Here is a 144,179-nt window from a genome sequence, read left to right as displayed (position 1 = left end):
TCTTCTTACCATCCATGGTATGAAACATATGCACCTCCTGAATTTCAGTGTTAAACAACCGCCCTTCAGCTACTTTTTTGGTGATGCATTTTCTATCGGCAAAAAAGCATCACTAAGAACACTCGTTCTCGATAATCAGCCAGTGTAAACCCAGCTTTAGCAAGACTAATTAGTTCACAATCTGAATAGTATCTTGTTGAAGAGAAGAATGATTCCAAATTTTAATGTAACTATTCACAATTAAGGAGCCAAATTCCATGAATGAACCGATGGTTGTGGATAAAAGGTGCAGGTGTGACGTCTTCGTGTGCTCGCTCCACTGAGCAACTGCAGCCTATTGTAATCTACTACAATCGCAAACCTGACAACGCAAGTCTTTCACTGCATACTCTGCTGCCTCTCCTTCATGCGATCTTATCTTAAAAGAATATTTGACCTTAATTACCAATAAAGCAAAGAGGTCTAACTGATTGGGTGGTGTTTTAGCCCATAGGTAGTGAAGTTGATATGGCACACAACGGCAATAGAGGCTCATGAAGCAAGAGTCGGACCCTGAACACTGCTTTCTTTCAAATCCCTTGGGAATTCTGCTACCAAAGGTCTAGAATTCCTCAACAGGGGAGATCATGTTTATCAGCTTGAACAGGTCAGCTGGGCCACGATCCAGGTAGTCTGCTTGTCTAAGCTTGATGAAACATAGGCGCCATCGGGTAACAGTAGTGGTCAGGGACGCTGCCAGTAAGGTGTAACTCAAAACGAAAAAATGAAATTAAAATACAACGGTCGCCAGGCCGTTTCATTCTGCAGATTGTAATAACTCGAAAATAGGCGAGTTATACGTATAGTCTGCTCGTTGTATGCTTTTAATATCTTCTCACACATATCATTTCAGACTTGAAAAGTCAGCGCTTCCGGGATTTTTTTTTTTCTTCCCGCTAACCCTTTACCTGTTGACAAATCGGTGGGGCACAACTTCCATTAGTAAATTTCATCCCCTAATCTCTTCAAATAAATCTAGTAAAAAATTACATCTACTAAGCTGCTGAGATAGAAGATCTCTACAAACGGATATAGACAATTAACTTAGGAAAAAGTTGATTAGAGGAGACGGTAAGACCCCTGTGACATCTGAGGAATGATCATGTATTCAGCATACCTAAAACAGCTGCACCTCTGTCTACCGGTTGTGCGTTACTGCACCATTCACTGCAATGAGCTGCAGTACCAGACATAACCTATAGACAGTGATGGCACTGTTGTAGACCACCATTTAAAGGTGTTTACACTTCTTTAAAATTCAGAGCTCTTCTTTAAAACAAGCCTTCAATACTAGGGGATCTGATTTTCTGCACCTTCAAGAATTAGCTGTTTCAAGGAGCAACATTATGCATTGCTTGTAAAGCACAGCTCTGTATGGTTTGCAGTGGTTATATCTGGAATTACAATTTTCTATAGATCAAATGGGACTGTAACAAAGTATGTTGTGGTGCACGAATATCAGATTGTCTTACAGCAGCTAAATTCCTACCAATATTTCCCTTTAGAATTTAGTTGCAGTAAGGCAATTTGATATTAGTGGCCAAGTTTACCTAACCATTCACCAGAGTCACTGTAGTTTATAGAGTCCAAGTCATGGACCACAACAAAACTAAAATTCATAGCCTGTCCTAAGGAAAACTTCCAAGTCTGGATTCCTAAGAATAGGGCACCAATTCTAAAGAATTGGAAGGACCCTTTAAATAAATTGCTTAGTGGCAAAAACATAGACGTTCTTTACCATATGTTGTTTTTTACCATAGAGGTTTCTGTTCCTGCCGAAACCTTCCTCATTCCCAGGGCAATAAGATAAAGTTGAAACTTCTCTTACAGCAGCCGCTTTTTACCATTTCAACTCTAGAAACATATTGTGTAAATTCCATAAGATGAGCCTTTGTACATATTTTCACACAAAATTATCTGTTAAAATGTACAAAAAAAAATTACAAAACTGATGAAAGCATTATGTTATATAAGACAATGACTAAGGATGGTGTCTGAATTGCATGTACTTTTTCTTATGGAAGTGGAAGGATTTTTTTCATCGTGGACTTTACAATCAAAGTATTTTTCAAAGGATTGCTGGAATCTCATTTTCCTCTGGCAGTACTACAAGTATCCATGCAAATGGTATGTTACGCGGGGAGGTGGCGCATATGGTTTTTGGACCCACTGTGCAACAGGGCCAGGCTAACTGATGTTCACTGGAGCTCCTGATGGTGGAGTCAGGCTTGAGCTACAGGTAGCCTCCAGGTACCATTCCTAGGCAGTCCATGGTACTGCAGCTGCTGACCTCAGGAGTCAGGTATGCAGACATGGATAGGTCCAGGGATCCGTTCAGACTACCAAGTTTTGGACCCTCTGTAGAACGGTTACTGACACAGACTCGGCATCGGTTTAGACTACTAGGTTCAGGATCCACGGATAGAACAGTTACTGACACAGAGACTCAGACAGGGCTGATTCAGAGACTGTTAGGAAAGTCCGGATAAAAGGAATACTTGGAAAGGAACACAATCAGACACACAGGTCTCGGATATGGATTGAGAGACTGCCTGAACATAGAGTCTATGGGTTCAGGACTGGCCGCACAAGGACCAGGGAATACAGATTCAGTACTGGCTGCATAAGGACCAAGGACTACGGGTTCAGAAGACTGGACACACTAGGTCCAGGGACTAAGGGTTCAGAAGATGGGACATACTAGGTCCAGGGACTACGGGTTTAGGACACTGGACACACTAGGTCTCAGGGATCTTACAACACATTAGTAGACTACCACACAACCTAATGATACTTGGGTTGCTTGGACTCTCCCTATTGGGGAGGGTGACTTTTAAAGAAGACACCTCACAGCAATTGGCTGGGAGCCATCTTGCAGGTGTACACATACTAAATGCCTCCCAGCCAATGACTGGGGCCATTTAACCATGTGTCTGCACTGCCCCTTTAAAAGCAGGGGAGTGCACACGCTCAAACACATGGAGACAGTGAGTATGCCATGGAACATGCCATGTGGCTGGGGCAGTAAGTATGCCGGCATCCCTGCATGGAGGGGGAAGGGGAACCATGCAGAGGTGCTGTCAAATAGTGCTACAGTATCCTTATCCTGCAGGTGAGCTGACCTTCCCTTTCTATTCAACGATGAAAACATTCTCTTGACAAATAGTTTTCTTCTATTTTTGTAAAGATGACTACAGTCATTAGATGAAGGAATACCAAACTCACAGATTATGGCATAATTGGCTGACCTCTAATGTGCTTGCGAGTGTCCCGGTTATCTCCAAAAGCAAATGTCAATGGAAAGAAGGATTGGGAAAGTTGGATGTCAACAAGCCTGATCTTTTTGTTTTCAAGGAACTTAACTTTCCTCGGAGATGCCTCATAACTGAGAACTCACGGATGTTTGGCAGAACTGAGAACATACATCTAAACGGGAAAAACAGCTGTCGGCCATAGTTATATAAGACTTTTGGCCACCATTAAGACTCATGTTCATGGAGCTGTAACAAGTTGATTAATGCTTATTTTCTTTCATTTCCAAGCAGGTTTCATCAACAGTAGGTGTAGGTGAAAGGTTAGATATGAAATTGTCTTCATACAGTTTCGCTATTGGTGGCAGCACACCTCTGGTTTACAAGAGGACAAACGAGCGTTGGCTCGTTTGCTCGAAGAACATTTTTATATAGGTTTGATAGTCATGGTCAAACATCATCCAGTGTACTTGTTGGGCCTTTGCTCTGGTTTGGAATTGCTTACCTACATATGGTAATCCTATCACATCACAATAGAGGCAAGGCTGTAAAGACATTATTAGAGTTGAAATATAGGAGGCTTTGGATACAAGGAAAGTGTTAGGAGTCCCGAGAACGTATAGCCCCAATTTTGAAAAAAAAAAAAAAAAAAAAAGTATGAGTCCTAGTAAAATTGTACGTAAACTTTGCAGTTGTTGTGAAGGAATAAGAATACTTGTTAGGTTGACTTCGGTCAGTTGAGTGGCGCGGGGGACAAAACACCAGAAAAAAGGTTGAACAAGATGGTCGTTAGTGAAATAGGGCTAAATAAAGTCTGTAGCTGGTTCTCCCATTTAAGCTTTAATTGAATCAGAAAATATCTAGCTCAAAGTGAACAAAACAAAATGTGAAAATCATAACGTACCGTAATAATTTTCACTAGAACATTTCCAGCCTTATCACTTGGCCGGTCTGTAAATGTCATGACCCCGGTGATCTTGGAATTCTAACCTCTTCTACAACACAAAGGACCCCAGATTTATTGCTCTGCCGTCCTAATGAAATCGCAGCAGGCATGTAACAATGATTGTGCTGCTGATTGACTAGACACAGTCAATCTGCTCAGCAAGACCATCAATGGCGGGGGTTAGGACTGTGGTGAAAGATCCAGACCCTAACAAAACTCATCCACAGAAGTAATGGTATGCTAGGAGATATGCAACTGCTGACATCTCCATCAACTCGCTAGTTGTCTCCTAATACAATGTTCATTGAGTTAACCCTTCCAGTATAGAACCTGAATCTCCAATAGAAAAGCAGTCATGAATAAGAATCCTAAAAGTGTTCAACTATAAATAATCGCAAACAAGCATTAAAAAATTACTTTATGATATAATAAAACACATTTCCCAATTTATTTCAGGAATACATGTATAATCATTTTTTATTTTCATTAATAGGACTTGTCAGTAAAAGTAGCCTATTAGAGAGTAACTCAATTGCTTTCACAGCCTTTCTCCTAGTATTCCTGGACATGCTTCATGCACTTGTGCCCCAAGGGTTCTACATAAAACTTTTAGGCTATGTTCACATTTATATATTGCTTTCCACCGGACCTTTACACCTTATTTGCAAAGAACCTGCCATGTCCACAAATGTTATCAATGTGCATATATAGGATTAGTCTGCAGGTTAAAAGCATTCTAATGTTGTCCGACTGTCACACTTAAAGCGCAGCTACAGGGAGAAAATTAACTTTATTCCTCCAGGAAGCTGCCGGCTTTCAATCATACAGGACATGAAGGTGTAAGAAGTATATGGCAGCGTTCTGTATCTACAAACTAAAACAAGAAAGACCGTGTTTCTCAAATGTATGACCATTATCCTGTGTTGGCCCCATCACCCATATAAAGCAATCAGCTTCTTTTTTTTTAGTTTTAATTACAAAAAGGCCTATTGACTTATTGGAGTTGTGAGGAAGCGCTGTTATTCAGTAAGGGATCCTCGCTAGGCAGCGAACAAAACACATCCGGCACAGTGTTTTCATAAATCATAACATAGTCCATGCGGTTTATTCCTCCATCATAAACCCACAGAAGCAACATAAACGGCATATAACAGCATAGCGTCCATTATAGCTTCACTCTGGTAGCAATGTCCAGCATACAGTCATGGCCAAAAGTTTTGAGAATGACACAAATATTATATTTTCACATGATCTGCTGGCCTCTGGTTTTTATGTGTGTTTGTCAGATGTTTTTATCACATACAGAAATATAATTGCAATCATATTATGAGTAACAAAAGGTTATATTGACAGTTAGAATGAGTTAATGCAGCAAGTCAATATTTGCAGTGTTGACCCTTCTTCTTCAGGACCTCAGCAATTCTCCCTGGCATGCTCTCAATCAACTTCTGGATCAAATCCTGACTGATAGCAGTCCATTCTTGCAAAATCAATGCTTTTATTTTGTCTGAATTTGAAGGTTTTTGTTTGTCCACCCGTCTCTTGATGATTGACCACAAGTTCTCAATGGGATTAAGATCTGGGGAGTTTCCAGGCCATGGTCCCAAAATCTCTGTTTTGTTCCCTGAGCCATTTAGTTATCACCTTTGCTTTATGGCAAGGTGCGCCATCATGTTGAAAAAGGCATTGTTGATCGCCAAACTGCTCTTGGGCGGTTGGGAGAAGTTGCTCTTGGAGGACATTCTGGTACCATTCTTTATTCATGGCTGTGTTTTTAGGCAAGACTGAGAGAGAGCCCATTCCCTTGGCTGAGAAGCAACCCCACACATGAATGGTTTCAGGATGCTTGACAGTTGGCATGAGACAAGACTGGTGGTAGCGCTCACCTGGTCTTCTCCGAATAAGCCGTTTTCCAAACAATCGAAAAGGGGATTCATCAGAGAAAATGACTTTACCCCAGTCCTCAGCAGTCCACTCCCTGTACCTCTTGCAGAATATCAGTCTGTCCATGATGTTTTTTCTGGAGAGAAGTGGCTTCTTTTCTGCCCTCCTTGAGACCAGGCCTTGCTCCAAGAGTCTCCGCCTCACAGTGCGTGCAGATGCACTCACACCTGCCTGCTGCCATTCCTGAGCAAGCTCTGCACTGCCGGTAGCCCGATCCCGCACCTGAAACACTTTTAAGAGACGGTCCTGGCGCATGCTGGTCTTTCTTGGGCGCCCTGGAGCCTTCTTGGCAACAAGGGAACCTCTCTCCTTGAAGTTTTTGATGATGCAATAGATTGTTGACTGAGGTGCAATCTTTCTAGCTGCGATACTCTTTCCTGTTAGGCCATTTTTGTGCAGTGCAATGATGACTGCACGTGTTTCTTTAGAGATAACCATGGTTAACAGAAGATAAACAATGATGCCAAGCACCAGCCTCCTTTTAAAGTGTCCAGTGGTGTCATTCTTACTTAATCATGACAGATTGATCTCCAGCCCTGTCCTCATCAACACCCACACCTGTGTTAATGGAGCAATCACTGAAACGATGTTAGCTGGTCCTTTTAAGGCAGGGCTGCAATGATGTTGAAATGTGTTTTGGGGGATAAAGTTAATTTTCTAGGCAAATATTGACTTTGCAAGTAATTGCTGTTAAGCTGATCACTCTTTATAACATTCTGGAGTATATGCAAATTGCCATTAGAAAAAATGAAGCAGTAGACTTTGTAAAAATTAATATTTGTGTCATTCTCTAAACTTTTGGCCATGACTGTACACAGGCTCTTCAGCCTCATAATTATCTCACCCACGTCAGGGTTTCCTCATGGCTGTTGCTCCACACTGCAGACATCCACTCTCTCCTCTGGGACTCTCAGACGCTGGCAGCCATTATACCCAACCACACACAGGCTGTTAGCCAGGAGACAACTCTCCTCACTGGACCTTCCGTTCTGGACCAACCAGGTCCCTGCATTCACTTAATGTGACCTACCCTGGCCACCTTATATGGTCCGTAGCCACGCCCACCGGGTCACATGGCTATGACCTCATCACAGGTCCTTCACACACACATACACTTTACAATAGCGTTAATAAACACACCCCCCTGGGTGGGTTTGGAGGTAACTAGTTCCTGACACATTGAACCAGCACCTCAGCAGTATCACTGCTGATTAACACACACATAAATCTCCATCTCAAGGCCACCCACCTTGAGATACATAACGGTCATTCCGTATTTCGCCATTCATCCACTCTCCTGGGACATCCATACAGCGCCGGCTAGCGGACACAGTGGTCACTACACCACAGAGTCCATCAGTTTTTTTCTGCATTTTTATAACAAAAATAGCAGTGCCAATGACAATATTTTTCCTATCAGAAATACTAGACAGACTGCTGGAAACCTCATTGAAACACCCTAATACACCTGTGACCAAAGCTTAAGCAAACAGCGTAAAAGAGCAATCTGCCAACCATTAAAAAGTACAGGTAAAGCAATGCTCATTATTGTCATACGTCTGATGGAAAGTGAGAATGTTTTAAAAACGAGAAATGTGAACAGTTTATTTTTAACAGCTGACAAAATGCAACGAATGAAGAAAAGAGAAATCTAAATCTGATGGCAGTGCGTGATGGACAATTATCTGCCTGTATTTTTCAGCATTCAGGGCACCGCTGTTTGAAGAGGTAACAAAACATGCGTTGGGGTGGTGGGGACATTTAAGCAAATCGCAGTCCATAAATTTAAGTTTACTCTCAATTTGTGCCCTTTGTTCTACCTATGTGGGAAAGTTTAGACATTGATATTTTACAAAATTAGGGCCTCGTCTCTTTCTATATCTGCTAAAATATGTATGTGCTACCACTTGTATATATGCGAGTTCCTTCATTGGAGCTTAGCAGCTTATGTACTTGCTAAAAAATATTTTTTTTCTGCATTCTTGTCATTTTAAACATTTCAACAAATTCAGTTGTATGGGTTTATATGCTCTTTGGGTTATTATTGCCTTCATATGGGTTCTCATTGCAAAAATTGTATGCCATGACGTACGTTTTCTTTTTTACTGGATGTTTCCATATGGAACAGAGAAGTCAGTATTCTATAAAGCAAAACAAAGACTATATGAATTATAATGGGCTGTTATAGACCGACAGGATGGTCTTCTAGCTTTTGTCTGTCGAATAGAGTTTCACAGATACATGCACGTTACACCTACAGGAGCTTTTATAACATCCCATTCTAAAACCATAGGAATTAGAGGGGTTATCCACTATTTAGACAATCCATTCTTAAATACTATATACCCCAATGTAAAATTATAATACAGAAACTCACCTCCTGCACCATTCCAGCGATGTGGGCTCTGGGTCTCCCACAATATTATGCCAAGTGAGAACTTCCCTTAAACGAACCTTAGCTTATTAGTGTCCGCTAACTGTTATGTCCTGTGAGCACTGGAGCCAATGTCAGGCAAGCCCCGGGGCACCAGTGCCGACATTGCTGGAAAGATGCCGATGCAGCATGGGAGTTACTGTTATTTTAATTTTATATTGGGGTATATTGTATTTAATAAAGGATCATCCGAATATGGAGTTGGTTCTCACTTTGAAGCTATAATGGCTTCCATTCTTCTGGGGAGACTTGCTACAGAATTTTGGAGAGGTCTGTGGTAATTTTTACCTATTCATCTAGAAAATTATTTGGGAGGTCAGATACTGATGTTGGAGAGGGGTCGAGCTCACAATCTCCGCTCTAGCTCATCCCAAAGGTGTGGGATGGGGCTGAGGTTTGGGCTCTAAGTGACTATTCAAGTTCTTCCAGACTAAACTCCCTCAACCAGGAGGGAGGAAATTTCACAAATCAACTTTTTACAATGATGACATGGTATGACAGGACCACTCTGCTCACTGAGCTCTTTAAACTGAGCCATTCTTACCCAAATGTTAGCCAACACAGATGGCATGGCGAGGCCAGAGGATATAAACCAGTGGTGATAGGACTAAATGAAAAACCCAAATTCGATACAGTGAAGTCTCCCAATACCTTTATCTATACATCGTACGTTTGATGCTTGTAATTCCCACTTTTATATGGAGCATGATGTATGGGGGAAGCGCTAGTGAGTCGGACCTTCCTGCTGTCCCAAGAGAGTGAGGAGTGAGAGGAGAAAAGCACGTGCAGCAGCGGGGACATAAAAAGGAAAAGCGTGCACAGGAGGTCGGTTTGACTCAAACGCAGAGCAGTGAGCGGAGCGCTCTGCTTCCCCTGCCCAGACCAGAGAGCACCGGCGTCGCAACAGGCAGCACTGAGAGGGTCCTCCAATGCTTGTAGAGGGACCGCTGCACTGAGGAGAGTCGGGAGTGCCACAGCAGTTCAGGAAGAGAGAAGTGCTCCATCCTGGGAGCACCAGCATCGTGCAGGCAAGCTTCCGCCATCAGCAGCAGGGACCAGAGAGGGAGAGAAACGGGCAGTGTGTGCCCGGTGACTACAGAGAGAAGGTGCAGTGTGCTGGTGACCACCAGAGAGAAGCTGCGCGCCAGTGGTTGTCGGCGCTTGAGTCTTGACACGAACAGGCAGCGCGCAGCATGAAGAGGAAAGTGCAGCGCGCCCAGTAGCGACCAGAGAATAAGGTGCCATATGCTCCATGTCCATGAGTACAGTACACGTTCCACATAAGAGGGACCACATACGGGACTGACACTTGCACCCTGACGTTGCCAGAGAATATTTGCCCAGACACCTCTGCCCTGACCTCATTAGTGTCTATTTGCAGAGCCACGTTGGGCTCGTACAGGAATGTGGCCCTCACCCTTGTCAGCCACTTCAACATATTGACTAGGCTCAGCGGACGGTACCGGAGACCGACCGCTGCTGCCGGGAGACGGGACATTAAGGCCCACAGAACCTTTCTGGAAAAGACACCGCGCCAGCCGTTGCTGCCGCCATTGAGTTCTCAGCAGGAGATATAGTTGGCGGAACTCCTGACAAGTGCTTCACAAGAACTGCCGTTATCTGAACCGTCGTTCATCTACTTACAATATCCTTTGCCATCTAAACTGTTGAATCCCATTTAAACCTTTACCTCCCAACATCCTTTTCCATTTATACTGTTTACCCCTTTACCTCCCTGCATGGAGTATTCCCGTTACTAAACTTGTCAACCCTTGCTCTGCTTCCTGTCCGTCATTGCATCCCGCTACCTGCTCTCTAATTTCCCACTAGCGTTTCTCAGAGATGTGCATGGCTGTGGACGTCCTCCGTGTAGCTCCGCCCACTGCCACACCTCCTCCGGTCTGCTCCGCCTACGGCCGCATGCAACCTGTGTACCTATCTTTAACATTAGGTACGCAGGCCGTGCGGATGCGTCCGCATGCGTCATTTTGACGATGCGGTGAAAAAAAACCCAACTTGTGTTCAATGCTGGTCAAAAAGGACGCATGCGGACGCAGCCACATACATCCGCACAGCCTGCGTACCTAATGTTAAAGATAGATACCCAGGCCGCATGCGGCCGTAGGCGGAGCAGACCAGAGGAGGTGTGGCAATGGGCGGAGCTACACGGAGGACGTCTGCAGCCATGCGCATCTCTGAGAAACGCTAGTGTGAAACTAGCCTTACAGAGGCACGAGACACCTAGTCCTGTAGTTATAATCTCCAGCTGATAAAACCCTGATATTATTGAAACAGCAAAGCACAGCCTAGTAAGTGACAACACTGGAATCAGGGTCCCTACCCCTAACATCATGGTGCTCTCAGATTACATAGTACAAATCTGCTGACAGATTCTCTTTACATTGGCTAAAATGTGTATATTTTCATTAGATTTTTGCAGTGTATATGCTTTTACTTTTTTTTTTTAACTACCGTATGTACCTTATCTGTATGGCCCGAATGTGGTGGGAACAGCCTTATGGAATTTGTACATTCTGAAATGTATTTATAAATACTTTTTGCTTCAAACCAATTTTAAAACTAAAAACCGCAGACATTCATATTTGACTGCATACAACATGAAAAGCGGGGAAACATTTTGGCAATTCTCGACAAAATGACTAAACTACTGCACTTTGTCTAGCTTGCAATTTGCAGAAATATGCGGAAATCCAGAAAGGTAAAAAAATAAAATAAAACGGTTACAAGGGCACAAATATTCTCCAGTAATCTGAAGATATTTATATCAAACTGGTAACATAAAAGAAATATATAAAAAGCACATCCAAATTGTTTGAATGCTTTTATTTTAAATGTTCTACGCTTAACAATTTAGTCTTTCACGAGAGACGCTAATTGTCACGAGGGAAGGAGCTGGTGGAACGAGGAGATGAATGAGACCTTTGTATCGTCTGAGATGGCAGTCACTGGTGAAAACACATGAAGGCTCCGAGAGACAGGCGACACTAGGCAGTGATGGATTGGGGACCAGGTACAGTCATATCAAAGCATTGATTTGGAAAAATGCCTCATTCCCCCCACTTTTCTGATAAGTAGTAGATAAGGAACATCAATAATTTAAGAGGGAAAAAAAACCTCTTTAGTCAAAATAAAAATCAAACGGCGGAATATTTACGCAGCGCAACCAATCAGAACGAGCCGCACAAACATTTATTTCCATGGGTGGAGGTGAATAGGATTGAGGCCGGCGAAAATCTTGTTTGATTGACAGCTATCGACACCATAACGATGCCAAATCAGACGAGAGATAGGCAGCGGCCAGACATTTCTAGCAACGGCTTATCTGTAAAGGAAAGAAAGAATCTGAAATCCCATCCAGAAGACGTAAAAGGCCCATTACAATACTGTATTTAAAGGGATTTTCCAGTACTTTACTAGTAAATGCTTATATGTAGGAGGGGCCTGACTACTAACCCCATCAGTGTGCTGTTTGCAGAGGCTGGAATCTCTTCAATGTATACGAGAGACAGCTCCAATACATTCCGTAGAGGCTGTACCTGGTACTGGAGCTCAATCCCACCCAAGTGAACGGGACCGAGCTGTGAAACCAAGCACAACTTCTACTAAAAGTACACCGTCAGATTTCACCTTCACTGATGGTGGGTATTGTGGTAATCAGATATGGATTACCAACTAGAAAGGATATGTTGACAAACATAAACTGGTGAAAAAAAAACCTCAGTTCAATATTTTGCTCTGTATATTTTAATAAAACTTTTTTTTTTTTTACTAGGTCTTTCTTGGCTCTGTAGAAAAATGTTAAGATGCTGTCTGCCTGCAGCAACCACTAGATGGAGCTCTGGAGTAGAGTGAATACAACTAAACAATGACAGTATGCAGGAGGCTCCCTCTAGGGGTGGCTGCAGGAAACCAGAAGGGCACTTTCAAATTAAAGGTTTAGAATGGATGTGAACAGCTCTGTGTCAAAAACTAAGCAAAAAAGATAAAATCAAGAAAAACAATATTCAACACATTTTGGACTGAAGATAACATGCTTAAGTTTTCATTTAGAAAAATCACATTACGGCATCAAGTAAGAGTTGTATTTTATAGTTTCATGCACAAACGGATCATTAAGTGCTATGAACAGGGGTTAGGTGAGTGGCATTTTTTTTTTTCTTTAATTGACAGTACATTGCTGTATATTGTGGGAAACTTTTCTGCAAAGGGGACAAGATGACTGCACCGTATTGAAGGGAGGATGGATGGGGTCATGTATCGCGAGATTTTGGCCAACAACCTCCTTCCCTCTGTAAGAGCATTGAAGATGGGTCATGGCTGCGTCTTCCAGCATGACAATGACCCGAAACACACAGCCAGGGCAACTAAGGAGTGGCTCCGTATGAAGCCTTTCAAGGTCCTGGAGTGGCCTAGCCAGTCTCCAAACCTGAACCCAAGAGAAAATCTTTGGAGGGAACTGAACTCAACGTTGCTCAAAGACAGCCCCGAAACCTGAAAGATCTGGAGGAGATCTGTATGGAGGAGGGGGCCAAAATCCCTGCTGCAGTGTGTGTAAACCTGGCCAAGAACTACAGGAAACGTCTGACCTCTGTAATTGTAAACAAAGGTTTCTGTACCAAATATTAAGTTCTGTTTTGCTGTTGTATCAAATACTTATTTTATGCAATAAAATGTATATTATGTAAAAATTATAAAGTGTGATTTTATGGATTTTTTTTTAAGATTTTGTCTCTCACAGGTGAAGTGTACCTACGATAAAAATTGCAGACCTCTCCGTTCTTTGTAGGTGGGAAACGTTCCAGTGTTCAAGAGCCATATATCTTGAAACGCGTATGGATTGATTCTTGTTATACACACCACCCCTCTTTATTGCTTTGTTGTCTGAGATGCCCATTTTTTCATTACTTTCAATTCTAAAGGATTTCCAATAAAGACTTTGTGAATTTTAAATTTTTCTGGTGTGTTGAGCTGGTTCCAACTCTATTTTCGTCAATCAGGTGGGAAAACTTGCAAAATCGGCAGTGTATCAAATAGTTACTGTATTTTCCCCATTGTATATAGACCTGACCAAAGACACCCACCATTATAGATATACACCACAAGCTGCTAGTAGCTGTGCAGCACAGACCGGTCTCGCTGGAATGCAATGTCTCTGTAATGCCGACATCATATCCTGTCGCCATGCCTCGGCTGCCCAGCTTTTGACGACCCAGATGAAAGTGGTTTGGCAAATTTGGAGACATCATATTTGCTCCTAGACTGTAACTTCCAGTCCGGTTACACCAAAGTCTATTCATTTGTTTGTGGGAACGCCGAGCGCTTTCCTGAAGACCCGAGTAATTATGCTGGACCGAGGAAAGGATTTGCGAGCAATTGACCAACCGGCATTCCCTCTAAGGCTGGGTTCACATCCTCATTGTGTTTTCCACTTTTCTGTAGCGCATGACGAGCATAAAACTGGATAATAATGCTTTAGTTCAATAGGAAAATCATCAATGGCTGTATACTAAAGAGGAGAGAACCGATTACGAGGATCCCTTGTCCAGTGGCCAGGTCAGTAGTCTGTGGCCGCTGGAAAAGAGCCCTGCAAACTTCTTCCTACTTTCTGGCACCTCCAGCGCCTCTTCTGACTAGTAGGCCTGATGTGCCACGCCGCTACAACATCACACCGTGGATTCCAGCTGGTTGGAGGTGGTTTGCAGGCTCCAAGTCATTAAGAGCCGTGCGCACATCACTCCAGCTAACTTCACCCTGTCGGATCACGTAGGGACTCCGGCTGTGGGGGATGGCCTCAGAGTTGAACCTGCTCCATATAAGAAAGGTGTCGGCTCATAAAACAGGGGCGTAACGATCACACTCGCAGAGGTGGCAACATCGCCCGCGTGGGTGAGGGGCCCACCGATGCCAGCGCAAACTTCAACTGGATGTGCTCCTCAGATGCACATTCAGCTGAAGTGTACTGTTGTACAGAGACCCGCCAGGGCTATACGCAGCAATAAACGCCGCCGGCCAATCAGAACGCAGAAGCTGACGTCTGGGTTCACGTGACCAGGGGCGCATAGCAGTGACGTCACGTGCTCCCGTCGCCTGCACGCTGAAGTCATCTGACGGCTGAAGAAGGACGCCGCACTACGGGGGAGCACAGGGAAGGTGAGTAGAGTCATTCTTTTTTTCTATGCATTAAAGAACAACGGAAGAACAGGGGACATGTATACCAGGATGAGGGATATATAGCAGGAAGGGCCCAGGTTGAGGGACAGGTATACCAGGATGGGAGTCATATATATCAGGAAGGAGCCCAAGATGGGGGGACATTACTACATAATGGTTATATTAGGTATTGCCATGTCTGTTAAAGTCCAATTTTTTAAACATGTAAAATTATTTATCCCATAAAAGGTAAAAAAGCCATACAAAATGCTTTTTTTCGGATTTTTTGAAGCCACTAAAATAATAATAGATTTAAAAAAAAAAAAAACAATATAGGTTTGGTACAGCCAGGATTGTAGTGACCTGGAGGATGAAGCTGTCTGAAGATTTTTAGTGTACAATGAAACCCATAAAAACATACCGCCAAAAAAGGGGGACTTGTGTTTCTTTCATCCTTTCACCTAACTTGGAATCTTTTCCTAGCTTCTCAGTTCAGGACATGGTAAGGTAACTAATGTCATTTAAAACTACAACTCGTCCCGTAAAAAAGGACTCCTCGCACGGCGATGTCAACAAAAGAATAAAAAAAAAAAAGTTATGGCTCTTGGAAGAAGAGGAGGAAAAAATGAAAACGAAAATTGGCTGCTTCCTTAAAGGGATTGTCCACTACTGGATCACCCTTTACTAACTGTACTACGCAACAATGAATAAGCCATATACTAACCTTTCAGATCAGCACCGCCGCTTCTGTGATGTGGTTAGTGCCATCGCCGGGAGTCACGTGAGGCAGCACTATGACAGCTGCAGCCAATCATCAGCCACTGACTAGCTGCAGCGGTCACGTGACATAACGCCACGTAACCACCAGGAATCTCAATGCCGTCATCGTGGAACAGCAACGGACCGGGGGCTAAGTTTATGTTTTATGTTATGAGGACAGTCTAAGGGAACGGCGTCATCAGAAAACGACCAACTGTTTAAACCAGGTCGTGTGCTGGGCTTTCTCCAATTTCCTGCAGAAGCTCAGATCTGTGACGTCGCCTATTATCACTGGTGAATCCTCAGTTCTCAGCTGTGTAGATGTGTTTTACCAATCGTCGTAATCCTGCCTCTGATGATAATGAGACCGCTGAAAATGCTTCCTGAGAGGACAGGAAACAGCAGTCTAAAACAATCCTAGTGGCCAATGTTAATTACAGGATTACAAATGTTTTTTTTTATACAGATGAGAAAGAAAAACTCACAGGCAAAAATGTATAAAAAAAACAACAAAAACAAACATGACTTAGGCAACGAGTCATTTTGTGACGATAGCTTCCTTTAAACGTTTAAGGGGGGGGGGGGTTTGTCCAATGGTGGTCGCACTATCATGGGTTAATATTGCACACCATCCGCTTTCCTAGGAGCGATCTTGAAATAACTGGGCAGCAGAAAACTGGGACAGCGAGGCTTTATTACAGGAGAGAAGCCAATCTGGGCGTCCACTAGCGCCGCTCTAGTGGAGACCTGTGTGTACTGCAACTAGACAGAATAACATTTCCATGTGGTAACAAGATACGTATTTGTCACTAGGCGTGCTGCAGCGCTCCGTGCGTGCCTCATACGGACACAGTACGGGCATACACCGCCGGTACAGCGTGTATCCTGCGCGCTGACCCCTCCGCCGCCTCTTACCTCCACGCTGCACGCAGCGGAGAACTCTGAGCGCCGGCATCCTCACGTCTTCTGAAATAGTCACGTGATCCTGGTTCCAACTCTCCCATTGGCTAATACTTACTGGCGGAAGTAACGCTTCTATAGCATGGACAGACCCAGAAAAGGGAATCCTAGCGCTGAGCGACGGAAGCCTGTGTGAGTCAAACTGCTGAGGAAAAAAAAAAAGCGAAATGTAATAAAACGATGTTTTTACATATAAGTGCATGTTTTGTCATGTGCAGTGCGATGTTCGTCATGGATATGTTTAACCCTCTATTATTTTATGTCAATCAGCTTTTTTTTTTCAATCTTATTTGAAGAGCTGGGGCTGATTCTGTTGAACTTTGTGACCTATAAAGCTGTGAGAAAACATTTTTTTGTGAAGTGTGCGTATTCATAATAGCAATAACTTTTTTTTTTACTCAATGGAAATTGGTAAGTATTGTCTTCCCTGCAATGTCTTTGTGGGGGGCAAGCAGCGTCACCTCTGACCTTGGGTTGTGTCTGCGAATAAGTCCCATTGTAGTGAACAAAGCCGAGTTGCAATACCGCACACCACCCATGGTCTGAGGTGGCGCTATTTCTGAAAGAAAGCAACAGAATCCTGGACAGCCCCTTTAATGGTTGTGGTCAAAATATACACCGGTTGTTACGTGGTTAAAAAATAAATAGGTGATTCTGCCGGAAATAGATGAATACAGCGCAGGGTGATCTGTCACATTCCCATAGGACAGGGTTCCCCAACTCCAGTCCTCAAGGCCCATCAACAGATCATGTTTTCAGGATTTCCCTTGTACTGTATAGGTGATGCAATTATCACCTGGGCAATACTAAGGAAATCCTGAAAACATGACCTGTTGATGGGCCTTGAGGACTGGAGTTTGGGAGCCCTGCCATAGACGATAAAAGGATTGAAGATGTGTTTTTACAGCCATCACTTTATTCCAGTATTTATATATATATATTCCAATATTTTTATTCTGGGCCTAAGAACTAATAGGCAGTCAGATGGTATCGATCTGCCTGATGTGTCCAGCGTTGATTTCTGTTGTCACAGACCACTCCTGCCGGCGATTCATCAGCTTCTCTTCCGCTAAGCTGATGGAGAGCGACTGCTGATATTATTCTCATTGACAGTTGGCTCCCCGCTGCCTAACAACGGGGAGCCGCTACCAATTAGCATGATGTCAGCAGTCACACCCCATCGACAAAGCCGCCCGGAAGAGGAAGAGCTCTTTTGTTGATGTAGAGCAGCTGAACTGCCGGCAGGAGTGGTCAATGACCACAATGAGTCGGCGCCGGGTAGAACAGGCAGGTAGTAAGAAAGTACCAGACTCTTCGTTTTTTAAGCCCAAAGTAAAGAAAAATAGAAATATAAATAAAATAGTCCTGGATAACTCCTTGGTATGTTATCAAATTTACATTGTTGAACTGCTTCTGGACCACCCAAAGACTTTAAATATCCAGGCGGTTTGTGTTCTAAAATGTCACTGCAGGAGCAGGAAGCTGTCAGACACAGCCAAGCTCTCCATAGAGAAGGAACAGACTGTCTATTCTGCCTTCTCAACAATCACTGTATACACGGTGCTGAGCAAGCACTGTCTATACAGTAATACGAAGCATGTGGTTGTGTAATGCCAGTTCTTCCTCCAGTGCAGTCATGTGCTTGCTGGGTGTAGGGAGTAGTGATGAGTGAATGTGCTCAGATAAGGTGTTACCTGAGCACGCTCGTGTGCTAATTGTCTTCGGTGTGCTTGAAAACTATATTCGAGTTCCTGCGGCTGCATGTCATGGGGCCGTGACCTTGGGCCAAGTCCTGCTGGAGAATGAAATTTCCATCTCCAGAAAACTTGTCCACAGAGGGAAGCATGAAGTGCTCTAAAATTTCCTAGTAGACAGCTGTGCTGACTTTGGTCTTGATAAAACACAGTGGACCTAGACCAGCAGATGACATGACTCCCCAAACCATCACTGATTGTGGAAAGTTCACACTAGACCTCCAGCAGCTTGGATTGTGGCCTCTCCACTCTTCCTCCAGACTCTGGGACCTTGATGCCTAAATGAAATGCAAAATTTACTTCCATCTGAAAACAACACCTTGGACCACAGAGCAACAGTCCAGTTCATTTTCTCCTTGGCCCAGGTAAGACGCTTCTGGCGTTGTCTATTGGTCATGAGTGGCTTGACACAAGGAATGCGACACTTGTAGCCCGTGTCCTGGATACGTCTGTGTGTGGTGGCTCTTGAAGCAATGACTCCAGCAGAAGTCCTTTCCTTGTGAATCTCCCCCAAATTTTTGAATGGCTTTTTCCTAACAATCCTTTCAAGGCTGCGGTTATCCCGGTTGCTTGTGCACCTTTTTCCTTCCGCTCAACTTTCCATTAATATAGTTGGATACAGCACTCTGTGAACAGCCAGCTTCTTTAGCAATGACCTTTTGAGTGTGTCAATGACTGCCTTCTGGACATCTGTCATGTCAACATTTGAAATAGATCCCTCTGTTTGTAATGACTCAATATCAGACCTGGGCAAAGTGTGGCCCGCAGCGGGGCTGAAAACCCGAGGTCTGCGGGCCGCACCATGCCCTCCCGCCCGCTGTCTCCCTCCCACTGTCAGCAGTGGTGGAGGAGGGACCTCAGGCCACTTTCTCCACCAATCAGCGTGTGAAACAGCTGACGCGATGACATCATGTCATCGCGTCAGCTGTGTACCGCTGGAGAGTCAGTGCTCCAGAGGCAGAAGCAGGGCACCTGGGAACGGGACGAGGTGAGTATGTGGTGTTTTTTTTATGTGTAGGAATATGGGGATTCTGTGGGATGAACATGGGCATTTTATGGGGGTGACAGCACATGAGGATTCTATGGAAAGGCTGTATACTGTCATGCAATACTTGGGAAGGCTGTGTAATATTAAGTGATGTGATATTAATATTAATTGTAAGTTAATATTGAGTAGAATTAATTTCAAGCTAATTGGTTCGGCCCTCCACAACAGTCACGGTCTCTCATGTGACTCCTCTGGAAAATTAATTGATCACCCCTTCTCTGTATAATATATGAGTTTAACTTTTTGTGTATAAGAACTAAAATATTTATACATTTTGATGATATTCTAATTTAGTGAGAAGCCCCTGTAAATGTAGGGAGGGGGGAGGGGGGGGGGGAAGCCACTGCCAATTCAAATCACTGCAGCTAGCTTCGCCCTGTAACAAAAATCTGTATCTGATATATAAAAATAATTGCTACAGAAAGGGGAACAAATTGTTTTAGTCCTTTGTGGCCATGGAAAATGTAAAAAAAAAAGTAGTGAAAAGTAGATAGTTACTTTCCCATAGATATCAGCAAAAACTTAAAAAAGTAAATTACACAAAAATGAAGTGTCACGTAGGAGTTTTTAAAATTTATAAAAAAAAAAAATGAGACTAGGAAGTGCAGCCGTACTAATTGTCACTTGAGAAGTTGCTTCCCAGACAGTCCTGAAAAATCCCAGCTATAAACGAGATCTTAATCTGAGGTTACACTCACACATCTGTGAGAAGTGTACTGTTTTTTTTTTTCAGCTATACCACGCCTAAAGAAGAGACCGAATAAATCTTGAAAGCGTGCTTTGTAACATCATATATTTTATTTTTGTTAGCCATTAGAAAGCTATCATAACTAGTGATGAGCAGAGCAGGCATGCTTGGGTGCTGACAGAGTGGCTTCGACGTGCTCGAAAAATATTTTCTAGTCCCCGCAGCCGTATGTCTCATGGTTGTTTGACAGCCACAACACATGTAGGGATTCACTGTTTGTTAGGAAATCTCTGCATGTGTTGTGGCTGTTGAACAACCATGAGATATGCGGCTGCGGGGACTCAAACATATTTTTCAAGCACGTCAAAGTCACTTGGTTAGCACCCGAGCATGCTCGGATATAACGCCTTATCCCAGGACACTCCCGCATCACTAACCATAACTACAATTTATCTTGTTTTTCTCACTGAGTGCAAAGTTTTTTTTTTCAGTTGGCTAACACGATATTAAACCCTTTTTTTTTTTCTTTTAAGTTTGGAAAAGTGCCAGTTTCCCTAAGGTGTTCAAAATTGGAGCGGCTTTTGGGGACGTCTGAATGATCTAAACCCCTCACACCAGCATATTCTCCTGTCTAGTCATATGTTGTCAAGCCTTATGATAAGGCTTATGTGAAATGGGTGGCGGATATACCGGACTGGACGGTGGAGGAATGATGGACAAGCTTCCAAAACGCGCATCGGGGTGTGCCATACACGGTGACTTTAATACACCAAGGTATTCTATTGCTTCTCTGCCTATGTATCTGGCTTAATACTCTTTGTTTATTGACCATTTGATGCCGTAATTCTTGGCGTTATAAAAATGTGTAATATAAAGTTTTATTTCCTCTATACCATATATATTTAGGAGTCTCTACGGCACCTGTGATCAATCAGCTCTTTGCACATATTTAAATCATTCTGTGACCAGTCAATACCCTCCCTCCCCCCTGCTTTTCCCACATTTTACACACGCACATTATTTTATATATTTTGAGAGTTGCCTTATTTAAAATAATTTCATCATTATTTTTGAATGCACTAGGCTTTAATTGGCATATCAGTTTTCTGTTGTCACTTTGCACATGCACTTTATTATGACATTTTTTATATATTTTTTACTTAACTTATTGCTGTATTCATATATATACACTCCTTGCACTTTTTACCATTAGTACTTATATATTTTTTTCAATTTTTTTCTTGTCACACTGACAGTATCCATTTGGTCTTTTTCTCTTGCTATCATTATGTGCAATACTTATATCTACTTTTTTGTAGATAGTACCTGGGATACTTGGCTTTAATATTGATTAATTCTAATCTATTATATCTAAACACTGTTTTTCAATGATTACTTTGTATCCCCGTTCATACTGCACCCACACACACACACCATTTGAAAGGTAAACTTGCCCCCTTCAGCAAGAAAATAGCCAAACAAACCACACATTCACAATTTTATCACTAAATACAGTTTAAACATTCATTTTCATAAACCTTCAGAACTGGCATAATGGCGCTGGAATTCCAGATTCCAGGGGATGGTAGTAAGCAATCACAGACACAGTCCAAGAAGATTCCCAGCAGCCTTCTGTATATTTTCCTCTATAATGTGTCTGTATAAGGTGATACTTAAGAGGTTGTCCACTACATTTTCATTGAAGACCTACCGTTATCAGGGTCCGACACCCCCCACAATCAACTGTTCTCGTTGGTGGCTGCAAATGCTAGGTTGTGGAGCCGCTCAGTCTTCTGATAGTGGCTGCGGCCGGGTGTCGGACCCCAACCGATCAGATATTGATGACTTGTCCTACGGGTAGGTCATCAATGAAAAGGTAGTGAACATTCTCTTTAATTACATTTTAGAGGAGGAGTGACGGACATGGGGACTGTGCGTCGTGTATGAAGTTGCATGTACTGAGTGTATTGGTATGATTCTTTAGTTGTTTTTAATTCATTCTATGCAACTACAATATACTGCGCTAAAGTCAGACATTGAACTTGCTTTAGTGAGCATTGAAGACTCTTAACAATGGCAACTATTCAAATCGATAACATTTTCATTGTTTGAAAAAAAAAAAAAAAAAGTGGCTTTTAAAAAAACAAAACACTGAAGTAGACTATCCAAACTTTTGTTTAACCATTGATTCAATGACAAATGGAAAAAAAAGACAGCGTACAGATGTGTCAATGCTGCCTTAAACGGGATATCATGGACTTTACAAAAAACGTATCTAAGCACTAACAGGCAGGTAATAGCAACTTACCTGCCTGTTGTGCACTGCGACACCGTTCTTCCCTGGAAAACTGGTTAAGTACCCTTCTGTCGGGGAGTCAGAAGCCTCTGCTGACGTCACATCTACAAAGTGGAGGCTTCTTTTCTGCTCCGCTCTGTAAACAGGACGGATCTTCCGAGGTCATTCTGATTGATAACGGGATCCCTGCTGTCTATCTCAGGAAGCCAGCTGTCAGTCGGAATGACCTTGGAATTCCCGCCGCGTCGGCAGATGCAGCTGAATACCCAGTGGAGAATGCAACTTACCTGCCTGTTGGGCACAGCGCCAATTACCTGCTTGTTAGTGCTTAGGTACATTTTTTGTAAAGTTCCAGATACCCCCTTTTAGGGAATGTATTGTCTGATAATGTTATATTGAAAGTTTAGTTACAAACATTTCAAAATGGTGATTTTGTGTTTTTGATCAATTAAGTAAAAAATAAGGAACTAAGGCTGAAATTTCCAGTTTTCTGCAGCTTCACTTTCCCTTGCCATAGTCAGCAGAGTGATCTAACCATTGCAAGTTGAGAGGGTTGCACTAGAAAAACACAAAAGATTTGTTTTAGAAACAGCAGCATTATGGACCACCCTATTGAAATAAATGGAGTAGAACTGCAATACCACACACAAACCACGGTCAGGGGTGGCACTCTTTATGAAACAAATCAGCCATGTTTTTCTAATCTGGGATAACCCCTTTAATGACATGATGACTCTGTTGTGCTATGGGAGACCCAGATAAAGTAGAATAGCAAAACAATGCCTTGTATACATGGTTATAATTCTGTATGCAGCTCCCCAGTTATTGTTATTCATTAGTGAGGCAGGGTCTTTACCCCAGATTGTATTAATCCATTATCTCCTATTAATTGCAGCTGCCATAAAGCGAGCACTGCATGCACAGTTTATACAGACAATACAAAAAGACGCGAGGGCTCCCAATTAAATTCTTTAAAAGAAAAAAAAAAAAAAAAAAAAACTTTAAAAGATCATTTTATACCCATTCTACTTCTAAAAACAAAAATTGCTTTTGACAGATTGCCTTTAACATGGAAGAACGCGAAAAAGAAAAATATAACATGCCGATATATAAATGAAAAAAAAAGCAAAAAAAAACCAAAAACCTTTTTTCACTTTTATTATTATTATTTTTAGCAGTTAAGTGCCACTGAATAACTACAGACATAAGAACCAGGTTTAGTTTTCTAGAAAAATAAACAAACAATTGAAATGCACAAGAAACCAAAGTGGTATTATATGTCATACACATGGGGCAGAGATCAGACTATGTACAGAAATAGAAGTGATGAGCAGAGATAGCATTTTTTTAATATTTATTATTGTTTTTTGTTTTTTTTTACAGCTCATCACAGATATTGTGCCTTCACAGACCTGTTTACACCTTTGTATGACGGCACACGAATGAAAATCCAGGTCAAATACAAATCGTGCAATAAACCAGTTCGATTTGCCAGGGTTTAGGATTTCTGCTAATGCAGCGTGTTAAAGTGCTGCCTCCGGGAACAGCATTAATACATCACAGATCGATGCCACAGCTCAAAATGTTAAAGTCCAAAAATTTACACGCAAGAGATATGAACACAGATTTTTTTTTTTATTCAGAGGAGATTCACTGGCAAACACAGCAAACGGCTGAAGTTAAGAACGATGTACAACTCTTCGCAATTGTCAAGTGCCTCAAGCCTGGGCAAGTCTTTCCACCGTCCTCCTGTACTCGGACACGAGCTCCTGGTAACTTTCCTCTAGCTGCTCGTGTTGAGTCTTCAGGTCTATCTGATTCATCTGGTTGGTGAGCTCCTCAGGTTTTAAACATCTTCTCATCTTGGCCACCTCCCTCTGGTTTTTCTAGAATTTAAAAATAAAATTCAGATTAGAAACGCAAGAAATTAACTTTTTTACAATAGCAGCTGTTAAAAACAAACAAAAAAAACATTAAAATATATTATATAGTAGGAAAAGTGAAAAAAAAACAAAACTCTAATTTAGATTAAAAGCTCCGGCGTTCTATGATAGGGTTGATAATGTTGGGATTAACACTGCCTTATCACTGACTGAGCCTTCCTGCCTCTGAGCCGGGAGATACAACTATGTAGCATTTAGGCTGAGTGCAGACGGAGTTTTAAGCCCTGCGGATTTTTCCGTGCAGAATGGAAGAAAACCGCAGGTCAAATGACCTGCATTTTTCCTGCGGATTTCTTCCATTTTTCACGCGGTTTTTGTGCGGTTTTCCATTGCGGTTTTCCCCCTGCGGATTTGGAGACAGGGGAGCTAGAAAACCGCACAAAAGTAGTAACATGCTGCGGATTTTGTACCGCAGGAAAACCGCGCGGAAAAATCTGCAGTGTCTGCACAGCGTTTTTTTTTTTCCATTCATTTTAAAGGTACTGTACATCACAATGCGGATATGCAACGTTTCTGCGCGGTAAAATCCGCTGCGGAAACGCTGCATATCTGCATCGTGTGCACACAGCCTCAAACACCGGGTAGATTGTTGTTGCCGTTAGGGTGACCGGATCTCATATGGGGGGGAAAAAAATGTCAGAATCTTGTTCGTCTGGACCCCACAAAACGATTCCCCTTTCCAGATATTGAGAGCGCCAAAATTTGAGCTCGATCAAACGACGTTAACCCGTGCCGCTCGTCGCTCAAAGTTTGAAAAAATCCAAATTGAGGTATTTTAAGATTTAGGTATTTTGCATAGTCTGTTAGACTATAAAGAATGTGACAACAACATTGCAGAAATAGCCCTGACCAAATTTTCGAACCATTTGTGGTATTTGAATGCAGAGTTGGTGGGATTATCGTTTTTTGATCCCACCATTACAGACAATGAAAAGTTGTTAATGGCTAATAAATTGCTCAGTAGCACAGATGAACCATCAGAGCACGCTAACCTACATGAGTTGATAATTTTACATAGTTATCTAATCTATTCTAGAGCTTCTGTTAAAGTAGTTTTTGAAACGTCAGAATATAATGCTCGGCATTTGCTTACAACTTGCAGGACATATTGCTTTTGTCCTTCATCTTTTGTCAGAAGGTCGTTAAAGTCGGTTACTTCCTACCTCTTTTAATTTTTCTTTCCTAACTTTTGGATTTACAACCCTAGCGTGCTCTGATGGTTCATCTGTGCTACTGAGCAATTTATTAGCCATTAACAACTTTTCATTGTCTGTAATGGTGGGATCAAAAAACGATAATCCCACCAACTCTGCATTCAAATACCACAAATGGTTCGAAAATTTGGTCAGGGCTATTTCTGCAATGTTGTTGTCACATTCTTTATAGTCTAACAGACTATGCAAAATACCTAAATCTTAAAATACCTCAATTTGGATTTTTTCAAACTTTGAGCGACGAGCGGCACGGGTTAACGTCGTTTGATCGAGCTCAAATTTTGGCTATCTCAATATCTGGAAAGGGGAATCGTTTTGTGGGGTCCAGACGGACAAAATTCCGACATCGATTTTTTGCGGTCACCTTAGTGTACATACTGAATGTAGTGATATAAAAACCAATGCAAGATGGATTGCTGTGTGTTTCAAAACAGCAGGAGGAGGAAACATCTAAAAGCAGTAGAGTGGTCACAGCTTCTCCTCAGTGTATTTGGTAAACCCTTTAGAAGCAGCAGCTATGGTGGATTGACCCTTTAGAAACAGCTATATCCTCCTCCTTTATCGAGATATCAAGATCCTCCTCCTTGCTCCATAATACACAAGGACATCTCCTATTATGCAGTTGATAAATAATGACATGCAGAATGAAGTTCAGGCTCCCCGCATTGGATGTGTGGAAAAGTTTCACACCATTTACATTTGGCAGCAAATTGGTATTCAATGAATAATTTACGTTTGTAATTTGCTTTTGGCAAATGTATGAGAAAGATGGGCAAATCAATTCTCCCATTGTATTTCATGCTGGAATGACTCAACAAAACAATGTGAAGTTACAAGTCCATTATTAAGGCCCCAACAAGCACATTAGACTAGACTATTGGCTGAAACCATCAATGTGTATGGGGGCTCTGGATTACTGCACATGTCCAGTTTTGAAACTGCTTTGATCTCCCAGACATGATTTTCTCACACGGAAGCACTCGGTTGAAAGAGCCGAAACTGCAACAACTGAAGATTCGTTTGTCCGATAGATGTGCATGGCCGGCTAAAATCATGCACAAGGCTCCAAGTACCATGACCATACTTTTTAAGAATGGTTTGATTAACTTTAGAGAAGCTTAAATATTTTAAGGACAGAGAAGCATAGTCTACAATACCATTCTTTCTTCCAAAGAGACAGTATACTTTTTTTTACATTCTAGTCAATGAGTGATGTATGCAAAAAATGTAATGCTTAAAGGGATATTCCCATCTCCCGCATCCTATCCCAATGGGTAGCAGGTGTAATAATAATAAATAATAATAATAAATAATAAATAATAATAATAATAATAATATTAGCAAATACCTCCAATTAGAAATGTAGTATACACCATTTGTAGAATTATTAGGCAAGTTGTATTTGAGTGGATTCTTTTTATTATTGAACAACAACTATGTTCTCAATCAACCAAAAGACTCAAATATCAAAGCTTAACATTTTTGGAAGTTGGAGTGGGTTTTTTTTTTAGATTTGGCTATCTTAGGAGGATATCTGTTTTTTTCAGGTAACTATTACTGTGCAGAATTATTCGGCAAATTAATAAAAAACAAATATATACCCATCTCACTTGTTTATTTTCACCAGGTAAACCAATATAAACACAAAACTTAGAAATAAACATTTCTGACATTCAAAAAAAAAAAAAAAAACATCAGTGACCAATATAGCCTCCTTTCCACACTCAAAAGCCTTGCATCCTTAGATTCTGTCAGTTGCTAAATCTGTTTACGATCACCATTGCGCGCAGCAGCCACCACAGCCTCCCAGACACTGTTCCGAGAGGTGTACTGTTTTCCCTCCCTGTAGATCTCACATTTTATGAGGGACCACTGGCTCTCTATGGGGTTCAGATCAGGTGAACAAGGGGGCCATGTCATTATTTTTTCTTTTTATACCTTTACTGGGCAGCCACGCTGTGGAATATTTGGATGCATGTGATGGAGCATTGGCCTGCATGAAAATCATGTTTTTTTTTAATGATACCGACTTCTTCCTGTACCACTGGTTGAAGAAGGTGTCTTCCAGAAACTGGAAGTAGGTCTGGGAGTTGAGTTTCACTGCATCCTCAACCCGAAAAGGTCCCACAAGTTAATCTTTGATGATACCAGCCCCCCACCCTCCACCTTGCTGGCGTCTGAGTCGGAGTGGAGCTCTCTGCCCTTTACTGATCCAGCCTTTGGCCCATCCATCTGGCCCATCAAGAGTCGCTCTCATTTCATCAGTCCATAAAACCTTAGAAAAATCAGTCTTAAGATATTTCTTGGCCCAGTCTTGACGTTTTTATCTTATGTTTCTTGTTCAAACGGTGGTCGTTTTTCAGCCTTCTTTACCTTGGGCATGTCCCCGAGTATGGCATACCTTGTGCTTTTTGATACTCCAGTAACACTGCAGCTCTGATATATGGCAAAACTGGGGGAAAATGGCATCTTGACGCTTGATGGGAAAGGATCTTGTAGATGAGAATACCCCTTTAATATTTAAACATCATCTCCTGCCTCAACTACTGCAACCTCCTGCTCTCTGGCCTCCCCTTCAGCACCACTCCAGTCTATCCTACACTCTGCTACCCGACTAATCCACCCGTCTCCCCGCTATTCTCCTGCCTCCCCCCTATGCGAGGCCCTTCACTGGCTTCCTATTGTCCAGAGGCTCCAGTTCAAAACACTAACCATGACATACAAAGCCATCCACAACCTGTCTCATCCATACATCTGTGACATGGTCTCTAGGTACCTACCCGCACACAACCTTCGATCCTCTCAAGATCTCCTTCTCTACTCCCCACTCATCTCCTCTTCCCACAACCGCATACAAGACTTCTCCCGTGCTTCCCCCATACTCTGGAACTCTCTGCAGCAACACATCAGACTCTCACCAACAACGAAAACCTTAAAGAACCTGAAGACCTACCTGTTCCGACAAGTCTACAGCTTGCAATGATCCTTAGTCTACTGAACCACCGCACAACCAGCTCTACCCTCTCCTACTGTATCCTCACCCATCCCTGTAGACTGAGCCCTCGCGGGCAGGGTCCTCTCTCCTTCTGTACTCGTGTGTCCCTTGTCTTGCACATGTTTATTGTACTTGTCTATATTTCCCCTTTTCCCTGTAAAGCGCCATGGAATAAATGGCGCTATATAAATGTATAATAATAATAAACATACTGTATACATCTTCCTTTCTTTTAACTAAAAAGTTTAATAGGTTTCAACTCTTCTCTACACCTATTCTTCTTTACAGGCACCCAAAAAAGGAGGCAGAAAAACACTCTTGATTTTCCAGAATTTTTGACTGCAAGATTATCTTAACATACAGCGATATACATACTGTCAAAAAAGTCCGAAACTTTATGGATTCCCAATACAATGAGATCCAGCAAGAATAATTGGGAAAATAAGAATCATGCCAGTCATGGCTTTGTTAGGAATGGAAGCCATGAGGCTACAGACAAAGCCCCAAAAACAAGACAATTTCCCAAAACCCTACAGCAAATGTTTCTTGATTTCTGGACTGTATCCATACCATTACAGCGAATGGCTCAGTCCCAACAGTAAATGCTTGCGCTCACATGCTTAGCTTTTGGTACAGCACAAATTAGTATCAGATGTCAGTAATTTGATGACATAAGATAGACACTTTAGCCGTACCTTATAAGGGCCAACAAGTCGTTTTTTTATTTCTAGCCTGTAAGCTCGGGATTTCTCAGGATCACTCATGTCCGTTGTACGAAGCCGAAGAATTTCATAAACGCGTCTTGTATGTTGCTATCAAAACACAAGCAAAATTTTAGCAGGACAAAAAAAAATAAAAAAAATACATATTGGCAAAAAAGACTAATCATCAAGGTAAAGGAAATCGGTCACCAGGTTTTTCCTTTGCCCATCTGACGGCAGCATAATATAGGGATGGAGACCCCGACTCCCGCAATGTGTCACTTTAGCGGTTACTGCAGTTTTGACAAAATCCCCATTATTTGCTGCAGATCTAGCAGTTCTCTAAATGCTGAACTCTGTATAACCCCACCCACACCACTGATTGGCAGATTTCTGTGTATGCTGTGCATAGGCAGAATTTTTTTTTATATCTATCTCTATATCTCCACACACACACACACACACACACACACACACACACACACACACACTGCTCAAAAAGTTAAAGGGAACACTATAACATAGTGTGTGTATGTATGATATATATTGTGGAATTGGTCACCAAGTGTTTTTGCAGCATATAGCTGTATAAAATTATATTTATCAATATATCGCCACACATACAGTACAGACCAAAAGTTTGTAAACACCTTCTCATTCAAAGAGTTTTCTTTATTTTCATGACTATGAAAATTGTAGATTCACTCTGAAGGCATCAAAACTATGAATTAACACATGTGGAATTATATAATTAACAAAAAAGTGTGAAACAACTGAAAATATGTTTTATATTCTAGGTTCTTCAAAGTAGCCACCCTTTACTTTGATTTCTGCTTTGCACACTCTTGGCATTCTCTTGATGAGCTTCAAGAGGTAGTCACCGGAAATGGTTTTCACTTCACAGGTATGCCCTCTGTCAGGTTTAATAAGTGGGATTTCTTGCCTTATAAATGGGTTTGGACCATCAGTTGTGTTGTGCAGAAGTCTGGTGGATACACAGCTGATAGTCCTACTGAATAGACTGTTAGCTGCTTTTTTCTTACCATAATACAAATTCTAAGTAAAGAAAAACAAGTGGCCATCATTACTTTAAGAAATGAAGGTCAGTAAATCTGAAAAAAATTGGGAAAACTTTGAAAGTGTCCCCAAGTGCAGTGGCAAAAACCATCAAGCGCTACAAAGAAAGGAGATTTTTGTGTACTCACCATAAAATCTCTTTCTCTTAGCCTTTAATTGGGGGACACAGAACCGTGGGTGTTATGCTGCTGTCCACTAGGAGGCGACACTATGCATAATCTGAAAAAGATTAACTTTGGCTCCTCCTCTGCAGTATACACCCCTGGACGGCGTCAGCCTTCTCCAGTTTTGTGCAAAAGCATTAGGAGGAATATACCAGAAACATAACCATGCCTGTAAGAAGGCTACCATAAATGAGCTCAAATAATATGAGAACCCAGCTCAAACAATATGAGAACCCAAACGTAACAACGGCCCGCAAGGGCAACAGGGTGGGAGCTGTGTCCCCCAATTAAAGGCTAAGAGAAAGATTTTACGGCGAGTACACAAAAATCTCCTTTACTCTGTCGCCTTATTGGGGGACACAGAACCGTGGGACGTCCCGAAGCAGTGGACGAATATTGTACTGACAGTTCCCTAAATTTGGGGTACTGCCGCCTGCAGGACCCGTCTACCCAGGCTCGCATACGCTGAGGACTCGGTATGCACTCTGTAGTGTTTTGTAAATGTGTGCAGGCTAGTCCAAGTGGCTGCCTTACACACTTGATGTGCCGAGGCTTGATGCTGAATGGCCCAAGAGGCCCCTAACGCCCGCGTAGAGTGAGCCGTGATACCGGCCGGAAGAGCAGAATTGTTAAGGCGGTAAGCTTCTTGAATGGTGGACTTGATCCGCCTAGCAAGGGTGGCGTCGAAAGCCGGTAGGCCCTTGCGAACGCCTTCTGGAAGAAGGAAAAGTGAATTAGACTTCCGGAAGGGAGCAGTCCTAGACACGTAAATACGCAATGCCCTGACAAAGTCTAGCGTATGCAGAGCCTTCTCCACTCTATGAACGGGAACCGGGCAAAGAGATGGTAATGAGATTTTCTCATTGAGGTGGAAGGTGGACACAACCTTCGGAAGGATGGCACTGTACGGAGAACCACCTTGTCCTGATGAAAAACCAGGAAGGGTTGTCTGCAGGAAAGAGCTGAAAGTTCGGACACCCTGCGTAGCGAGGTGATTGCCACCAGGAAAAACCACTTCCTGTGATAGAAAGCGGAGTGAGACCTCCTTTAGGGGTTCAAAAGGAGGTGACTGTAGTGCTGTCAAGACCAGGTTGAGGTCCCACGTCTCCGACGGATGTTTGTAGGGGGGGAACCAATCGAGAAACCCCTTGGAGAAGAGTCTTCACTTGCGGCTTGTTAGCAAAATGCCTCTGAAAGAGCACTGAAAGCGCTGACACCTGGCTCTTAAGCGAGCCCAGGGATAGCCCGGCGTCCAGGCCTGACTGAAGGAAACCGAGGACCTTTGGAAGAGAATAGGGGAGTGGGATGTGCCCATGAAATTCGCACCATGTGAAGAAAGCCTTCCAGGTACGATAGTAAGTTTTGGCTGAAGTTGGCTTTCGAGCCCTGATCATGGTTTTAACAACGTCCGATGAAAAAACCTGCTTGGGTCAAAAACCAGGTCTCAATGGCCACGCCGTCAAATTGAGAGCCCCTGATTTCTGGTGGAAGAACAGGCCTTGTGACAGAAGTTTGGGACGTGTGGGGAGACGCCAGGGAGCGTCTGCTGTGAGTTGCACTACGTCGGCGTACCATGTACACCTGGGCCAGTCTGGAGCGAATAGGATGGTGGGGAACACCCTCTTGTTTGATCTTCCTCAGGACTCTGGAAATCAGGGGAAGGGGTGGAAAAATGTACAGAAGCTGGAACTGGGTCCAGTCCTGAACCAGGGCATCTGCTCCGAGCGACTGCGGATCGCGCGTCCTGGCCATGAAATTGGGAACTTTGGCATTGAGATGGGATGCCATCAGAACCACGTCCGGGGTCCCCCAACGATGGCAGATCTGATGGAAAACTTCGGGATGGAGAGACCACTCCCCCGAGTCCATTCCTTGACGGCTGAGATAGTCGGCTTCCCAGTTGTCCACACCCGGAATGTGGACCGCAGAGAGTACCGACCTCGCATCCTCCGCCCAGTGTAGGATACGTGTTACTTCGTTCATCGCCTGGATGCTGCGGGTGCCGCCTTGATGGTTCACGTATGCCACCGCCGTGGCATTGTCCGACTGCACTCTGATATGAGAGTCTGCTAGCAAGTGATGGAAGGCTTTCAATGCCAGGAAGATGGCCCGAATTTCCAGGATGTTGATGGGCATGGTCACGCCATTGGTGACCACTTGCCTTGCGCTCTGTGATGTAGGTGTACCGCGCTCCAACCCGTAAGGCTTGCGCCGGTGGTCAAAACCTTTCAGTGACCGGAGAGAAAAGGATTTTCCCATTGCAAGCGAGGTTGGCTGGAGCCACCAGTGCAGGAACCTCCTGGTTTTCGCTGATAACCGGAACTCTCTCTTGAGGGAGAACAGATTCCTGTCCCAGGACTTGAGGATGGGGTCTGAGGTGAATCTGGGCAAATGGTACCACCTCCATTGCCGCTGCCATCCTGCCCAGTCCGCTCATGGCATACCGGAGAGATCGGGGGAAACCGCGGAGGAGAGTGTGAACCCCCTTAACGGAGGGCCAGTGCCTTGACCCTGGGGAGGATCACCAGACCCCTGGAGATGTCAAATAGCATCCCCAGGAAGGTCAGAGACCTGAGTGAGCTACTTATACAATGGACTACTTGCTAGAGATGGGGTGCACCTTACGAAGACTGGAAAGCATGTATTTGGAAGTCGCCTTGCTACACTTGTAAGGAGAGCTTTAAACTAGAACATGGGAAGGGAAGCAAAAGACCAGAAAAAGCCATACATCTGACAAATGCTATTGAGAACTCTGCTATTAGAAGTGGAAAGGAAGAACAAAGACAAAAGAATCTAATAAAAATATTGGAGAAAGAGAAACCAATCACAAACTAAAATGTTTCTATACTAATGCACAAAGCATGGGCAACAAACAAGGAGAATTGGAACTACTAACACAGGAAAAGAAATATGATGTCATTGGAATCACTGAAACTTGGTGGGACAATACACATGATTGGAATACAAGACTAGAAGGATACAACTTATTTGCAAGAAACAGACTTGATAAACGAGGAGGGGGTGTTGCATTGTATGTTAGAAACGCGTATATCTGCACAGAGATTGAAGCTTCAGAGACTGGGAGTTCTGTGGAAACTGTTTGGGTAAGAATACAAGGACAGAACAATGGAAAGGACACCATTGTAGGCATTTACTACAGGCCGCCTGTGCAAGCTGAAGATATGGATGAACTCTTTATGCATCAAATGGCCAAGTTCTCCAAAAAATATGACATAGTTGTCATGGGAGATTTCAACTATCCAGACATTTGTTGGGAATCTCTCTCAGGCAAAACTAACAGGTCAAGGAAATTCTTATCCTCTCTTGCTGACAACTTTATCTTCCAAAAGGTAAGGGAGAAAACAAGGGGAACTGCTACCTTGGATCTAATCCTTATAAACAGGGAGGAAATGGTTGAGGAGGTAATAGTGGCTGGGACCCTAGGAGGTAGCGACCATGCAATTTTAGAATTTTGGATAACTAGAGGCGGAAGACCTGTGAAGACTCAGACGTCAAGGTTAGATTTCAGAAAGGCAGATTTTAAGGGATCCAGAAAGAGAATTGGAGGGATCCAATGGCTGGATATCCTTAAAGACAAAAATGTCCAGGAAGGATGGGAAATCTTGAAAAATGAAATTCTCAAAGCACAGTTGTTAACAATTCCGAAAAGAGGGAAGAATAGGAAGCATTTAAGGAAACCAGGATGGATGAACACAGAACTTAAGCACATGCTAAAAAGGAAGAAAAAAATGTTTATAAAATGGAAAGAGGGAGGCATATCTAAAGAAGAATATAATGCTGTCTGCAGAACCTGCAGGGCACAAATCAGATTAGCTAAAGCTGAAAATGAATTGAGGCTTGCAAGAGATGTCAAAAGCAATAATAAAGGATTTTGGGGATATGTCAAAAGTAAAAGAAAAGTCAAAGATGCTATAGGATTTTTACAGGATGAAAATGATGAAATGGTAAGACAGGATGTTGAGAAGGCTGAACTTTTAAATTCCTATTTTGCATCTGTTTTCTCTCAGAAAGGAAATGTAACATCAACTGTTATTCATTGTCCTATTAAGGGAATAGAAGAATCCAGGATATCTATAAACAGAAAGATAGTGAGGAAACACTTAGCTAACCTAAATGAATTCAAGTCTCCAGGTCCAGATGAATTACACCCCAGAGTACTGAAGGAGATAGCAGAAGAAATTTTTGAACCCCTCTCCATAATCTTTGAAAATTCTTGGAGAACAGGAGAAGTACCAGAAGACTGGAGAAGAGCAAATGTTGTTCCTATCTTCAAAAAGGGGAAGAAGGTGGACCCAGGCAACTATAGGCCGGTGAGTCTGACTTCTATACCAGGAAAGATCTTTGAACAAATTATTAAACAACATGTATGTCAATACCTGGATAAGAATGAAGTGATTAAACAGAGTCAACATGGGTTTGTAACTAATAAGTCATGTCAGACTAACTTAATTTCCTTCTATGACGGTATCACTGATTGGGTGGATCAAGGAAATGCTGTAGATATAGTATATCTTGACTTCAGCAAAGCATTTGACAAAGTCTCTCATACAATCCTTATTGAAAAAATGACTAAGTATGGAATGGACAAGGCAACTGTTAGGTGGATTCATAACTGGCTTAGTGATTGGACCCAAAGAGTGGTCATAAATGGCTGCACATCCAGTTGGAAGAATGTCTCAAGTGGGGTACCACAGGGCTCTGTCCTGGGCCCTGTATTGTTCAACATCTTTATCAACGATTTAGATGAAGGAATTGAGGGTAAACTGATTAAATTTGCTGATGACACAAAGCTAGGAGGGATAGCTAATACTAGAGAAGAGAGAGAGAGGATTCAAAAAGATTTAAATAAACTGGAGAAGTGGGCAGCAACTAACAGAATGGTTTTTAACAGGGAGAAATGCAAAGTACTACATCTGGGCAATAAAAATGAAAAAAGCATATATAGAATGGCAGGAATAGGGCTAAGTGACAGCACATGTGAAAAAGACTTGGGTATACTAATAGATCACAGACTGAATATGAGTCAACAGTGTGATGCAGCAGCAAAAAAGGCAAATGCAATTCTAGGATGTATTAACAGAAGCATACAGTCTAGATCACGTGAAGTCATTATTTCCCTCTACTCCTCTTTGGTCAGACCTCATCTGGAATATTGTGTCCAGTTTTGGGCACCACATTTTAAAAAAGACATCAACAAACTGGAGCAAGTTCAGAAAAGAGCGACCAGAATGGTGACCGGTCTGCAAACCCTGTCTTATGAGGAAAGGTTGCAGGATTTAGGAATGTTTAGTTTGCAAAAGAGAAGACTGAGAGGAGACTTAATAGCTGTCTACAAATATCTAAAGGGCTGTCACATTGTAGAAGGATCAACTTTATTCTCATTTGCACAAGGAAAGACTAGAAGCAATGGGATGAAACTGAATGGGAGGAGACACAGATTAGATATTAGAAAAAACTTTTTGACAGTCAGAGTGATCAATGAGTGGAACAGGCTGCCACGAGAAGTGGTGAGTTCTCCTTCAATGGAAGTCTTCAAACAGAGGCTGGACAGACATCTGACTGGGATGATTTAGCGAATCCTGCTTTGAGCAGGGGGTTGGACCAGATGGCCCAGGAGGTCCCTTCCAACTCTACGATTCTATGATTCTATGACTTGGGGTAGTCGAGGACTTCTGTAAATTGACTAACCATCCCAGGTGACTCAGAGTGTCGATCGTGATTGAGACTTTGACCTCGCAGTCCTTGAAGGTGGGGGCCTTGATGAGGAGGTCGTCCAGATATGGAACGACTACTATGCCTCTGGAGTGCAGAACGTCCATGGTAGCTGCCATGTCCTTTGTAAATGTTCTGGGAGCCGTGGCGAGACCAAACGGGAGGGCCACAAACTGGTAATGGTCTTGGTTGATTGCGAGTTTGAGAAATCTCTGATGGGCGAAGCAATCGGTATATGCAGGTATGCGTCCTGTATGTCTATGGAGGTGAGATATTCTCCTTCCTCCATGGACGCAACGATTGACCGGAGGGATTCCATGCGAAGGTGACGAACTCGAACATACTTATTCAGTTGCTTGAGGTCTAGTATGGGTCGGACGCTGCCTCCCTTTTTGGGCACCACTAACAGGTTGGAGTAGAACCCTCGTAAGCGCTCGTCTGCTGGAACCGGTATTATGACTCCTGCTTGCAGGAGGGATGAAACCGCTTGATGGAAGGCTCGAGCTTTGAGTGGAGGTTTTGGAGGAACAGAGAGAAAAAACCTGTGCGGTGGGCTGGTAGTAAACTCGATTTTGTATCCTGAAGACACTATTTCCTTGACCCACCTGTCTTCTGTAATAGGCAGCCAGACCTGCTGAAAGAGTAGCAGTCGTCCGCCTACAAGTGGGGTGTTTTCCGGAGGGGATGAGTAATGATGAATGAAAAGTCTGAGCTTTCCCTCCCTTGGATTTTGCCTGGCTTTCCTTTGACTGCCAGTTTCTGTCCGGCCTCTGTGCCGCCCGTGTGTTGTCCCTGAGAGGGGAACTGTTATGACTAGCCTGAAGAATTCCGAAAGGAACGGAAACGAGATTGATTACGTCTTTTAAACGTGCGTTTTGGTTTCAGCTGAGGGAGGGAAGTACTTTTACCCCCGGTAGCATTGGATATCATTGTATCCAGCTTTTCACCGAAAGGACGGCCCCTGAAGTACGGGAGATTTGTTAGGGACTTTTTTAAGGCCGCATCCGCCTTCCATTGTCTTAGCCAGAGAATATGCCGGATTGTGATGGCATTTGATGCTATTTCCGCTACCCCTCTTGCAGAATCCAACGCTGCATGGACCATGTAATCTGTCACTATTGCAATTTGCACCGCCTGGTCCGCCAGCTGAGGATTTGAAGCTTGGAGGCCCTGTTGTAATAGATCAGCCCAGGCCATAATGGCCTTGGCTGCCCAAACTGAAGCAAATGCAGGAGCTAAAGAGGCACCTGCCGCCTCGAAGATTGAACGAGCCATGCGTTCTACCTGTCTGTCTGCTGCGTCCTTGAGGGTTGAGCGGTCAGGCAGCGAGAGAAGCGTTTGTGCTGTCAGCCTAGAGACTGGAGGATCCACTTTAGGCGGATCTGTCCAATCCTTAGTGTCCTTCTGTGGGAAGGGGTACTTTGCTTTCAAGTATTTGCGATTGGCGTTTTCTCAGGCTGCGAAAAATGCTTAGAAAGTATTTTTTTTTTTTTTTTGAAATTCCGGGTGATCAAGAAAGACCTCAGATGGTTTCTGAACACTTTCAAAGGAAATCTTGTGTTCTGGTACTTCAGGGGTTGGATCAGAAAAGTCTAGCACCCGAAGGATGGAAGAGATTATATCCTCAACTAGCGCAGCATTGCTAGGGGGACAAGGGAGCAGAGCGTTCCTTGTTTCGTTATCTGAGTTGGAGTCACATATGCCCTCTGAGTCTTGTGTGGTCTGGGATCGTTGTGGAGATCCACATTGTCTCTCTCTATCAGGGGACGGTCTCGGTGACCTGTAGCCACTGTCTCTCCCTGGAGGGGGACGACCTAGTGCTATGTGAGGACGCAGATGAACGCGACCTGTGGGTCCGCTTACGTCTCGAACTGTCGTAAGCGGCCTGTTCCTGATACCGGACGTCCCTTTGCTGGGTAACGTTCATAGTCGAGACATGACCCCGCAGAAGTGAGGAGGTCAGGTTATCTATAGACTTTGTTATAGACTGCGACATCTGAGTCGCCCATTCTGGCACAGTAGCGGCCGCAGAAGCGTTGCTGTTCTTTGGGTACAGTCCCAGCAGTGCGGGTACGTGCTGCCGCTGGGGAGAGTGGCCTTGTAGGCTGTGCAGACTGCGTAAAAGCAGTCTTGCCTGGTCCTTTTTTGAGCCCGACATAGTAACTATTCGCAGAGGCCCTACAGGTGTATCTACGCAGAGGAAAGGAGGAGTAGGGGAGCGTTATAGGTTACAGGAACTCACAGCTGAGTACAAAGAACCCAGCTGTGATCTTACCCCACCGGTGCTCCCCCTAGGTCCAGCGCTGATAAATCCTCTTGTGCCCCCCAGAGACTGCTGTGCTGCCTTCAGTTTCTTCAGGTGCAGCAAGATGGCCACCGGATTCTGAGGTGGAGGGGGAAGGGGGCGGAGAGCTGAAAAGGGCGCGCGGAGCTATGTAAAAGCGCGCCCTTCCTGTCTCGATCCGCCCCTTCTATGACACTGTAGTGTCATTTTTCGTCATCCGGGGCGGGCCGGGGGGGGCGGGAATAAGGCGGCGACTTCGGCTAGGCCGAAGCCGCGGCCTAAATTTGATAGCTCATGCCCAGAAGGGCTCCAGGACGGCGCGGTTGTCCGGGGGAGGGTCGGATTCCAACCAGACCCCCCCGGATTGAACGGTAGGCTAGCGGTGGGGACATGAGCACCACCTGGGCCCTGTGGGGGTCCCTTTGAGGCGCTATGCAGCTGGTGCTGCCGCAGAGACAGGGGTGCCGGGAGCCCTGTCTCTGACAAGTGCCATGCCTGCCTGCACCTCCCCCGGTCCAAACAGGAGCCCGCAGCTGGGCTGGGGTCCCTGGACATGTAAGTGGCCGAATGGTGCCTGGTACAGGCCCTACCTGCGGTGTCTCGACCTAATGCCCCCAGAGGGGGATTAGGGAGGGTGCTGCTGTCACCGTCAGGGGGCTTCGTCCTACCCTCGACCTCAACCCAGAGCCCAAGGAAACTGGGGAAGGAGTGGGGGTTCTCGACTTCGAACCAGTACCCGAGGGACTGGGGAAGGAGCGACATGGGGAAGAGCCATCTCGACCTCAACCGGGTACCCCTTAATAGGGGACCGAGGAGGGAGCCATGCCGGGGTCTCACTGGAGACCCGCTTTTCTTCATCTGTAATCCGTTGAAAAATATTAAGGAAAAAAACGGAAGAGAGAAAAAAAATCTTAGGTGTGCCTCCTTGCGACACTAAGCAAAAACTGGAGAAGGCTGACGCCGTCCAGGGGTGTATAGTGCAGAGGAGGAGCCAAAGTTAATCTTTTTCAGATTATGCATAGTGTCGCCTCCTAGTGGACAGCAGCATAACACCCACGGTTCTGTGTCCCCCAATAAGGCGACAGAGTAAACTGGCTCACATGAGGACCGCCCCAGGAAAGGAAGACCAAGAGTCACCTCTGCTGCGGAGGATAAGTTCAGCCGAGTCACCAGCCTCAGTAATCGCAGGCTAACAGCAGCTCAGATTAGAGACCAGGTCAATGCCACAAAGAGTTCTAGCAGCAGACACATCTCTACAACAACTGTTAAGAGGAGACTTTGTGCAGCAGGCCTTCATGGTAAAATAGCGGCTAGGAAACCACTGCTAAGGACAGGCCACAAGCAGAAGAGACTTGTTTGGGCTAAAGAGCACAAGGAATGGACATTAGACCAGTGGAAATTTGTGCATTGGTCTGATGAGTCCAAATTTGAGATCTTTGGTTCCAACGACCGTGTCTTTGTGCGACGCAGAAAAGGTGAACGGATGGACTCTACATGCCTGGTTCCCACTGTGAAGCATGGAGGAGGAGGTGTGATGGTGTGGGGGTGCTTTGCTGGTGACACTGTTGGGGATTTATTCAAAATTGAAGGCATACTGAACCAGCATGGCTACCACAGCATCTTGCAGCGGCATGCTATTCCATCCGCTTTTGCGTTTAGTTGGACCATCATTTATTTTTCAACAGGACAATGACCCCAAACACACCTGCAGGCTGTGTAAGGGCTATTTGACCAAGAAGGAGCGTGATGGGGTGCTACGCCAGATGACCTGGCCTCCACAGTCACCAGACCTGAACCCAATCGAGATGGTTTTGGGGTGAGCTGGACCGCAGAGTGAAGGCAAAAGGGCCAACAAGTGCTAAGCATCTCTGGGAACTCCTTCAAGACTGTTGGAAGACCATTTCCGGTGACTACCTCTTGAAGCTCATCAAGAGAATGCCATGAGTGTGCAAAGCAGTAATTAAAGCAAAAGGTAGCTACTTTGAAGAACCTAGAATATAAGACATTTTCAGTTGTTTCACACTTTTTTGTTAATTATATAATTGTACATGTCTTAATTCATAGTTTTGATGCCTTCAGAGTGAATCTACAATTTTCAGTCATGAAAAGAAAGAAAAACGTTTTGAATGAGGTGTGTCCAAACTTTTGGTCCGTACTGTACATCTCCTAGCAGTTACAAGTGCAACCACTAAAAGTGTCCCCCTGAAATCAATCCCCATTAGATTGGGGAACAAGCTATAAGAGTACTGCGTATTGCTGTCCATTTAAGGAAAATGTGAACAATGTATATTTTTAGGGTGTTCCTTACATTTAGACCAGAGCTGAAAGTTCATGCCTTTCCCACTACTGTTGAAACTTAATGAAAGGAGACTAAATTCCCACAGAGCCCAGATAATCATATGGAATAGTGTATGTAGTGTTCTTGTAGAGGAAGAAGGGAAAAAACAAGTTGTGAGCTTAGGAATTTCTGCGAGTCCCCAGCATGTCAATGTAAAGAGTGATGTAGTGTAGTCATCGTGGCCGGCGTTGGAGATCAGATACCTTATTTATCTTAAGTTTCTGCTGAGCTTCTGTCACCATCTCTTTACTGAACCCTTCGAGAAGTTTCTCAGGAGAAAAGCATGGCAGATTTTGGCAAAGTTTAGAAAGAACGAAATCTCGGAGCCTGACAAAGTTCTCAGATGGATCTTCAGCTAGAAGGGGGGAAAGGGGACAGTTTTTATTGCTTTTATTCTCTACACAGATAAGATATGCTACATACAACAATTTCTAAAGCAACAAGACATCTTCTGTTACATGTCACACATTGGCATGTTCCATAGTAATGCAATGAACCTGTACAGGTGTCCACTGCAAAGAAAGCAGCAACTGCTGTGTTTTTCCTTTGCACTAGTGGTATAGTACACCACTTTTTATTAGGAAAGTAGCGAGCATGTGAATAAAATACTCGTATATATCAAGGGAATGTACAAATAATCAAGCGTATAATGCACCTGCGGAGATTGTAAACCAAAATGTAGCAAAATAATAATGTGCAAGCCAACCATAGGAGTAAAAAAAACAAAAAACAAACATTGGGAAGCAGGGACGTTATCCTTTAGTTTGACAGGAAATTCAGAAGGCGAGTGGAAGAAGGGGTGTAACAAAATAAATTTAAAAGGAACCCGTCAGAAGGATTGTGCTCAGTAAACTACAGACACTGTCAGGTCGGCGCCGTTATACTGATTACAATGATACCATGGTTGATGAAATCCGTCTTGTGGCTGTTTAATCTATTTTCAGTTAATGAGATTCTCGTGCTCTGGGACAGGCCACAGGGCTGTAGACGGGCCTGTGGGCGGGGCTGTAGACGGGCCTGTGGGCGGGGCTGTAGACGGGCCTGTGGGCGGGGCTGTGGGCGGGCCTGTGGGCGGGGCTGTGGGCGGGCCTGTAGACGGGCCTGTGGGCGGGCCTGTAGACGGGCCTGTGGGCGGGCCTGTAGACGGGCCTGTGGGCGGGCCTGTAGACGGGCCTGAGGGCGGGCCTGTAGACGGGCCTGAGGGCGGGCCTGTAGACGGGCCTGAGGGCGGGGCTGTAGACGGGCCTGAGGGCGGGGCTGTAGACGGGCCTGAGGGCGGGGCTGTAGACGGGCCTGAGGGCGGGGCTGTAGACGGGCCTGAGGGCGGGGCTGTAGACGGGCCTGAGGGCGGGGCTGTAGACGGGCCTGAGGGCGGGGCTGTAGACGGGCCTGAGGGCGGGGCTGTAGACGGGCCTGAGGGCGGGGCTGTAGACGGGCCTGAGGGCGGGGCTGTAGACGGGCCTGAGGGCGGGGCTGTAGACGGGCCTGAGGGCGGGGCTGTAGACGGGCCTGAGGGCGGGGCTGTAGACGGGCCTGAGGGCGGGGCTGTAGACGGGCCTGAGGGCGGGGCTGTAGACGGGCCTGAGGGCGGGGCTGTAGACGGGCCTGAGGGCGGGGCTGTAGACGGGCCTGAGGGCGGGGCTGTAGACGGGCCTGAGGGCGGGGCTGTAGACGGGCCTGAGGGCGGGGCTGTAGACGGGCCTGAGGGCGGGCCTGAGGGCGGGCCTGAGGGCGGGCCTGTAGACGGGCCTGAGGGCGGGGCTGTAGACGGGCCTGAGGGCGGGGCTGTAGACGGGCCTGAGGGCGGGGCTGTAGACGGGCCTGAGGGCGGGGCTGTAGACGGGCCTGAGGGCGGGGCTGTAGACGGGCCTGAGGGCGGGGCTGTAGACGGGCCTGAGGGCGGGGCTGTAGACGGGCCTGAGGGCGGGGCTGTAGACGGGCCTGAGGGCGGGGCTGTAGACGGGCCTGAGGGCGGGGCTGTAGACGGGCCTGAGGGCGGGGCTGTAGACGGGCCTGAGGGCGGGGCTGTAGACGGGCCTGAGGGCGGGGCTGTAGACGGGCCTGAGGGCGGGGCTGTAGACGGGCCTGAGGGCGGGGCTGTAGACGGGCCTGAGGGCGGGGCTGTAGACGGGCCTGAGGGCGGGGCTGTAGACGGGCCTGAGGGCGGGGCTGTAGACGGGCCTGAGGGTCAGGCTTTGTGGTGCTCTCTAGCCTCCGTCATCTTTGTGGGTTAAATGACCGGTCACTGATCCTTCACTGACCTGACCTCCATTTTAAATACTGCTCTTGTGCAGTTAACAGTGTGGTCTTTACAAAAAAAAAGTTAACCTCCAGCAAAATGACTCCAGCGCATGAGCAGTAGCATCTATCACTTACCGATGAACGCTACTGCGCATGCGCTGCTGCCATTTTGCTAGAGCTAATTTTTCTTTGCTCAAACAAATTGGCGTCAGGAGTCCATGCACAGTAGCATCTATCGCCAAACGATAGATGTTATTGAGCATGCGCAGCCGCCATTTTACTGGCGTTAAAAACAAAAAAAGTTTAATTCCTCACTATTAACTGCTCAAACGCAGTATTTAACCCCATCCTGACATCCGACGTACTATCCCGTCCACGGTACCTGGGCCCGTATGACCGTGGACGGGATAGTACGTCTACCGCGATCAGCGGCGCCCACGTGGTGAGCGCCGCTGATCGCGGCCGGGTGTCAGCTGATTATCACAGCTGACACCCGGCACAATGTGTCAGGGGCGGTCACGGACCGCCCCGACACGTTAACCCCTTGCACACCGCGATGAAACACGATCGCGGTGTACCGGGGGTTAAAGGGAAGCATCGGCAGGGAGGGGGCTCCCTCCGTGCTTCCCTGAGCCCCCCACGGCAGCGCAATGTGCAGCGCTGCTGCGGGGGGATCCTTTCCTCCAGGCCCCCGAATCCAAGATGGCGACGGGGGCCTTCGGGGGCCTGAGGAAGCTGGCTTCCTCAGTGCCTGCAAAGCGCAGGCATGAGGAAGTCTTCTTCAATGCCTGTGACAGATTGCTGATCTGTCACAGTGATCTGTGATGTGACAGATCAGCGATCTGTCACAGGACAGTGATGTCCCACCTGGGACTATTTAATAAAGTAAAAAAAAAAAATAAAAAAAAGTGTAAAAATAATTAAAAAAAAAAAAAAAAAAAAATCGCCAAATATATTAGAAAAAAAAAAAAATATTCCCCCAATAAATCCATTTTTTGGAAATAATAAAAAAAAAAAACCAATAAAAGTACACATATTAGGTATCGCCGCGTCCGTAACGACCCGCCCTATAAAACTGTCCCATTAGTTAACCCCTTTAGCGAACCCCTTAAAAAATAATAAAAAACGAAGCAAAAAATAATGATTTATTATCATACCCCCAAACAAAAAGTGTAATAACGCGCGATCAAAAAGACGCATATAAATATCCATGGTACCGCTGAAAACGTCATCTTGTCCCGCAAAATACGAGCCGCCACACAGCATCATCAGCGAAAAAATAAAAAAGTTATAGCTCGCTGAATAAAGCGATGCAAAAATTATTTTTTATATAAAATAGTTTTCATTGCATAAAACCGACAAAAACAAAAAAACGACCTAAATGAGGTATCGCTGTAACCGTACTGACGTGAATAAAACCTCTATCAATTTTACCGCACGCGGAACGGTGTAAACGCACCACCCCCAAAAGAAATTCATGAAACGCTGGTTTTCGTTCATTCTGCGTCCCAAAAATCGGAATAAAAAGCGATCAAAAAAATTCCACGTGCCCGAAAATGGTACCAATAAAAACGTCAACTCGTCCCGCAAAAAATAAGACCTCACATGACTCGGTGGGTCAAAATACGGAAAAATTATAGCTCTCAATATGTGGTGATGCAAAAACTATTTTTACAATAAAAAGCGTCTTTTAGCGTGCGACAGCGGCCAAACATAAAAACCGCCATAAATAGTAAATCAAACCCCCCGTTATCACCCCCTTAGTTAGGGAAAAATAATAAAATAAAAAAAATGTATTTATTTCCATTTTTCCATTAGGGTTAGGGTTAGGGCTAGGGGTGTGTTGGGGTAGAGCTAGGGTTAGGGCTAGGGTTAGGGCTAGGGTTAGGGGCGTGTTGGGGTTCGGGTTGGAGTTAGAATTGGGGGTTTCCACTGTTTGGGCACATCAGGGGCTCTCCAAATGCAACATGGCGTCTGATCTCAATTCCAGCCAATTCTGAGTTGAAAAAGTCAAATGGTGCTCCTTCCCTTCCAAGCTCTGCTATGCGCCCAAACAGTGTTTTACCCCCACATGTAGGGTATCAGCCTACTCAGGACAAATTGCAAAACAATTTTTGGGGTCCAATTTCTCCTGTTACCCTTAGGAGAATAAAAAATCGGGGGCAAAAATATCATTTTTGTGGAAAAAAATGATTTTTTTATTTTCACGTCCGAGTGTTATAAACTTCTGTGAAGCACTTGGGGGTTCAAAGTGCTCACCACACATCTAGATAAGTTCCGTGGGGGGTCTAGTGTCCAAAATGGGGTCACTTGTGGGGAGTTTCAATAGTTTAGGTACATCAGGGGCTCTCCAAACGCACATGACACCCGCAGACCATTCCATCAAAGTCTGCATTCCAAAACGTCACTGCTTCCCTTCCGAGCCCCGACGTGTGTCCATACAGTAGTTTTCTCCCACATATGGGGTGTCAGCGTACTCAGGACAAATTGGACAACAACTTTTGGGGGTCCAATTTCTCCTGTTACCCTTGGGAAAATGAAAAAATTGGGGACTAATTGATCATGTTTGTGGAAAAAAATATGATTTTTTTATTTTCATGCCCGGGCATTATAAACTTCTGTGAAGCCCTTGGGGGTTCAAAGCGCTCACCACACATCTAGATAAGTTCCTTAGGGGGTCTCGTTTCCAAAATGGGGTCACTTGTGGGGGTTTCCACTGTTTAGGTACATTAGGGGCTCCAAAGGCAACATGACACCCGCAGACCATTCCATCAAAGTCTGCATTCCAAAACGTCACTACTTCCCTTCCGAGCCCCGACGTGTGCCCATACAGTAGTTTTCTCCCACGTATGGGGTATCAGCATACTCAGGACAAATTGGACAACAACTTTTGGGGTCCAATTTCTCCTGGTACCCTTGGGAAAATAAAAAAATGGTGACTAAAAGATCATGTTTGTGGAAAAAATACGAATTTTTTATTTTCACGCCCGGGCGTTGTAAACTTCTGTGAAGCACTGGGGGGGGTCAAAGTGCTCACCACACATCTAGATAAGTTCCTTAGGGGGTCTAGTTTCCAAAATGGTGTCATTTGTGGGGGGGTTCCACTGTTTTGGTACATCAGGAGTTTTCCAAACGCGACATGGTGTCCGATCTCAATTCCAGCCAAAAACGTCAAATGGCGCTGCTTCCCTTCCGAGCTCTGCCATGTGCCCAAATAGTGGTTTACCCCCACATGTGGGGTATCAGCGTACTCAGGACAAATTGCACAATAACTTTTAGGGTCCTGTTACCCTTGGGAAAATAAAAATTGGGGTGAAAAGATCATTTTTGTGGAAAAAATATGATTTTTTAATTGTACCGCTGTACGTTATAAACTTCTGTAAAGCCCTTGTGGGTTCAAAGTTCTCACCACATATCTAGATAAGTTCCTTGGGGGGTCTAGTTTCCAAAATGGGGTCACTTGTAGGGGGTTTCCACTGTTTAGGTACATCAGGGACTCTCCAAACGTGACATGGCGTCCAATCTGAATTCCAGCCAATTTTGCATTGAAAAAGTCAAACGGCGCTCCTTCCATTCTGAGCTCTGCCATGCGCCGAAACAGTCGTTCCCCCCCCCCACATATCAGGTATCAGCGTACTCAGGACAAATTGCACAATAACTTTTGCAGTTCAATTTCTCCTGTTACCCTTGGTAAAATAAAAAAAATTGAACCTGAAGTATTTTTTTTATGAAAAAAAGTTAGATGTTCATTTTTTTTTTAAATATTCAAAAAAATTCCTGTGACGCACCTAAAGGGTTAATAAACTTCTTGAATGTGGTTTTGAGCACCTTAAGGGGTGCAGTTTTTAGAATGGTGTCACTTTTGGGTATTTTCTATCATATAGACCCCTCAAAGTGGCTTCAAATGTGATGTGGTCCTAAAAATAAAATGGTGTTGTAAAAATGAGAAATCGCTTGTCAACTTTTAACCCTTCTAACTTCCTAACAAAAAAAAATTTTGGTTCCAAAATTGTGCTGATGTAAAGTAAACATGTGGGAAATGTTAGTTATCAAGTTTTTTGTGTGCCGTATCTCTGTGATTTAAGGGCAAAAAAATTCAAAGTTGGAAAATTGCGACATTTTCAAAATTTTCGCCAAATTTCCGTTTTTCTCACAAATAAACGCAAGTTATTTGAATGAAATTTTACCACTAACATGAAGTACAATATGTCACGAGAAAACAATGTCAGAATCACCGGGATCCATGGAAGCGTTCCAGAGTTATGACCTCATAAAGGTACAGTGGTCAGAATTGTAAAAATTGGCCCGGTCATGAACGTGCAAACCACCCTTGGGGGTGAAAGGGTTAAAATAGAAGGCAGGTCACTGAAGGTTCAATGACCTGTCATTTAAACCACAATGATGACAATGAGGCCAAAGCACTAGAAAAAAAAAAAAAAAAAATCCCCGTCCACAGCCCTCCAAACAGGCCGCCCCGGAGCACGAGAATCTTGCGAGAAACTCGGACGAGTCTCGCATCTTAATACCCGGCACTGCCGCTGGCACTCGGGAGCGGAAGGCACATAGTGCTGAAACATGTAGTCCCTTGCTGTAATGCTACTAATTGATTGGAGTTCCTCGTATTTTTTATGACATAATGGATTAATAAAGAAGTTTTTACAAATTTGTTGAACTTTCATCCTTTTGCTGGATCCCAATTTCCTCATATTTATTATATACAGTGCCTACAAGTAGTATTCAACCCCCTGCAGATTTAGCAGGTTTACACATTCGGAATTAACTTGGCATTGTGACATTTGGACTGTAGATCAGCCTGGAAGTGTGAAATGCACTGCAGCAAAAAAGAATGTCATTTGTTTAATTTTTTTTTAAATTGTGAAAAGTTTATTCAGAGGGTCATTTATTATTCAACCCCTCAAACCACCAGAATTCTGTTTGGTTCCCCTAAAGTATTAAGAAGTATTTCAGGCACAAAGAACAATGAGCTTCACATGTTTGGATTAATTATCTCTTTTTCCAGCCTTTTCTATTTAAGACCCTCCCCAAACTTGTGAACAGCACTCATACATGGTCAACATGGGAAAGACAAAGGAGCATTCCAAGGCCATCAGAGACAAGATCGTGGAGGGTCACAAGGCTGGCAAGGGGTACAAAACCCTTTCCAAGGAGTTGGGCCTACCTGTCTCCACTGTTGGGAGCATCATCCGGAAGTGGAAGGCTTATGGAACTACTGTTAGCCTTCCACGGCCTGGACAGCCTTTGAAAGTTTCCTCCCGTGCCAAGGCCAGGCTTGTCCGAAGAGTCAAGGCTAACCCAAGGACAACAAGGAAGGAGCTCCGGGAAGATCTCATGACAGTGGGGACATTGGTTTCAGTCAATACCATAAGTAACGTAGTCCACCGCAATGGTCTCCGTTCCAGACGAGCCCGTAAGGTACCTTTACTTTCAAAGCGTCATGTCAAGGCTCGTCTACAGTTTGCTCATGATCACTTGGAGGACTCTGAGACAGACTGGTTCAAGGTTCTCTGGTCTGATGAGACCAAGATCGAGATCTTTGGTGCCAACCACACACGTGACGTTTGGAGACTGGATGGCACTGAATACGACCCCAAGAATACCATCCCTACAGTCAAGCATGGTGGTGGCAGCATCATGCTGTGGGGCTGTTTCTCAGCCAAGGGGCCTGGCCATCTGGTCCGCATCCATGGGAAGATGGATAGCACGGCCTACCTGGAGATTTTGGCCAAGAACCTCCGCTCCTCCATCAAGGATCTTAAGATGGGTAATCATTTCATCTTCCAACAAGACAACAACCCAAAGCACACAGCCAAGAAAACCAAGGCCTGGTTCAAGAGGCAAAAAATCAAGGTGTTGGAGTGGCCTAGTCAGTCTCCTGACCTTAACCCAATTGAAAACTTGTGGAAGGAGCTCAAGATTAAAGTCCACATGAGACACCCAAAGAACCTAGATAACTTGGAGAAGATCTGCATGGAGGAGTGGGCCAAGATAACTCCAGAGACCTGTGCTGGCCTGATCAGGTCTTATAAAAGACGATTATTAGCTGTAATTGCAAACAAGGGTTATTCCACAAAATATTAAACCTAGGGGTTGAATAATAATTGACCCACACTTGTATGATTAAAATTTATTAAAATTTAACTGAGCAACATAACTTTTTGGTTTGTAAGATTTATGCATCTGTTAATAAATCCTGCTCTTGTGTGAAGTTTGAAGGCTCTAACTTATTTGCATCTTATCAAACCTGCTAAATCTGCAGGGGGTTGAATACTACTTGTAGGCACTGTATAATATATATATACACTCACTGGCCACTTTATTAGGTACACCATGCTAGTAACGGGTTGGACCCCCTTTTGCCTTCAGAACTGCCTCAATTCTTCGTGGCAGAGATTCAACAAGGTGCTGGAAGCATTCCTCAGAGATTTTGGACCATATTGACATGATGGCATCACACAGTTGGCGCAGATTTGTCGGCTGCACATCCCTGATGCGAATCTCCCGTTCCACCACATCCCAAAGATGCTCTATTGGATTGAGATCTGGTGACTGAGGAGGCCATTTGAGTACAGTCAACTCATTGTCATGTTCAAGAAACCAATCTGAGATGATTCGAGCTTTATGACATGGCGCATTATCCTGCTGAAAGTAGCCATCAGATGCCTGTTCTTAGCTGAGAGGAGTGGTACCCAGTGTGGTCTTCTGCTGCTGTAGCCCATCTGCCTCAAAGTTCGACGCACTGTGCGTTCAGAGATGCTCTTCTGCCTACCTTGGTTGTAACGGGTGGCAATTTGAGTCACTGTTGCCTTTCTATCAGCTCGAACCAGTATGCCCATTCTCCTCTGACCTCTGGCATCAACAAGGCATTTCCGGCCACAGAACTGCCGCTCACTGGATTTTTTTTCTTTTTCGGACCATTCTCTGTAAACCCTAGAGATGGTTGTGCGTGAAAATCCCAGTAGATCAGCACTTTCTGAAATACTCAGACCAGCCCTTCTGGCACCAACAATCATGCCACGTTCAAAGGCACTCAAATCACCTTTCTTCCCCATACTGATGCTCGGTTTGAACTGCAGGAGATTGTCTTGACCATGTCTACATGCCTAAATGCACTGAGTTGCCGCCATGTGATTGGCTGATTAGAAATTAAGTCTTAACACACAGTTGGACAGGTGTACCTAATAAAGTGGCCAGTGAGTGTGTATATACACATACATATATATATATACACATACATACACACTTTTCGGCATTATTTACTCAATGTTCGTGCTCGCTATTTTTTTTTTATCAAAATTCTCACAAAATATCACCCTCCATATAAAATATTACTGAAACATTTAAAAAAAATAAAAAAGTAAACCACAAACAATATTACCGCATATTTTGAATTTATCACAAGACAAGTAATTTCATTTTAGCAATTTTGTCTGAATTTAAGAAGGAATGAATATAATATAACCAGAAATGGTGATGTAGATAGAGGGACAGAGAAATGTTACACATTACCTACATTAATAAGTACCATAGATGTGCAAGGAGGCTTTTCAATCCCAGGCATGAAAGCAGCTGCCTGGGAAAACCAGCCTGGCTACCATTATCCATAGTAATTAGCCACTCCATTGTACTGTAAGCACATAACGACCCAGCGTTGCAAAGAGAGGGAAACAAAAAGATTTAATTGTTGAGAACCCTGCACCGTTTTTCCTGCCAAAGTATTCAACCAATGGCAGAATTACCGGCTCGTAAACCGTAGACCGGGCAATGAGTTCAGCGCTTGAACCATTAAAGGAAAACCTTTATAATGAACCCCATCATGGAAAGATGGCAAAACCAAAAGAAAATTTAGCAACTAATGTTTTGCGAAAAATTCACTCAGATTATTAAAAATGTAATACATGGTAACCAAAATTAATATAAAAAAAAAATAAAAAAATAAAATTATATTCAAAAGTGTTGAAATGTGCTGTACAAATTAGAAAAATGGCTGTTCTTTATAACACACACAAAAAAGGAGATTTTTGTGTACTCACCGTAAAATCTTTCTCTTAGCCTCTAATTGGGGGACACAGAACCATGGGTGTTATGCTGCTGTCCACTAAGAGGCGACACTATGCATAATCTGAAAAAGATTAACTATGGCTCCTCCTCTGCAGTATACACCCCTGGACAGCGTTAGCCTTCTCCAGTTTTGTGCAAAAGCATTAGGAGGAACGTAACCATGCCTGTAAGAAGGCTACTTATGCACGAGCTCAAAGAACAATATGAGAACTCAACCGTAAACAACGGCCCGTAAGGGCAACAGGGTGGGAGCTGTGTCCCCCAATTAGAGGCTAAGAGAAAGAGATTTTACGGTGAGAACACAAATATCTCCTTTACTCTGTCGCCTCATTGGGGGACACAGAACCATGGGACGTCCCAAAGCAGTCCTTGGGTGGGAAGCAATGGACGAATATTGTGCTAGCAGGACTGGGTATGAACACTGTAGTGTTTCGTAAACGTGTGTAGGCTAGTCCAAGTGGCCGCCTTGCACACTTGTGCCGAATGGCCCAGGAGGCCCCTACTGCCCGTGTGGAGTGTGCCGTGATACCGGCCGGAAGAGGGGAACTGTTAAGTCGGTAGGCCTCATGTATGGTGGACTTGATCCACCTGGCAAGGGTAGCCTTGGAAGCCGGCAGGCCCTTGCGACCGCCTTCCGGAAGAATGAAGAGGGAATCAGACTTTCGGAAGGGTGCAGTCCTGGACACGTAAATCTGCAATGCTCTGACGAGGTCAAGCGTATGCAGAGCCTTCTCCACTCTATGAACCGGACAAAGGGATGGCTGTGAGATTTACTCATTGAGGTGAAAGGTGGACACAACCTTCGGAAGGAAGGATGGTACAGTACGGAGAACCACCTTGTCCTGGTGAAAAGCTAGGAAAGGCCGTCTGCAGGAAAGTGCTGACAATTCAGACACTCTGCGTAGCGAGGTGATTGCCACTAGAAAAACCACTTTCTGTGACAATGCAGAGTGGAACTTCTTTAAGGGGATCGAAGGGTGGTGCCTGCAATGCTGTCAGGACCAGGTTGAGGTCCCACGTTTCCAGTGGACGTCTGTAGGGGAGAACCAATCGGGAAACTCCCTGGAGGAAAGTCCTTACTTGCGGTTTGGTAGCAATGCGCCTTTGAAAAAGGACTGAAAGCACTGACACCTGACTCTTAAGCGAGCCTAGGGATAGCTTGGCGTCTAGGCCCGATTGAAGGAAACCTAGTACCTTCGGGAGGGAATAAGGGAGTGGGACTTGTCCGTGAGATTCGCACCAGGAAAAGAAAGCTCTCCAGGTACGATAATAAATCTTGGCGGAGGCTGGCTTCCTTGACCTGATCATGGTCGCAATGACATCCGGTGAGAACCCTGCCTGGGTTAGAATCCAGGTTTCAAGGGCCATGCCGTCAAATTGAGAGCCCCTGAATTCTGATGGTAGAACGGACCTTGTGACAGAAGGTCGTGATGGTTGGGGAGAAGCCAGGGGGCGTCTGCTGTAAGTTGTATGATGTCGGCGCACCATGTACGTCTGGGCCAGTCCGGCGCGATCAGGATGGTTGGAACTCCCTCTTGCTTGATTTTCTTCACGACCCTGGAGATCAGGGGGAGGGGTGGAAAAATGTACAGGAGCTGGAACTGGGTCCAGTCCTGGACCAGGGCATCCGTTCCGAGCGAGCGCGGGTCGTGTGTCCTGGCCATGAAATTGGAGATCTTGGCATTGAGATGGGATGCCATTAGGTCCACATCCGGGGTTCCTCAGCGTTGACAGATCTGGTAAAAAATTTTTGCGGTGGAGAGACCACTCCCCCGAGTCCATTCCTTGCCTGCTGAGGAAGTCAGCTTCCCAGTTGTCCACACCCGGAATGTGGACCGCAGAGAGTACCGACCTCGTGTCTTCCGCCCAGTGGAGGATATGTGCCACTTCTCTCATCGCCTGGGCACTGCGGGTCCCGCCTTGGTGATTCACATATGCCACCGCCGTGGCATTGTCCGACTGTATCCGTATGTGCGAGGCTGCAAGCAAGTGATGAAAGGCTCTCAGTGCCAGGAAGATGGCCCGGATTTCCAGGATATTTATGGGCAAGGTCGCTTCCATTGGTGACCACTTGCCTTGTGCCCTGTGATGAAGGTGCACCGCACCCCAACCTGTCAGGCTTGCATCAGTGGTCAGGACCTTCCATTGACCTGAGAGAAAGGGTTTTTCTCTTACAAGCGAAGTTGGCTTGAGCCACCAATGTAGGGACCTCCTGGTTGACGATGTCAACCGGAACTCCCTGTCGAGGGAGAAGGGATTCCTGTCCCAAGATCTGAGGATGGCTAGTTGAAGAGGCCTGAGGTGAAACTGGGCAAATGGCACTGCCTCCATTGCTGCTGCCATCCTGCCGAGGACTCATGGCAAACCGGAGAGATCAGGGAGGATTGCGGAGGAGTGTGGGAACTCCCAGACGGAGGGCCAGTGTCTTGTCCTTGGGAAGGAGCACCAGACCCCTGGAGGTGTTGAATAACATTCCGAGGAAGGTTAGAGTCTGACTCGGGGTAGTCGATTTTTGTAGGTTGACTAACCATCCCAGATGACTCAGTGTGTCTATTGTGATTGAGACACTAACCTCGCAGTCCTTGAAGGTGGAAGACTTGATGAGAAGGTCGTCCAGGTACGGAACGACTAGAATGCCTGTGGAGTGTAGAACGTCCATGGTGGCTGCCATGACCTTGGTAAACGTTCTTGAAGCCGTGGTGAGTCCGAATGGGAGAGCGAAAAACTGGTAGTGGTTTTGTTTGATCGCGAACCTGAGAAACCTTTGATGGGCGGGAGCAATTGGTATGTGCAGATATGCGTCATGTATATCTATGGAGGCAAGGTATTCTCCCTGCTCCATGGATGTTATGATGGACCGGAGGGACTCCATGCGGAAATGACGGACCCGTACATATTTGTTGAGCTGTTTTAGGTCTAGTATGGGCCGGACGCTAACTCCTTTCTTGGGAACTACAAATAGATTGGAGTAGAACCCTCGGAATCTTTCGTTTGCGGGAACCGGCACCACGACTCCTGCTTGAAGGAGAGAGGAGACCGCTTGGTGGAAGGCACGAGCCTTGTCTGATGGTGTTGGTGGAATAGAGAGAAAGAACCGGTTCGGTGGAGTGGAAGTGAACTCTATCTTGTATCCGGAAGACACTATTTCCCTGACCCACCTGTCTTCTGTAATAGTCAGCCAGACTTGCTGAAAGAGTAAAAGTCACCAACCTACTGGTGGGATGTCTTCCGAAGTTCGTGAGTTATGATGAAGCGAAGTTCTGAGGTTTTCCTCCCTTGGCTTTCGCTTGGCCTGCTTTCGACTGCCAAGTCCGGTCCGGTCTCTGCGCCGTCCGTGGGTTGTCCCTGCGTGGAGAGCGGTTACGATTTTGCGCTGGGCGCAAGACGGACCAGCCCGAAGAGTTCCGAAAGGATCGGAATCCTGTTTGGTTTCTCTGTTTAAACGTGTGTTTAGGTTTCAGTTGAGGGAGAGAGGTACTCTTACCCCCAGTGGCATTGGATAGCATTGTGTCCAACTTTTCGCCGAAAAGCCTTCCACTAAGGTACAGAAGATGCGTGAGGTACTTCTTTGAGGCCGCATCCGCTTTCCATTCTCGCAGCCAGAGGATACGCCGAATCGTAATGGCATTTGCTGCTATCCCCACTATACCTCTTGCGGAGTCTAGGGCTGCATGAAGCATGTAGTCTGCTACCACTGCTATCTGAACCGCTTGGTCCGAGAGCCCGGTATTTGAAGCTTGAAGACCCTCCTGCAGTTTTTTGGCCCAAGCCAGGATGGCCTTGGCCGCCCAAACTGAAGCGAACGCAGGGGCCAGGGAGGCCCCTGCCGCTTCGAAAATGGAACAAGCCATGCGTTCTACTTGCCGGTCTGCTGTGTCCCTGAGGGTTGAGCTATCTGGCAGAGAGAGTAGGGTCTGTGCTGCTAGTCTAGATACCGGGGGGTCCACTTCGGGTGGATCTGTCCACTGTTTGGTGTCCTTCTGTGAGAAAGGGTACTTTGCTTCCAAATATTTGCGATTGGCAAATTTTTTCTCAGGCTGCGAAAACTGCTTAGTAAGTATCGTCTGAAACTCATGGTGATTAAGGAAGACCTTAGGTGGTTTCAGAACACTTTCGAAGCAAATCTTATGTTCTGATGCTTCCGGGGCTGGCTCTGAAATTTCCAGCACCCGATGGATGGCAGAGATTATGTCCTCAACTTGCGCAGTATTGCTAGGGGGAGAAGGTACCACGGACCTCTCCGTTTCGTTGTCTGAGTCGGAGTCACAGATGCCTTCCGAATCCTGTGTATCGCTAAGGTGTTCCCTGGTGGGCGATCTGGGGCGGAGGTCTTCTGTGGTGGGGGATCTCTGTGGTGAACTGCATTGTCTGTCTCTGACAGGGGACTGCCTAGGAGACCTGGAATGACGGTCTCTCCCTGGGGGGGGATGACCTTGTGCTATAGGACGACTCAGGTGATCGCAACCTGTGGGTCCGCTTACGTTTGAGAGAGTCGGAAACAGCATGTTCCTGAGACAAGCTGTCCGTTTGCTGGGTAACGTTCATAGCCGGGACACGACCCTGCAGAGCTTGCAGCAATGTAGCGGTTAAGTTATCTAAGGACTGTGTCATAGACTGCGACATCTGAGTAGCCCATTCCGGCGTGGTATCCGACACTGAAGCGTTGGTAGGGACTCGCTGGGGTTCTGACACAGAGTTCTGGATGCAATCCCGGAAGTGCGGATACGTGCTGCCACAGGGGAGCGTGGTTTTGCAGGCTGTGCAGAATGCATAGAAACATTCCTGCCTGGTTCTCTTTCTTGAGCCCGGCATAGTGCACAGAGGCTGGCTATCAGGGATCCTACAGGGGTGGCTACGCAGAGGGAACCCACAGAGAGCCTTATAGGTAGCATGGATTCACAGCTGAGTAAAGAGAACCCAGCTGTGAACTTACCCCACCAGTGTGCCCCTAGGTCCAGCGCCGACAAATCCCAGTTCTGTGCCCCCCGGAGACTGTTGTGGTTCTCCTTCTTGCTGGAGGCGCCCATTGTCAGGATGTCTGCAGCCAAAAAAAAAAAAAAAAAAAAAAATGGCCACCGGGACGCTGAGGAGAGGAAGGAGAGCTGAAAAGGGCGCGCTGGGCTATGTAGAAACGCGCCCTTTCTGCCTCGATCCGCCCCTTCTATGACACTATAGAGTGTCATTTTAGTCATCCGTGGGGCGGGGCAGGCCGGGGGCGGAGAAAAGGCGGCGGCTTCAGCTAGGCCGAAGCCGCGGTCTCAAGTAGAGGTCTGATGCCCAGGAGGGCTCCAGGGCGGCGCGGTAGTCCGGGAGGGGGTCGGATCTGCACCAGACCCCCCTGGAATGGGCGACTGGCTAGCGGTGGGGGCAGCAGGGGTAGAGGTTCCTGTTTGGGGGGGGTCCCTCTGAAGCGCTATGGAGCCGCTGCTGCTGCAGAGACAGGAGCGCAGAAAGCCCTGTCTCTGCTGTGCCATGTCTGCCTGCACCCTCCCCCGGCCCCAGCAGGAACCCACAGCTGGTCTGGGGTCCCTGGTGCAGAGTGCTACCTATTCACCGACCCTACCTGAGGTGTCTCAACCTAATGCCCCCTGAGGGGGATTAGGGAGGGTGCGTCTGTCACCGTCAGGGGGTCTTCATCCTCGCCTCGACCTCAACCCAGACCCCAAAGGCGTTGGGGAAGGAGGGGGGGGATCTCAACTTCGGACCAGTACCCAAGGGACTGGGGAAGGAGCGACATGGGGAATAGCCGTCTCCACTTCAACTGGGCACCCCTAAAAAGGGGGCCAAGGAGGGAGCCATGCCGGGAGTCTCGCTGGAGACCCACTTTTCTTCATCTGTATTCCGGACGAAAAAGGAAAAAAACGGAAGAAAAAAGGTGTGCCTCCTTGCGACTCTAAGCAAAAACTGGAGAAGGCTGACGCTGTCCAGGGGTGTATACTGCAGAGGAGGAGCCATAGTTAATCTTTTTCAGATTATGCATAGTGTCGGCTCCTAGTGGACAGCATCATAACACCCATGGTTCTGTGTCCCCCAATGAGGCAACAGAGTAAAAAACAACGTATGACTCGTCCATAACCTTCATCCGGTATTCCATAATGGGGCTGAGGTGCAACTGTCCATGGACAAGAGCGTTTCAAAGCGTGGTTTATGGCAATCCCTAAAAACGCAATCATTGAGATAAAACCATTTGCAGAACTCAGAGGCCACGTCGGTAGTCCGTGTGAGCCGGATCAGAGTCCTGCGAACCTACTCCTACCTTACAGCATCCCTCAATGCCTCTTCTGATTAGTAGGTATGATGCAACATCACTGTCGTGGCACACACACGTCGTCGAGCCAAAGCTACCGGCAGACAGGAGGTGATCCACAAGACTCTGGTCCAGCAGCCACGAATCACTGATCAGGGCCCTGCAAATATTATTGCTCAATTCTAGTATTTTGTATGGCATTCTCGCAAATAACATGGATATAATATTCAAAATCTGATTCCATCTAATGCTACATCTCTTACAGCCTGGATGTTTATAAAGTGCCCAAAATGTTTTAATGACTGCTCTGATAAGAGACACTGAAATAAATAACTTTAAAGGTTATGGATAACTTTGACATAGAAAATAATTCATTTACATTTAGCTAATAAAATTGCACTAAGTTTCTGTCTGCAATCATCATGCCTTGATTTTAAACCATTTGAAGCCTGATGCAAGGCTCAGATTGTTCTCATCTGGGAGTGTCTCCTTCAGTAATATAGGCTGGATATGAGGTCTGTGTATATCCAGAGTGCTGCTGTCTTTATTAGTTCACATCAGCACAGCTCCTATTGTGCAATTATTTCCTCATTATGCATTTTCCTTCTTTTTTTATTACCTTCTCTGCCCTCCCTGAGACTGAAGAGACTTTCTCCCCTCTCAAAAATGGGGAAATCTGTGTACAAATCCCTCCCTGCTGTTATCTCAAATATCGAATCAGATGTCATAAGCAGGAGCGAGAGACAAAACCTATGACGCACCTATACGTCATAGGTCTTGAAGGGGTTAAAGTGTAACCGTCATTGTCATTTCATAAATGAATTGCACACATGAAAATAAGAAACTTTTTTCTATCTCTTAGAGAATTCTGCTTCCGCCTCCTGGACTGATCTTTCATTCTCAATTCCCAGGTAAAATCTGTCTTCAGCGAAGACAAATTACTATATTACGGAGACCGAACCTTATCAGTAGTAACTCCTATGACGAGGGGGGAGCTCTTATAGCTCGTCACTAGTGGTGCGTGAACATGCTTGGATAAGGTGTTATCCAAGCATGCTCGTGTGTTAGTGTCTTCGGCATGCTTGAAACATATGTTCCGAGTACGCGCGGCATCATGTCTCAGAGACCGTCTAAAGATGTACCAAAATTATTTTCCCACCTGAGCCACTCTGATAAATTTTAAGACCCTCCTTATAACACTGTCTAGTATCAGATTGCATTAAATATTAGAAAGGGTTGCCTTTCTGGGAGGACACCCTATCAAAGCTAGAAGGAAGTGGAAGTCAGACATGGGAGAGATAAACGACGATAGGTGGGAGTCTATTCTAGAATATATACCCAAGATATCCATGAGCGAGCCTGGGAGAATGGTGCAGTTGTATGTGATTTACAGGGTGTATAGAACCCCTGATATGTTATTTAACCCCTTTCCGACATAGGGCGTATATTTACGCCGATGTCGGACTCCCTCCCTTTGATGTGGGCTCCGGCGGTGAGCCCACTTCTTTCCCGGGACATGTCAGCTGTTTTGAACAGCTGACATGTGCCTGCAATAGGCGCGGATGGAACTGCAATCCACCCGAGGCCATTAACCAGTTAAATGCCGCTGTCAAATTGACAGCGGCATTTAACAAGCGATTCCGGCAATCGCGCCAGAAATACGCACACCGGTGACCCGCGTCGTGATCGCGGTTCACCGGTGTGTCTGCATGACAACTGGAGGTTTCCTGGCAGCCTCTATGGTTGTCAATGCCAGATTGCTGTGAGCGCCACCCAGTGGTCGGCGCTCATAGCAAGTTAGCAATTCTACTACAGAGGCTATCTGATCATCGCCTCTATGTAACAGAGCCGATCGGGTTGTGGCAGCTTCTAGTCTCCCATGGAGGCTATTGAAGCATGCCAAAAGAAAAAAAAAATGTGCTTAACCCTTTTCTGCCATATGACGTACTATCCCGTCCATGTGCCCTGGGACTTAATTCCCGGGGACAGGATAGTACGTCACAGCGATCAGCGGTGCCCACGTGGTAAGCGCCGCTGATCGCGGCCGGGTGTCAGCTGATTATCACAGCCGACACCCGGCACTGTGTCAGGGGCGGTCCCTCCGTGCTTCCCTGAGACCACCACAGCAGCGCAATGTGCAGCGCTGCTTCGGGGGTCTCCTTCCCTGCAGGTCCTCGAATCCAAAATGGCAGCGGGACCTTCGGGGGCCTGCAGGGAGCCGGCTTCCTCGGTGCCTACAAAGCACAGGCACGAGGAAGCCTTCTGCACTACGGATATATATAACCATGGTACCGCTGAAAACGTCTTCTTGTCCCGCAAAAAACGAGCCGCCATACAACTTCATCAGTGAAAAAATAAAAAAGTTATAGCTCGCAGAATAAAGTGATGCAAATATATTTTTTTTATATAAAATTATTTTCATTGCATAAAAGCGCCAAAACATAAAAGACAAACGAGGTATTGCTGTAACCGTACTGACCCGAAGAATAAAACCGCCTATCAATTTTACAGCACGCGGAACGGTGTAAACGCACCCACCAAAAGAAATTCTTGAAATGCTGGTTTTTGTTCATTCTGCGTCCCAAAAATCGGAATAAAAAGCGATCAAAAAATGTCACGTACCCGAAAATGGTACCAATAAAAACGTCAACTAGTCCTGCAAAAAACAAGAGCTCACATGACTCAGTGGGTCAATATATGGAAAAATTATAGCTCTCAAAATGTGGTGATGGCAAAAACTATTTTTACAATAAAAAGCGTCTTTTAGCGTGTGACAGCTGCCAAAAATAAAAACCTGCTATAAATAGTAAATCAAACCCCCCGTTATCACCCCCTTAGTTAAAGAAAAATAATAAAATTAAAAAAATGTATTTATTTCCATTTTGCCATTAGGGTTAGAGCTAGAGTTAGGGGTGTGTTGGGGTTAGGGCTGGAGTTAGAATTGGGGGGTTTCCACTGTTTGGGCACATCAGGGGATCTCCAAACACAACATGGCGTCTGATCGCAATTCCAGCCAATTCTGCGTTGAAAAAGTCAAATGGTGCTCCTTCCCCCTTCCAAGCTCTGCCATGCGCCCAAACAGTGTTTTACCCCCACATATGGGGTATCAGCATACTCAGGACAAATTGCAAAACAACTTTTGGGGTCCAATTTCTCCTGTTACCCTTAGGAAAATAGAAAATAATGGGGGCAAAAATATCATTTTTATGGAAAAAAAAAAAATGTTTTTATTTTCACGCCCGGGCGTTATAAACTTCTGTGAAGCACTTGGGGGTTCAAAGTGCTCACCACATATCTAGATAAGTTCCATGGGGGGGTCTAGTTTCTAAAATGGGGTCACTTGTGGGGAGTTTCAACAGTTTAGGCACATCAGAGGCTCTCCAAACGCGACATGACACCCGCAGATCATTCCATCAAAGTCTACACTCCAAAACAGTAGTTTTTTCCCACATATGGTGTATCAGCGTACTCAGGACAAATTGGACAACTTTTGGGGTCCAATTTCTCCTGTTACCCTTGGGAAAATAAAAAATGGGGACTAAAAGATCATGTTTGTTGAAAAAATATGATTTTTTTTATTTTCACGCCCGGGCGTTATAAACTTCTGTGAAGCCCTTGGGGGTTCAAAGTGCTCACCACACATCTAGATAAGTTCCTTGGGGGGGGGGGGGGGGGTCTAGTTTCCAAAATGGTGTCATTTGTGGGGGGGTTTCCACTGTTTAGGTACATCAGGGGCTTTCCAAATGCGGCATGGCGTCCAATCCCAAATCCAGCCAAAAAAGTCATATGACGCTGCTTCCCTTCCGAGCTCTGCCATGCGCCCAAATAGTGGTTTACCCCCACATATGGGGTATCAGCGTACTCAGGACAAATTGCACAATAACTTTTGGAGTCCTGTTACCCTTGGAAAAATAAAAATTGAGGGCGAAAAGATCATTTTTGTGGAAAAAAAATATGATTTTTTAATTGTACGGCTGTACGCTATAAACTTCTGTGAATCCCTTGTGGGTTCAAAGTCCTCACCACATATCTAGATAAGTTCCTTGGGGGGTCGTTTCCAAAATGGGGTTACATGTGGGGGGTTTCCACTGTTTAGGTACGTCAGGGGCTCGCCAAACGTGACATGGTGTCCGATCTCAATTCCAGCCAATTTTGCATTGAAAAAGTCAAACGGCGCTCCTTCCCTTCTGAGCTCTGCCATGCGCCGAAACAGTGGTTCCCCCCCACATAATCAGGTATCAGCGTACTCAGGACAAATTGCACAATAACTTTGCAGTCCAATTTCTCCTGTTACCCATGGTAAAATAAATTGGATCTGAAGTAATTTGTGAAAAAATTTTTATATGTTCATTTTTTTAAAACATTAAAAAAAATTCCTGTGAAGCACCTGAAGGGTTAATAAACTTCTTGACTGTGGTTTTGAGCACCTTGAGGGGTGCAGTTTTTAGAATGGTGTCACTTTTGGGTATTTTCTATCATATAGACCCCTCAAAGTGACTTCAAATGTGATGTGGTCCTTAAAAATAAAATGGTGTTGCAAAAATGAGAAATCGCTGGTCAACTTTTAACCCTTATAACTTCCTAACAAAAAAAATGTTGGTTCCAAAATTGTGCTGATGTTAAGTAAACATGTGGGAAATGTTACTTAAGTTTTTTGTGTGCTGTATCTGTGATTTAAGGGCATAAAAATTCAAAGTTGGAAAATTGCGAAATTTTCAAAATTTTCGCCAAATTTCCGTTTTTTTTTCACATATACACACAAGTTATTTGAATGAAATGTTACCACTAACATGAAGGACAATATGTCACGAGAAAACAATGTCAGAATCACCGGGATCCATGGAAGTGTTTCAGAGTTATGACCTCATAAAGGGACAGTCGTAAGAATTGTAAAAATTGGCCCGGTCATGAACGTGCAAACCACCCTTGGGGGTTAAAAATATAAACACATTTATAAAAGTTCAAATCACCCCTCTTTCACCGATTGAAAATAAATAAAAATAAATAAAAATAAAATATACACATATTTGGTATCAACGCATTCAGAATCGCCCAACCTCTCAATGAAAAAAAAAAAAAAAAAGGATTAACCTGATCGCTCAACGGCGTAGCGAGAAAAAGTCAAAACGCTAGAATTACGTTTTTTTGGTAGTCACAACATTGCATTAAAATGCAATAACGGACGATCAAAAGATCGCATCTGCACCAAAATGGTATCATTAAAAACGTCAACCCAGCATGAAAAAAAAATAAGCCCTCACCCAACCTGAGATCACAAAAAAATGGAGACGCTATGGGTATTGGAAAATGTTCCTTTTTTTTTTTGAAAAGCAAAGTTTGGAATTTTTTTTCACCACTTACATTGCAGCCCCCTGATTGCAGCTATTACCGTTCCCACTTTTTAGTGAAGACTTTTGATAAGGGTAGGTTCACATGAGTGTATAAAAAAAAAAATTGTTCCGTTTCACTCAGAAAAGTGAGATTTTTTTTTTCCTTCCCCACTCATCTGTATGCAATTCTTTTTATAGCAGCAGATATTAATTTGCAAGACCAGTTTCCTATGTTACAGAACTGCAATGTATCTGTGATAAAGTCAGATGTACACCGCCTCCGCACGGCATCTGATTTTTATTGAGCACCCATAGGCTTGAATGGGCTTCATCTGTTTTACTGAAGAAACTAGTGCACGCTGCGATTCTTTTCTCACGCATTTCGGTCAGTGGAAGAAAAAAAAAAAAAAAAAAAAAAATCACATCTGCTGTGCCCCACTGAATAACATTCGTCTTTCTTTTTTGCCACAGACAGCATTCAGACCAAAAATATAGCTGCGAGAACGAGTCAACACTTTGGAGGAGTCTGTGGCAGTTTTTGCCCCTTCATCCAGAAGAGCATTTATTGAGGTCAGACACGGATGTTGGAGGGGAAATCCAAATCCCAGTCTTTGGGCTAGTTGATACCAAAAAGTGTAATGGGGTCGAGGTTCAGGCTCTGTGCAGACGGTCAATTTCTTCCACACTAAACCGCCCCCAACTATGCTTTTATGGACCTTGTGCACTGGGGCAGTGTCATGGGGAAATGACAAATGGCCTTCCCAAAACTGTTCATACAAAAAGTTGGAAGCAACAATTGTCCAAAACGTCTTGTGCTGAAGAATTAAGATTTCCCTTCAAAAAGCAACTAAGAATGCTTTCACATCACAGTTAGTGTGCTTCCTTCTTACCCCTTCACCCACAAAGCAGGATTTGGACGTATGCGCAGACGGGCCATAGACTGTAATGGTGCCGGCATAGCGAATGTGCACTTTGTCGTGCATGATTTTCGAGCAAGTACACCTACTGGAGGCGGACATAGATGTAGTAGACTGCATCTGAGTGTCCACTTCCACACTCACTCTGCTGGCACCACTATAGCCTACGGCCCCATCGGTGCATGTGTGTGGGGGTGGGGTCGGGGATTTGCATTTGTGCCCCGACAGGGCCACCACCGAGCCTGTACTAGATGCTAAATGAAAGCATCTTAAGGAGCAGAGTCCAATCCCTAAAGCGCAACACTGTAGGATTATTCTTCCTCCTCCAAACTTTCCAGTCGCCAGTAACTTTCTCTTCGCAGTCACCAAACCCAGACTCGTCCATCAGACGACAGGTACAAAAGCGTGATTGTTCATGACTGTACAGAATACGTTTCCACTCAGTACACCGGTGGCATCCTATTGCAGGACCACGCTGGTGGGGCTGGATTTTATACACCAGTGGCAATAGGACCAATTGAGTACAAGTCCTTATTTAAGTCAGAGAAGGTAGGTATGTGTGCACTTTTTTTTTTTTTTTAAACAGAAAAAAAGTTTTATTTTAAGCTTTACATTCTGTCATTTGTTACCTTCCAAGTTATAGGTATTTTAAAAAAAACATGGATTTTTGTGAGTACTCACCGTAAAATCCTTTTCTCCGAGACGCTCATTGGGGGACACAGAGACTGTGGGTGTGTGCTTCTGCCGTCTGGAGGCTGACACTAAGTATACAAAAAAAGAGTTAGCTCCTCCTCCGCCGCATACACCCTCGCCCCCAGACCGGGCGTAACTCAGTTTAGTGCATAAGCAGTAGGAGAACGCGCCTTAAACTCAGGCAAGAAATTATACGTCTGAAAAAGGGACCACCCTGATCCTTACATAAGGATTTGTATAATTCAAAATAAACAGATGCCAACTGGCTAATAGGGTGGGTGCTGTGTCCCCCAATGAGCGTCTCGGAGAAAAGGATTTTACGGTGAGTACTCACAAAAATCCATGTTTCTCCTTCGTCTCATTGGGGGACACAGAGACTGTGGGACGTTCTAAAGCAGTCCCTGGGCGGGATCTTAGCTCACCCAATCCATGCTATTTTGCGCCCCTGATTAGAGGTGCGCAACTGCTGCCTGGAGAATCTTTCTTCCCAGGCTTGCATCCGAGGATGCCTGGGTATGTACGTTATAATGTTTGACAAACGTATGCAAACTGGACCAGGTAGCTGCTTTGCACACCTGTTCCGCTGAAGCCTGGTGTCGCAGTGCCCATGAGGCACCCACTGCCCGAGCCGAGTGTGCCCTGATCCCTGCCGGAACCGGCGTGCCACTGATTTGATATGATTCTTGGACTGTCAGACGAACCCATCTGGCCAAAGTCGCTCTGGACGCAGCGAGTCCCTTCCGCCGCCCTTCTGGAATCACGAATAGAGAGTCTGTCTGGCGGAATGGCGCTGTCCTTGTCACATATCTCCTAAGGGCTCTTACCAGATCCAGGGTGTGCAATGCCTTTTCTACCCTATGCACCGGTGCCGGGCAAAACGAGGGTAAGACAATGTCTTCGTTGATATGGAATGCAGAGACAACCTTCGGCAAGAAGGGGGGAGCTGGCCTTAACCCCTTACCTACAATTGACGTAATATTCCGTCCATGTGACCATGGACCTAATTACCATGGACGGAATATTACGTCATCGCGATCAGCGGCGCCCACGTGGTGAGCGCCGCTGATCGCGGCCGAGTGTCAGCTAATTATCATAGCTGACACCCGGCACAATGTGTCAGGGGCGGTCACGGACCGCCTCCGACACGTTAACCCCTTGCACACCGCGATCAAACGCGATCGCGGTGTACCGGGGGTTAAAGGGAAGCATCGGCAGGGAGGGGGCTCCCTCCGTGCTTCCCTGAGCCCCCCACGGCAGCGCAATGTGCAGCGCTGCTGCGGGGGACTCCCTTCCTCCAGGCCCCCGAATCCAAGATGGCGACGGGGGCCTTCGGGGGCCTGAGGAAGCTGGCTTCCTCAGTGCCTGCAAAGCGCAGGCATGAGGAAGTCTGCAGCAGTGCCTGTGACAGATCGCTGATCTGTCACAGTGATCTGTGATGTGACAGATCAGCGATCTGTCACAGGACAGTGATGTCCCACCTGGGACAAGGTAATAAAGTAAAAAAAAAAAGTGTTAAAAATAATTTTAAAAAAATCGCTAAATAAATTAGTTAAAAAAAAAAAAAATATTCCCCAATAAATCCATTTTTTGAAAATAAAAAAAAAACAAAACAATAAAAGTACACATATTTGGTATCGCCGCGTCCGTAATGACCTGCCCTATAAAACTGTCCCATTAGTTAACCCCTTTAGCGAACCCCTTAAAAAATAAAAATAAAAAACGAAGCAAAAAAATAATGATTTATTATCATACCACCGAACAAAAAGTGCAATAACGCGCGATCAAAAAGACGCATATAAATATCCATGGTACCGCTGAAAACGTCATCTTGTCCCGCAAAAAACGAGCCACCATACAGCATCATCCGCAAAAAAATAAAAAAGTTATAGCTCGCAGAATAAAGCGATACAAAAATAATTATTTTTTATATAAAATTGTTTTCATTGCAAAAAACCGACAAAACATAAAAAAACGACCTAAATGAGGTATCGCTGTAACCGTACTGACCCGAAGAATAAAAACGCGTTATCAATTTTACCGCACGCGGAACGGTGTAAACGCACCCCCCAAAAGAAATTCATGAAAAGCTGGTTTTTGTTCATTCTGCATCCCAAAAATCGGAATAAAAAGCGATCAAAAAATGTCACGTGCCCGAAAATGGTACCAATAAAAACGTCAACTCGTCCCGCAAAAAATAAGACCTCACATGACTCGGTGGGTCAAAATATGGAAAAATTATAGCTCACAATATGTGGTGATGCAAAAACTATTTTTACAATAAAAAGCGTCTTTTAGCGTGCGACAGCCGCCAAACATAAAAACCGCCATAAATAGTAAATCAAACCCCCCGTTATCACCCCCTTAGTTAGAGAAAAATAATAAAACTAAAAGAAAATGTATTTATTTCCATTTTCCCGCTAGGGTTAGGGTTGGGTTAGGGCTAGGGTTAGGGCTAGGGTTAGGGTTAAGGCTAGGGTTAGGGCTAGGGTTAGGGCTAGGGATAGGGCTAGGGCTCAGATTAGGGTTAGGGGTGTGTTGAGGTTAGGGTTGGAGTTATAATTGGGGGTTTCCACTGTTTGGGCACATCAGGTGCTCTCCAAAGGCAACATGGCGTCTGATCTCAATTCCAGCCAATTCTGCGTTGAAAAAGTCAAATGGTGCTCCTTCCCTTCCAAGCTCTGCCATGTGCCCAAACAGTGTTTTACCCCCACATGTAGGGTATCAGCCTACTCAGGACAAATTACAAAACAACTTTTGGGGTCCAATTTCTCCTGTTACCCTTAGGAAAATAAAAAACTGGGGGCAAAAATATAATTTTGCGGAAAAAAATGTTTTTTTTATTTTCACGCCCAGGCGTTATAAACTTCTGTGAAGCACTTGGGGGTTCAAAGTGCTCTCCACACATCTAGACAAGCTCCGTGGGGGGTCTAGTTTCCAAAATGGGGTCACTTGTGGGGAGTTTCAATAGTTTAGGTACATCAGGGGCTCTCCAAACGCACATGACACCCGCATACCAATCCATCAAAGTCTGCATTCCAAAACGTCACTACTTCCCTTCCGAGCCCCGACGTGTGCCCATACAGTAGTTTTCTCCCACATATGAGATATCAGCGTACTCAGGACAAATTGGACAACAACTTTTGGGGTCCAATTTCTCCTGTTACCCTTGGGAAAATAAAAAAAATGGGGACTAAAAGATGATGTTTGTTGAAAAAATACGATATTTTTATTTTCACGCCCAGGCGTTATAAACTTCTGTGAAGCACTTGGGGGTTCAAAGTGCTCTCCACACATCTAGACAAGCTCCGTGGGGGGTCTAGTTTCCAAAATGGGGTCACTTGTGGGGAGTTTCAATAGTTTAGGTACATCAGGGGCTCTCCAAACGCACATGACACCCGCATACCAATCCATCAAAGTCTGCATTCCAAAACGTCACTACTTCCCTTCCGAGCCCCGACGTGTGCCCATACAGTAGTTTTCTCCCACATATGAGATATCAGCGTACTCAGGACAAATTGGACAACAACTTTTGGGGTCCAATTTCTCCTGTTACCCTTGGGAAAATAAAAAAAATGGGGACTAAAAGATGATGTTTGTTGAAAAAATACGATATTTTTATTTTCACGCCCGGTCGTTATAAACTTCTGTGAAGCACTGGGGGGTTCAAAGTGCTCACCACACATCTAGATAAGTTCATTAGGGGGTCTAGTTTCCAAAATGGGGTCACTTGTGGGGGGTTTCCACTGTTTAGGTACATCAGGGGCTCTCCAAACGCAACATGACACCCGCAGACCATTCCATCAAAGTCTGCATTCCAAAACGTCACTACTTCCCTTCCGAGCCCCGACGTGTGCCCATACAGTAGTTTTCTCCCACATATGAGGTATCAGCGTACTCAGGACAAATTGGACAACAACTTTTGGGGTCCAATTTCTCCTGTTACCCTTGGGAAAATAAAAAAATGGGGACTAAAAGATCATGTTTGTGGAAAAAATACGATTTTTTTATTTTCACGCCCGGACGTTATAAACTTCAGTGAAGCACTGGGGGGTTCAAAGTGCTCACCACACATCTAGATAAGTTCCTTGGGGGGTCTAGTTTCCAAAATGGTGTCATTTGTGGGGGGTTTCTACTGTTTTGGTACATCAGGGGCTTTCCTAATGCGACATGGTGTCCGATCTCAATTCCAGCCAAAAACGTCAAATGGCGCTGCTTCCCTTCCGAGCTCTGCCATACGCCCAAATAGTGGTTTACACCCACATGTGGGGTATCTGCGTACTCAGGATAAATTGCACAATATCTTTTAGGGTCCTGTTACTTTTGGAAAAATAAGAATTGAGGGTGAAAAGATCATTTTTGTGGAAAAAATATGATTTTTTAATTGTACTGCTGTACGTTATAAACTTCTGTGAAGCCCTTGGGGGTTCAAAGTTCTCACCACACATCTAGATAAGTTCCTTGGGGGGTCTAGATTCCAAAATGGTGTCATTTGTGGGGGGTTTCCACTGTTTTGGTACATCAGGGGTTTTCCAATCGCGACATGGTGTCCGATCTCAATTCTAGCCAAAAACGTCAAGTGGCGCTGCTTCCCTTCCGAGCTCTGCTATGCGCCCAAATAGTCATTTACACCCACATATGGGGTATCAGCGTACTCAGGACAAATTGCACAAAAACTTTTAGGGTCCTGTTACCCTTGGAAAAATAAAAATTGTGGGTGAAAAGATCATTTTTGTGGAAAAAATATGATTTTTTAATTGTACCGCTGTACGTTATAAACTTCTGTGAAGCCCTTGTGGGTTCAAAGTTCTCACCACATATCTAGATAAGTTCCTTGGGGGGTCTAGTTTCCAAAATGGGGTCACTTGGGGGGGTTTCCACTGTTTAGGTACATCAGGGGCTCGCCAAACGTGACATGGCGTCCGATCTGAATTCCAGCCAATTTTGCATTGAAAAAGTCAAACGGCGCTCCTTCCATTCTGAGCTCTGCCATGCGCCGAAACAGTGGTTCCCCCCCACATATCAGGTATCAGCGTAGTCAGGACAAATTGCACAATAACTTTTGCAGTCCAATTTCTCCTGTTACCCTTGGTAAAATAAAGAAAATTGAACCTGAAGTATTTTTTTTGTGAAAAAAAGTTAAATGTTCATTTTTTTTTAATATTCAAAAAATTCCTGTGACGCACCTAAAGGGTTAATAAACTTCTTGAATGTGGTTTTAAGCACCTTGAGGGGTGCAGTTTTTAGAATGGTGTCACTTTTGGGTATTTTCTATCATATAGACCCCTCAAAGTGGCTTCAAATGTGAAGTGGTCCCTAAAAATAAAATGGTGTTGCAAAAATGAGAAATCGCTGGTCAAATTTTAACCCTTATAACTTCCTAGCAAAAAAAAATTTTGGTTGCAAAATTGTGCTGATGTAAAGTAAACATGTGGGAAATGTTATGTATTAAGTTTTTTGTGTGCCGTATCGCTGTGATTTAAGGGCATAAAAATTCAAAGTTGGAAAATTGCGAAATTTTCAAAATTTTCGCCAAATTTCCGTTTTTTTCACAAATAAACGCAAGTTATTTGAATGCAATTTTACCACGAACATGAAGTACAATATGTCACGAGAAAACAATGTCAGAATCACCAGGATCCATGAAAGCGTTCCAGAGTTATGACCTCATAAAGGTACAGTGGTCAGAATTGTAAAAATTGGCCCGGTAGTTAACGTGCAAACCACCCTTGGTAGTGAAGGGGTTAAAACTACTTTATCCTTATAAAAAGTCAGGAACGGCGGTTTACAAGATAAAGCCGCCAGTTCCGAAACCCGCCTAATAGATGTTATTGCTACCAGAAAAACGACCTTCCTGGACAGGTAAGGTAAGGAGACTTCTTGTAACGGTTCGAAGGGAGGTTCCTGAAGGGCCCTGAGCACTAAGTTCAGGTCCCATGATTCCATCGGTGCCTTATAGGGGGGTACTAAATGTGCGACCCCTTGCATAAACGTCCTAACCTGCCAGACCGAAGCGACCTTTCGTTGGAAAAGCACCGACAGGGCCGAGACTTGCGTTCTGAGCGAACTCGGAGCCAATCCCGCGTCCAGCCCTGCCTGCAGAAAAGCCAGTACGTTGGGGATCGAAAAAACCAGAGGAGCCACTCCGCGATCCCTACACCAACGGAAAAACACTTCCCAAGTCCGATGATATACCTTCGCCGAGGAAGGCTTTCGGGCACTCACCATCGTGGCCACCACATCGCGCCTGAATCCTGCCTGTGTTAACAGCCAAGATTCAATGGCCACGCCGTCAAACACAGGGCCCCTAAGTTCGGATGGCAGATCGGCCCCTGGGACAGTAAGTCCGGCCGATCTGGGAGACGCCAGGGTACGTCCACCACTAGTTGAACCAGATCTGCATACCAGGCCCGCCGAGGCCAGTCTGGGGCCAGCAGAATTGCTGGAACCCTCTCTCTCCTTATCTTTCTGATGACTCTTGGAAGCAGAGGTAGCGGGGGGAACGAGTACGGGAGCCGAAACTGGCTCCACGGAAGCACCAGAGCGTCTGCTGCGATTGCCTGCGGGTCGAGGGATCGAGCGACGAACCTTTGAATCTTGGCGTTCTCTCTGGATGCCATAAGGTCCACGTCTGGTGTCCCCCACCGTTGGCAGATCTGTTGAAAAACCTCGGGGTGCAGGGACCACTCCCCTGCCGCGACCCCCTGTCGGCTGAGAAAATCCGCCGCCCAGTTTTCGATTCCCGGAATGTGCACCGCTGAAATTGCCACGTGGTTTTTCTCTGCCCAACGCAGTACCAGCCCGACCTCGCGCATGGCTGCCTGGCTGCGCGTGCCCCCCTGATGGTTCACATACGCTACCGCTGTAGCATTGTCCGACTGAACGCGCACCGGCCGGTTTGTCAGCCAACGCTGAAAATGTTGCAGGGCCAATCGTATTGCCCGTATCTCCAGAATGTTGATCGGGAGAATTACCTCCCGAAAGGACCACCGCCCCTGGGCTGTGTGACTCTGGAAAACTGCTCCCCAACCCTGCAGGCTTGCATCGGTCGTCACCACCAACCACTGTTCCGGGGGAAAGGGTTTCCCCTGAACCAGAGACGAGTCGCGAGTCCACCACTGGAGTGACCGTCGGACCGGTGGAGACAAACTGCACCGATGATTGAGGGAAAGCAGCCTTCGGTCCCATGCTGACAAGAGCGCATGTTGAAGCGGACGGAGATGGAACTGGGCAAACGGGATTGCCTCCATCGCCGCCACCATTCTGCCCAACACACTCATGCCGTACCGGATGGATCTGGAGCCCGGCTGAAGAAGGTTCCGTACCCCCTGTTTGATCCTTTGCGCCTTGTCCTGAGGGAGGATCACCAGCCCCTGGGAGGTGTCGAAAACCATGCCTAGAAATACGATTCTCTGAGCCGGAACCAAGGACGACTTGTTCCGATTGATCAGCCAACCTAGGCGGGCCAGGGTATCCAGAGTGATACCGACATTCTCCTGGCACGCCTGAAACGACGGCCCCTTTACCAAAAGGTCATCCAGGTAGGGTAGTACCGTTATGCCCCGAGCATGCAGGATGGCCATAACCACCGCCATTATCTTTGTAAAGACTCTGGGGGCAGTGGCCAGACCGAAGGGCAGAGCAACAAATTGGAAATGTCGCCCTCCGATCGCAAAACGCAGGAACCTCTGGTGTGGAGGAAAAATCGGGATGTGTAGATATGCATCCTGCACATCGATCGAGGCCAGGAATTCCCCTGGATCCATGGCTGAAATGACCGAACAGAGGGATTCCATCCGGAATCGCCTGACCCTGATAAACTTGTTCAGGATCTTTAAATCCAGTACTGGCCTTACTGTCCCGTCCTTTTTGGGGACTGAAAACAGGTTGGAGTAAAAACCTTGCGTCTCTTCGCTTTTCGGCACTGGGACAATGACCCCGTTGCGCTGTAGCGTCATTATAGCCTGCAACAGACCTTCCGCCTGCGATTCTGTTCCAGAGAGCCGGGAACGGAAGAAACGCCGTGGCGGGAGTCCGACAAACTATCTTGTACCCGGACGATATCAGTTCTGCCACCCAAGCGTCGCGTGCCACTGCGACCCAAACGTGGCTGAACCTTAGCAGGCGTCCGCCCACTCTGTCGTCCGTAGGTACGAAGTGCCTCGAGTCATTTTGCTGGAGGCTTTTGTGATCTGGCCCCCCTCGCTCTGGGCAAACGGCCCCGGCCTCTACCCAGCGGATTGGCCCTGTAAGAAACTTGCCTTTCTCTAATCTGACCATCATTTGCGGAGGTGGATGCCCTGGCCGAAGTCCACCTCCAGGAGCTACGAAAGGGCCGAAAACGCCTCTGCGTCTGCCTGAATGCCGGCCAACTCTTCTGCTGCGGTAGAAAACTACTCTTCCCCCCTGTGGCTTCTGAGATAAGTTTATCAAGCTTTTCACCGAACAATCGATTGCCTTGAAAAGGCAATGAGGTCAAGGATTTTTTAGAGATAGAATCCGCTTTCCATAATCTCAGCCAAAATGCTCGCCTTACGGCGATCGCATTTGCTGCTGCCACAGCAGAACACTCGGCCGCATCCAGAGCGGCGCCGACGAGATAATCACTCGCTCCTGATATCTGATTTGTCACCTCCAAGATTTCCGCGGGCAGATCCCTGTCTTGGAGGGCCCTATGCAGAGTGTCTGCCCATGAAACCATGGCCTTAGCCACCCAGGTAGCCGCAAAGGAGGGGGCCAGAGCCGACCCTGCTGCCTCATACACTGAGCGGGCAAGCCCCTCTATGAGGCGATCAGTTGGGTCCTTAATAGAAGAACCGCTGGGTATCGACAATAGCGATCTTGATGCTAAACGTGACACCGGTGGGTCCACTACTGGCGACTCCACCCACCCTTTATGGAGTTCAGGAGGGAACGGATACTTTGCTTGCAGCGCCTTTTGCATTGCAAGGCGCTTATCCGGGTGTTCCCTATGTTTCTGGACTAGCTCCTCGAACTCCGGATGTGTGGCAAACCTTCTATGCGGACGCCTGGTTTTCTTGAAGGAGACCTTGTGACCTGAGGCCGTGGACACATCATCCTCGATCTCTAAAGTCTGGTTGACCGCCTCAATGAGGCTGTCCACCGAGTCCTGGTATCCCAGGCTTTCTGGATTCCAGGCTTCCTCTTCCTCCTCCTCGCCCTCGTCCTGATCGCTTCCTGAGCTTGGCGACAGGGAACGAGATGCCCTAAAAATCGCCGCCGACTCCCCAGAGGGCCCGGCCGACGGAGAACGAGCTCTCTTACCATGAGCTTGTCTGGTGCTGGAGCGGCCCCTAACGGACGAAGGGTCCTGAGACGTGGACGAGCTGTCTTCCGCTGGCAGACCACCATCCTTGACCCTGCCCGGGCCCCGAAGGGACTCAATTGCCTTCGTAAGGGACATCATAGAATGCGATAAAGACACTGCCCATTCTGGGGGGTCCTGACCCCTGGGCTCTGCAACAATGGGGGGCTCCTGGGCTCGCTCCGACTCACAGGCTTCGCAAAATTTACCCGGCTGCGCCTTAGGCAGCCTGACCCCACAGGAAACGCAAACAGCGTATAGGAAAGAGTGAGCTTTCCCTTTGCCAGACATATTGCAGGGTAGGGTAGGAGGAGGAGGGTAACCCCTTCCTTGACAACCAGTGCGGCACTCGAAACGGGGTTGCACTCACCCACCGGTAACATCCCCCCTCTTCCACGGGGTGCTCTGGACGCAGCGAAAACCCTGAGACGTGGACGAGCTGCTTCACGTGCCGTTACTCGCCGGGGGCACTGCGGTGCACCTTGGAGAGAGGCGGCGGGGCTTCCGACCGCACTCCGGCGAGGAAATGCGAGGAGGGGGAGGGGGGGCGGGAGCCTCTGGTCACTGTGCGCGCCCGCCACGGAACTCGCGGCCCTCCCCATACAGCGGGGACCGCGGCCGCCGGCAGAGCTTCAGCCGTACTCCGGCGGGGACCTGCGAGGAGGGGGAGGAGGGCGCGCGCTCCCCGGACACTGCGCGCCCGCCGCGCCCCCCGGGCTGCCGGAAGTCAGTGGGCGGGGCTTCCGGCTACCACCGGAAGGGGCGGGCAGGCCTCGCGCGGCCTTGCGGATCTCCCCATACCGCGGGGACCGCGGCCGCCGGCGGGACTTCTGGCCGCAGAGCGTCTGCTGCCGCATGTGGAGTCCCTTCCGCCGCCCACTACTCGCACCGGGTTCCACCGGGGAGAGAGTCGGTCCCCGTGAGAAGAAGTAACCCCGTCGGGCGGGGGAACAGACAGCCCCGCGGCGCCTTCTGGAGGGTCCCGTTCCGGGGGGTGACCCTACAAACAAAGGTGAGCCTGCCGCCGGGGGGGGGGGGCTCTCTTGGGGTGCTCTCAACCCCATCCCTGGGCGGGGAGGGGGAGGCTACTGGGGGTGGATGCTTCGATCCCCTGGCTCACCTGCGCCTCCAACTGCACCCCTGGTGTCACTACCTAGGGGTGGAAGGGGCCAACCTGAAATCCCGCGTTGCAGGAGAGGAACAAAACGTGGAGTCCGTTGGGGATCGCCCATCGCTCACACGTGCTCGCCCGTTGTAGCTCATGGGGAAATCGAATCCTCTCATCAGGATGCGTTGCCCCTCTTTACAAAATAAAAAAGAAAAATGGTTGTCTGGGGAAAAGTCCCAGATGTGTCCCTCGATGCGGGAGAGAAAACACGTGGAGGACTACTCACACGTGGTCGCCCGTTGGTGATTTGGGGAGATCGGACCCTCTCTATAGGATCCGTCGCCCCTGTCTTATCTTCAAAGAAAGGGAAAAAGAGAAAAAAAAAAAAAAAAAAAAACCTAGTCTGGAGCTCCAGACTGCGTGTGCCTCCATCAGACACTAAGCAAAAACTGAGTTACGCCCGGTCTGGGGGCGAGGGTGTATGCGGCGGAGGAGGAGCTAACTCTTTTTTTGTATACTTAGTGTCAGCCTCCAGACGGCAGAAGCACACACCCACAGTCTCTGTGTCCCCCAATGAGACGAAGGAGAAAAAAAATATATAAAGTTTGACAATCCAGTTAATAGTGTATGACAGTTTAAGAGGAAAAGAAAAGACATTACACCATAAAAATGGTTTCTACTCTATCCAGAAATCACCAGAACACGGGGATGCAGATCCTCAACATATGGCAACCACATTTAAAGTGAATAGAAGGGAAATCTCATCAAACATATCCGGTACAAGATGCGCTATCTGCGTGCTTAGCATTCCTTTACTTATATACACATCCATGCATAATAAATGTCTGCACTCCATGTATGCAGATTATCAGAATATTTCTGTTTAGCTTCAATACTGCATTTACGCCTTTTCTGTGGTAGTTTGTGTTCCGACTCCGGTGCAGATACTTTTCTACCATTCCTTGGAATAAATGTTAGTCACACAGGAACGCGCTCATCTGTCGGTGATGGGGAAAAAAAAAATGCTATGCAGTAAAATAAAATAAAAAATCCCATACATATATAAATCTACACATTCAGAGGTTACATTTTCAGATTCAAGCAATCAACCCCTTTTGGTCACACAGAAAAAAAAAAATGTAATAAACACTTAAGTAGCACTTAAAATGTGCATAAAAATAGCTCATGCATGTTAATCGCCTGAAAAAAAAATCTACCTCTGCAACAAAGCAGATCGGCAAAGTGTTTTCTTTCATGTTCTCCCACCCTACACTTACAGCTGACGGGCCAAGGTGCAAGGAGTATGGGCACTGCCCACGGTAAAGTATAGTGAAGCACACAGTCATACGACGACGCTCAACTCAGACCTCGCTACACAAAAGGGAAGGAGAAGGACTTGAAGAGCGGACATGAATTGTATGGTTGGGGGTGGGGGTCTGAGGAGAGGGGGGCAAGGGAAAGACAGGCAGGTGTTTACAAAGAAGCGAAACTAAACTTCTCTTCGGTGTTAGGCTATGTGCCAACGTAGCGATTTTTAAGCGTTTTTTGCCTCGATTTTCGGCACGAAAACGTTTAAAAATCGTGTACAGAACGCCCCCCATGCATTCCTATGGCATTCCGCACATGCTGTGCTAATGCTGCGCTTTTTTCTGCGGCGGAATCGCATCGTGGAAAAAAAAAAAAATCGCAGCATGGTCATTCTTTTGCGCAGGAATCGCAAAGAATTGCCGTGATTCAGCACCCATAGGAATGCATGAGAATCGCTTACTTCCCGCATGTGGCTATGCCCACCATGCGGAAAGTTAAGCGTCTCATGTGCGGTTGGTACCACAGTGTGGAGGAGAGGAGACTGTCCTCCGGGCCCTGGGTACAATACCCCTGTAAAAAAAGAATAAAAAAAATTGGGGTATATTTACCTTCCGGCGTCCCGCGCTGCATTCCCGGCCTAAGCGTTCCCAGTAATGCCTTGCGGCAAGGTCCTGTGATGACGTAGTCTTGCGTTACTCTAGCGGTCTCGCGAGATCGCTATAGCAACGCGAGACCAACGTCATCACAGGTCTCGCAAGGCATCGCTGGGAACGCTGAGGCCCGGGAATGCAGCGCGGGACGCCGGAAGGTAAATATATCCCGATTTTTTTTTTTTTTTTTTTTTTTAGCATTTTAACATTCTATCTTTTACTATTGATGCCGCATAGGCGGCCTCAATAGTAAAAACCTGGTCACACTTGTCAAACACTATGTTTGACGAGTGTGACCAACCTGTCAATCACTTTCCAAGCGATGCTTCAAATTGCTTGGAAAGTGCTTGGATATCGCACGCGAAAGTTGCGGCAAAATCGCGATCATAATCGCGGTAAAATCGTGCGGGGGGGAAAAAACGCGTGATTTCTGGGAAGGAGTCCGGTTTTTAGTGTCCGGAATAAAACACTACGTGGGCACATAGCCTTAAAAATATATTCACCGATACGAAGTATTTTGGATAAGTTTTCATCTTGATAAATCAATAACTATAGAAAACAAAATAAGCATAATACCTGTACCCGACCACAGATATAAGCATATTAAGACAAGTTCATGTAAAGAATAAAATTAATGTAAAAACTTCTATTTCAATTTCTGCCATACAATAATTGTATAGAAATGTGGTCAGAGATTTATTTCAATATGGACCAAAAAATACTAAGGCTTAAAAAATGATTCTCATCTTTAAGGAGTGCACTGCTCCACAGCCCCCAAGCTTCGTGATTGATTGACAGTTAGGACCAGAGTTAAGAGTGCACCGCACTGTGCGCTCCCTCCCCATTTTTTTCTTACTAAGCTCTGCACTCCTTGCCTAGGAAGACCAGCACAGCAGAAGCAGCCAGAAAAAAAAAAAATATTAAAAATCTTTAAGAATAAGTTGCAATGCCTTATTTTTACAAGCACTTCTGCAATTTTACCCATGTAAGAGGCTGAGATAACCCCTTTAACCACACAAATGTGAAGGTGTCTGCAGCCTTTCCCTGTCACAACAGCTGATGGCCGGATGCATCAGCAGCCGGACCTCCAGTGATCGAAGGTGTATTCCCGGTTTCTTCAGTAATCAACAATTTTTAGGGTTTTTTGTTTTTCAGGAAAGTAAAGCCAGATCAGCACCCTGGATACACACAGACCTCACATACAGCCTACATTACCTGAGGGACGCTGCCACTAGACTGTCAGAATCAGGCTGTGAAATGCATATCATGAAGTGATGTAGGGTGAGGGGAGAAAAAGAAAAAATGAATGAATGAATATTTCACAAACAAGTGTAATTTTACCTAAGGGTAGTAACTGATATGTAAAATTCATTTTTCTCCTCCATATCACAAAACATCCAGAGCCTTAAAGTCCCAGAAAATTTCCGTGCAGCTATAGGGCCATCATACTTCATAAAGAGAGTGGCGGCCGGCATCATATTGCGCAAGTGTGGGGATGGGACTGCTGTGGCACTGACCATTATACTGGGTAAAGAAGGGGTGGCAGTGTCCATCATATTGCGCATGCGAAGGGTGGGGTGGAGTGGCTGTGGCGCCGGCCATCATACTGCATAAAGAAGGGGTGGTGGTGGCCATTGTATTGCGTATGTGCTGTGAGGGGGTGGGTTGTGGTGCCAACCAATATATTGCATAAAGAAGGGGTGGCGGTGGCCATCGTATTGCGTATGCAGAGGTGATTTGGCGGCAGTAGCGCCGGCCATCATCCCATATACAGAGGAGATGCCGGCAGCTATCATATTGCTTAAGTGGGGTGAGAGGGTGGCTGTGGTGCCAGCCAACATATTGCATAAAGAAGGGGTGGCGGTGGCCATCGTATTGCGTATGTGGGGTGGGCTCTGTTGCCAGCCAACATACTGCATAAAGAAGGGTTGACGGTGGCCATCATATTGCGTATGTAGAGGTGATGGGACGGCAGTGGCTCCGGCCATCATACTGCGTACAGAGGGGTTGGCAGCAGCCATCATTTTGCGTATGTGGGGTGAGGGGGTGACTGTCGCCGGCAATCATACTGTGTAAAGAGGGGGTGGTGGCAGCGGCCATCATATTGCGTATGTCGGGAGGATGGGGTGGCCGTGGCGCTGGCCATTATACTACGTATGGTCTGCTCATTTTGTCAAACCAGTCATGTCGGCAAATTATGTCAGTGTCCGTAAATTAGACTAGAATATGGTATGATTTTGTTTCCCCCAACATAGACATGTCGTCTATGGGAAAAATATCACACAGCCCCATAGTAAGCCTGTGTGTGGAAAACAGAACGAACACAAATTAAAGAATACATGTTCGTCTGAACCACCCTAACCAGCAAAATACCAGATTTCAGACCACACTTCATATCCTAATTCTGTGCATTTAATTGTAGAGCCTACCATAAACGTATAATGCTCACCAGGATGGAGGAATCGCCAAATAAAGTGACTTATTTAATGAACACTTTGGAAAATTTGCAAAAAAAAGAAGAAAAAAAAACATCTGTTCTGCAGAAGGGAGGAAGACCACCCCTACTACGAAAAGAATCCCCTCTGAATATCATGGCTATGAAAGCAGCCCAGGAAGGCCTTTCTTAGGTGGTAATTCAATAAATCTTGAAAGATTACAAGCTCTAGATTACCGATGATGAATGGCTGCTGCAGGCCTTACCCACCCGACCCCCAATCCCTTTCCGTAGATCTGTCTGATTGCCCATATTGCCTGTATTACTCTGAACACATTTCATATTAAAAGGACAGAAGAGGTAAAACATTCAAGAAGGATTATTCCCCACTCCCACAATAGTAATGTAAAGTCATCTCGGAGGGCAGACTAGCCGTGTCTGCAAGAAACATCGATATGTTTACAAGCACGAGGTTAGCGGGGAGCAGATTTTATCTTGCATCCTATAAGCAAATGTTAGTCTGTGGTGTACGGGGCTAAAGCTGAGACCCATCTGAAACGGAAAACATTACAGGACTTCAAAGAAGAGTGCAGTAATCGCATAAGAAACCCCAATGTAATCTGGAAAACATTTTCTTAAAAACAGGCTTTCCTGATTAACATGACAGATACATTTCAAACAGACGGGAGAGGACTTGGCACTTATCTTCCACAACCGACCTCCTCTCTGAGCTACTGCACACGCCGGCCGCTTAGCACAAGAAGCGTGAAATAGTGAGCAAGAGTCATTCATGGACAAGAGGCAAAGCTAAACTATTTCTATGCTACGGATGGTGCTAGAGGTGTGGAACTACGTTACATTTTATACAAGATCTAAAAAAAAAATATCCACATATCGTAGGCGCCACCACACAAGTGTCTAAGGCTAGTTTCACATTAGCGTTTTTTTGCGCAGCGCATCGTGCGCATAAAAAACGCAAAGAAAAACGCAAAACACACTTTTTTTAACGTCATGCGCACGCTGATGCGTCAAAAAAACGCAGCGTTGCTTGCGTTTTACATGCGTTTTTGCATGCGTTTGCGTTTTTTTATGCACATGCGTTTTTAGGTGTGACATTTTTTCCATTGTCTAGAGAACATTCTAGACTTTACTCAAAAACGCATGCGCAAAAAAACGCAACCGTGCGCAAGACCATGCGCACGCATGCGTTCCCATAGACTTCAATGTGTTGTTTTTGCGCATTCCGTGCGCAAGCGTGCGCATGCGTTTTTTTGCCGAGACAGGGCGCACCAAAAAATGCAACATGTTGCGTCTGGCGCGCCTGGTGCAAAAGACAAAAAAACGCATGCGCACGAAAACGCAAGTGTGCGCAAGACCATGCGCACGTCATGTTAAACATAGGTGCACGGGTGCGCACGATGCGCTGCGCACAAAAGCGCAAATGTGAAACTAGCCTAAGGAGGGCTTGAACTGTCCCCATTTGGTGACACAGCCTGTGGTAGTTAGGGGTACTTTGCTGGTCTTCTGATATTGATGGCCTATCCTTAGGATAGGCCATCAACATAAAATCGGAGGGCCTAAGACACCCGGTACCCCCGCTGATCAGCCGGCAGGAAGTGCTCAGTTGCAGAGCTGCAGAGTTTCATCAACTCTATAGTAACCACAGCTGGGTACTGCACATGGGTACCCTATTGCTTCAAATAGGGAGTCAATATGTAGGAACAATTAATCATGGGGGTGCCAAGTGTCCCACCACTAAAAATCAGATATATTGATAGCCTTTCCTTAGGATAGACAATGAATAGAAAAGTCTTGGACAACCCATTTAGGCCTAAAGCTTTCTACATCAAAAGAAAAGAACAGGGAAGGAAGTGAACTTAATATGTAGCGGCCTTTTATTGCCCCCATACAGTGCGCCAACATAGGCTGACAGTCTAATGTGCATAAGGGCTTCACGACTGTCACGCGACAGATGTCAGGGGGGTAAGGATCGTGGTCATCTGATTTCGGACTGTCGATCCTTTGGTCCTCTGGGAAAACCACTTCCAGGCATGTCTGGTGGCAGCTTTTCTCTTAGAAATCACAGGCGTGCTCCTCCGTATGGGAGTCAGGCGAGCTAGCTGCCGGCCTCACCACTGTTCAGCTAGGTGTATGGAGTTTATTCCTATATATGACCCCAGCTATAGAAAAGTGCAAATATTAAACTATAGTTAATGATAATTTTAGCTGGTCTTATCCCATCTTCTCCACAGCCTTCGATCTTGCTGCTGGCCCCAAGCTGTGTGCCCTCCAATGACGCTTTATGAGGCAGCAGAGGAGCGTTGATCCTGGCAGGGAATGGGAGCCAAGAGTGTGTCTTTGCCTAGGAGACTGGCCACCAATGCTAAGACTGCAGCAGTGGCCAGTAACTTATGTACCGAGCAATAAACAAAATTAAAAATCCCTTTGTTCTATTTTTACAAGAATTTGCAATTTCACCAAGAAGAGCATGAAAATAACCGTTTAAAACAGGGAACCTTCACTTCATGAAACTTTTTAACTGCAGATATAGGGCTACATCACTGAAGCACACCTTGCTACATCACACATGTGCAAAACCAAGACACCTGGAATTTATAGAGTATGGAAAAGAAAGTCATATCATATATACTCGAGTATAAGCCAACCCGAGTACAAGCCGGGTATGCATTGTCCCCTCATCCCTGTCCTGGTAAGTGCGGCTCTCCCTGCATCTGTCCCGGCGCTGGCAGCTCTTCCTGTGCTCAGCTGTCACGTGGTACCGCTCATTAAAGTAATGAATATGAGTTCCATACCTAAGGGAGTGGAGACACGTGCATAGTCATTACCTTAATGAGTGGTACCATGCGACAGCTCAGTACATGGGAAGAGCTGCCGGCGCCAGGACAGAGATGCAGGGATGGAGCGAGGAGGGCGAGTATGAGGTCTTCTTGAAGCCGGCAGCTGCCGGTTTATACCCGAGTATATACGATACTAGAGTAAGACGTCAATATTGTGAAAATTAATGATGTGAACCCTACTAGATGCATTAAGAAATTAGTCATTATGTCCGGCCTCCTTGGCAATGACCAATATCTCACTGTTTAAATTATAACTAGTATTAAAATCTTGCACAAAAGAGAACTCCCCCCCCCCCCCAACTACTCTAGTACTGTAGTTTGTGAGGAAAGGGGGCAACACACAATAGCAACTTGCACCACTAGAAACTTAAGTATCAGCAAAAAATACTAAGGAAGCAACAACGGCCTTGTTTTTTTTTTTTCCTTACACAAAAAGAACTAAGTCCATTGTCTCTACGTGAGCCGTCTCAATGTTCTCAATATTCCACATAACCAAAGTTCAACCTCTTCCCAAAATAAGTCCTTACAGCTCCTCCCAGAAACCTCTAATTACATTATCCTGTCTAGTGGGTAATGACACTTGCAGACAATAAAGTATTATACGACACAATCTAAGTAGATAATACCAGAAAACTTTTCCAAAAGCAATCAAAGGACAACTGAAATGACCAACTAGAAAGAGGGTCTTCTAGAACTATTGGGAAATTTCCTGGTTTTCTTCCGAGTAGTCGAGTATAAAGCCCCCAATACACTTTTTTTTTTTTTTTAATCAAATATTTTTTATTACAACAGATAACCATATTGTAATACAGTCTGACACAAACTCCAGACAGATACAAAATGCAATGTAAAAAGCAGATTAATACATTTTCCTTTTTTAACATAACTAGCCCCTTAACTCAATAACCCCCAATACACTCTAGTTGGCTCAGTCAGCCGGACCATGGTTCCATCGGTAGCTCTCTGCCGGCTCTCCCATACAAAGGAGCTGGTCACTCTGTAGAGCGTTCCTGTGTTTTCGATAAGAGACCCGCAGACAGACATCTCTGGCAGCAGCTTACTTAGATAACAAAAAGGATTGGCAATCAGACATACCCGATGCTTATTTCCCTGGCAACATTTGTTGGGTGCCTTCATGCTCAGACTGTTAACCGAACCCATCAATGTCAGCGTGTTGGGCCAACTTTAGCTTAACGTGCATGTCTCCTTAGGGGTCTGTTCATATGTGCAGTAAATAGGTTTTATTTTTGGTACCCATTTTGCAATGACAAAAATAGAAAAAAATGATCTAGTACACAATCCATTTTATTGGAGAGAAAAAAAAAAAAAAAAAAAAAAAAGACAAATGCCCCAAAAGGTCTTATTAGCTGGGTCAAAAAAATGTAGTCTACACAACTTTTTTGATCAGCCAAACAACGGATAACAACTGGAACACTTTTGTTTTTTGATCTATTGAAGTCTACTGATCGTCATCGGTTATGGTAACTGTTAACGGATCCATTATTCAAGTGCTGCACATACCCAGAACACTGGAATAGTTTTACTAACCAAGGTCATGCCAGTATTGTAACCTCTGATGCTACGGTTAAATTGACAGGCTGCGTTTCACTAAGGACTCCTTTGCATTTGTGAACCCACCGATAATAACAAACAGCTCAGGCTGCAGGTAAAAAGTACCAAGGCCCTTCAAATGGGAAAAGAAAAAATAAGCAAAGAAAAACAAAAGGCTTAACGTTTTGACGGCGTTCCCAAAATGTACTCCTTAGAAATTGGGGGTAATGTTTGCGATAGAACTGCTATTCTTTAGTGGGTTTGTCCCAAAACAAACATTCACGGCACACGGATCCTATTTAAACTTGATGCCCGATCACTCGTGATGATCATTTTGAACCCTATAGCATTAGGAAATCAAAGCTCTTCATAAGGGCATGTCACACTAAGAGATATCGCTAGCAATATCGCTATAACTAGTGACGTTATAGCGATATTGCTAGCGATATCGCTGTGTCTGATACTTACCTACGACCGGCTCCCCCGCTGGTTATCGCTGATCGCGCGAGACCGTCCAGGACTGTTTCTCGTCGTTAGCTTCCTGCTGTGACGACGAGCGACGCGTGGAGCCGGGCGGGAGGACGCAAGATCGCCTGGTGTGAAAGGTAAGTAGCGACCCCCGTCCCCAGCGATGTCGCTGGTGAGATCTGCCTGTGTGGCAGCTCACTAGCGACCACTTAGCGATGTACCAGCAATCCTGACCGCGTCATATCGCTGGTACATCGCTAAGTGTGACAGTACCCTTAGTTCTACTGACTGATGGTGGTGGTGGGGGGGGCATACAAATACAACATAGTTAAGGCCTCTCATCCAACTAAAAAGTTTCAGCCCCAAATTCTTTCATGATGTGCCAGGTTGAGAGCGTAATGCTTCTAACAAGTCTGGATAAAGAGGTTCACTCAATCACTTTAATCACAATAAAATCTAATAAGCTGCAAAAGGTTAAATAAAAATAAGGTAAAATCATTTTTTTTATGATTGAAAGAGCTAAAGAAGAAAAGAGGCAATAAGACAAACTTGCAACTAGAAGGATGGACGCAATCATAGAAATAAATGAGAACCCTAAAAGATCCAAGAAACAAGAAAGTAAATGGTGGAGAATCAGAATTCACATGGTTGCAATCCAACTCACTGCACATCATCAATTCCATTTGTACAGATTGGAGGCTCCACAATACCTGTAACATCCAAAATGTTGGGGGAAGTAACATAATATCTATGAACTGTTTCCAGCAGCTGAGCTCCGTGCCCTTCACTTTGAAATGGAGGCAGAATCAACATCTGGCTGAAAAGAAGAGAAAAAATAAATAACACACCTTAATTTATTTAGACTGCACCTCTTGTTATAGCTATATACACTACTCAACAAGAAATTACAACACTAAAGCAAAGTTATGGAATTCTGGAAGTCACAGAATGGTTATACATGTCAAGGATATGTAAAAGATGAAAAAAGGGGAAACAAAATATTTTAAATATCTCGATTTATGCAGTATCAAGTAAAAGTGCCATGCTGGAATACAGGTCTATCCTCTTCAGTGATAAATCCCAGTTTTGCCTTGGACATAATGATAGTCGAAGATTGGTCTGGAAACCAGGTGGGCAATGCCATGAAGATATCTTTAAGTAGGAACATCCAACGAGTCCTACTTTCACTCAGGATTATGGTGTGAAGTGATATGTGTGGCAGACTGATTTCTCTCGAAGGGAGCTGCCGGCGGCGGCTCTTGATGATTTGCCAAAGTGCATTCATGTATCAGGACATTCCTCAGACAACCATTAATAATCTCATTGAATGCAGGCAAGGCTGTAAGTGCGGAGATTTCTGCAAGTATCATTTATACTCTATATTGAATAAGTTGAAAAGTTTTGATAATGCTGCTTCAATTTTTTTCACAATTTGTTCATCATTAACATGTCTATCCTTCCTTTAATTTCCGTAATTTCACCACCTTTCTTGGTGTTACAATTTCAAATGTTGAGGAGCATATATGTTAGATTATATAGTTTGCTAGTTTAAGCACTTTTCTTTTTTTCTAAATACCAGATTAAAAAAAAAATTTTTAAGCTCAAATGACAAAAGTCGACCAGAACAAGGGGAAAGGAATATTTATATTGGGAGGAATATATTTATGAATTAGCAAAAAGGGGACAACCCCATGTTTAAATTGCTCTCTAGCAAGAATAAAACTTCATATTTAATACTAAATCTAAAATGCAGAGTGATATAAAATTATGTCTCTAACCTGCCTACTATTTGCCTACTATTGATTTTGAGGATAACTACCTATATTTAATCAGTTGATGGCGTCCTGGGTTGTCCTCACTATCTAGCAGAATAGGACAGAATTTATAGCACACGCCCCCACAACATGTTTCACCACATGTACGGTGTCATCAGGGGATGGGACAATGGCATCCCCTGATGACGCAGCACACGCAGTGAAACATGTTGTGGAGTGGGGGGGGGGGGGAACGTGTACTATAAATTGTTTGTCCTATTCTAGCTAGTGATGATACCCCAGCATGCCATCACTTGATTAAATATAGGTAGCTATCCTCAAAAATCAATAGATTGCAAGCAGATTAGGGACATCATTTTAATATGCATTTTATATTTAGTATTAAAAGTTAAGTTTTATGGCTTGCAACTGACAAAAGCCTTCACCACTTTATAAAAATGGGTCTTTTCACAGTTACATTTTTTTCTTTTTCTTTTTCAGTGTTACAGTTAGGATCCAACAGAAAATCATCAGCCGTCTCTGGCTAAATTGCATCTTCTTTCGCCGTCCAGCCTCTTGTGTTGTTAAAAATGCTAATCGCTATTATAGGTAGAATTGGGAACTTTAGCAAGATTCACTTGTGAAACAAAATAAGGAAGGAAAGAAAGGAAAGGCACGTGCATCGCAGGCAATTACCTTACACGTGGCCGGGTTTTGTCTGGGTACACGTAGTAATTATAGACTGTCATGTAGCCTACAGTTGCGAAAAGAGTAGTCCCGTCTTTATTGTACTTCTCAAATCTGCAGATAAAACAGAAAGCCAAGCGGGTCAATTACAGGCAAGCTCCCATGCAGGGTCCATTTTCCTTTTCCATTCTCTGCCAGAGTTTCCAGTGTCAGCAAGCTACGCTGTGAGGGCCCAATGGGTACACCTGCTTTATTCTGAATGCACAATTCACTTAATTGGTGAGCTGCAACTTGGATAAATCAGCCCTCTTTGCATCACTTCAGTGCACTTGCCTATTGTGCACACTGAATGGGTGGCAAGTAAAAGAGGGACACAGGCAAGAAAGAAAAAAAAAAAAGCTCCTTTTACTGTTTAAGCCCACATTCAGCACTCCGACAGACAACAGAGTTTAATTCAGAGCTATTCTGGAGGCCTCCACAAACACAATGAAGGGAAACTGTGAGCCTTGTAAACAATGGTTTGTCTTGCATGGGAAAAAAAAATCATTATACGGCAACTGTATAATTGGTGTCTACCAATTAAATCTCCAAGCTTTGCTAATGGAGGGAAGTCTAATGTTGATTTAGAATGGCACTTACACCACAAAGTAGTCCCATCGCTCATCATCCACATCGATGTAGCTAGCCGTTTCAATGAACCACATCAAGAAGGTCTGGAGCCTTTCGTGGTACTCTCTGAAGCCTGGACAGGTCAAGTCAGCCTAGGGCAAGTGTCACAAAGTCAGGTCAGACATTTACACGTTTGCGCATTAAAAATATCTATTGATCATATCTGTTGGCCCAAGCTTCTGAAGAAAGTACAACCCTTGCAACTAGAAGTCATCTGTCACAAAGGTGTCATGTCCCCCCTGAAGACCTTGAGTTAGACAGTCACATCAGGTCTTGTTTAGAGATGGTGTGATTTGTGTCTCATATTTAATAGACTTCACCTCTTCAACACTTGAGGAAACTAACGATCCGTCGTATGGTGGTCAGAAACATGATGCTCCATTTCAACTGCATCTGATCTGATCATTACCTCTTCCTATAAAAACTGGCCAAATCTTATCCTTGCCGGTGAAATATTTATCTTCCTGTGCTGTCTGCTAAACCAAAGGTGTGTGTCTCTTCTGGTCCCTGTTGCCATTTAGTTTATTCCTCCCAGTCTCTATCCTCCTTCCTATTGTTGGTTAATGCTTTTGTACAATAGAGGTTTTCTGTTATCCCTGTTACATCTTTGTGTCTTGTTTCCCATGCCTCATGGGGTGGAGGAGGGAGCAGATCAGGTTTAACAAGCGCACAGTAAGGTCAGAGACTCAGACCTCTACCTTCTAGAGTACTCCCGGGACAGGAATAGATAGGGTCTCAGTTCTAGGGACTCTTCGGGGCCCCCCCATCCTTACTGAAAACAGTCACAGTGTGACATCTCTTACTAACATATGAAGTTGCTGGTGGTTTTCATATTTTCTGATGCAAAGGCCACTATTAGAGATGAGTGAATTTACTCGCAAGACCTTGGGTCCTGTGGCCACCAAGTCCTACAGTCTTCTACCTCCCAACATTTGCGGCTCTTCTTTTGATTAGTTGACCTGGCACAACATACATGCACATTATCGACCCACTGTCGGGCCAGCTAAGCAAAACAGAAGCCGCAGATGCTGGCAGGTAGTAGGCAGTTTGAAAGGCTTGCGGCCACAAAATTCTGACCTGGCCACTGGACCAGAGTCCTTCAAATTTATTTGCCAATTTCTGGTTACAACATTATGTTCCCACATTCAGGCTTTTGAAGTCAACAGTGAATTAGAAAAACAAAGTAGACGTCTCAGTGTTTTCTTTACCAGCATGTATATGCAGTCACTTTATGTTGTCAGAAAATACTTCTTAACTCCCTTCCTACCTTATGTATCTCGTACGTGAACTCCTGACAAGCTTCTTCATTGTAAACCTTATAGGTATGTATTATAGGGCCAAACGGTTTAAAGTTAACTTCTTTTTCCAATAATGATACAAAGTCATCTGTGCCAGTGCAAAACCCAGGGGGGATAATTTCACGAATTTTGCTTTCAACATCATCAGCCTGTTATAATGATAAATAGGAAAGTATTACAGTCCTGACATCACATCACAATATAACACACTTGTCTCTGACAATGTGAAAGAATATAAATCAAGTTGCATGTACACATCAGGACATCTGGTTACATGCTGAAATTAATACTGAGGAAGGGCCTAAAATGTGCAGTACCCACATGACAATGCTTGTTCTGTGTTAAAAAGTTTAGCCGTTCTGGAATCAGACATGGGCTGAAAATCATAAGCAATGTTAGAAAAGATTAACTGATATGAAATTATAGGAGATATTGCAATTATCCTAAAGCTGACAGCACAGACCAGTACAAGATGCTGATTGCAGAAGAGCGTCATGCTGTCGAAAGATATGTGCATACAGATTAAGCGGTCAAAAACACGAGTTTTCGGGTGAAAACCTCTTCACGAAACTCTATCTTTGCAGATTTTTAAGTTTCCTTAAGGGGTCGTAGGATATGTGCACACTGCGTGTTAGAGGACGGAACAGCCACCAACTTCATGAAAGATGTTAGTCTTCCTGAAGCGGCTTCACTGTCGTTCTTGCAGCAGCTCCACTGCCAGCGTCTTTTGTTTGTGCGACACGAGGATTCACAAGTTTGCAGTCATATGACTGCAGACTTGTAGCTTAAGACCAGAAAACCTTTTTAAAAAGATTTTCAAGTGTTTTTGCACATTTTTTTTTTATTGTACAGTACCCAGTTTGGAGCGTTTTCTGTCAAAAAAAGGACACTGTTTGCTTTCACCCTTTGGTCAGACCTTGAGTTCATCAGGTATTGTTCAATCTCACACCTTAGTCGGCCACATATCACTCATTTAATTGAACTGTACTAATCCTACCTGCCATTCTCAGGTGAGGAGACCAAGACATTATGGTTTAAACTTGGGGGGGGGGGGGGGGGGGGGGAAAATCACAAAAATAAATGGGTTTCACACCCTGCTGTTCATGCTTTTTTTCCCCCTCACTAAAAACCCTGATACCCGAGTGTTTTGTTGCACTTACTTATAGCTTTCTAAGGGCGAAAAAAAACATTGCAAAATTGCTGAAAGAAGTGACATGCTGCAGTTTTAAAAAAGGAGATTTGTGTACTCACCGTAAAATCTCTCTCTTAGCCTCTAATTGGGGGACACAGAACCATGGGTGTTATGCTGCTGTCCACTAGGAGGCGACACTATGCATAATCTGAAAAAGATTAACTATGGCTCCTCCTCTGCAGTATACACCCCTGGACGGCATCAGCCTTCTCCAGTTTTGTGCAAAAGCATTAGGAGGAACGTAACAGAAATAACATAACCATGCCTGTAAGAAGGCTACTATGCACGAGCTCAAAGAACAATATGAGAACTCAACCGTAAACAACGGCCCGTAAGGGCAACAGGGTGGGAGCTGTGTCCCCCAATTAGAGGCTAAGCGAAAGAGATTTTACGGTGAGTACACAAAAATCTCCTTTACTCTGTCGTCTCATTGGGGGACACAGAACTATGGGACATCCTAAAGCAGTCCCTGGGTGGGAAGCAATGGACGAATATTGTGCTAGCAGGTCCCTAAACTTGGGGCACTGCCGCCTGCAGAACACGTCTACCCAGGCTTGCATCCGCTGAGGACTTGGTATGAACACTGTAGTGTTTCGTAAACGTGTGTAGGCTAGTCCAAGTAACCGCCTTACACACTTGTTGTGCCGAATGGCCCAGGATGCCCCTACTGCCCGCGTAGAGTGCGCCGTGGTACCAGCCGGAAGAGGGGAATTGTTAAGTCGGTAAGCCTCTTGTATGGTGGACTTGATCCACCTGGCAAGGGTAGCTTTGGAAGCCGGCAGACCCTTGCGAACGCCCTCCGGAAGAAGGAAAAGGGAATCAGACTTCCGGAAGGGTGCAGTCCTATACACGTAAAAACGCAATGCCCTGACGAGGTCAAGCGTATGCAGAGCCTTCTCCACTCTATGAACCGGAACCGGGCAAAGGGATGGCAGTGAAATTTCTTCATTGAGGTGGACACAACCTTCGGAAGGAAGGATGGTACTGTACGGAGAACCACCTTGTCCTGGTGACAAGCTAGGAAAGGCCGTCTGCAGGAGAGAGCTGACAATTCAGACACCCTGCGCAGCGAGGTGATTGCCACCAGAAAAACCACTTTCTGTGACAGGATGCGGAGTGGGACTTCCTCAAGGGGTTCGAAAGGTGGTGCCTGTAATGCTGTCAGGACCAGGTTGAGATCCCACGTTTCCAGTGGGCGTCTGTAGGGGGGAACCAATCGGGAAGCTCCCTGGAGAAAAGTCCTTACTTGCGGCTTGTTAGCAATACGCCTTTGGAAAAGCACTGAAAGCGCTGACACCTGGCTCTTAAGCGAGCCTAGGGATAGCCCGGCATCCAGGCCCAATTGAAGAAAAATCCAGCACTTTCAGGAGGGAATAAGGGAGTGGGACTTGTCCACGGGATTTGCACGAGGTAAAGAAAGCTCTCCAGGTACTATAATAAATCATGGCGGAGGCTGGCTTTCTTGCTCTGATCATGGTTGTGATGACGTCTGGCGAGAGCCCTGCTTGGGTTAGAACCCAGGTTTCAAGGCCCACGCCGTCAAATTGAGAGCCCCTGAGTTGAGATGGTAGAAAGGACCTTGTGACAGAAGGTTGTGACGGTTGGGGAGACGCCATGGGGCGTCTGCTGTAAGTTGCACGACGTCGGCGAACCATGTACGTCTGGGCCAGTCCGGCGCGATCAGGATGGTTGGAACTCCCTCTTGTTTGATCTTCCTCATGACTCTGGAGATCAGGGGGAGGGGTGGAAAAATGTACAGAAGCTGGAACTGTGTCCAGTCCTGCACCAGGGCATCCGCTCCGAGCGACCGCGGGTCGCGGGTCCTGGCCATGAAATTGGAAGACCTTGGAATTGAAATGGGATGCCATTAGGTCCACGTCCGGGGTCCCCCAGCGATGGCAGATCTGGTGAAAAATTTCGGGATGGAGAGACCACTCCCTCGCGTCCATTCCTTGTCTGCTGAGGAAGTCGGATTCCCAGTTGTCCACACCGGGAATGTGGACCGCTGAGAGTACCGAACTCGTCTCTTCCGCCCAGTGGAGGATATGTGCCACTTCTCTCATCGCCTGGGCACTGCGGGACCCGCCTTCGTGATTCACATACGCCACCGCCGTGGCATTGTCCGACTGTATCCTTATATGAGGCGCCGCCAGCAAGCGATGAAAGGCTCTCAGTGCCAGGAAGATGGCCCGAATTTCCAGAATATTGATGGGCAAAGTCATTTCCGCTGGTGACCACTTGCCTTGTGCCCTGTGATGTAGGTGCACCGCACCCCAACCTGTCAGGCTTGCATCGGTGGTCAGGACCTTCCAGTGACCTGAGAGAAAAGATTTTCCTCTTGCAAGCGAAGTTGGCTTGAGCCACCAGTGTAGGGACCTCCTGGTTGACGATGTCAACCGGAATTCCCTGTCGAGGGTGAAGGGATTCCTGTCCCAAGACTTGAGGATGGAGAGTTGAAGAGGCCTGAGGTGAAACTGGGCAAATGGTACTGCCTCCATTGCTGCTGCCATCCTGCCGAGGACTCATGGCAAACCGGAGGGATCGAGGAGGATTGCGGAGGAGTATGCGAACTCCCAGACGGAGAGCCAGTGTCTTGTCCCTGGGTAGGAGCACCAGACCCCTGGAAGTGTTGAATAGCGTCCCCAGGAAGGTCAGGGCCTGACTCGGGGTAGTCGATGACTTTTGTAGGTTGACTAACCAGCCCAGGCGACTCAGAGTGTCGACTGTGATTGAGACACTGTCCTCGCAGTCCTTGAAGGTGGAAGCCTTGATGAGGTGGTCGTCCAGGTATGGAACGACTACATGCCTCTGGAGTGTAGAACATCCATGGTAGCTGCCATGACCTTGGTAAACGTTCTTGGAGCAGTGGCAAGCACGAACGGGAGAGCCACAAACTGATAGTGGTCCTGGTTGATCGCGAACCTGAGAAACCGCTGATGGGCGGAAGCAATTGGTATGTGCAGGTATGCGTCTTGTATATCTATGGAGGCGAGATATTCTCCCTGCTCCATGGACGCAATGATGGACCGAAGGGACTCCATGCGAAAATGACGGACCCGTACATATTTGTTGAGCTGTTTAAGGTCTAGTATGGGCCGGACGCTGCCTCCTTTCTTGGGGAATACGAATAGATTGGAGTAGAACCCTTGCAAGCGTTCGTTCGCGGAAACCGGTACTACGACTCCTGCTTGAAGGAGACAGGAGACCGCTTGGTGGAAGGCACGAGCCTTGTCTGGCGGTTTTGGTGGAACAGAGAGGAAGAACCGGTTCGGTGGACTGGAAGTGAACTTATCTTGTATCAGGAAGACACTATTTCCCTGACCCACCTGTCTTCTGTAATAGGCAGCCAGACTTGCTGAAAGAGTAGAAGTCGCCCGCCTACTGGTGGTGTGTCTTCCGGAATTCGTGAGTCATGATGAAGCGAAGTTCTGAGGTTTTCCTCCCTTGGGTTTCGCTTGGCCTGCTTTTGACTGCCAGGTCCTGTCCGGCCTCTGCACCGCCCGTGGGTTTGTCCCTGCGTGGAGAGCGGTTACGATTTTGTGCTGGTCGCGAGACGGACCACCCCGAAGAATTCCAAAAGGATCGGAATCGTGTTTGGTTACGCCGTTTGAACGTGCGTTTAGGTTTCAGCTGAGGGAGAGAGGTACTCTTACCCCCAGTGGCGTTGGATATCGTGTCCAACTTTTCACCAAAAAGTCATCCCCTAAGGTACGGGAGATGCGTGAGGGACTTTTTGATGCCGCATCCGCTTTCCATTCCCGCAGCCAGAGGAAATGCCAGATCATGATGGCGTTTGCTGCTATCTCCGCTACACCTCTTGCAGAGTCCAGGGCTGCATGAAGCATGTAATCTGCTACAACTGCTATTTGAACCGCTTGGTCCGAAAGCCCAGGATTTGAAGCTTGAAGACCCTCTTGCAATGCTTTGGCCCAAGCCAGAATGGCCTTGGCCGCCCAAACTGAAGCGAACGCAGGGGCCAGGGAGGCCCCTGCCGCTTCGAAAACTGAACGGGCCATGCGTTCTGCCTGCCGGTCTGCTGCGTCCCTGAGGGTTGAGCTATCTGGCAGTGAGAGTAGGGCCTGTGCTGCTAGCCTAGAGACTGGGGGGTCCACTTCGGGTGGGTCTGTCCACCCCTTGGTGTCCTTCTCTGGGAAGGGGTACCTTGCTGCCAAATATTTGCGATTGGCAAATTTCTTCTCAGGCTGCGAGAACTGCTTAGTAAGTATCGTCTGAAACTCTGGGTGATTAGGGAAGACCTTAGGTGGTTTCAGGACACTTTCAAAGCAAATTTTGTGTTCTGGGGCTTCTGGGGTTGGATCAGAAATTTCCAGCACCCGGTGGATGGAAGAGACTATGTCCTCCTAGCGCTGTAGTAATAGGGGGACAAGGTACCGCAGACCTCTCCGTTTCGTTGTCTGAGTCGGAGTCACAGATGCCTTCCGAATTCTGCGTGTCACTAAGGCGTTCTCTGGTGGGCAAAGTGGAGTGGAGGACTGCTGTGGGGATCTGCGTTGTCTGTCTCTGGTAGGGGACGGTCTAGGTGACCTGGAATCACGTGTCTCTCCCTGGAGGGAGATGACCGTGTGCTATGGGATGACGCAGATGACCGCGACCTGTGGGTTCGCTTACATCTGTGAGTGTCAGAAAGTATTAAGTTACGTACCGGTAACGGTATTTTTCGGAAGCCCATGACACCACCACGAGAGAGGGGATCCGCCCTTTAGGAACAGGAAACCTACAGATACAAAAAGGGCGGCACCTCTCCCACGCATCAGTTGGTTTACAGAGCTTGAGAGGCTACCATGGTTAGTACACAACATATAATATATACAACCTATCTACCCTATATAGCAGAAATATATATATATCTTTTTTTTTTTTTTTTTTTTTTTTACACCATCTCCCACATACCGTAAATTGTGGACAATCTTCTAAAGGAGTGCACCCCTATATGTGAACAAGGGAGGGAACTAAGGGTGCTGTCATGGGCTTCCGAAAAATACCGTTACCGGTACGTAACTTAATACTTTATTCGGACTCCCATGACAGCACCACGAGAGAATTACAGAGATGTAAACTAATTTAGGGCGGGACTACAGCCTGCAGCACCCTTAGCCCGAAGGTGAGATCTGAAGAGGCACCCATATCTAATCGATAGTGGTTAAAAAAGGTGGAAGGAGATGACCAGGTGGCCGCCTTACATATCTGATCAATTGACACTCCAGATCTTTCTGCCCAAGATGATGCCATGGCACGAGTGGAATGCGCCCTCAGGTTCTGCGGAGCCGGACCTCCACCTGCTGTGTAGGCAAGAGAGATAGCCTCCCTAATCCACCTCGCTAATGTGCGTTTTGATACCCTACAACCTTTCCTGGGACCTTGGAAGGATAGGAATAATGCATTCTCCTTCTTCCAAGGATCCGTGGCTGCTAAATATTTAAGTAAGCATCTCCTAATATCTAATGCCTGAAGTTTTTGCTCCTTAGGGTTGGTCGGATTAGGGAGGAAGGAAGGCAGAACTATCTCTTGTGTCCTGTGAAATTGTGATGCTACCTTGGGAAGGTATGCTGGATCTGGCCTTAGGATTACTCTATCCTGTAAGAACTCTGTGTAAGGGGGCAATCTGGAAAGTGCCTGTATGTCGCTCACTCTACGTGCGGATGTTATCGCCACTAGAAAAGCTGCCTTAAGAGATATAATTTTTAATGAGGCCGAATCCAGAGGTTCAAATGGTCTTTCTGTCAAGGCCGTAAGGACTAAATTTAAGTCCCAAGGTACACATCTGTCTTTGTGTATGGGTCTCGATCTAGCCGCTGCTTTGATGAACCTTGCTACCCAATAGTTATTGGCAATATCACATGCAAACAAGGCCCCTAAGGCTGAAACTTGTACTTTTAATGTACTTGTGGAGAGACCCAATTCGAGACCCTTCTGGAGAAATTCCAGAATATGTTTCGTGGGAATTCCGTCTCTGGCGTCAAACTGAAAGGTGGACAGGAATCGCTTCCAGGTCCTAGCATAAATGTTAGTGGTAGTCAATTTCCTGCTTTTTAGGAGGGTGTCAATTAACTTGTTGGAGAACCCTCTATCCTCTAACAGTGACCTTTCAAAGACCACGCCGTCAAATGGAGTCTCGCTACTTGTGGGTGGCTGACTGGCCCCTGGTAGAGGAGATCCGGAAGGTTCGGCAGCACCCAGGGATCGCATACAGACATGGTCCTCAACCATGCAAACCAGGTCCTCCTGGGCCAAAAGGGGGCAATTAATATGACTCTTGCCCGATCTTCCCTGATCTTCCTTACTACCAGAGGTAGAAGATTTAATGGCGGGAAGGCGTATGCCAGAGAAAAGTTCCATCTTATCAGGAGGGCATCCACTGCTAGTGGATTTTTCCTGGGATTCAGAGAGCAGAACGATTTTTCTTTTCTGTTCTCTCTGGTGGCAAAGAGGTCTACCTCTGGCCGACCCCATCTGCGGACAATCTGGTGGTAAATATCCCTGTTCAAAGCCCATTCTCCTTGCTTTAGAGCCTTGCGGCTTAGAAAGTCTGCCTTTACGTTGTCCTTTCCTCTGATGTGGAGCGCCGTCAAAGATAGAAAACTTCCCTCTGCTATTTGAAGGAGACGTTCTGTTGTCCGCATCAGGGCGTCGGAGCGGGTTCCACCTTGGTGGTTGATATATGCTACCGCTACCTGGTTGTCCGAGAGTATCCTCACGTGATGGCCCTGTAGGTACATAATGAGTTTTTTGACTGCCTGCTCTATCGCCAATAGCTCTCTCTGGTTGGATGAGATCTCCGTATCCGAATCCCACTGTCCCTGTACCACTATGTCCCCCATATGGGCCCCCCAACCGAAGGGACTAGCGTCTGTGGTTATAACACGGGTTATCTGCGTTATCCAGGGCACCCCTGAGGCTAGGTTCTCATCATCGAGCCACCATCTAAGCGATGTGACAGTCGAGGGGCTTAGCAACAGTTGATCTTGTAAGGAGTATCTTAAGGCCCTGCTATTAAATAGGACATCCTTCTGAAGGGCTCTAGTATGGAATTGTGCCCACCTAACTGCTGGGATGCATGAGGTTAGAGATCCCAACAGGGACATGGCCTGTCTGAGGGTCATAGAAGGATTATCAACCGCCCGAAGAACCTGCTGCTGTATCTTTTGTATTTTATCCAATGGCAACAGACACTGCTGAGTTTCTGAATTTAATAGTAAGCCTTCTTCCCCTAGAATAAAGCACAGAAGGGGGGCCCCGTCACTGAGTGAACTTTCACGAAGATCACTTACCAGTGCCACTCTCAAGTACCGGAGGATGAGGGGGATTCTTCTCAGACGATGCTCCTGTCTGCTTAGAGGAGCTTTTATGGCTGGACTGGTCATTTCGTCCCGCACGTTCACTGTCACGTGACTCTTTCTTTTTCTGCTTGACCTGCCGAAGGTCATCCAGGGGCGGCAGAGATGTTTGTCGCTGCTGCCGTCGTTGCTGCTGCTGCTCCTGCTCGCTCTCCATTACTGCTCGCAATAATGTGGCCAAGGCAAGGCACCCTGCCCGGGTCCTGCCTATATACCCCTCCTCCGGACAACAGTATGCGTGCCGCGCCCCTCCCCCCCTAATAGGGCTCCCTTCCCCAGCTGGCGCCGCACTCGCCCGGAGAGCCGACGCTCATCGGCGTTTGCGATGGGCGCCGCCATCTTGTTTTTCTCGCGCATGTGCAGTGGGCCGCCGACCCGGAAGCACCTCCTCCGGCCGCCCCCTGACGTCACCGCGACCCCGCCCGACCGGAAGTCACGCGGGACGCCCAGGAGCTTCGGGATACCTCGCTCCCCGGTCGCAGCGTCCCCCGCAGCGCGCCGGCCACCGCACCAGCGCCGCCGGATTCGGGGGCCCCCGGGGGGAAACATACTCACCGGCGGCGGCCTTTATTCTGGAGTCGGACATCCTCCGGACGCCGCTCCCTGCTGACTACGCCACCGCCGTGCTACCCATCCTGGGCCACCGTGGCGTCTTCCAGGGATCCGCACCAGGCCGAGGTAGGAGACCCCCCCGCTACCTGTATCGGCCGGCCGGCCTGGGATCCTGGTCTTCTGTAGGATCCCGTCCCTTCAGGAACAGGAAACCAACTGATGCGTGGGAGAGGTGCCGCCCTTTTTGTATCTGTAGGTTTCCTGTTCCTAAAGGGCGGATCCCCTCTCTCGTGGTGCTGTCATGGGAGTCCGAATAAACAGCATGTTCCCGAGACAAGCTATCCTTTTGCTGGGTAACGTTCATAGCCGAGACATGCCCCTGCAGAGCCTGCAGCAGTGTGGAGGTTAGATTATCTATTGACTGTGTCATAGACTGCAACATCTGAGCAGCCCATTCCGGCGTGGTAGCCGACGCTGAAGCATTGGTAGGGGCTTCCTGGGGTTCTGACCCAGTGTTTTGGATGCAATCCCGGCAGTGCGGGTGCATGCTACCACTGGGGAGAGTGGTTTTGCAGGCTGTTCAGAATGCATAAAAACAGTTCTGCCTGGTTCTCTTTCTCGAGCCCAGCATAGTGCACAGAGGCTAACTATCAGGGACCCTACAGGGGTGGCTGCGCAGAGGAGCCTATAGGAGAGCCTTGTAGGTGATATGGATTTCACAGCTGAGTAAAGAGGACCCAGCTGTGATCATACCCCACCAGTGTGCTCCTAGGTCCAGCACTGACAAATCACAGTCCTGTGCCCCCCAGAGACGGCTGACGTTGCTGTGGGCGCCCTGTCAGAGATGGCTTGCGGCAAAGATGGCCACCGGGACGCTGAGGATGAGATGAAGGGGGCGGAGAGCTGAAAAGGGCGCGCAGGGCTATGTAAAAATGCACCCTTTCTGCCTCGATCCACCCCTTCTATGAAACTATAGAGTGTCATAATCGTCATCCGGGGGGCGGGGAGAAGGCGGCGGCTCCAGCTAGGCCAAAGGCGAGGTCTAAATTAGAAGCCTGATGCCCAGGAGGGCTCCAGGCCGGCGTGGATGTCCGGGAGGGGGTCGGATCTGAACCAGACCCCACAGGATTGAGAGACAGAGTAGCGGTGTCCGTATGGGGGGTCCCCCTGAGGCGCTATGGAGCCGGTGCTGCCGCAGAGACAGGGGCGCAGGGAGTCCTGTTTCTGTTTGTGCCATGTCTGTCTGCACTCTTCCCTGTCCCCAACAGGAGCCCGTAGCGAGGCTGGGGTCCCCGGCTGCTTAAGCTGCCTTATATAGACTGTACCTGTGGTGTCTCAACTTAATGCCCCCAGAGGGCACCATCAGGGGTCTTCATCCTCACCTCGACCTCAACCCAGACCCCAAAGAGGTCTTCGAACCAGTACCCGAGGGACTGGGGAAGGAGCGACATGGGGAATAGCCACCTCAACTTCAACCGGGCACCCTATAATAGGGGCCGGGGAAGGAGCCATGCCGGGGATCTCGCAGGAGACCCAGTTTTCTTCATCTGTAATCCCTCAGGAAAAAAAAAAAAAAAAAAAAAAAAAAGGGAAAAAAAAAAAAAGGAAAAAAATCTTTAGGTGTGCCTCCTATGCGACACTAAGCAAAAACTGGAGAAGGCCGACGTCGTCCAGGGGTGTATACTGCAGAGGAGGAGCCAAAGTTAATCATTTTCAGATTATGCATAGTGTCGCCTCCTAGTGGACAGCAGCATAACACCCATGGTTCTGTGCCCCCCAATGAGGCGACAGAGTAAATGGTGCAGTTTTCCATTTCAGTCAGGAAAAAAAAAAATTGCATGAGATTTCTGAAATCTTATAGCTTTGGCAGTCACTGCACAGCTTTGGCAGGCACTGTAAATCACAGCTTTTAATCTGCATTAAAAAAGCAGCAAAAATGCAACATGTGAGCAGCAAAAATGCAACGTGACCAGACAACAAACTGAAATGGTGTATCTGTGCCCGATGTCACACTCCATTGGTACAGTGCTGGTCACTCCATCAGCACAGAATTAGCTTTCCAGTACAAGCATGAGTATAGGAAAAGCTGTCAATCACTTGTGTGGTAGGGGCAGGACTCTAACTGCTTCTCCAAGGAGTCCGGTCTGCATTTAGGCAATTTACTTAGTAGTCCTGCTTCAAATCACATCAACATATAAATCATCAATCCTCTTGCAGTCTAATATAAGGCAGTATTATTTACCCAAGATGCTAAGTTGAGCCATTTACATGGAACTTGTAAGCCAAAACCATTATGTGGTTACACTAATGTGGCACCCAGGAGTCCGGTTGCCATAGTGGCATTGCCTCCTTCACAGGGAGTAATGTCATGCCTGGAAAGCAAGGAGGGGTCCCCTTACCAGGTGTCAGTAGGAGATAAGTCGAGCAGAACCTGGGGAGCGGAGCTATGTTTAAACTCACCCCCGAGCTGAGCGCTAGGAACCGGATACCGGAGTCCATGGTTGCGCGGGTACTGAAGTCCAGGCAGCTAAATCCGGAAGGCAAGGGACTGCAGATCTCCTGGCCCGATCTAATACCCGGCGGCACAGCAACATACCAGAGCCTGGAGCTGACACAAAGGAGCGGCACCTGTGATAGACTGGAGCTGCCTGTCATGAGGGCAACGGTTTGTTTTTAAAACAGAGAGAGAGAGGCAGCAGAAGGATGAGCTGTTAGGCAGCAGGGAAAAAAAAGGAGGACAGCACAGAAGAAAGGCGTCCATTAAGAATGGAAGATATGCTTGTACAAATGATCGGTGAGATTGACTCCACTGACATAATGGAACCAGTCAACGTCCCTTCCAGTCTTATGCAATTTTAACAAAGAATAGCATTTCATGTTGTGCTATACTTGCAATCAAGAATTTCAAAAACCCAAAAGTAGCCTCTAAAAATAAAAAAAACAAAACTGGGGAAAAAAAATATAGACTTTGGGCTATATTTACACCTAAGACATAGTAAACTATTTTGTGCCAAATGACACAAAAAAAAAAAAAAAAAAAAAAAAAAATTAAAAAAAATAAAATAAAATGGGGGCATTAAACAGGTGCAATCCTACTTTGGTGACAAAGGGAATATATTAGAATTATAGAATAGAGGAAGGAGTAAAAAATATATAAAAAGGTTAAAATAAATAATAAAGTGTCCCTAAAAGCTTGTTAAAATAGAATTTTACATAAAAAAAAAAAATTCACTTTGCATTTAGGAAAACTGGAGAGCAAGTCAAGTTCTCCCATTTAGGATTACAAGGAATTACAAGTTCAAAAAACAGTTGTTTTTATGCAGATTTCTAACAATAAAAGGAGGAAATCCTCTCAGACAAATGGTAATCAGAGATTAGACGTAAGCTTGTTAAACAAGCGCCGTCTCCCCATGGACTGTCAGCTGAGCAGACTCCATATTACTTTTCAAATCCCCTAGGGCCACTCGAATGAATACATTTTACTACTTATCTTAAACCATGAATATTTGATGAACTTCCACAATAACATATTACTGCATCTCACCAGGCAATAAAACATAATGAATTGGTCTCAACTTATCGTGGCCCCCTTCAATGCAGTCCCTAAAAGCCTAGCTAGCAGCCTATGGAACAAAAACAAAAAGGAGCTTGCACCCCATTCAGGGACTTTCTGTTCTCACTGAGTATGGGAGGGCAACTACACAATGGATCCAGGTTTTTACTCAATGGAGTCTACGTGGCGTTTGGCTGAAATGTTTGTATTGTATCTATTTCCACGAGGGCTGACACAAGAACACTCTGTGTTCACTCGCTACGAAACCCTTTCACACCGTTTACATGCATGATGAGTATTAGTTCAAAACCCACACTCTCGCTGCTCGCCATTCAATCGGGGAAATTAAGACGCTTAGGACAAAATACGCTACAAAAGGCTAATACAACATGCTACTAATTCCTGTCCTTCAACCATTATCCCCCTTAGTTGAGGCAATGCACCTGCAGATGAATGGCACTTAGATCGGCATTCAGCTACCCCTGTAAGTTACTGGCGGAGAAAGGAGACATACGCTTTGCCTTTGCTAACTCCAGACCATTTAATTATTGCAGAAGTGGGAACAATAACCGGCTAACCGATGACCCCGGACTACTACTTATGTGCGAACATTTCCAACACAATCAATTTGCTTTCTTTATTTGACCAATCTGACCAAAGTGCATTGATGTAATGATATCACACAAACTAGTGGCCACTGTAGCATTCTTCAGTAGTGCGATCAGATCAATTATTGGGCACTTTTCTTACACTTCCAAAGAGTTTGTTCCTTGTTAGAAAACTCCCTGGCAAGTACAATGGCTCCTCCGAATCATCAAGAATGATACAGTATACTGTATGCCAGTCTTGATGGAAGAGTATGTTGGGAGTAAGGTGTAGTAAAGTCAGTAAGAGGTGCACCCCTTTCAGCTGTAAATAATGTACTCCATGAGTAGGTTCTTTAGAAGGACGTAGATCTGAGGATTTATTCTGACGGAATATAGGCTGAACTGGATATGGACAAATGTCTTTTTTTGGCCTTGTTAAGTATGTTACTATGAGTACACATCCATCTTAAGTTATGCAAGTGATGATGACGTTGTCGGCCGCGCTCGTATATGACCTCTCATAAAAAAAAAAAAAAAAAAGTGGAGTTGATCAGATAATAGTCAACATATTTGAGCAACTAGGACCATCGTCAATACGAAATTGCTGAATTGGGGCCAAAATATCTAGTAAATGGAAATGTAGCCATAAAAAGAAATCAGATTGTTTAGTCAAATGATGAATGTGCAACATTGCATTCGGGAAAAGGCAAAACTTCTCAATTATTCATAGACATCTGACAAACTGCAAATTAGTGCAAATTAACCAGTTAAAGAATCACTTTCACCCAGAAAAAAATTAAGTTGAATAAAATGATACATTGATATCTGCGATCCAATGTTTTATTCCAGAGAAATCCACGTTTTTCTTAATATGTAAATGAGTGGTTAAGATCTATAGGCCAGACATAGATCTCCCTGAGGATCTGCCTCCAGAACTTATTTTAAATAAGAGGGGCGTTACCAGTGCCAGACATGTAGATTAGGAGCACAGACTGTCAGTCATTACACGTTTCACAGTGTTAATGACACTCGTCTTGGAAAAAAAAAAGCTCTGGAGACAAATTCTCAAGGAGATCCACCCATGTTCAGGCAATAGATCTTAACAGCTCATTTACATATTAAGAAAAATTTCTCTGGAATAAGATAACAGATCGCAGATATCATGATATTGTCATGATCCCAGTGCAGGTTTTGACCTGCACGTCAGGGGTTAATGTCTTGAGCTCAGTGCAGGCTTTGACCTGCACACCTGGGGGTTAATTATTGTGGCCTCTCTTTGGTTCAGGCAGAGCTTTTTATTGCCCTGAGATACTCCAATCCCTGTCAGTTATACTTTTGCCTTTGGGCGAGTGTTGTGACCCCTGTGTGCCTGATCGTTGTCTTATAGCTTGCTTATAAAGTTCTGATCCGGTTCTGTCCCCCGTTGTTAGTTTGCCTGTTGATCCTGTACTGTATATCTGCTTCTCTGGTTTCTGACATCTTGGCTACGTCTTGACTATCCGTTCTGTCTTGCCCTTTGGGAATTGTTGTGCTATCTTGTGCTTTGACCCCGGCCTGATCTGGTTTATTTCCCTGTCTATACCTATTAGTAACTTTGTTCCGTAGTTACCATTTTAGGAGATTTCCTGCAGCTCCTAACTCTCGGGAGTTTAGGCCACGCCCCGAGCAGTCACATGCTTCAGGTCCTGTGGGTAAGAAGCACGCATCTTCTCTGCTGCTGCCCGCTCCACACAGGTATCTCTGAGCACAGGTTGTCTTACTCAGGACACGCGCACTGGCTCAGTGAGCAAGTGCAGTGCGGTGTTCCTGACATTATAACTGACCGTGAACTTTTTTTTTTCTCTCCTCACTTCTGCAGCATGGACCCAATGCATGCCTTATCTGAGCAGGTGAAATGCTTGACTCAGTCGCAGCAGAAGCTAAGTTTGGAACACCAAGCTCTGGCCCAGTCCCAACGGCAGGTTGCGGACTCGGTTCAGGGGGTGCTTTCCGCAGGCGGGGAAGAGAGATGTCATTTTAGTCCCACCTGAATCCCCGGTTAAGTTACCAGATACGCTTGCTGGTGACAAAAATGAATTTAGAGCATTTAAAGAGGGCTTTATGCTCTTTCTCCTTGAGACCCCGCTCCTCTGGGGATGAGAAACAGAGGGTGGGGGTGGTTATGTCCCTGCTTAGGGGGTCCCCACAAGCCTGGGCATTTTCGCTTTCCTCTTCTACCCCTGAGAGAATGTCTGGGGATGCGTTTTTTGAAGCCTTAGGGCTTATTTATGATGAGCCTGATAGAGTGCGTTTAGCTGAGGACAAGATGATGAGTGTCTGGCATGGGAAGCACTCGGCCGAGTGGTTCTGTTCTGAATTTAGGCGTTGGGCAGCTGAGGTTTCTTGGAGTGATGCTGCCCTTCGGGGGCTGTTCCGTAGAGGCCTGTGTGAACGTCTGAAGGATACCCTGGCACTTCATCCTCCACCTGACTCCCTGGAGGATGCCATGACCCAAGCGGTCTGGATCGCAGACTGTGGGCTAGAGGCGTTATGCAACTGGAAACATCATTATTCTCCAGTGGAGATGAGACCCGGACTCTTCCTGTGGCTATGGAGGTGAGCGCTGTCACCTGTGAGGAAAAGGAAAGACGACGCCGGGAGAAGCAGTTGTGCTTCTATTGTGGGGAATCTGAAAGAAGGACTGCCCCTCCTGTCCTTCATCCTCCAAGGTGGCGGGAAACGACTAGGTCTGGGCAGTAGTCTAGGAGGCTACCCAGACAGACCTTCAGGTACCTTTTCCCTCACTTGCAAAGATTATGCTTCGGGTGGAACTGGAACTTGGTGATGGTCCTGTTCAGACTACCGCCTTTGTTGACTGTGGCTCTGCTGTTAACCTGATTGATGCCCAGATTATGACTCTTAATAAGATAGGGACAGTCAGACTTCAGGATCCTGTTAAACTTGTGGCAATTGACTCGTCCTCTCTTACCCGGGACGGTATCTGTTTCAGGTCTGAACTTTTTTCTCTGAAAGTGGGTCCCACTCATGTGGAAAAACTAAGTTGTCTTGTGCTAGATAACTGGGGATGCCTTGGCTTCAACGCCATAATCCTACCATTGATTGGGTGACGGGGGAGATCACTCAATGGGGATTTAAAGATGTGTTGTAACCTGGGGCCTTTTGTTAACTCTGATAAAACCGTATCTGTGTCGTCTGTCGGTCTGGAAGGTATTCCGGAGTACCTGAAGGATTTCGAAGACGTATTTTCCGAAAGCGAGGCTGAGGCGCTGCCACCACATACACCCTACGATTGTGCCATTGATTTAGTACCCGGAGCCAAGTTACCTATGGCTCGATTGTTCAATTTGTCCGGGCCTGAGCGCCAAGCCATGAAGGAGTACATAGCTGAGAGTCTCCGCAAAGGGCATATCAGGCCTTCTGCGTCACCCGTGGCAGCAGGATTCTTCTTTGTGAAGAAAGATGGTGGTTTGCGGCCGTGCCTCGACTTTCGGGAACTTAACAAGATAACGGTTAGGAACACATAGGTTAGGTTAGGTTACATAGGTCTGGGATGAGGGGAAGTGGATAACACTTCCCCTCATCCCAGACCTATGTAACCAGTTATCTGGGGCCCAATGGTTCTCCAAATTAGATCTCTGGGGGGCCTACAACCTGATAAGGGTTCAGGAAGGGGACGAGTAGAAAACTGCGTTCCTCACATCTGAGGGACTCTTTGAAAACCTGGTTATGCCCTTTGGGTTAACTAATGCCCCCGCTATTTTCCAGAACTTTATCAATGTTGTGTTTTCTGACCTGATAGGCCGTTTTGTTGTAATTTATTTGAATGACATTTTGGTGTATTCCCCGGACAGTCAGTCTCACTTACAACATCTACAGACAGTACTCCAGAGACTCAGGGAGAACCACCTGTTTGCTAAATTGGAAAAATGTTCGTTTTTCGTACAGGAACTGTCTTTTTGGAGGCTAATTGTATCTTGTGAGGGGTTTCGTATGGACCCTAAGAAGGTGCTGGCGATCGCAGACTGGGTTCAGCCTCATGATCTCAAGGGGCTCCAGCGCTTCTTGGGATTTGCAAACTATTACCAGAGATTCATTAAAGGTTTCTCTCAAGTGGTTAAACCACTCAGAGATCTTACCCAGAAGGGGGCTGATGTAAAAAATTGGTCGGAACTCGCTAAGGAGTCCTTCTCAGCTCTTAAGAAATGTTTCAAGTCCTCCCCGGTGTTGGTCCAGCCAGACCCGTCCAAACTATTTATTGTGGAGGTGGATGCTTCTGAAGTAGGGGTGGGGGCAGTGTTGTCCCAAGGTCCGGCCACCCTTACTAATCTCAAACCCTGTGCCTTCTTCTCCAAGAAGTTCTCATCCTCCGAGAGAAATTATGATGTAGGCAATAGAGAACTTCTTGCGGTCAAGCTGGCATTCAAAGAATGGAGGCACTTTTTGGAAGGGGCAGCTCACCCTATCACTGTTATCACGGATCACAAAAATTTGGCATACCCTGAATCTGCTAAGAGGCTTACTCCTAGACAAGCCTGTTGGTCACTTTTTTTCACGCTTTCAATTCTCCATTACTTTTCGACCAGGGTCCAAAAATGTTAAAGCGGATGCCCTGTCCAGAAGTTTTGACCCGGTGTCTACCCCCGAGCCGCCGTCCTCCATTCTTCCCCCAGGGGTGGTAGTGGCGGGGGTCTCAGAGTTGGAACAAGAAATTTTAAGGCCTCAGTTCCTAGCTCCGACGATCAGGCCAAGGGATAAATTGTTCCGGATTTATTGCGGCCTAGACTTCTGCAAGAGTTTCATGAGTCTAGGCTGAGTGCTCATCCCGGTATCATAGCCACTAGAGAGGCAGTAGCCAGGATTTTTTGGTGGCCTTCACTGGGGTCCGATATCAAGAAATTCATTGCTGCTTGTGGAGTTTGTGCCCGTTCCAAAAGCTCGCATAACCAGCCAGCTGGGGAACTCATACCTTTACCGGTTCCTGATAAAATCCATGGAGAGATGAGTCCATGGCCTATTACCGGTCTTCCACCTTGCAGGGGCAATACCGTGATCTGGGTGGTGGTGGATAGGTTTTCAAAACAAGCCCATTTCATTCCCTTGGCAGCACTACCCTCAGCAGAAACATTGTTAAGGTTGTTCGTGTAGCATGTGGTACGATTGCATGGGGTACCCCTGAATGTGGTGTCTGACAGAGGTGTGCAGTTTGTGGCCAAATTTTGGAGGGTATTCTGTATGAAATTGGACATCTCACTCTCCTTCTCGTCGGCATATCACCCGGAGAGTAATGGTCAGACGGAATGCACCAATCAATCCCTGGAACAAATTCTCAGGTGTCTGACCTCCGCCAGACAGGAGGATTGGTGTGATGCGAATTCCGCCAACGGTAACGCTTTTAACAACCGGGTCAGTCAGTCCACCAACATGTCCCCATTCCTAATCAATTATGGGTTTAATCCTCATTTTGGGGAGTTTTCACGGGTGGATTCCGGTTGTCCAGGGGCAGAGGGGTCAGTGCAATGGTTAAAAAACCTCTGGGCTGAAGTCCAGAGTAATATCTCTCGGGCCCAGGGGAGGTACAAATAATTTGCTGACAAAAAGAGGGCCCCGGGACACGTTTCAACTTGAAGGTACCGTCAGCTAAATTGGGACCAAAGTTCATTGGTCCGTACGAGATTGTGGAGATAGTCAACCCGGTGGCATATAGGTTGCGTCTCCCCGTCTCCTTAAAGATATCCAATGTGTTGAATAAATCTCTGTTGAAACCCGTGGGGTCTGTCAAGGAGGACTCCGAGTCTTTTGTTCCTCCAGTGTTGGTGGAGGATCACTTGGAGTATGAGGTTGGATATATTGTGGTCTCTCGGTGGGTGTGCCGCTCTTTGCAGTACCTGGTCCACTGGAAGGGATATGGACCGGAGGATCGCTCGTGGGTCCCTGCTCACTCTGTACATGCAGATCGCCTGGTTCGGGCTTTCCATGCCAAGTACCCAGGGAAGCCTGGGGGTCCAGAGGCCCCCCGTTGAGAGGGGGGTACTGTCATGATGCCAGTGCAGGTTTTGACCTGCACGTCAGTGGTTAATGTCTTGAGCTCAGTGCAGGCTTTGACCTGCACACCTGGGGTTAATTATTGTGGCCTCTCTTTGGTTCAGGCAGAGCTTTTTATTGCCGAGATACTCCAATCCCGGTCAGTTATACTTTTGCCTTTGGCCGAGTGTTGTGACCCCTGTGTGCCTGTTCGTTGTCTTATAGCTTGCTTATATGGTTCTGATCCGGTTCTGTCCCCCGTTGTGAGTTTGCCTGTTGATTCTGTACTGTATGTCTGCTTCTCTGGTTTCTGACTTCTTGGCTACGTCTTAACTATCCGTTCTGTCTTGTCCTTTGGTAATTGTCGTGCTATCTTGTGCTTTGACCCCGGCCTGATCTGGTTTATTTCCCTGTCTATGCCTCGTATTAGTAACTTTGTTCCGTAGTTACCATTTTAGGAGTTTTCCTGCAGCTAACTCTCGGGAGTTTAGGCCACGCCCCCAGCAGTCACATGCTTCAGGTCCTGTGGGTCTGAAGCACACATCTTCTCTGCTGCTGCCTGCTCCACAGGTATCTCTGAGCACAGGTTGTCTTACTCAGGACACGCGCACTGGCTCAGTGAGCAAGTGCAGTGCGGTGTTCCTGACAAGTATCATTTTATTCAGCTTCCTATGACCTGCGTGACCAAATAGATGGGTCAGGAGGGCTCATCCTACAGACAGATTCCTTTCAACAGAGCAGATTTGCCCAGAAATTAGAGATGCAGTGCAAAAAACGCATTAAACAATAGCCTTTTTCGTCCCTTGATGGACAAACAAAAAAATGAAAAGAGCAATAAAACCATGTAAAAATAAGTTATATAAAAGACTATTCTGACCAACTGTGCACACAAAACATAGAAACTTTTAAACTGAGCGATGATATACCGAATATACTCGAGTATAAGCCGAGATTTTCAGCTCAATTTTTTAGGCTGAAAGTGCCTCTCGGCTTATACTCGAGTCATTGTCCCAGGGGGTAGGCAGGGGGAGGGGGAGCGGCAGAAGCCGGCGGCTGTCAGATCATACTCATCCCCTCCAGGAGCGGTCTCTGCACTTCCCTGCTTCTCAGATGGTCTCCGGCGCTGCAGTTCGTCCTGTATTCAGTGGTTACGTGGTACCACTCACTAAAGTAATGAATATGCACTTCACTCCACTCCCATAGGCATGGAGCGCATATTCATTACTTTACTGAGCGGTACCACGTGACCACTGAAAGGGACTGCCGGGCCAGAGACCATCGGAGAAGCAAGCAGTGCAGAGACCGTACCAGGAGGGGGTGAGTATGACAGGGAGGACGGGGGAGCCATGCGATATTCACCTGTCCCCGTTCCACGTCCTCTGGCTGTGACGTTCAGGTCAGAGGGCGCGATGACGTGTTTAGTGCGGGCCCTCTGCCTGAACGCAACTGCAGAGATCCGGAAGACAAGAGTGGTGCGCGGCGGTGGAACAGGTGAATCTTATGGGGCCATTATTAACCTTTGTGCAGCATTATATGGGGCATATTTTTGTATGGAGCATCTTATGGGGCCCATCATGAACGGTATGGAGCATTATATGGGGCTCCTGATTCAATATGGATATTCAAAAACATTTAACCTACTGATGTCTCAATTTTACTTTTATTGGTATCTATTTTTATTTTTAAAATTTACCAGTAGCTGCAGCATTTCCCACCGACTCGACTTATACTCGAGTCAATAAGTTTTCCCAGTTTTTGTGGCAAAATTAGGGGCCTCGGCTTATACTCGAGTATACATGGGGTACTTCAATATCTGATTATCGTGTACCAGTGACTATATAAAAACATTTCTAATTAGAAATATTAATATTAAAGTAAAGAACGAAAAAAAACCAGCACCACTTACTTGGACCTCTTCAAACTTTTCATCGACTTTGGAGGTGTAATGGATACGGAACATGGTGGATAAGTTTCCAGCGCTGTAGTAAAGTAAAATCTGCAAACCCTTATATCCGAAAGCCACCTCACTGACATGACAAAAGAAAAAAAAAAAAAAATATAATGTTTACAGGAATTCCAGAACATTTACTCATTAGTATATACTAGATCAATATGCAATAACTAAAATAAGGGATAGAAAATGTTTTAATCTCGTTACCCTAAGACAATTTCCATTTTTTTTTCCTCCACTTCTTCCCAGAGACATAAAAAAAAGTTATTTTTCAGTCAATATGGTCGTGTGAGTTGTACTTTTGAATGGCACGACTGATTTTACCATATAATGTATTTGAAAACAAAAAAATTCCAAGTGAGGTGAAATTGCAAAAAAGTGCAATTCCACAATCCTTTTTTATTTACCAATTTCACTAAATGCTAAAACTGACCTGCCATTAGGATTCCCCAGGCCAATACGAATATGCATATACCAAACATGAATCCGTATATACTCGAGTATAAGCCAACCCCCCTAATTTTGCCACAAAAAACTGGGAAAACTTAATGACTCGTGTATAAGCCGAGGGTGCACAGTGAGCGGCCCCAGTTATCGATGCACAGTGAGCGGCCCCAGCTTTGCTGCACAGTGAGCGGCCCCAGCTTTGCTGCACAGTGAGCGGCCCCAGCTTTGCTGCACAGTGAGCGGCCCCAGTTTTGCTGCACAGTGAGCGGCCCCAGTTTTGCTGCACAGTGAGCGGCCCCAGTTTTGCTGCACAGTGAGCGGCCCCAGTTTTGCTGCACAGTGAGTGGCCCCAGTTTTGCTGCACAGTGAGTGGCCCCAGTTTTGCTGCACAGTGAGTGGCCCCAGTTTTGCTGCACAGTGAGTGGCCCCAGTTTTGCTGCACAGTGAGTGGCCCCAGTTTTGCTGCACAGTGAGTGGCCCCAGCTTTGCTGCACAGTGAGTGGCCCCAGTTATCATGCACAGTGAGTGGCCCCAGCTTTGCTGCACAGTGAGTGGCCCCAGCTTTGCTGCACAGTGAGTGGCCCCAGCTTTGCTGCACAGTGAGTGGCCCCAGCTTTGCTGCACAGTGAGTGGCCCCAGCTTTGCTGCACAGTGAGTGGCCCCAGCTTTGCTGCACAGTGAGTGGCCCCAGCTTTGCTGCACAGTGAGTGGCCCCATCAAGTTGCTGCTGCCTCCCTTAAAAAAAAAAAAAAAACCTGTATACTCACCTCAGTCGCTGCCCCCTGCTCATCAGCGTTGCGCTCTGCAGTGACTGTGCTGGCAGAGAACGATAGCGCTCTCTGACCTGAATGTCACTGCAGAGGACGCAAGACAGCAGAGCGCAGGGACAGGTGAATATACCCCCCAACCCCCCGTTCATACTCACCGGGTCCTGGCGCTCGTCTCTGCAGCTCCCCAGCTTGTTCCATGTTGTCGGCGCTGCTCTCTTCCTGGTTCAGCGGTCACGTGGTACCCGCTCATTAAATATGCGCACCCCCGCTGACACCCCCGCTCCCCCTCCCCCACCGATCCCCCCCGGTATATGACTCGTGTATAAGCCGAGAGGGGGACTTTCAGCCCAAAAAAATTGGCTGAAAATCTCGGCTTATACACGAGTATATACGGTAGATTATTTTCTAATAGAGTGGCAGAAAAAAAATTTTAAGAAAAAAAACGTAAAATCACTTATTTCGCCATTTTCCGAGACCGTAGCGTCTCCATTTTTGTGATCTGGGGCCAGGTGAGGGCTTGTTTTTTTGTGCCAAGCTGATGGTTTTATTGATATTGTTTTGGAGTACACACAATGTATTGATTGTCTTATTGCAATGTTGTGGCAGCCAAAAAAAAAAAAAAAAAAAAAATAGTACTTCTAGCGTTTACATTTCTTTTCTCATTGCAGTTTACCGATCAGATTAATTTACTTTATATTTTGATAGATTGGAAATTTTTTAACTTAAAAAAAAACAAAACACGTTTGGTATCAAATTGTTTTATTTTCAATGGGGCAAAATGGGGCAATTTGAACTTGTGTTTTTTCAGATCTTAAAACTTTTTTCCCCTTTTTTGACGGTATTTAATAGTCCCCCTAAAGAGATTTGAAGCTGCGATTGTCCGATCGCTTGTGCTATACATAGCAGGGCTTCAGCACTGTTATGTGTAGCAGAAATCACAATCTCCTAAAAATATGTCAGCCACGGCCTGGCGTTCATAGGAAATTCACAATGACAGGCATGGGGGTCTTCAGCAGACCCCTGGCTGTCATGACAACCCATCGGCGCCCCGCGATCACGTGACTGGGCACTGAAGGGCGGGTCTTAGGACAAGCTTTCGGCCGGCGAGTGGCAAATGGCGCTGTCAGTGATTGACAGCAGCATTTAACTTGTTAACAGCGGTGGGTGGATCTCTGCTCCAGCAGCGGCTGTTGTAGGCACATCAGATCAGCTGTCATGTGCAGGGAAAGATGCAGGCTCAGCACAGGAGCCCGCATCAAAGGCAGGGACACGATCTTGGATGTAGCTATAAGTCTAAGGTCGCAAAGAGGTTAAAAAGGACACAGAAATTCAAGTGTTTTGTCTACCCATATGCAGGGGAGATGAATATTTAGTTGCACTCACAGAGCAAGCTAGTTGAGTAACTTATTTTTAGCTGTTACTTCTATAACAGAAACTTATTAATCAGGAATCTTTCTATACTACTTACTCATCTCCAAATATCTGGTGACTGAACTCTGGAGTAAATGTTGTACCATCATCATCAATATCATCAGGAAAGCGCACTGGTGTGAAGTAGAAGGTAAAATAAAGTGTTAGAAACAAAAGCGTACTAGAAAAGGTTCTATGAGCGCACACATGTTCACAACTCTTCTAACATTGCCGTCATTCACACAGACTGATTCCATGTTAATGCTTCTGCTTGCTGTCAAAGACTTGAAACATTATCCGAATCTAAAGGCAAAAAACAATCCTGACCCAGTCCTGTTCACATAGCTCTGGTTTCTGAAAATATAATGTAGATAGTAAAGTTGACCAAGAAGATTTGCAGGATCCCGAGTCCAGTGGCCACAATGGTAGTCCATGCCTGACCGGACTATAGTCCTGTGAACTTCCACCTAGTCACTGGCATCCATGACGCCTCTTCCGATTAAAGCAGGATGCAGGCATGTCGCGGCTAGGCCTCCTACTCAGAAGAGCCAGCAGGTAAAAGGAGGTAGGAAGAGCGCAGAATAGGCAAACATGGAGGACCCGCTTGCCTGATCAGGGATTTTTTTGTTCACAGGGAATGGCCAAACTTTATAAAAAACAGTTGCGTGACAAAGTCAGCATCCTTGAAGGGTTACTCCCACCATCGTAGCTGATATAGTGCTTGAAATCATAAGTACTTTTGCAAATGATGCTAATTAAAGTTTGCAGCCATTCTTGAGGTATTAAGACTGGTTTTCAGAGTGTTACCTAGACCACTGCCACCATCTACCATGCATGCCTAGAGCTGAAGCTGGACTGGATTAAGAGGTAATGGCACGCTCCGGCGATCTTGTCAATCCTCAAAACAGTGCTTACAAGATCAATCAAAAAATGCTTGCAAGCACTGTGCATTTTCTGCCATGTAGAAGGAGTGGTCGGTCTCCAAAGCATACAGCCATTAACAAAAGAATATAGTGTTAAAGAGGTTTTCTGATAGAGCGAGAGGTGCGCAGGCTGTCAGGATTCCTGGTGAGGATGTTATTTGCTTAATTCCGGCCACAATCCGATTAGACATGCCAGGCTTGTATCAATACAGCCGAATTGAGAAAAACTAGCGTGTTTAGTCAGCATGTGACCGAATGTATACAATTGTGGTCTCCTGTCAGTCTGCTCTCACATCAATACCTGTGAATCCTGACAGTATGTAAACTACTCGCTGTCAGAATTAAGAAATCTGCAGACTTCTCAGAAGACCAGAAAACCCCTTTAAATTTGCACTGTATTTGTTATTATGGATAGCAAGCATAGCTACCCCTAGACGGTTTATACTCACCCAATTTCAACTTAATGACTTCATTTGTGTTACATTTATACTCAGCCAACTTCTTTTCCATAGTATTGAGACCTAAGACAGAAACATAATAAATTGGTGAGTCATAAAAATGAAAAAATCCATGCACAAGCTGCAGAAACAAAGTAATTCTGATTCATGTAACAAATTATTCAGTCACAGATGTTTCTGCAACATGTGAACAAAGCCTTGTACTTATCACAGGTGTCCTCTATGGAGATAGTGCTCCTTGCGTGACAGCACTCCACTACTGATACTTAGTACTGTGTGTACATGTATATATAAAAAAAAAAAAAAAAAAAAAAAAAAAAAAGAGAATCTGAAAATAAATTATATTCATTAAAAACTTATCCTCAGCATCTCCCTAAGGCAAGGTGCACATTATGTCTGCATTGGAAGGGAGCTGATGGAGCTACCGACTTCAAAATATGAAACTATGGACTATGCTCTCCTTGGACTCCAGATCCACACTATTGAGTGATGACTGTCAACAGCGTAAATGTATTCTGTTCATTGTCAGTGTTCCCCCCCAAAATAGTAATAACACTTAAGTATTTTCTGATTTCATGCAAAGTCTTTTTAAGCGAAAATGAACACGGAGTCTTTTTCAGGAGGATTTCACCTAGAACCCTCCTGAGAAAGTGCTTTTAATAAAAAAGTTTAAAAAAAATGATCATACGCACAGGATTTTCAAAAGAACTTGCTAGTCGTATGTTCTGTCTTTTGTTACTTATTTTTACTGCTTCAAGCTTCGTAAACTGTCAAGAGACTAAAAGAAGAGACCTCACATCCGCTTGGAAGCCGTTATATCTATATATTTCTATATCTACAGTACAGACCGAAAGTTTGGACACACCTTCTCATTCAAAGAGTTTTCTTTATTTTCACGACTATAAAAATTGTAGATTCACTCTGAAGGCATCAAAACTATGAATTAACACGTGGAATTATATCATTAACAAAAAAGTGTGAAACAACTGAAAATGTCATATTCTAGGTTCTTCAAAGTAGCCACTAGAGTTGAGCAACTTTGGTTGGATCGGGTTTCATGAAACAAAATTTGTTTCAGATGAAACTGGTCCGACTAGGGCAAAAAAAAAGTCTAAGTTTCGTCCGAAACCCGACCCCAATGCAAGTCAATGGGGAATAAAAGTCGGCATTGAGCGGATGACATTCATCCACTCAATGCCGACTTTTATTCCCCATTGACTTGCATTGGGGTCGTGTTTCAGACGAAACTCCGACTTTTTTTGCCCTAGTCGGACCAGTTTCATCTGAAACAAATTTTGTTTCATGAAACCCGATCCGACCAAAGTCGCTCAACTCTGGTAGCCACCTTTTGCTTTGATTACTGCTTTGCACACTCTTGGCATTCTCTTAATGAGATTCAAGAGGTAGTCACCGGAAATGGTCTTCCAACAGTCTTGATGGAGTTCCCAGAGATGCTTAGCACTTGTTGGCCCTTTTGACTTCACTCTGTGGTCCAGCTCACCCCAAACCATCTCGACTGGGTTCAGGTCTGGTGACTGTGGAGGCCAGTTCATCTGGCGTAGCACCCCATCACTCTCCTTCTTGGTCAAATAGCCCTTACACAGCCTGGAGGTGTGTTTGGAGTCCATCCGTTCATCTTTTCTAGGTGGCACAAAGACACGGTCGTTGGAACCAAAGATCTCAAATTTGGACTCATCAGACCAAAGCACAGATTTCCACTGGTCTAATGTCCATTCCTTGTGTTCTTTAGCCCAAACAAGTCTCTTCTGCTTGTTGCCTGTCCTTAGCAGTGGTTTCCTAGCAGCTATTTTACCATGAAGGCCTGCTGCACAAAGTCTCCTCTTAACAGTTGTTGTAGAGATGTCTGCTGCTAGAACTGTGTGGCATTGACCTGGTCTCCAATCTGAGCTGCTGTTAACCTGCAATTTCTGGATTTCTGGGGCTGGTGACTAGGATGAACTTAACCTCTGCAGCAGAGGTGACTCTTGGTCTTCCTTTCCTGGGGCGGTCCTCATGTGAAACAGTTTCTTTGTAGCGCTTGATGGTTTTTGCCACTGCACTTGGGGACACTTTCAAAGTTTTCCCAATTTTTCGGACTGGCTGACCTTCATTTCTTAAAGTAATGATGGCCACTTGTTTTTTCTTTACTTAGAATTTGTATTATGGCAAGAAAAAAAGCAGCTAACAGTCTATTCAGTAGGATTATCAGCTGTGTATTCACCAGACTTCTGCACAACACAACTGATGGTCCCAACTCCATTTACAAGGCAAGAAATCCCACTTATTAAACCTGACAGGGCACTCCTGTGAAGTGAAAACCATTTCCGGTGACTACCTCTTGAAGCTCATCAAGAGAATGCCAAGGGTGTGCAAAGCAGAAATCAAAGCAAAGGGTGGCTACTTTGAAGAACCTAGAATATAAGACATTTTCAGTTGTTTCACACTTTTTTGTTAATTATATAATTCCACATGTGTTAATTCATAGTTTTGATGCCTTCAGAGTGAATCTACAATTTTCATAGTCATGAAAATAAAGAAAACTCTTTGAATGAGAAGGTGTGTCCAAACTTTTGGTCTGTACTGTAGATATACACATACACACACCCGTGTGAATAATAAATCCACTACAAAAATACGTCAAGACAGAAGCTCCAGTGAAGACACCGCCGGTGTTTTCCTGAAGCGTCTTCTTGTATAAAAAAGATGCGAGTATAAGACATGTGTATATACCCTTATGCAACTTTCCAAAAAGCTTTGAATCATATTTTTCCACGTAATGTGCAAGAAAAGTGGCAGTGCCTTTGTCTTTGCTTTGTATTCTGTACGATATGTCCCATAAGGCGCTAAACTAAATTTGTGATGGATGCTCCAGTTTTATGATTGACATACATATCAAGAAATTATGATGACCATGTATGAAGAAGGTGACATGAGGATAATTTGCGTGAAGTAGGGCCAAATGTAATAACAGAAATGCACCTATTATACTTGGTAAAATTTGAAAAATAAAAAAACGTATTGTTCTTTTAATTTACCATTTTTAAAAATATCCGTTTGCAGTCCATGAATGAAAATATTTGCTTACACAGCTGTACAAACCTAGTTCTACTCAAGTCTCAGAAATGCAAGTATTTGGCACATAATGAGTTAGTTTTCTTTAAGGGGGACCTGTCACCACCCCCCCAGGGCTTTTGTAAGTTAAATCATAGAATCATAGAATCGTAGAGTTGGAAGGGACCTCCTGGGCCATCTGGTCCAACCCCCTGCTCAAAGGAGGATTCGCTAAATCATCCCAGTCAGATGTCTGTCCAGCCTCTGTTTGAAGACTTCCATTGAAGGAGAACTCACCACTTCTCGTGGCAGCCTGTTCCACTCATTGATCACTCTGTCAAAAAGTTTTTCCTAATATCTAATCTGTGTCTCCTCCCATTCAGTTTCATCCCATTGCTTCTAGTCTTTCCTTGTGCAAATGAGAATAAAGTTGATCCTTCTACAATGTGACAGCCCTTTAGATATTTGTAGACAGCTATTAAGAGCCACCTTCAGCAGCACTAAAGGCCCCGTCTCACATAGCGAGATCACTGATATGTCACAGATTTTGTGACGCAACAGCGATCTCGCCACATGTGACACATAGCAGCGACCGCCCCCCCCACCCGCTGGATATCGCTGATCGTGCTCGAATATCCTGGGCCATTTTTTCATCGTCGGCATCCCGCTGGCCAGCATGCATCGCTGTGTTTGATGCCGACGAGCGACCTTGATGGTGACGCAGAACTCAGGCTGGAATCGTTCAGAATAGCTGCTGTGTGACAACGCACCAGCGATCCTTACCAGGTCGTATCGTTGTCTGGATCGCTGGTGCGTCGCTATGTGAAACGGGACCCTAAGGCTGCATTCTGTGAAGGTGGCTCTTCTTTTTCTGACCCCTAGTAACACTGAAATATCGACTTTTATAAGTAGCTCCTCATACCTGTAATGCGTCCCATAGGTATGGTGTGTCCCCCTGTATCAGCCGCCTACCATCCGTCCATCATGCCCCTTGTCTTGTGTCTGGGCGCCGCCCACCATCCCCCTGGTTTGTATGCTGGCGCCTGCGCTGTGACAAGAGTTCTCGGGCATGCGCAGTGCGCGCCGCCCGAGAACCAGCATCAGGCTATTGCATCTGCGTGTTGCGGAGGTCCCAGGCCCGCAGTGTGAATACATCATAACACACTGCGGGGCGGGATCTGGGGCCTCCGCAACAGCCTGATGTCGGTTCTCGGGCAGCTCGCACTACGCATGCCCGAGAACTCTTGTCACAGCGCAGGCACCAGCATACAAACCAGGAGGCGGCACACAGGGGGATGGTGCGCGGCGCCCAGACACAAGACAAGCGGCATGATGGACGGATGGTACGCGGCTGATACAGGGGGACACACCATAGCTATGTGACGCATTACAGGTATGAGGACCTATTTATAAAAGTCGATATTTCAGCATTACTAGGGGTCAGAAAAAGAGCCACCTTCACAGAATGCAGCCTTAGGCTGGTTTTACACTAGCGTTAGGAGGCGCAGCGCACGGCCGCAGTACAGCGCCGACCCCTGCCGTGCCCCCTCCGGTCAGCTCCTCCTATGGGCGCATGAAGCTGCATGCGACCTGCGTACCCTATCTTTAGCATTGGGTACGCAGGCCGTGCGCTGGTATGCTTTTGGCAGCGCATGCTCCCTTTAGACGGTGCGCCGAGCGCACCAAAATGCAACACGGTGCGTTTGGCGCACCGTCAAAAGGGTGCATTCGCCGCCAAAAGCATACCAGCGCACGGCCTGTGCACCCAATGCTAAAGATAGAGTACGCAGGTCGCATGCGTCGTCATACGTCCATAGGAGGAGCTGACCGGCGGGGGCGGAACTGCACGGTGGCCGTGCACTGCGCCTCCTAACGCTAGTGTGAAACTAGCCTTAGTGCTGCTGAAGGTGGCTCTTTTACTTAAACTCCCTGAGGGGGTGACAGGTTCCCTTTAAAACCAAGTGGGTGTTATTGGATATTTTTCACTGGCTAATGCAAACTTATCTGATAGGTGTGAGTCATCTGTGCTCTCCTCCCAGCACTTCCTAATAATGCAGGAAAGCTGTAAACTTACATCTCACACACTGAGAAATCTGCTGTAAGCTATGGTGGGGGTGTGCTCTTCTTCCCCTGAGTGTTGCTGCCTGCTTATGATTGGACAGGATCATACAAGAGGAAGAAGTACACACCCCCCGTTAAGAAAAAAAAAAATTTGATTAACACCCGCTTGGACTTTATGAAAATAAATATATAAGGAGCCAATTCGACCTTGTAAATCAAGGTCCCAGAGTCTGGAGGAATAGTGGAGAGGCCACAATCCAAGCTGCTTGAGGTCTAGTGTGAAGTTTCCACAATTAGTGATGGTTTGGGGAGCCATGTCATCTGCTGGTATAGGTCCACTGTGTTTTATCAAGACCAAAGTCAGCGCAGCCATCTACCAGGAAATTTTAGAGTGCTTCCCTCTCCCGACAAGCTTTTTGGAGATGGAAATTTCATTCTCCAGCAGGACTTGGCCCCTGTCCACACTGCCAAAAGTACCAATACCTGGTTTATAAACAACAGTATCACTGTACTTGACTGACCAGCAAACTCGCCTGACCTTAACCCCATAGAGAATCTATGGGGTATTATCAAGAGGAAGATGAGAGATACCAGACCCAACAATGCAGATGAGCTGAAGGCTACTATCAAAGCAACCTGGGATTCCATGACACCTCAGTAGTGCCACAGGCTGATCGCCTCCATGCAACGCCGCATTGATGCAGTAATTAATACCAAAGGAGCCCCCGACCAAGTATTGAGTGCATTTACTGAACATACATTTCAGTAGGCCAACATTTCGTATTTTATCATTTTTTCAAGCTGGTGTTATAAATTATTCTAATTTACTGAGATAATGACTTTTGGGTTTCCATTGGCTGTAAGCCATAATCATCAACATTAACAGAAGTAAACACGTGAAATAGTCCACTCTGTTTGTAATGACTCTATATGCGAGTTTCACCTTTTGTATTGGAGAACTGAAATAAATTAACTTTTTGATGATATTCTAATTTTGTGAGATGCACCTGTAACTTTGACCAAGGTTTCAGACTTTAGTTCGCCTGTAGGGTTTTCCTTGTTCACCATCATCGTTAGAAAAGGACAGGTGATGCAATTTCCCAGCTTTATATAAAGCCAGCCTTCTCTAACCTGGTGCCAAAAAACAGCAGCCATAGGTGGTTCTTTTACGCACCTGCTAGCAAAAAAAAAAAAAGAAACTTGACATATTTGGAGTCTATGAACTTGTAATGAACTGGAGAATCATAATGGCAGGTCAGTTTTAGCTTTTAGTGGACATAGTTAAAAAAAAACAAAAAAAAACCAACAACTGTAGAACTGCACATTTTTACAATTTCACTACACTCGGAATTTTTCTTCCCTTTTTTCAGTACATGATATGTTAAAGCCAATGGTATCGTTCAAAATTACAACTTGTCCTGCAAAAAACAAGCCCTCACATGGCCATATTGACAGAAAAAAAAAAAAAGGTATAGCTCTGGGAAGAAGGGGAGCAAAAAACACAAAAATTGAAATACCCTTGGATTAAAAGGTGATCAGTCTTCTGATTCATGCTGCCGAAATTGGCCAGATCTTATAACTATATTTTCACAGCTAGGCTACAATTTATGAAGCCTGTGGTTTGGGCAGCATAAGATGACAGGATCCCCTTAAAATACAGACTTCTGTCACATCCATGTCAACAAAAATTGTGAAATTCAACCACTCTTTCACTACATGCTCTTCATATATTTGGTTTCTAACAATTATACGTCCTTTATGTGACTCCATATATTCCCAGTGACTGCACCATAGATTGTCTGAAGCTGAAGTTTATTTTTTTTTTTTTTTTTTGGGGGGGGGGGGGGGGGGTAAGGGAGCTTATCTGACACCTCTCACTTTTCAATTGGCAGGTGAGGAGTGCTGCTGATGCTGTAAAGAAGGGGCACAGAACATTTATCAGCAGGTTATGCTGCTGCACGCAACACCCATCAAGTAGCGCCTCGCCTCCCATTGCAGAAATTTTTCTATGACAGCGTCATTTTGACACTTTACAGTGGAATACTTAACGTTTTGCAGCGGTTACACAACAGGTTCTGATCAGATAAAACTTGCAGCCAGTTGCAATAAATGTACAGAGTAGCACATCAATTAGCATACAGTATATAGTGAATCCAAATAGGAATAGTGTACAAGGTTAGACTGAGGCGAGTCACCTTGAGGGTGGGTTCCACATTCATCTCCGACAAAAAAGGTACCGGCGGATACATTTTTCATAGCTTTGCTGTGTAGCTCAGCAGCACATAACACCCTGCATGCCGTGCAGCTTGGGTCTAAGGCTAAAGTTACTGCTGTTCTTGTGGCAGTTTATGTACCAAAGCAAGAAGTGGATCCAGTAGGAAAAGGTGCAAGTCCTTCCTTTATTTCTCATTACTTCTGAATTCACTTTTGACTTAAAAGTAGAAACCAGTAGAATCATAGAATCGTAGCGTTGGAAGGGACCTCCTGGGCCATCTGGTCCAACCCCCTGCTCAAAGCAGGATTCGCTAAATCATCCCAGTCAGATGTCTGCCCAGCCTCTGTTTGAAGACTTCCATTGAAGGAGAACTCACCACTTCTCGTGGCAGCCTGTTCCACTCATTGATCACTCTAACTGTCAAAAAGTTTTTTCTAATATCTAATCTGTGTCTCCTCCCATTCAGTTTCATCCCATTGCTTCTACTCTTTCCTTGTGAAAATGAGAATAAAGTTGATCCTTCTACAATGTGACAGCCCTTTAGATATTTGTAGACAGCTATTAAGTCTCCTCTCAGTCTTCTCTTTTGCAAACTAAACATTCCCAAATCCTGCAACCTTTCCTCATAAGACAGGGTTTGCAGACCGGTCACCATTCTGGTCGCTCTTTTCTGAACTTGCTCCAGTTTGTTGATGTCCTTTTTAAAATGTGGTGCCCAAAACTGGACAATATTCCAGATGAGGTCTGACCAAAGAGGAGTAGAGGGAAATAATGACTTCACGTGATCTAGACTGTATGCTTCTGTTAATACATCCTAGAATTGCATTTGCCTTTTTTGCTGCTGCATCACACTGTTGACTCATATTCAGTCTGTGATCTATTAGTATACCCAAGTCTTTTTCACATGTGCTGTCACTTAGCCCTATTCCTCCCATTCTGTATATGCTTTTTTCATTTTTATTGCCCAGATGTAGTACTTTGCATTTCTCCCTGTTAAAAACCATTCTGTTAGTTGCTGCCCACTTCTCCAGTTTATTTAAATCTTTTTGAATCCTCTCTCTCTCTCTCTTCTCTAGTATTAGCTATCCCTCCTAGCTTTGTGTCATCAGCAAATTTAATCAGTTTACCCTCAATTCCTTCATCTAAATCGTTTATAAAGATGTTGAACAATACAGGGCCCAGGACAGAGCCCTGTGGTACCCCACTTGAGACATTCTTCCAACTGGATGTGCAGCCATTTACGACCACTCTTTGGGTCCGATCACTAAGCCAGTTATGAATCCACCTAACAGTTGCCTTGTCCATTCCATACTTAGTCATTTTTTCAATAAGGATTGTATGAGAGACTTTGTCAAATGCTTTGCTGAAGTCAAGATATACTATATCTACAGCATTTCCTTGATCCACCCAATCAGTGATACCGTCATAGAAGGAAATTAAGTTAGTCTGACATGACTTATTAGTTACAAACCCATGCTGACTCTGTTTAATCACTTCATTCTTATCCAGGTATTGACATACATGTTCTTTAATAATTTGTTCAAAGATCTTTCCTGGTATAGAAGTCAGACTCACCGGCCTATAGTTACCTGGGTCCACCTTCTTCCCCTTTTTGAAGATAGGAACAACATTTGCTCTTCTCCAGTCTTCTGGTACTTCTCCTGTTCTCCAGAATTTTCAAAGATTATGGAGAGGGGTTCAAAAATTTCTTCTGCTATCTCCTTCAGTACTCTGGGGTGTAATTCATCTGGACCTGGAGACTTGAATTCATTTAGGATAGCTAAGTGTTTCCTCACTATCTTTCTGTTTATAGATATCCTGGATTCTTCTATTCCCTTAATAGGACAGTTAATAACAGTTGATGTTACATTTCCTTTCTGAGAGAAAACAGATGCAAAATAGGAATTTAAAAGTTCAGCCTTCTCAACATCCTGTCTTACCATTTCATCATTTTCATCCTGTAAAAATCCTATAGCATCTTTGACTTTTCTTTTACTTTTGACATATCCCCAAAATCCTTTATTATTGCTTTTGACATCTCTTGCAAGCCTCAATTCATTTTCAGCTTTAGATAATCTGATTTGTGCCCTGCAGGTTCTGCAGACAGCATTATATTCTTCTTTAGATATGCCTCCCTCTTTCCATTTTATAAACATTTTTTTCTTCCTTTTTAACATGTGCTTAAGTTCTGTGTTCATCCATCCTGGTTTCCTTAAATGCTTCCTATTATTCCCTCTTTTCGGAATTGTTAACAACTGTGCTTTGAGAATTTCATTTTTCAAGATTTCCCATCCTTCCTGGACATTTTTGTCTTTAAGGATATCCAGCCATTGGATCCCTCCAATTCTCTTTCTGAATCCCTTAAAATCTGCCTTTCTGAAATCTAACCTTGACGTCTGAGTCTTCACAGGTCTTCCGCCTCTAGTTATCCAAAATTCTAAAATAGCATGGTCGCTACCTCCTAGGGTCCCAGCCACTTTTACCTCCTCAACCATTTCCTCCCTGTTTATAAGGATTAGATCCAAGGTAGCAGTTCCCCTTGTTTTCTCCCTTACCTTTTGGAAGATAAAGTTGTCAGCAAGAGAGGATAAGAATTTCCTTGACCTGTTAGTTTTGCCTGAGAGAGATTCCCAACAAATGTCTGGATAGTTGAAATCTCCCATGACAACTATGTCATATTTTTTGGGGAACTTGGCCATTTGATGCATAAAGAGTTCATCCATATCTTCAGCTTGCACAGGCGGCCTGTAGTAAATGCCTACAATGGTGTCCTTTCCATTGTTCTGTCCTTGTATTCTTACCCAAACAGTTTCCACAGAACTCCCAGTCTCTGAAGCTTCAATCTCTGTGCAGATATACGCGTTTCTAACATACAATGCGACACCCCCTCCTCGTTTATCAAGTCTGTTTCTTGCAAATAAGTTGTATCCTTCTAGTCTTGTATTCCAATCATGTGTATTTTCCCACCAAGTTTCAGTGATTCCAATGAAATCATATTTCTTTTCCTGTGTTAGTAGTTCCAATTCTCCTTGTTTGTTGCCCATGCTTTGTGCATTAGTATAGAAACACTTTAGTTTGTGATTGGTTTCTCTTTCTCCAATATTTTTATTAATTAGATTCTTTCGTCTTTGTTCTTCCTTTCCACTTCTAATAGCAGAGTTCTCAATAGCATTTGTCAGGTGTATGGCTTTTTCTTGTCTTTTGCTTCCCTTCCCATGTTGTTCTAGTTTAAAGCTCTCCTTACAAGTGTAGCAAGGCGACTTCCAAATACATGCTTTCCAGTCTTCGTAAGGTGCACCCCATCTCTAGCAAGTAGTCCATCGTATAAGTAGTTCACTCCGTGATCCAGAAATCCAAATCGTTGCTGACGGCACCATCGACGTAGCCAGTTGTTCACCTGCAGAATCTTATTCCACCTCCTTGTTCCATGGCCATCCACTGGGAGGATGGAAGAGAAGACCACCTGCACTCCCAGTTCTTTCACTTTCTTGCCTAAGTCTTCAAAGTCTCTGCAGATGGTTTCCAGGTCGTTTTTTGCGGTGTCATTTGTCCCCACATGTAGTAGCAGGAATGGGTAGTCATCTGTAGGTCTGAAGAGTCCTGATATCCTGTCAGACACATCTTTAATTTTTGCACCTGGAAGACAGCACATTTCTCTTGAAGTTATATCCGGTCTGCAGACAGCGGCCTCTGTTCCTCTCAACAGGGAATCCCCATGACCACCACTCTCCGTTTCTTCTTCACAACATTTTTCTTTCTCCATCCAGGAGGACTCTGAAGGCGTACAAGGTTGCTGTTTGTTGGCAAAGTTTTATCCTGATGTATTTCTTTATCGTTTTCCTGCGTGAGAGCCTGATACTGGTTTCTGAGCAGTATGGGTGCTGACTGCCTCCTGATCCTCCTGCTTCTCTGGGTCACATGTCTCCATTCCTCTGTTTCTTCAGGTGCACTTCGAATTTCTTCTCTTTCTGTAACATGAAGAGATAATTCTGCTCTGTCCAAGAACTCTTCACCTTCCTTAATGATCTTCAACGTAGCTAACCTCTCTTCGAGATTTTGCAACTTTTCCTCCAACAGGGACACAAGCTTGCATTTGTGGCATATGAAGTTTGGTTTTTCCACTGGTAAATCTGTGAACATGTAGCAAGAAATGCAGCTCACCAAATGGCTCCTGGCCTCTTGCATCTTGAGATTTCTTAAAAACGATGAAAGATGAGCCAAAATTCGGCGCGCGTTTTTTCCGATTTCCTCTTTTCAGCTGCAACGGCCAAAACCCAGTGATCGTTGAGCTCGCGGAGACTCTTCACTTATCCCAGAAAGGCACTGGGAATATGCAAATGATCTCCTCAAGACTCTTCCCCTGGTTTTCCGATTTCCTCTTTTCAGCTGCAACGGCCAAAACCCAGTGATCGTTGAGCTCGCGGAGACTCTTCACTTATCCCAGAAGGCACTGGGAATATGCAAATGATCTCCTCAAGACTCTTCCCCTGGTTTTCCGATTTCCTCTTTTCAGCTGCAACAGCCAAAACCCAGTGATCTTTGAGCTCGCGGAGACTCTTCACTTATCCCAGAAGGCACTGGGAATATGCAAATGATCTCAAGACTCTTCCCCTGGTTTTTGTAGCAGTAGTAGCAGCTATGACCACATGGCGCTCACAGAGGGCACCATCAGCAAGTGTAAGACACAGATCCCTAGGAAGCTGTAAGTTTGCACTGTGAGACTCATGGTCAGTAGAGTTGAGCGACTTTGGTCAGATAGGGTTTCATGAAACAAAATTTGTTTCAGATGAAACTGGTCCGACTAGGGCAAAAAAAGGCGGAGTTTCGTCCGAAACCCGACCCCAATGCAAGTCAATGGGGAATAAAAGTCGGCATTGAGTGGATGAATGTCATCCGCTCAATGCCGACTTTTATTTCCCATTGACTTGCATTTCCCATTGACTTGCATTGGGGTCGGGTTTCGGACGAAACTCCAACTTTTTTTTGCCCTAGTCGGACCAGTTTCATCTGAAACAAATTTTGTTTCATGAAACCCGATCCGACCAAAGTCACTCAACTCTAATGGTCAGTCATCATGCATAAAATTATAGAAGTGTTAGAGAAGACTACATGTCCCGCTACATGTAGGTCATGAATTCCGATCCATTTGCTCATAAGACCTCATGCACACAGCTGTATAAGGTGCATGATGGACACAGTACCTCAGACCGCATTATGAAGGCTTTGTCATCATATTCCAAGTGAACCCAACAGAAATTAAGTTGTGACAAGCGCCACCGGATTCAGTTTGCGGTGTCAGTGGGAACGTGAGCAATCAGACACTTCCAGGAAATAACTGTTTGAGGGATCCTGCAGAACATTAAAGGGAGTATGTCACCAGTTTTTCTGCCAACTAATCAGAGAGCAGCATAGTGTAGAGACAGAAACCCTGACTCCAGCGATGTGTCACTTACTGGGCTGCATGCTGCAGTTTTGATTAAATCAGTTTCCTCAGCAGGATATTATCACTAGAGGCCAAGTAAACCTGCTGCCATGTAGTCCTCCATATTCAAAATTTGTATAATCCCAACCTTCAACACTGATTGACAGCTTCTGTGCATGGGCAGAAGTTTGCCATTGAGAGGTGGGTCAGGGTTATACAGAGAACTGGTAAATCTGCAGAAGATAAAACAGTGATTTTTAACAAAACTACAGCAAGCAGCCCAGTAAGTGCCACATCGCTGGAATCAGGGTCTCTGCCCCTATATCATGCTGCTCTCAGATGGGGTAAAAAAAAAAACCTGAATACAGATTCCCTTTAATAATCAAGACCTATTAGGATAGCAAATGAATATCAGATTGTGTCTGGTTAGACCTCAACCAATCAGCTAACTGAAGGGGGGTCACCATAGTTCGCAGTCTTTCCTTACCTGATCTTGCACCACCGCTATTTTCCGCTCTGTCAGTCTCCGGCACTGAGGCCTGTGATTGGCTTCATGCAGTCACCTCGGCGGGAGGTGTCAAAGGTCTCAGTGCCAGCAGAGTAGAAGACCGATGTGTCAGCGCAGGAGAGTAGAAAGTTTTGCTTTATTCTAAAAAAAGGGGTTTTATTTTATTTTGTTAAATGCATCACTCCCTCTCCTGGGTCCAGCGCTGGGTCTCTGCCGCTGCTCCCAGTGTCTGTTATTAATGGCATGAGACCAATGATTGGTTGCAGCGCTGCAGTCAATAATAGGCACCTCGAGCAGCAGCAATGGACCTGGGGAGGGTGAGTACAGCACTTTTAATCCCATCCCCTAAAGTGGCAGCCAGCTGCTATTCTGCAGGATTCATGAAAACAGAATCAGAAAAGCGGCAGGGTTTTGGTAAATGAAAATGTTAAAGTTAATTTGGTCAATGAATGACCCAAGGCGCAGAAAAGCCCCCAAACCATTTCCTTCACCCCCTGCACAACACATAGGTGAGGGGAGTCCGGCACAAGCTGCATGCACCGGGCTGTGATACAGGACACTGAGGCCGCAGGGCCCCGGGAACAGTCAGCATGAAGCCACCAGAGTATTTGGCGGGAGATGGCGCAGGAGGGGGAGCAAGAAGTGACGTGTGACCGGACACACCGGCCCTCGCCGCTACCCACCCTGCTGACCCCCGGGACCGCACCGGGAAGGCTGCTCAGCTGTGACGAGTGTTATTTGCTGTCCCGTAACCTGCTCCTATAAGCGCCGCTGCCCTGCAACTTACCCGCCATGTCTGCTCATCTGCAGCAACGTCAAGACGCCACAGCCAATCACAGGGCGCGTTCCACCGCACACGTCACATCGTAACGCACTTCCGCTTCCGGCGGCTGTAGCTGGTTCACCAAGCGCTCCATGGTTTCCTAGCAACCGCCTAGAATGCTGAGCAGGCAGTGACCAGGCCAGCGCTCTATGCAGGAGAGCAGCCACTAGTGTGTTCTGTAACCCCTTCAGGACCTAGCCTTGTGTGGCTTCAAAGACCAGAAAGGGGTTCTTGTTTGTATTACTACATTTGCAAGAACCTACACCCTTTTCTATGTTTCTATTTATATAGTAGTGTGGGGGATTACTTTTTTTGGGAAGATTTAGGCTATGTGCCCACGTAGCGTTTTAAAACGCACAGTGAAAACCGGACTCCTTCCCAGTAATCGCGCGTTTTTTTCCGCGCGATTTCACCCCGATTCTGTTCGCGATTTTGCCGCGATTTTCTCAAGCACTTTCCAAGCGATTTGAAGCATCGCTTGGAAAGTGATTGACAGGTTGGTCACACTCATCAGACATAGTGTTTGACAAGTGTGACCAGGTTTTTACTATTGAGGCCGCCTATGCGGCATCAATAGTAAAAGATAAAATGTTAAAAATGATAAAAAAAATAAAAAGCGGGGTAGATTTACCTTCCGACGTCCCGCGCTGCCATCCTGGGCTACAGCGTTCCCAGTAATGCCTTGCGAGACCTGTGATGACGTAGTCTCGCGTTACTATAGCGATCTCGCGAGACTACGTCATCACAGGACCTTGCCGCAAGGCATTACTGGGAACGCTTAGGCCGGGAATGCAGCGCGGGACGTCGGAAGGTAAATATACCCCGATTTTTTATTTTTTATTCTTTTTTTTTACTGGGGGATGGTACCCAGGGCCTGGAGGACAGTCTCCTCTCCTCCACACCGTGGGTACCAACCGCACATGAGACGCTTAACTTCCCGCATGGTGGGCATAGCCACATGCGGGAAGTAAGCGATTCTCATGCATTCCTATGGGTGCGGAATCGCGGCAATTCTTTGCGATTCCGCACAAAAGAATGAGCATGCTGCGATTTTTTCCGCGATGCGATTCCGCCACGGAAAAAAGCGCAGCATTAGCATAGCATGTGCGGAATGCATGGGCGCGTTCTTTACACAATTTCTAAACGTTTTCGCAGCGTTTTCGTTCCGAAAATCGTGGCAAAAATGCTTAAAAATCGCATCGTGGGCACACAGCCTAAAGAGCATCTGTCAGTGGGATCAACCCTCCTGAGCCATCTATGTGGACACACAGGTCATAGGAAGCTGAATAAAATGATACCTTGATCTCTGCGATCCGATGTCTTATTCTAGAGAAATCCACATTTTTCTTAAGGCTGTGTGCCCACGATGCGATTTTTAAGCATTTTTGCCGTGATTTTCAGCGCGAAAGCGCTGCAAAAACGTTTAAAAATCGTGTACAGAACGCCCCCCATGCATTCCTATGGCATTCCGCACATGCTGTGCTAATGCTGCGCTTTTTTCCGCGGCGGAATCGCATCGCGGAAAAAATCGCAGCATGATCATTCTTTTGTGTGGAATCGCAAAGAATTGCCGCGATTCCGCACCCATAGGAATGCTCGAGAATCGCTTACTTCCCGCATATGGCTATGCCCACCATGCGGGAAGTTAAGCGTCTCATGTGCGGTTGGTACCCACGGTGTGGAGGAGAGGAGACTGTCCTCCAGGCCCTGGGTACCATACCCCTGTAAAAAAAAGAATAAAAAATCGGGGTATATTTACCTTCCGACGGCCCGCGCTGCATTCCCGGCCTAAGCGTTCCCAGTAATGCCTTGCGGCAAGGTCCTGTGATGACGTAGTCTCGCGTGACTCTAGCGGTCTCGCGAGATCGCTATAGTAACGCGAGACCAACGTCATCACAGGTCTCGCAAGGCATCGCTGGGAACGCTGAAGCCCGGGATGGCAGCGCGGGACGTCGGAAGGTAAATATACACCGATTTTTTATTTTTTTATCATTTTTAACATTCTATCTTTTACTATTGAGGCCGCATAAGCGGCCTCAATAGTAAAAAGCTGCTCACACTCGTCAAACACTATGTTTGACGAGTGTGACCAACCTGTCAATCACTTTCCAAGTGATGCTTCAAATCGCTTGGAAAGTGCTTGAGAAAATCGCGGCAAAATCGCAAATAGAATCGCGGTGAAATCGCGCGGAAAAAACGCGCGATTTCTGGGAAGGAGTCCGGTTTTCACTGTGCGTTTTAAAACGCTACATGGGCCCATAGCCTAATAGATCTTAGCTTATTTACATATTAAGAAAACCGTGGTATAAGAAATCGGATCAAAGATGTCAAAGTATCATTCATCCACAAGAAAAAAAATGGCCACAGAAATCACGTATACAGTAAAAAAAAGTATATCCCTGTATTTAATTTAAACCCAAGAGGCTGTCCACTACTCAGACAAACCCTTCTTGATCTTAATATTTGCCCCACGTTAAAATAAAAAAAAACCACTTACATTCACCTCCCATGCTACTGCCGTTCCATTGTTGTCGGCACTCACGTTCCCCGGGCTCGCATGAGTTTGTTACATCACTCCGCACTATCGCCACTGACATCATTGGCCCCACATTCAGATGTATAAGTAATAGTGATGAGCGAGCATGCTCGGGTGCTAACCGGGTGTCTTCAGCGTGCTTGAATAATATGACCCTGTGGCTGCATATCTCATGGCTGTTAGACAGCTGTAACACATGGGGGGATTTCCTGTTTGTTAGGAATCCCTGCATGTGTTGCGGCTGTCTGACAGCCGCAAGATGCAGCCGCGGGGACTCGGAACATATTTTTCGAGCATGCCAAAGATACGCGGCTAACATCCGAGCAAGGTCGCTCATCCCTAATAAGTAATCAAGAGGAAGTGAGCGACGCTGACGTGTGACCGCAAGTATGTGATTTGAATAACTGCAGTGACGTGCCATCTAGATGTGTACAACCTAGCTCAATAAAAGTGAATTGAGCTATGCAAGACACGTCAGAATATGGCCGCATGTATTCAAATCGTATACTTGGGCCTTATGACCTCTTCCGCCACCAGAGAATCCTGACAATGAGCATTATGCGTGCTGAGAGCATTCACAGGTCTGCAGCCACACAAAGTGACTGCAGACTTCAGCTCCTAGGCCAGACAACCCCTTTAACTCTTCCTATTGCAAAGAAACCAAAATAATTTAGTTCACCAGAATATATTTCAGAAACTTGTTTGGTCACCCCTGACATACAGGGGTTGGACAAAATAATGGAAACACCTGGAAACATCAACAAAAGTTAGTTTAATATGTAGGTTCACCTTTTGGGGTGATTACAGTCCCGATTATCCAAGGTATGGATTCATACAAGGTGTAAATTGTTTCCAAAGGAATTTTAGCCCATTCTTCAGTTATAATACCCTCCAGTTCTTTGAGCGACGATGGCGGCGGAAATCGACATCTAACTTGAATCTCTAAAATCGACCATAAAGCTCAATAATGTGGAGGTCTGGGGATTGTGGGGGCCAGATGAGATGCTCAACTTTATTAGAATGTTCCTCGTGCCATGCTTTAATGATTCTAGCTGTATGAATTGGTGCATTATCATCCTGAAAGATGGTTTTCCCCTCCAGGAACAGTGCTTGATCCATAGGATGCACTTGGTCACCCAAAATGCCTAAATAATCTCAGCTGTTAATTCTTCCATGAAGGGATATCATTGACCCGGCGGATCTCCACGAAATAGCACCCCAGACCATCACAGAACCTCCGCCATGTTTTACGGTTGGGAGAAGGCAGTCTGGATGGAATGCTTCTTTCGGCTGTCTCCAAATGTACACTCGGCCAGAGGTCGGAAATAGGGTAAACGATGATTCGTCTGGGAATATCACATATTTCCACTGCTCGAGGGACCAATTCTTGAGGTTTCTACACCACTCTAAACGCTTGGAAACATTTGACATTGAGAGCAGCGGTTTTCTAATTGCAGCTCTTCCGTGGAATCCAGATTTGTGCAGCTCCCCAAGAACAGTTTTCGTGGAAACTGGGTTCTGTAGGTGTTGATTGAGCTCAGCGGTGATTTTCGGAGCCATGGTCTTGTGATCCTCTCTCACAATTCGCTTTAGAGTCGGACGGTCTCTCTCAGTCAACTTCGACTTTCGGCTGGACCTGTGCTTTGCTGCGGACGTTTTTCCTTCTCTTTCAAACGCAGTCATTACTTTGGAGACAGTACCTCTTGACACGCCAAGCATTCGGGCACTTTCTGTTACACTAGCGCCTGCCATACGAGCACCAACAATTTGGCCTCTTTGAAAATCCGAGAGGTCTGCCATTGGTATCAGGTTCTCATCAATGTTCTTACAATTCTGCAAAACAAACAGTTAATTTACATACACATATCACATAACACAAATAATCAACTACAAAACATTGCCATATGTCACGGTTTGCATGTTTATAACATGTTCGAAGATTATGATGCCAAATGTTAGGTGTTTCCATTATTTTGTCCAACCCCTGTATTTGTGCTCTTCCTTTTGTAGATATCAGGAATGCGCCCTGCAATTCAGTTGTTGAGTTTTCTAACAGTACAAATCATATAGTTAGCCATTTTTATAGTGTTCAGTATTAAAATCTAGAAAGCTTTTGGTGCCAACAGATTTAAAAAAATGTGTTTGTCACCATTTGTTCACCCACTGTGGGGATCAGTCTGTCCAAAAATTCAATCTGAGTTTTACTTTTATCTAAATATATATAACAAAAATGGGGCGCACCAACTGTACCAATCACAAATATATAAATGAAGGTTTAGGTGCAGCAACAGTGGAATAATAAACATGAGAAGAGAAGAAAAAGAACCACTGCAAATAGCGCACACTGAACCAGTACAAAAACAATGTTTTATTGATGCAGCAATACAATTAAAAACATAATAAAAACATATGAAGCATCCCACAATATATAACAGTGAAGTATGGCATATCACAATTATAGATTATGCTGTAATAACCTGTATATCAACCATGTGGTCCAACCTCACTGCAATAAATCACAACAACCACCCCATAAACCTGCTCATGGAGACCAAGGGCCCTAATATTGCACAATCACTGCATGAAATAATTCCATGCATGTGTCCCTAAATATTCACTGGTTAGGGCACACAGGCCATAATAAGCCAACAGCAATATGGCCAATGCCCACAATCTAATATTCAATTGTACCACACAAAAATTACTCCAGAGCAACCAATAATAAGGTCGCAGTGAAAATACAGCTATAACCAAGTGGGTGCTACACCCAGGATCATACCCCACGCGTATCGCCGCAACCCATGCGGCTTCATCAGGGGAGGTACACTGATCATGATCCAACAGCCTTATATACCTTACTAAGACTCAAATGACTCGCACATGCACCACAGGTGAACTGCCCCCATCCAAAAGTTCCAATCACTACAAAAAGACCGGCGTCCCGGTCAATGAAGGAACATGGCCACCGCGCATGCGCAATGAGCTGTGTGAGGAGTGTTGATAAAACAGGGGAGGAAAAAAAAAAAAAAATCCCCCCCAATTTTTTTTTTTTCTGAAAAAATTTTCTTTTTTTCTTTCCCTTTCTCCTCTCTCTTCTTCCTTTTCGCACCTGCGTCCAGTGAGACGCATGGAGTTCTCCCCTGAAACGCAAGCCTCACACCCCCATATGCTGGCCAAAGAAGTCAATCAAGGCCAGCACCGAGCGGTAACCCATACCCGGGCGCGAGGCTGCAGCTCCAACGACACACAGTGCTCACAAGAGCATGCAACATGAAGAACAGACACAACAATGAGACAGACAGAAACACATAGGGAGGGGGTCACAACATGAAAAGGAGCCATAAGCTAATTAGGGTTAATGTGAAGCATGAACACCGGTACATGTCATAAAAGACATTAAAAATATAACAATGGCTACCTATCCCCAGGTCCAACCCAATGGTCCCCATGAGCTCAAACCTAGGGATGCACCATATTATTCCAAGGTCACAATATACAATAGAACTAGATAGAAAATCCATAAAGGGATTAATGTCCCAAGCAATATATAAGGTAAAACCTCACAGCCAAAAATGATAATATGATGATAAAACCCCCCTCACATCAGACTCCTACTATACAGAAAACAGAAGATAATGATAAGGAATATCTCAAAGAGACTACAGAGACATCGTGTAAACCTATCAATTAGAACCATATAAATCAATACAGTACAACTTTATTCAGATTTTAGTTACATATAAGAGAACGAAGACCTAACACAATATATCCAGACTGAGATTCCAATGAGGTAAGGGGTAACCATCTTCCCCATGAGAAGTGATGTCCAATAGGATAACTGCATGAGGGGAGAGAAGAGAACATCATAAATATTCATCCCAGAAATCCAGTAAATAAGAGCTCCTCATTTAAACCCCTTGGGCTCAGTGAGTCCAAATTAAAAATCCATCTGGACTCTGTTTGTAATAATAGCTTTCTGGGTGAACCCCCCCATTGGATGATATTTTCTCCAATGCGACCACCATAGTACCAGCAATCTTACCAGCATGGTTGTTCAAGAAATGGGCTGCCACAGATGTCAACACCTTGCCCTTGGTTTGATCAATACGTGCCAGGTTGATTGTTGAGAAATGCTTCTGGATCCTCCGGCGTAATTCCTGAGAAGTTTGACCAACGTAAACCTGATGACATGGACAGATTAATGCATAAACCACACAAGTAGTTTTGCAGTTCATATATGACCTTAACCTATGTCTAGTGCCGTCTCTTGGGTTCACAAAATAATCCCTGATGGAATGCATATGGGGGCATATGGTACAATTGCCACATGCAAATGAGCCCCTAAGCATTATTCCCCTTTCCAACCCAATTACTGGTCTCATATAGTGACTTTTTGTTAAAATATCCTTAAAGTTTGGAGCCCTCCTTGCTGTTATACAGGGCCGTTCCGGCACCAGAGCAGACGTCTGCAAGTCCGTCGTAAGTATACCCCAATGTCTCCCAATCACTTCTCTCACCTGTGACCACTGACTATTATATTGCGTAATGAACCGGGGCATCACATTCCGAATCTTGTCACGAGTAACCAGGAGAGAGTCCTGCGTAGTACCATTCGCTCGCTGATAAGCTCGTGAAATGCTACCCCGAGGATAGTTTCTCTTCCTGAAGCGCTTCGTTAATTGTGCAGCCTCCTCACGAAACACTACCTCCGATGTGCAATTTCTTCGTACTCTCAAAAATTGCCCTATGGGCACCCCATTTCTCGTATGGGCTGGATGAAAACTTGTATAGTCCAAAAGACTATTTGTAGCAGTAGGTTTTCTAAACAGTCTTGTAGAGATGCCCCCATTGATATTAGAGACCGTAAGATCCAAGAAGTTAACTGAAACAGAGGACACAGTATAGGTGAGCACAATGTTGTATGGATTGGAATTCAATAATCCCATATAGATATCACATTCCTCTACCGTACCAGTCCAAATAAAAAAAATATCGTCGATAAAGCGCGACCAAAGTCGCACTTTATCTCTGAACATTTGTGTCACATATACCCGAGTGGCCTCCCACCATCCGAGAAACAAATTAGCCAAAACTGGGGCACATCTGGCCCCCGTAGCCACACCGGAGGTCTGGAGAAAATAAGACCTGTCAAAAAGGAGGAAATTATGCTTCATCACAAAACCTAACAGATCCACAATGAATGAATCGTGCATTCTATCCGAATGAACTATCTGATCAAAAAAATACAGTACTGCAGTGATGCCATCAGAATGGTCAATATTAGAGTAAAGCGATTCTACATCGCAAGTGACCAACAAGGCCCCAGGGGGTAGAGTAACATCACGATGTTTCCTAATAAAATGAGAGGTATCCTGTATATAGGATGGTAACGTCTTCACCATCGGTTGAAGGAAATAGTCCACATAGATAGAGGCCTTTTCGCATAAGCTGCCTATACTGGCAACTATAGGTCAGCCCGGAGGCCTAACAAGATCCTTATGGACCTTCGGCAACATGTAAAAGGTAGGAGTGATTGGATGTTCAACCCACAAAAATTCCATCTCCTTCTTGTTAATAATACCCAACTCAAAAGCCCTATCTAGTAGTCTCTTGAATTTAATAGAGAAGGGTCCAGTAGGATCTGACGGTAATCTTTTGTAGAATCGAATATTATCCAATTGGCGGTGCGCCTCTTCCTGATATAATTCATGCGGCCACAACACCACATTTCCACCTTTATCAGCCTCCTTAATCAAAAACAATTTATTAGATTTTAAATTATCCACAGCCAGTCTTTCCCCCGCATGTAGATTATCCACGTGACGTGATCTAGCAGGAATGGCCAAAAAAATCTTTTTTGACCAACTCATAATCTATAATTGTGATATGCCATACTTCACTGTTATATATTGTGGGATGCTTCATATGTTTTTATTATGTTTTTAATTGTATTGCTGCATCAATAAAACATTGTTTTTGTACTGGTTCAGTGTGCGCTATTTGCAGTGGTTCTTTTTCTTCTCTTCTCATGTTTATTATTCCACTGTTGCTGCACCTAAACCTTCATTTATATATTTGTGATTGGTACAGTTGGTGCGCCCCATTTTTGTTATATATAATTGGTTTTGGTCGGTTCTTTGCCGGCCCTTCTTGTGGGCTGCACACACTTGATGCATAGTGTATGTGCCTTATTATTGGCCTGGAAGATTATTGTATGCTCTAGGCGTTTACTATTAATATAATTATTATTTGGTTGATGCATTGTGCAAGTGTATTATATATTTTTTAATTTATTGTTGTTCTATTTCAGCCTTCCTTACCTTGGTTCTTCCCGGATGGATTGGGATACGAGAGAGGCAGCATGGAGGGCGCAGTCCTCAGATATTTTTTCCACTTCTAATAGTTATATGCCTAGTTCAGAATTTGCTAGTGTGACTGCAGAGTTGATAGCAGCACATAAATTAGGCATCAGGTTGTGGTGGAACATTCGGTCCTTGGAGGAATATATTAAATCCAACATTGTGCCAAGAGGCCTTAGGGTTTCTATATATCCGGCATGGGAACCCTCTTTGGACTTTCGTGCCACATGGGAGAAGGGACTTTTACGATGCTCAGGTATTATTATGAATATGTTGTTGGAACATGATAGGGAGCTATTGGTCTCGGTTAAAAAACAGATTAAAGAATTAGATACTAAACTGAGTGCTTTTGATGAAGTGACCCAAGTATTGCCTTTTAAAACCAGGCTCAAAGAGACTTTGGACAGATATGATAGGGATATTACCCATAAGAAAAAATCCAAATTTCACAGAGATCGTAGAGATTTTGAGGAGAAGCAGGTATTCCAATGGAAACACAAAGGGAATATTAGACGTAAGGCCCCTATGGATAGGGCCCCAGAGAGAACTGTGGAGTTGGCCCGTAAACCTGATTATACATCGGGTAGTGATTTTTTATCTTCAGCCGAGAGCGAGGCCGAAATCGGACAAGAAGGGGCCGTCGCAGGCGGGAGGATGTTCACAAGAAACACCCGCTTCAGGGGATGCAGGCCCCCGCAGTACAATCAGTACAGGAATTTTCGCTAGTAGATGAGGAGGTTGTCGTGGAGGATGGGACTACGGAGATACAGGTACAGGAGAATGTGCTTCAAATCATTAACCTATCTCAATATAACCTTTCACCTTTGGAAATTTCTGTGTTACAGAGGGGTTTGACTTTTTCGCCTGTTATAGGTATGGATAAGTTCACTTTGGTTAAGGACCTTTATATTTTTTGCAGACAATTAATTCTTCAGGTTTTACATAACAAGCCACGGATGGTGGATGGTTTGGATCAAACGGATCGTCAGGTGTTACAGGATCTATTGGATCTTTTACAGGAGGACACGACACATGGTAAAAATCGATTTCCTTATAAAAATAAATCAATGGTAGCCCCGCCTTTTTCCTTGGTTCCAGCTGTGAGGGTTTTTTTTGAGTTGGTCAAAAAAGATTTTTTGGCCATTCCTGCTAGATCACGTCACGTGGATAATCTACATGCGGGGGAAAGACTGGCTGTGGATAATTTAAAATCTAATCAATTGTTTTTGATTAAGGAGGCTGATAAAGGTGGAAATGTGGTGTTGTGGCCGCATGAATTATATCAGGAAGAGGCGCACCGCCAATTGGATAATGTTCGATTCTACAAAAGATTACCGTCAGATCCTACTGGACCCTTCTCTATTAAATTCAAGAGACTACTAGATAGGGCTTTTGAGTTGGGTATTATTAACAAGAAGGAGATAGAATTTTTGTGGGTTGAACATCCAATCACTCCTACCTTTTACATGTTGCCAAAGGTCCATAAGGATCTTGTTAGGCCTCCGGGCCGACCTATAGTTGCCAGTATAGGCAGCTTATGCGAAAAGGCCTCTATCTATGTGGACTATTTCCTTCAACCGATGGTGAAGACGTTACCATCCTATATACAGGATACCTCTCATTTTATTAGGAAACATCGTGATGTTACTCTACCCCCTGGGGCCTTGTTGGTCACTTGCGATGTAGAATCGCTTTACTCTAATATTGACCATTCTGATGGCATCACTGCAGTACTGTATTTTTTTGATCAGATAGTTCATTCGGATAGAATGCACGATTCATTCATTGTGGATCTGTTAGGTTTTGTGATGAAGCATAATTTCTTCCTTTTTGACAGGTCTTATTTTCTCCAGACCTCTGGTGTGGCTATGGGGGCCAGATGTGCCCCGGTTTTGGCTAATTTGTTTCTCGGATGGTGGGAGGCCACTCGGGTATATGTGACACAAATGTTCAGAGATAAAGTGCGACTTTGGTCGCGCTTTATCGACGATATTTTTTTTATTTGGACTGGTACGGTAGAGGAATGTGATATCTATATGGGATTATTGAATTCCAATCCATACAACATTGTGCTCACCTATACTGTGTCCTCTGTTTCAGTTAACTTCTTGGATCTTACGGTCTCTAATATCAATGGGGGCATCTCTACAAGACTGTTTAGAAAACCTACTGCTACAAATAGTCTTTTGGACTATACAAGTTTTCATCCAGCCCATACGAGAAATGGGGTGCCCATAGGGCAATTTTTGAGAGTACGAAGAAATTGCACATCGGAGGTAGTGTTTCGTGAGGAGGCTGCACAATTAACGAAGCGCTTCAGGAAGAGAAACTATCCTCGGGGTAGCATTTCACGAGCTTATCAGCGAGCGAATGGTACTACGCAGGACTCTCTCCTGGTTACTCGTGACAAGATTCGGAGTGTGATGCCCCGATTCATTACGCAATATAATAGTCAGTGGTCACAGGTGAGAGAAGTGATTGGGAGACATTGGGGTATACTTACGACGGACTTGCAGACGTCTGCTCTGGTGCCGGAACGGCCCTGTATAACAGCAAGAAGGGCTCCAAACTTTAAGGATATTTTAACAAAAAGTCACTATATGAGACCAGTAATTGGGTTGGAAAGGGGAATAATGCTTAGGGGCTCATTTGCATGTGGCAATTGTACCATATGCCCCCATATGCATTCCATCAGGGATTATTTTGTGAACCCAAGAGACGGCACTAGACATAGATTAAGGTCATATATGAACTGCAAAACTACTTGTGTGGTTTATGCATTAATCTGTCCATGTCATCAGGTTTACGTTGGTCAAACTTCTCAGGAATTACGCCGGAGGATCCAGAAGCACTTCTCAACAATCAACCTGGCACGTATTGATCAAACCAAGGGCAAGGTGTTGACATCTGTGGCAGCCCATTTCTTGAACCACCATGCTGGTAAGATTGCTGGTACTATGGTGGTCGCATTGGAGAAAATATCATCCAATAGGGGGGGTTCACCCAGAAAGCTATTATTACAAACAGAGTCCAGATGGATTTTTAATTTGGACTCACTGAGCCCAAGGGGTTTAAATGAGGAGCTCTTATTTACTGGATTTCTGGGATGAATATTTATGATGTTCTCTTCTCTCCCCTCATGCAGTTATCCTATTGGACATCACTTCTCATGGGGAAGATGGTTACCCCTTACCTCATTGGAATCTCAGTCTGGATATATTGTGTTAGGTCTTCGTTCTCTTATATGTAACTAAAATCTGACTAAAGTTGTACTGTATTGATTTATATGGTTCTAATTGATAGGTTTACACGATGTCTCTGTAGTCTCTTTGAGATATTCCTTATCATTATCTTCTGTTTTCTGTATAGTAGGAGTCTGATGTGAGGGGGGTTTTATCATCATATTATCATTTTTGGCTGTGAGGTTTTACCTTATATATTGCTTGGGACATTAATCCCTTTATGGATTTTCTATCTAGTTCTATTGTATATTGTGACCTTGGAATAATATGGTGGATCCCTAGGTTTGAGCTCATGGGGACAATTGGGTTGGACCTGGGGATAGGTAGCCATTGTCATATTTTTAATGTCTTTTATGACATGTACCGGTGTTCATGCTTCACATTAACCCTAATTAGCTTATGGCTCCTTTTCATGTTGTGACCCCCTCCCTATGTGTTTCTGTCTGTCTCATTGTTGTGTCTGTTCTTCATGTTGCATGCTCTTGTGAGCACTGTGTGTCGTTGGAGCTGCAGCCTCGCGCCCGGGTATGGGTTACCGCTCGGTGCTGGCCTTGATTGACTTCTTTGGCCAGCATGTGGGGGCATGAGGCTTGCGTTTCAGGGGAGAACTCCATGCGTCTCACTGGACACAGGTGCGAAAAGGAAGAAGAGAGAGGAGAAAGGGAAAGAAAAAAAGAAAATTTTTTCAGAAAAAAAAAAAATTGGGGGGGGATTTTTTTTTTTTTTTTTTCCTCCCCTGTTTTATCAACACTCCTCACACAGCTCATTGCGCATGCGCGGCGGCCATGTTCCTTCATTGACCGGGACGCCGGTCTTTTTGTAGTGATTGGAACTTTTGGATGGGGGCAGTTCACCTGTGGTGCATGTGCGAGTCATTTGAGTCTTAGTAAGGTATATAAGGCTGTTGGATCATGATCAGTGTACCTCCCCTGATGAAGCCGCATGGGTTGCGGCGATACGCGTGGGGTATGATCCTGGGTGTAGCACCCACTTGGTTATAGCTGTATTTTCACTGCGACCTTATTATTGGTTGCTCTGGAGTAATTTTTGTGTGGTACAATTGAATATTGGATTGTGGGCATTGGCCATATTGCTGTTGGCTTATTATGGCCTGTGTGCCCTAACCAGTGAATATTTAGGGACACATGCATGGAATTATTTCATGCAGTGATTGTGCAATATTAGGGCCCTTGGTCTCCATGAGCAGGTTTATGGGGTGGTTGTTGTGATTTATTGCAGTGAGGTTGGACCACATGGTTGATATACAGGTTATTACAGCATAATCTATAATTGTGATATGCCATACTTCACTGTTATATATTGTGGGATGCTTCATATGTTTTTATTATGTTTTTAATTGTATTGCTGCATCAATAAAACATTGTTTTTGTACTGGTTCAGTGTGCGCTATTTGCAGTGGTTCTTTTTCTTCTCTTCTCTTACTTTTATCTAAAGTGAATTTAGTTCCCCAGTTATTAGTGTTAAATTCTTAATTAAATTGGAGGGCTTGCTCATCTATGCCACGCTAATTAAACAAATCATCAATAAAACGATGATATATGAGGATAGTCTCCTGATATAAAGAGTTTTTCAGCATGTGCAACTCCTCAAATCTTCAGAGAATGTCCTACATTTGTGACTTGAAAGGACATGAGATTACAGTCCTTCTTTCATTGGAGGTCCTGTAGGTTCCTGATGAGCTGGTATGAGTCTTTCAGATAACTGGGAAATTTTGCAACATGTCCCTGTAGGATAATGTCAGTATTCTGTAATGAGTTGCTGATTACTGAATTCAGGGAAACCTGTCATCAGACTCGTGTTGCCCAAAACAGGGACAGTATGAAACAGAACCTGGCTGCCCCCAGCCAGTTCCTCCAACACTCTAAGAGATTGACAGGTCTCCGTCGTGTGTACATAGGGAAAGACCTGTCCATCATCTCTAGCAGCACTGGGAAGAGTCAGCTGGGGATGAAGTCAGACTAGTCTCGTCCCTAGCTATGGTGCCCAGTCGAATTGTTAAAGCTTATATTGTCTGAAATGCCAGACAGTATCAGAGAAAAATATACCTGGCTGCAGTTGTGCAGCCAGGCTCTAATTTATGCTGCCTGCAGCTTAGGCATCATGAATCAGAAGACAGGTTTCCTTTAATACCTGATATGATCAGGCGACCCTGAGTATCTACTAGTGACTCGTGGATCTTCGGAAAATCATAAAAGAATGGTCTGTTAGAATTTTGAATAAAGATATAATTATCTTTAAATACATTTTGAATCAAGGTATATTTTTTCGTATTGTTATTTAGGATCCTGTTAGCGTGTGCCTCATTGATACAGTAAGTGTGGAGATTGGTAAGGGGTCCTTTTTGATGGCTCTCTAGTATCTAGTATGACCCATCAGAAAGTAATCTGTCTGCTTCCTTGATGTACCTGCTATAATCCTGGACCACTGTGCCACCTCCCGTGTTTGCCGATCTGATGACTATATCAGTGTTATTTTTTAATGTGATGATTTCATAAAAAATGGAAGGTCTTTTATTATTTTTGGACCGTGTACGGTGTTTATAAACTTCTTGAAAGCCTTTCAATACTAAATCATAACAAGTGGTGAAAACATGGCCATGTAGATAGGTTAAAGATTTTGGATAGTATGTTGTTCTAGATAAGAAAAGCCCACTAGGGATACAAAAATCCAATCAATGTACGTAGGGGTAAGCAGGATCAGATATCATAGATAAAACATAACTTTTAATATTCAAGATTAAAATAAGGGTAGCTATTTCCTCACAATAACATACAGACATTAATGTTATAAAGTGAACCAGTGCTCACTTAAAAAATGGTTGGATCTTACCATTAGAAGTGTTCAGTCGGCAAAAATAAATGTATATGACCCATGTCCTGTACGGCACTCTGTCAGAATTCTGCCACATAAAGGGGCTGTGATATCATTACAGCACCCCGTAATTGTCCTTTTTGAAACTTTGGTGGGTTCCTACTACCCAGGACCCTTCAGTGTCAATTCCTTTTATAAACATTCATCTCCCCTAAGTAGTCCCAAATTTAGTTCTTTCTTTCACCGAGCTCTTAGCTCCATTTGCTCTTATATTTATATAAATATAAATTCCCATTAAAATGAATTTAAATGCTACTAATCCTTTCTAGCTCCCCCTAAACCACAACAATTTTTTTGTTAGATATTTTTAAAAAAGAAAAATGTACTTTATTAATAGCAATTAATGTACATTATAAAAAAACTATTAAACTAATAAAATATTGCTTGTTTACTTCTTTTTTTTATTTATTTTCACTTAACTTAATGTTCTTCACTTACTTTTGCCTTTTTTGCCACACTTTCCTCCCTTTCACTTGCAGGGCGTTTCAATATAAACCTGTCCAAAGAGGTTTGATTCTTCCTCCCTTTCAAAACGTTTCTAAAATGAGTGAAGCAAGTGTCGTTACACAGCGTTCATGTGAATCCTTCAAAGTCCCTTTTGGACGCAGCCTCAGGCCCCAGCTTCTTCCATGCCGAGTTTAAGGTTTTTCTTGTCACACCCTGCCAGGACATGTTGATAATTCTGAGGCAGGACACAATATTGTAGTGATCTTTCCAGAACTCTCGAAGGGTGAGATATGTGCTCTCCGTAACCTCAAAGCAGCGCCAGAAGATGTGCTTGGTGTAGAGCTTTTTGAAATTTGAAATCACCTGCTGGTAAATGGGCTACAGGATAGGGGTGGTGTTGGCTGGAAGATAGAGCCGAGGACCTTAATAAACTTAAAATCTTCAAGAATGTCATCTGTAAAATTTTTTGGGTGCGCAGGAGCATTGTCAAGGACAAGAAGGGCTTGCAAGAGGTAGGTTATTTTCCAATAGGTACTTCTTGACTGAAGGACAAAAGACCAGGCTTACCAACTGCACAAAGAACTCCCTGGTGACCCATACCTTTGGATTTGCCCTCCACATAACCTGAAGTTTTTCTTTAACATCGACAACTGAGATGTTTCCATGGCTAGATAACCACGTAAACTGAATGCTCGCTGGTCTACCTAGTGGTGAGCGGCGTAAGCTTGCTTGCTTGTAACTCAGATCTTGGCTCACATCATAAAACAAGAAATCAACGGAGCGACAGCTTGTATCTTGGAAAATTTGTAAGTTGATTCATTCGTTAGTCAGGGTATTACTGTACCACTATTGGCTACATTTCTAGTTTTGCTGTTTTGGCTTCCTCTAAAATATTTTTTATTTTTACTCTTTTTGTTGTGATGTAGGTTGAAATTGGCGAAGTATACCTGTATTTTGGTTTCTCGGTTATATTTTGGGTATTTGCTAAAAAAAAGTAACCAAGGCATCTTGTCCTGCTCATGTGTTTTGAATGACAATTAGGTTACCATGA

General features: G+C 45.3%; 2 protein-coding genes and 1 long non-coding RNA gene across 8 annotated transcripts in view; 1 reads left to right on the top strand and 2 right to left on the bottom strand.

Moving 5' to 3' along the window:
• Window positions 1–16,575, bottom strand: part of METAP1D (methionyl aminopeptidase type 1D, mitochondrial) — a 223,975-nt gene extending 207,400 nt beyond the window's left edge. For 2 of the 3 annotated variants that reach the window (XM_073545880.1, XM_073545882.1), the window contains exon 1: window positions 16,460–16,575. In XM_073545880.1, the coding sequence (XP_073401981.1) occupies window positions 16,460–16,499 (40 nt within the window). In that variant the 5' untranslated portion in view covers window positions 16,500–16,575. Of the gene's footprint in view, window positions 1–15,509; window positions 15,624–16,459 lie in introns of those variants that run through there. The other variant, XM_073545883.1, reaches the window with a different exon arrangement.
• Window positions 16,576–23,433: 6,858 nt separating this feature from the next.
• HAT1 (histone acetyltransferase 1) lies at window positions 23,434–127,762 on the bottom strand. Of its 3 annotated transcripts, none has more exons than XM_073545876.1 (11): window positions 127,617–127,762; window positions 113,564–113,635; window positions 112,250–112,325; window positions 109,520–109,640; window positions 88,323–88,502; window positions 87,026–87,147; window positions 86,396–86,500; window positions 84,656–84,762; window positions 40,943–41,094; window positions 29,138–29,254; window positions 23,434–24,176 (listed from the first exon to the last, which is right to left on the bottom strand). In XM_073545876.1, the coding sequence occupies exons 1-11, from the start codon at window positions 127,621–127,623 to the stop codon at window positions 24,009–24,011; spliced, it is 1,227 nt and encodes a 408-aa protein (XP_073401977.1). In that variant the 5' UTR covers window positions 127,624–127,762; the 3' UTR covers window positions 23,434–24,008. The 3 variants fall into 3 exon arrangements, with proteins under 3 accessions (XP_073401977.1, XP_073401978.1, XP_073401979.1); XM_073545877.1 differs by lacking the exon at window positions 127,617–127,762 and adding an exon at window positions 127,513–127,611; XM_073545878.1 differs by lacking the exon at window positions 127,617–127,762 and adding an exon at window positions 126,809–126,828.
• Window positions 127,763–137,243: 9,481 nt separating this feature from the next.
• LOC141049418 (uncharacterized) lies at window positions 137,244–139,832 on the top strand. Of its 2 annotated transcripts, XR_012220347.1 has the most exons (4): window positions 137,244–137,317; window positions 137,467–137,582; window positions 139,349–139,487; window positions 139,693–139,832. It is a non-coding gene; the product is annotated as an uncharacterized lncRNA (long non-coding RNA). The 2 variants fall into 2 exon arrangements; XR_012220346.1 differs by having other exon boundaries at window positions 137,280–137,582.
• The last annotated feature ends 4,347 nt before the right edge of the window (window positions 139,833–144,179 follow it).

The sequence above is a fragment of the Dendrobates tinctorius genome, unplaced genomic scaffold (assembly GCF_039654945.1).
Source record: "Dendrobates tinctorius isolate UK_male_01 unplaced genomic scaffold, ASM3965494v1 ptg000143l, whole genome shotgun sequence".
Classification (NCBI taxonomy): domain Eukaryota; kingdom Metazoa; phylum Chordata; class Amphibia; order Anura; family Dendrobatidae; genus Dendrobates; species Dendrobates tinctorius.
Note: the sequence above shows the minus strand (reverse complement) of the source record. Positions and strands in the feature narration are given on the sequence as shown.

Coding starts and splice junctions, on each gene's coding strand:
- HAT1 (XM_073545876.1), bottom strand. Junction 88,503..109,519: donor AAAAGTTTGAAGAGGTCCAA/GTAAGTGGTGCT, acceptor TCATTATAACAG/GCTGATGATGTTGAAAGCAA. Junction 41,095..84,655: donor CAACATTTTGGATGTTACAG/GTATTGTGGAGC, acceptor CCCCCCTTCTAG/CTGAAGATCCATCTGAGAAC.